At 44.6% G+C, this 131384-nt stretch overlaps 1 protein-coding gene across 2 annotated transcripts; it reads left to right on the top strand.

Annotated features, from left to right (window-relative positions):
• The first annotated feature begins 11102 nt into the window (after positions 1-11102).
• LOC137379781 (synaptotagmin-10-like) lies at positions 11103-107842 on the top strand. Of its 2 annotated transcripts, none has more exons than XM_068051149.1 (7): positions 11103-11253; positions 46433-46805; positions 79134-79692; positions 80561-80681; positions 82969-83140; positions 83805-83934; positions 107771-107842. In XM_068051149.1, the coding sequence occupies exons 1-7, from the start codon at positions 11103-11105 to the stop codon at positions 107840-107842; spliced, it is 1578 nt and encodes a 525-aa protein (XP_067907250.1). The 2 variants fall into 2 exon arrangements, with proteins under 2 accessions (XP_067907250.1, XP_067907251.1); XM_068051150.1 differs by lacking the exon at positions 107771-107842 and adding an exon at positions 90563-90587 and having other exon boundaries at positions 83805-83936.
• The last annotated feature ends 23542 nt before the right edge of the window (positions 107843-131384 follow it).

The following is a 131384-nucleotide window of genomic DNA, read 5'->3' as shown; positions in this document are numbered from 1 at the left end:
TCTGCTGGTGACATCTGTAGAATCTCAGAATCTGCAGTGTACAATTGTATCTCCCAGGTGAGGAATGCCATGTTCGCCAGGGTAACCATCTACATCCACTTCACTACTGATGATGCATTCAGAACAAGAGGGCTCTCGGATTCGCTCCAGTGGCTGGATTCTCACAGCAACAGGGAGTCATTGTGCATAAGTGCAGCAATCAAGGCACCCACAGAATCACAGAACGGTTACAGCACAGAAGGAGGCCATTTGAACCATCAAGCTCGTGCCAGCTTTCTGCGAGGGGAAACTCAGCTAGTCCCAATCCCCCTGCCCTTTCCCTGTAGCCCTGCAAATTTTTTTCTCTTCGGGTAATTATCCAATTCCCTTTTGGAAGCCTCCATTGAATCTGCCTCCAGCACACACTCAGGCAGTGCATTCCAGATCCGGACCACTCGCTGCGTAAAAAAGTTTTTCCTCATGTCACCTTCCATTCTTTTGCCAATCACTTTAAGTTGGCGTTCTCTGGTTCTCGACCCTTCCACCAATGGGAACAATTTCTCCCAATCTACACTATTTAGATCCTCATGATTTTGAACACCTCGATCAAATCTCCTCTCAACCTTTCTCTAAGGAGAACAGTCCCAGCTTTGCCAATCTATCCATGTAATTGAAATCCCTCATCCCTGAAACCATTCTCGTAAATCTTTTCTGCACCCTCTCCAATGCTTTCACGTCCTTCCTAAAGTGTGGTGTCCAGAATTGGATGCAATACTCCAGTTGAGACTGAACCAGTGTTTTATAAACGTTCATCATAACTTCCTTGCTTTTGTACTCTATGCCTCTATTTATAAAGCCCTGGATCCCATATGCCTTTTTAACCACTTTCTCAACCTGCCCTACCATCTTCACCGATTTGTGCACATATACCCCCAGGTCCATCTGCTCCTGCACCCCCTTTAGAATTGTATGCTTTATTTTATATTGCCTCTCCTTGTTCTTCCTACCAAAATGTATCACTTTGCACTTCACTGCATTAAATTTCATCTGCCACGTGCCCACCCATTCCACCAGCCTGTTATGCCCTCTTGAAGTCTATCACTATCCTATACTCACAGTTCACAATACTTTCAAGTTTTGTGTCATCTGCCAATCACTCTCAGATCAAGCAGCAGTATTTGTCAATCGAAGGGGATTCCACTCCATTAATTTTCAGCTGTTATGCAACCAACAAAAGGTCATCATGCATGTCTGTGCAAGATACAAAAGGAGCTGTCAATATGTCTTCATCCTGGAACAGGAAAGTCTCCCACAGATGTTCACAACTCCAAGCAGAGTCAGCAGGTGGCTGCTTGGAGACAAGGACATGGCTGACACCGCCAGTGAGGAGCCCTACCACTGATGTTCAGGAAAGGTGAAAAAGAAGCCACATGAGTGGTGACAAAGCGAGCCATTGGGTTGCTGAAGATGTGTTTCAGGTGCCTGCGCAGACTTGGGGGTGCTCTTTACCAATAAGGGTGTCCAGAATAATAGTGGTCTACAGCGCCTTGCACAACATTATTGCACAGCATTACGCTGCAGAGAGGACTGGATCTGCAGGAGGAGGAAGGTGATGACCACTCTGCATCTTCAGAGGAAGAGGAAGAGTAACAGGAGGAGCAGGAGGAAGAGGAGCCTGATGTGGCGAGGGTACCTGCAGCTGCTCACTTAGCTGGCAGGATGGACTCATTCAGACCCGCTTCAGCTAATCTGAGGCAGGGCAGCCATCTGGCACCACAATTCTGAACCCACTGTGCCCCCAGTCCCAAGTTCCCAGCACAAAGAAGTCCCTCTCACAAACACTGATTGCTCATCCTTTACTCTGGTCATACCATTTTCCTCAAGGCAGAAGGTCACTGGGCAGGAGACAGGCAACAATAGGGAGGCCGAGACAATGCAGCTTTGAAATAAAGTTTATTGAACAGAAAACTGACACTTCAGCAGATTGTGAAACACCCCAGTGATTTCCCTTGTGCAACTATAAATCATTTTCCTATTACACCTATGTAGTGCTAACCTCAGTGGCTTCAGCAGAGCTAGAGACAGGCTTCTTGTTTTCCTGCTCTGGTTACTCAGATGCTCATGGTCGACACCCTCTGGGATTTGGAGCCCGTGAAGACTCCACTAAAGACTGCCCCAACTGTACCTGTGCAGGGGCAGGCAGCATGTGGGGTCCTGACTGGGGTGGGGGAGGGGGGGGGTGGGTTTGGGGGACAAGGGAGGAGAAGTGGGAACATTTTGACCAGAGACCCCACTTCTATGTGTCCTCTATCCTTCTGCCCTTTCATGGCCCACCCACACTTCCCCACTAGCCAATGGAGAGCACTTTGCTGCATGTCAGCGAGGTGCTGAACAGCCAAGGTGAAGCTTGTCTCCGTCCTGGTTAAGATGGCAGAGTGAGTGTGCAGGCCATTGGTGAAGGCCAGCATGCACTAGGCTGCCTGCCGTGACTGATTCTCAATGCAGGAGGCCAGTCTTTCCATGGACGTAGACATCAGCACGAAGGCCTAAGATATCATGGCAGTCATGTTAGAGATGGACTCCTCCAATCTCTCTCCAAGGGTGTGTGTTGCCCCTGGAAATACTGACAGAACCTCACACATTTTCTGCTGCTGCTCCAGAATTGTTCTCTTCATTGATGACCCCCAAGGCTCAGCATTTGCATCAGCTGAGCAGAGCTTAGAAGGTTCTGCACCCTCCGACAGGAACCCTCCACAGTTGACCCTGTCTCCAACACCTATTCCTGCTCACCTGTGATGTATGAGACACTGTGTGACAGTCCTAACAGTCCCACCGAGGTGTGTGTATCTGGACTGGTAGAGGGTGCGCATGGGTTCTGTGGAGGTGTATCTTCAGAGTGAGTGACCTCCTTTGACGAGTCTTCATCCTCCTCCGGCACCACCTCCTGAGGGACGCTTGCAGGACCTGTGAGAGATGAAAGGCATGAATTAGAACTGACAAGGTTAGAGGTTCTAATTCATCATTGTGCAGGTCACCATATTTCAATGGCTGCTGCCATCCAGTATATGTGAGTGAGTGTTGTACGCTGAGTGAGATTTAACTATGTCACCATGTAGGTGAGTGACCCCCATCTCTCCATTGCCAATTACCAGGCATGCTGAGACTCTACAGATCGCCACGGCCTCCTCTTTCATAGCGAGTCAGGGTGGAAATGACTGGAGGACCACCACCCCCCCCCCCCCCCCACCCCCCACCCCCCACACCCGGGTTCTCTGCCTCCGCTTGGTGTACTATGCTCTCTTCTTCTGCAAGGAGAGAAAGAGTGTGAGAAATGGAATGCTTTGAGAGGATAGAAGGAGAACATTTGTGGAGGGTCACTGTGAAGGATGGGTGTGGCATGGCAACAAGAAGGGGCTGAGTGTCAGTGGTGGCTGGCCAGATGGAGAAGTGAGGAAGTGACTCGAGAGAGAGGGATGCATTCACCTGCAAGGTGTGTTGGTCTGAGGAGTGCTGTGCAGGAAAAGATTGGGGAAGTCAGACTGAGGAGGTTTTGTACTTGAATGTGGAATGTCAATCACCTTTCCTACCCTGATCAAGTCATTGAACTTCTTGAACCATTCTATCCAGGAGTCAGGCATCACACTCCTATTGTTGACCTCCTCTGCTACTTCCAGCCATGTCTGATTCTTCTCTGAGGCAGGTTTCTTCTTCCCATCTGCTGGGACCAGAATCTCCCCATGGGCCTTACAGCCATCAGCATGATGTCCAGGGATACATCTGAGAATTGTGGTGCAGCCTTCCCTCATTGACACTCCATCTGTCAAGATGCTAGCTCCATCTTGACTCTTGTAGAATGCTTCCATTCTGACCCTCGTAGAGTCCCTGTATATTGAAGCTTCACAGCGAACTGTGGATCATCACGTCTGCTCACTCTAATTGCTCAGGAAAACCAGAAGGCAGGTGCAAATGCCGTGGTTTCATTAAAATGCCACTGCCACTGACAAATGTGCTGCTCGAATTTCGGGTTCCTGATGCGCTGCCGGTCTCCCCTGCTGTAAGCATTTTGGAAGGTCAAAATTCAGCCCATTGGGTGGCACAGTGGCGCAGTGGTTAGCACTGCAGCCTCACAGCTCCAGGGACCCAGGTTCGATTCTGGGTACTGCCTGTGCGGAGTTTGCAAGTTCTCCCTGTGACCGCGTGGGTTTTCGCCGGGTGCTCCGGTTTCCTCCCACCGCCAAAGACTTGCAGGTTGATAGGTAAATTGGCCGTTGTAAATTGACCCTAGTGTAGGTAGGTGGTAGGGAATATGGGATTACTGTAGAGTTAGTATAAATGGGTGGTTGTTGGTCGGCACAGACTCGGTGGGCTGAAGGGCCTGTTTCGGTGCTGTATCTCTAAATAAATAAATGTCAATACAAGTTCTTCCTTTCTTTATTGTACTTGTACCTGAAAGGATAGAACAGGGACCTTTCTAAATGGTGAAAGGCTTGAAACAGTGGAGGTCCAAAGAGACTTGGGGATCCAGGTACACAGATCATTAAAATGTCATTGACGGACAAAAAATAATCAGAAAGGCTAATGGAATGCTGGCCTTTATATCCAGAGGACTAGAATACAAGGGGGTAGCAGTCATGCTTCAGCTAAACAAACGTGGAGTTACTGGGAGTAATTCTGGGCATCACACCTTAGGAAGGATCTATTGGCCTTGGACGGAGTGTGGTGTAGATTTACCAGAATTAAACCTGGATTCAATGGTTAGATTATGAGGACAGATTACACAAAGTAGGTTATGTATTCCTGGAATTTAGAAGGTTAAGGGTGATTTCATCAAAGTTTTCAAGATATTGAGGGGAACAGGTAGGGTAGATAGAGAGAAACTATTTCTGCTGATTGGGGAATCTAGGATGGGGGGGGGGGGGGGGTGGGGGGGGGGCATTGTCTGAAAATTAGAGCCAGACCTTTCAGGACCGTAACTAGGAAACATTTCTACAAGCCAAGGTTGGTACAAGTTTGGAACTTTTTTCTGCAAGTGGCAACTGATGCTGGATCAATTGTTAACTTTAAATCTGAGATTGACAGATTTTTGTTAGCCAAAGGTATTGAGGGATATGGGGCAAAGGCAGGTATGTGGAGTTAGGTCACAGATCAGCCATTGGGCTGAATTTTATCAGCTGTCTAGGGACGGGCAGGGCAGCAGGGATCCCATAAAATAGCAGGGGAAGGTCGATGGTGGGGTGGGGGCAGTGTTGGACTGCCCGTCATATTCCTGATGCCATTCAATTTTGTCCAGGGTGGGGAAGGCTGAGGATGGCCGTCCTGCACAGAGGCTAATTGAGGCCCTTAAGCCTCTTCCTGCCACTGCTGGAAATTAACCAGCGGCGGGGCCCTCTACCACATGGGAAGGCTGCACAGTAACACCAGGCGGCCTCCTTGTGGTTGTGGGGGGTGGCCTCCTGTTTGGGCAACCTGTGGCCCATGGAGGGTTCCCAGTGGCAAAGGCTGCCCCTGTGTCACAGCCACTCCTCTGCCCTCAACAACGATCCCCCCAACCCCTCGCTGGGGCCTGCCTGACTGACCCCGGCAAACCCTCTCCCACTGATGTGCAGTCCAGGGCTCCAGTGCTGCTTATAATCTGTGACTTTTCGAATATTTGTCAGTTCCGAAGAAGGGTCACTGACCCGAAACGTTAACTCTGCTTCTCTTTCCACAGATGCTGCCAGACCTGCTGAGTGATTCCAGCATTTCTTGTTTTTGCTCCAGTGCTGCTGCTGGTCCCGGGCCTCCTGCAGTACCAGCAGTGGCCACCGCTCCCAGTGACACTGCTGGTACTGTTGACCTGCCAGCCCTTTGATTGGTTGGCAGCTCTTGGGGCGGGATCTTGTCCCTTAAAGGGGATGGCAACGGCAGGCAGTTAATTACCTGCCCACTGTTGAATTCGGTCTCACCCTCCCCCCCCCACTGCTTTCCTGCCCATCGCCAGGACCCCCTTCACCAAGATAAAATCCAGCCCATGATCTTACTGAATGACAGAATAAACTCGAGGGGTAAATGGCCTCCTTCTGGTCCGATGTTCCCATTTGGACTCTTGCGTCACTCTGTTCAGTGGTTTCTGAACATCTGCAGGGTTAGATTTTTTGTTGGCTGTTACAATTTCTCCCTATAATGTTAAAGTCACTCGATGATCATGCTAATCTAGAATGTGACATCAATTATAATGTGACTGAATAAAAATGCTGGTGTATTTGTTACAAAGTCTACACTGCAGTGAACAGAACCATCTATTAAAAGCAATGTCCTTCAATACATCCTCCACTAGCCTCATGTGGTGAATTGGGAATCCAGATGTGGCTAATTGCATTTCTGTCTTGTAAATAAAAAATGAGTAATAGACACTGTTGTTGGTCATGTGATCCCAATACTCATGTTCTCAAGGCATGTGTGAGCTTTAATCTTTTTATTGTTTGTTGGTAAAATGGTGAGACAGAGAGCGGTGTGTGTGAGTGGCTTTGCATTGAGTGTTTTATTTCCTTGGTTACTGAATGTTTGTTCAGTTAATATACAAGTGAGGAAGATTTCCCTTGATTGTGTGCAAGACGTTTTCTACTAATATTATTGTGTGCAGATGAAATCTTAAACCGAGGTACCTTCCGCTATCTCAGGTGGATGTAGAAGATCCCACGCCACCATTATGAAGAAGGGTATGGGCAGTTCTCCCCAGTGTCCTGGCCAATATTCATCCCTCAATCTATATCACAAAGACAGATTATCTGATCATTATATTGCTGTTTGTGGGAACTTGCTGTGCACAAATTGGTTGCTGCGTTTCCTACAACAGTGACTACACTTCAAAAGTACTTCATAGGCTGTAAGGTGCTTTGGGATGTCCTGAGGTTGTGAAGGGTCATATATAAATGCAAGTTCTTTCTATCTTACTTTAACCACACCTGTGGTTAGTCTGCTATTTCTCTTGGTCAACACAATATTAACCCAGAAATAAAAGCAAAATACTGCAGATGCTGGAAATCTGAAATAAAAACAAGAAATGCTGGAAATACTCAGCAGGTCTGGCAGCATCTGTGGAGAGAGAAGCAGAGTTAACGTTTCAGGTCAGTGACCCTTCATCAGAACTGGTTTAACCCAATATTAACCCAGATTCGAAAGCATGACCAGCCCTTCAATCAAACTGTGATGGGCTGGAACACCCAAACCGCGATCCCCGAGTCATACACTGCCCCTGGTATCTGTCAGTCCAACCCATAGAGACTAGGGAGTGCACTACTGTTTGTGCTTATATTTTTCATTCGCTGTTTACCCATGTTTACTCTGTTCAAATGCGATGGGTTTGTTAGCTTGGAGAAGGCTCTTATCAGCCCCATTGTCTCCCCGATAGGTAAATCCTGAATGAGAACACCAGGAAACGCTCATATACAACCGCAAAATCCATACCCTCCCCGTGATATAGGCAAATGAATGGGAACGTGGGCTCAGCGTTACACTCAGTTTCAGAGGCTCCATAGTACATACCTTAGTGACCCATAAAAATAAAATCTAATGCACGCCTATAATTTTACAAACTTAAAAAAAAACCTGTATTTACATAACGGCAGATTATATTTCTGGGAAATGATTCAAAGCCTTTCCAATTGCTTTTGGAATTGCAGTAGCTGTTCTGTTTATGCACTATATGCATTGAAAAATACACAAATGAAAATAAACTCTAAATGTAGTCATAAATTGAACGACAGCAAAACTCACTGACTGAGGGTAGTTTCCTCCGACAAAGAAGGACAGAAATTTGATACAGTTAAAATTGTTCAGGGTAAAAATAACTGCTGTTCTCGTACCAGGTTCCTCTCCCTATTGATAGCAAGCGGGCAGGAGTTTGTTGTGAGCACCCGAAGTATTTGCATGAAAACATCACAAAAATAATTTCTACTTTTAACTCTCACAGATAGTCTGTCTCCAACACAAATGAGCATTTAGGTTGTGTTGCTATAACACAACTTATCATACCCCTTTTAGATATGGTGCTGGAATTACTCAGGAGGTCCAGCTCCTGAGACAGAGTGAACGTTTCAGGTCGATGACCCTTCAATAGAACTGAAAAAGTTGGAGATGAAACAGGTTTTAAGCAACTACAGATGCAGGGAAAGGGGGCGGGGAGGTGGATTGAAGGGAGGAGGGAAGAACAAAAGGGAAACTCTGATAGGGTAGAAGGCAGGAGAGATTAAATGACAAAAGGGGTGATGGTGCAAGACGAAAGGAGTTGGTAATGGGACAAGTAAAGAAAGAAGAGGGGTCTAGAGGAGCTGTAACTGGGAAAAGCAGAATCATTAACAACAGGTTATGATCTGAATGTCTGGCAGCATCTGTGGACAGAGAAGCAGATTTAACATTTCAGGTCAGTGACCTTTCATCACAACACAGACCTGAAATGTTAACACTGCTTCTCTTTCCACAGATGCTGCCCGACCTGCTGAGTATTTCCAGCACTTTCTGCTTTTATTTCAGGTTTCCAGCATCCGTAGTATTTTGCTTTAGGTTATGATCTGAAATTGTTGAATTCAGTGTTGAGTCCGGAAGTGCCGAATTGAAAGATGAGATGCTGTTCCTGGAGCTTATGTTGATCATCATGGGAACAGTTTGGGAGCCAAGGACAGAGAGGTCAGAATGGGAGCAGAGCAGAGAATTAAAATGACAGACGACCGGAAGCTCAGGATTAAGCTGGTAGACTGAACAGAGATGTCCTGCAAAGCAGTCACCCAATCTGCGTTTGGTCTCCCCAGTGTAGAGGAGACTGCTTCATGAGCAGCGAATACAGTAAATTGAAAGAAGTACAAGCAAATCACTGTTTCACCTGGAATGCATGTTTGGGACCATGGAGGGTAGGAAGGGAGGAAGTAAAAGGACAGGTGTTGCAATCTCTTTTCATTCATTCTTGGGAAGTGAGTGTCACTGGCAAGATTAGCATTTATTGCCCTTGAGTTTTCCCTTGAGAAGGTGGTGGTGGGCCTTCTTCTTGAACCTCTGAAGTCCTTGTAGTGAAGGTGTTCCCACAGTGCTGTTAGGTAGGGAGTTCCAGGATTTTGACCCAGGGATGATGAAGGAATGATCGATATATGTCTGAGTCAGGATGGTGTGTCACTTGGAGGGAAACTTGTAGGCAACGGTGTCTCCACAGCATCGCACCTCTCAACCTTCTGAGTGTTAGAGATCACTGGGTTTGGAAGGTGCTGCCACAATAACTTTGGTGAATTGCTGCAGTGCATCCTATAGATAGTGCACACTGCAACAATGGTACACTGGTGGTGGAGAGAGTGGATATTGTGTGACAGAGGCACCAATCAAGTCAGCTGCTCTATCTTGGATGGCACTGGTCTTCTTGAGTGTTATTCATGTCCCAAAGAGGTTTACATTTAACATAATGACCTTTTAAAGTGCATACATTACAAATGCAGCAGCTGACTTGCACACAGCAAGATCCCACAGTGAATGACCAATATTGGAGGCATTGTTGAGGGAGAAATAGCAGCCAGGAAAGCAGGAGAACTCCTTGCTCTTCTTCAAATCCCAATCTAGGCTGGCCATCCAGTGCAGTACAGAGGGAGCATTGCACTGTCAGAGGGTCAGTACTGAGGGAGTGCTGCACTGTCAGAGGGACAGTACAGAGGGAGTGCTGCACAGTTAGAGGGTCAGTACTGAGGGAGTGCTGCACTGTCAGAGGGTAAGTACTGAGGGAGTGCTGCACAGTTAGAGGGTCAGTACTGAGGGAGTGCGGCACTGTCAGAGGGACAGTACAGAGGGAGCACTGCACTGTCACAGGGTCAGTACAGAGGGAGCATTGCACTGTCAGAGGGACAGTACAGAGAGAGCATTGCACTGTCAGAGGGTCAGTACAGAGGGAGCATTGCACTGTCACAGGGTCAGTACAGAGGGAGCATTGCACCGTCAGAGGGACAGTACAGAGAGAGCATTGCACTGTCAGAGGGACAGTACAGAGGGAGCATTGCACTGTCACAGGGTCAGTACAGAGGGAGCATTGCACTGTCAGAGGGACAGTACAGAGGGAGCATTGTACTGTCAGAGGGACAGTACAGTGGGAGCATTGTACTGTCAGAGGGACAGTACTGAGGGAGCGCTGCACTGTCAGAGGGTCAATACTGAGGGAGTGCTGCACTGCTGGAGGGTCAGTACTGAGGGAGCATTGCACTGTCAGAGGGTCAGTACTGAGGGAACATTGCACTGTCAGACGGACAGTACTGAGGGAGTGCTACACTGTCAGAGGTGCTTTCTTTCAGATGAGATATTTAACTGTCTGCCCTTTTAGGTTGATATTGAAGATTCCACAGCAATATTTTTAAGAAGCAGTGGTTCCTGGATTCCTGACAAATATTTATCACTCAAGAAACATCGAGATTTCCTGTTCATTATCACACTGCTGTTTGTGGGAGCTTGCTTTGCGCAAATTGTCTGCTGTGTTTCCGACATTACAACAGTGACTACACTTCAAAAGCATCCATTGGCTGTGAAATCCTTTGGGACGTCTTGAGGATGTAAAAGACGCTATATAAATGCAAGTTCCTTCTTTAGGTAGCTATCGCCTGGTTTTATCTAGAGGAGGTACAGTGTAGCGCTGGGATGGAGTGGGGTTTGAACCCCAAAAGCTCTGAGGCTAAGGGAGTCCTACCGACTGAGCCAAGCTGACAGATAAAGAGAAAATCAGACAGGTTGCAATTAGCAGCTGTAGTTTGCAGCGTTGATGAAATTAATTTTACTTGGAGCTGGAACTTGTGCCCCAGTGTCTGTTGCCTGGGTTAATGTCAAAGTCTGACTGTGGCTTTTAGCGGATCCTGTGTTGTGATGTGATGTGATGCACACTGTGGTTTAATAGCTGGTGCTGGGAGCTGCGGGCTGGAGCTATCCCTCTGTGCTTTACCTGTGTGACTGCAGACAGGGACAGTGTGTATTGAGTGAAGAGCAGAGAGCGCAGGGAACGGCGCCGCCCTCAATCCAGCAGCCGAGCCCCGGACTGGAGCCAGCGCTCGGCGGCTCCTTGGCGCAGCTCCGGCGCAGGAGGGAGGCAGGGAGCCCGCTGGAGGCTCGGCGAGGATGGCTGAGCAGAGATGAACGACCACAAGCAGGACGGGATCAGCCTGTGCGAGAAGGCGCTGCACATTGTCACCGAGCTGTGCTTCAGGGGGCTGGTCGAACAGAAGAAATGTTACGAATTCATCTTCAGCGGAGAGCGCAGGAAAACTGGCATCAGCAGAGCAGGTAAAAGGGGCAGAGAGTGTGAGAGGGAGGGAGAGGGGAATGGGGAGGGGGAACAGAGAGTGTTGAGAGGGAGGGAATGGGGAGGGGGGGGGGCAGAGAGTTTTGAGAGGGAGGGAGAGGGGAATGAGGAGAGGGGATAGAGAGTGTTGAGAGGGAGGGAGAGGGGAATGAGGAGAGGGGATAGAGAGTGTTGAGAGGGAGGGAGAGGGGAATGGGGAGGGGGGACAGAGAGTGTTGAGAGGGAGGGAATGGGGAGGGGGGACAGAGAGTGTTGAGAGGGAGGGAGAGGGGAATGGGGAGGGGGAACAGAGAGTGTTGAGAGGGAGGGAATGGGGAGGGGGGGACAGAGTTTTGAGAGGGAGGGAATGGGGAGGGGGGGACAGAGAATTTTGAGAGGGAGGGAGAGGGGAATGAGGAGAGGGGATAGAGAGTGTTGAGAGGGAGGGAGAGGGGAATGAGGAGAGGGGATAGAGAGTGTTGAGAGGGAGGGAGAGGGGAATGGGGAGGGGGGACAGAGAGTGTTGAGAGGGAGGGAATGGGGAGGGGGGACAGAGAGTGTTGAGAGGGAGGGAGAGGGGAATGAGGAGAGGGGATAGAGAGTGTTGGGAGGGAGAGGGGAATGGGGAGGGGGGACAGAGAGTGTTGAGATGGAGGGAATGGGGAGGGGGGACAGAGAGTGTTGAGAGGGAGGGAGAGGGGAATGAGGAGAGGGGATAGAGAGTGTTGAGAGGGAGGGAGAGGGGAATGGGGAGGGGGGACAGAGAGTGTTGAGATGGAGGGAATGGGGAGGGGGGACAGAGAGTGTTGAGAGGGAGGGAGAGGGGAATGAGGAGAGGGGAGAGAGAGTGTTGAGAGGGAGGGAGGGGATAGAGAGTGTTGAGGGGGAGGGAGAGGGGATAGAGAGTGGAGAGGGGAGAGTGTTGAGAGGGAGGGAGAGGGGAATGAGGGGATAGTGTTGAGAGGGAGGGAGAGGGGATAGAGAGTGTTGAGGGAGGGAGAGGGGAATGAGGAGAGGGGATAGAGAGTGTTGAGGGAGGGGGAGGGAGAGGGGATAGTGTTGAAGGAGGGGGAGGGAGAGGGGATAGAGAGTGTTGAAGGGGGTGGCAGGGTGACTGGGAGTGAGTGTGGGATAGGGGAGAGTGTTGGAAAGGGGAGGGAAAGGCTGGCAGAGAGGAGAGAGTGTGGGCAGGGGGAGAGTAAGAGAGAGAGGCGAGGGAACAGAGAAAGGTGAGAAGGAGAGAGGGAAAGGGGAGAGGTGAGCAGAGAATGAGGAGAGGGAGAGAAAGGAAAGTAAAAATGAGAATTTGCACCTCAGAAACAAATGATGAGGGAGGAGAAAGAGAGCTAGTAGAGTGTACAGGAGCAGGGCACTTGTTGCTTGGTGTGGTAGAGTGGGAAAGGTCACAGGATTTGTAGCAAACTCCAGCTCTGTATCCATCTCTTGAAATGTCGGTTCTAAGCTGAATATTCAGAGCAGAGAAACTGCTGGAAGGGATGGGAATGTTGCTCTGGGCTTTGGGCTTGTAAGTGAGGGTGAATTAATAATTGAAATACATTTACAGAACTGGATGTAGGAATATTTAAGATCTGTGTAATGCTTTTATAGAAGTGTGGGTTATACAAAGTATTTTTAATATAAAATGCACCAAATATACCAAGTACTGGTGATTGTTGAATGAAAACCTGAATTATATATTACTGGGGTGAGTTTGCATTGAATTCCTACACTGGATTGCAGGCACATTTATTATGTTCAGCAGGAAACACTGGCTCTTCCCTGGCCAACTGTTCATGGACCTATCCTGGAATTCCCAGCTCCCCCAACCCACCCACTGCCTCCCAGCCTCTTCCCAATTCCCGCCAGCTCTCTGTCTCCTACCCATTCACAAAGCAGTCGGGGAGAATTTCCATTCATGTTTTAGCTACAAGTGTTGGCATGGATCTTTATTCCACTATCTCTGATCTCTCACTCTTTCTCTCTGAAGTTTATCTCTCTTTCATCTCTTCCTCTGAACATATCTCTATCTCTCTCTCAGTACTCTCTGAACTTTATTGCTCTGAAGTTCATCTATTTCTCTGATGTTTCTGGTATTCACGAAAATATTGTCAAAACATCTCAGTCACCCTCCCTGAAAAAATCCATCAACTGAGAGGCCGACCAGCATTGTTGATAAAGTATTAATAATCATTTTCGATTTTTGTTTCATTTTTCATTTTGTCTTAAATATATCAAAAACACACTTTAGTAGGACACAAACGTAATCTAAAATTGGAAGCTTAGTTATTCAATAAATTGATCCAAAGTTGAGTATAGTTACCATTTCCAGTCATTTTCTAATGAAGCTGCTTATTTCAATGGTTTCAGAATCCTTCAATACTGTATCATCCAGGTGCATTTAATTTCTGCAGTGTTACTTATGGTGCTGCAGAGTGATAACAGAATACATTTATAAAGTCTAGAAACCCTCGAGTTATTTGAAATAGCCAGCCTTCAGAAACAAAGAAGTTGCATTTATGATTCTAATGATTCAATGCTATAGCACCTTGCAGCTCACAGACACCAGCATTGACCCGAATGTAAATTTGCAACATCCTCATCTTCAAGAAGCTGCAAAGCATTTCACAGCCAGTGAAGTACTTTTTGAAGTGTTGTCACTGTTGTAATGTAGAAAACATGGCAGCCACATTGTGCACAGCAAGATCCCACAAACAGCAATGAGATAATGACCGGATAACCTGCTTCAATGATGTTGATTGAGAGGTAAACACTGGGGTTAACTCCCCTACCCTCTTTTTTTTTTTCAAATAGTGCCACAGAATCTTTTACATCCATTCCAGAGGGCAGCCAGGGCCTCAATTTAACGTCCCAAAGATGGCACCTCTGACAGTGCAGCACTGCCTCAAAACTGCACTGGAGTGTCAACCTGGATTATGGACTGAAGTCTCTGGGATTTAAATCCATGATCTTGGAGGTCAGAATACTACCCACTCAACCATGGCTTAACTTTAGGGTTAGCAGTGAATGAAGAGCTCTGACTGTAAATCTCATTAAACTTCTACATTGTAATCCACTTTAGTTCCAGAATGGAGAAGGAGAGTGGAGTTTAATAACTGCGTGAAAGAGAGACTAGATTCCACTGTGTGACTTTACTGTGGAAATAGTTTATCAATGTCACATTTGTCGAAGGTTCTTCCAAGAAGTCAAAGTTGAGGTAAATTCAGAAGTTATTTTATTCAGAATTAATTTGATCACATTCAATGGTTTATTGCAATTTTAATACTCTTTCAAATGATGCTCACTCATGCAGACAATGCTTTGGATAAGTCAACAGGTAGCATTGGGAGTGACCATTGACTGGAGGCATCCTTGGTTTATTTTCCTTATGAAGTCATTCAAGGGAGTAATTGAAATCTTTCTCACATGTAACATGGACATTATGTAGATACGTCACAAATACAATCTGGCTGAGAACTGCAAACATGCAACACTTCAACAGGCATTTCAAAAATCAATTCACGAAGATGCTTTAAAATATTTCACGGAAACCTCACAAAAAATGTTCTGATGAGTCTTACCCTGGCAGGTGGCAGCTCTTACACTCAATGCACCCAAAGCCCTTCTTTATTCCAGGCCAAAGACTGCCATCACTTATGTTTAAAAAATAATATATAAAAGGGACAGCCACACTACTAGAAGTGTATTATAGACCTCCAAATAGTGAGAGGGAGATAGAAGAACAAATATGTAGGCAAATTTCTGAGTGCAAAAACAATAGGGCAATAATAGTTGGGGATTTCAACTGCCCTAACATCAACTGGGATACAAACAGTGTGAAGGGCACAGACGGCACAAAATTCTTGAACTGCATTCAAGAGAACTTTTTAAGCCAGCACATAATAAGCCCAGCGAGAAGGGGTGCAATTCTAGATATAGTCTTTGGAAATGAACCTGGGCAAGTGGATGAAGTAACAATGGGTGACCATTTTGGAGATAGTGACCATAATACAGTTAGTTTCAGCATAATCATGGAACAGGACAAAGATAAAACAGGAGTAAATTTTTTAATTTGGGGGAAGGCTGAATTTATCAAGCTGAGAGGTGATCTGGTGAAAGTGGGCTGGATACAGCTACTTGAAGGAAAATCAGTAATAAACCAGTGGGAAATATTCAAAAGCGAGCAGGGAAGAAGCTACCCGTTTGGTGAGTAACTGGTAAGTGATTAAGATCCATTCTAATCCTAACGTATAAAATAGTAAAGGAACTAGTGGTAAGCTTAATAAAATATATTTTAAAAAAGGAAAATAAAATAAATAATTGAATAAAATAATTAAGTAGTCAATTAAAACACATTAAGGATGGCAGGACAGGTGATGTGTCACAGCTGCAGCATGTGGGAGCTCCTGGATGCCCTTATGATCCAGGGTGAACACGTCTGCAGTTCAAAGAGCTTCGGCTCAGAGTCATTGAACTGGAGTCCGAGCTGCAGACACTGCGACACATCAGGGAGGGGGAAGTTACCTCGACATTTTGTACCAGGAGGCAGTCACACCACTTAGGATAGGGTCTTCTGATTTGGTCAATGGTCAGGGACAGCAGAGTGTGGCTGCAGCTGAGGCAGGTAAGGGAACCCGGAGGACAGGAGTGGAGGAGCCTCAGCCCTTGCGATTGGCCAACAGGTTTGAGGTTCTTTCAGCTTGTTTGGATGAGAGTGGGGGCTGCAGGGTGGATGAGCAACCTGACCATGGCACCATGGTACAGGAAGCCATTGAAGCGGAGGGAGAAAAAAGGAATGTAGTGGTAGTAGGGGACAGTATAGTTTGGGGGATCGACACTGTTCTCTGCAGCAAAGAGTGAGAGTCCAGTTGGCTGTGTTGCCTGTCCGGTACCAGGGTTCAAGATATCTGCTCAGGACTGGAGAGAAACTTACAGTGGGAGGGAGAAGATCCAGTCATCGTGGTCCATGTAGGTAACAACGACATAGGCAGGACAAGGAAAGAGGTTCTGCAAAGTCAGTATGAGGAACTAGGCACCGAATTAAGAAGCAGAACCTCAAAGGTAATAATCTCTGGATTATTACCTGAGCCACGTGCAAATTGGCATCGGGCAAATAAGATTAGAGAAATGAATGCGTGGCTCAAAGACTGGTGTGGTAGAAGTGGGTTCAGGTTCGTGGGGCACTGGCACCTGTACTGGGGATAGTGGTGGCTATACCGTTTGGACGGTCTACACCTGAACCGTGCTGGGGCCTGTGTTCTAGCAAGCCGCATAACTAGAGAAGTAGAGACGGTTTTAAACTGAGTAGTGGGGGCAAGTGATCAAATTTGGGAAGATATGGTAAATCAAGGAGTAGAGACAAGGCAAGAGAGAAAGGTATTAAAATGGGAAATAATAAACAGACTGTGACAGGAAGGGACAGAGTGTAAAAATCTAAGAGTAAATCAATAGATAAGGCTGGAGGTTACAAAAATAATAAAAGGACACAACTAAAGGCGCTGTATCGGAATGCACGTAGCATTCGAAACAAAACAGATGAATTGAGAGCACAAATAGAAGTAATTAAGTACAATCTGATAGCCATTACAGAGATATGGCTGCAGGACGACATAAATTGGGACGCGAATATTGAAGGATACATGGCATTTAGGAAGGACAGGAAGCTAGGAAAAGGTGGAGGGGTACTCTGTTAATTAATTATGGTATTAGCGCAATAGAGAGGGATGACCTAAGTTCAGGAGACCAGGATGTAGAAGCAGTTTGGGTAGAGATGAAAAATCATAAAGGCAAGAAGTCACTTGTGGGAATGGTGTACTGGCTACCTAACATTAACCACACTGTAGGACGGGGTATAAAGGAAGAAATAATGGCAGCTTGTCAGAAAGGTACAGTGATAATTATGGGGAATTTTAACCTACATATAGACTGGAAAAATCAGATGGGCAGAGGTAGCCTAGATGAGGAGTACATAGAATGTTTTAGGGATAATTTCTTGGAACAATATGTTCTGGAGCCAACCAGAGAGCAGGCTATACTAGACCCGGTATTGTGCAACAAGATAGGAATAATTTATGACCTCATGCTCAAGGCACCCTAGGTAGCAGCGTTCATAATATGATGGAATTTTACATTCAGTTTGAGGGAGAGAAGAGTGGGTCCAAGACTAGTATTTTAAAGTTAAATAAGGGCAATTATGAGGGCATGAGAGCAGAGTTAGCTAAAGTGAACTGACAAATCAAGTTAAGGGATAGGTCAACAAAGATGCAGTGGCAGTCATTTAAGGGGATATTTCAGAATACACAGAATAGATACATTTCAACAAGAAAGAAAAATTCCAAGGGTATGACTCACCACCCATGGTTAACTAAAACAGTTAAAGATAGTATCAAACTTAAAGAAAAAGCCTATAATTGCACAAAGATGGGAGGCAGGTCAGAAGATTGGACAGAATATAAAAAACAGCAAAGAATGGCTAAAAGATTGATAAGGAAGGTAAAAATTAGAGTACAAGAGAAAGATAGCTAGGAATATAAAGACAGTCAGAGTTTCTATAGATATTTTAAAAAGAAAAGAGTTAACAAAGTGAGCATTGGTCCTATAAAAAGTGAGTCTGGGGAATTAATAATGGATAATAAGGAGGTGGCAGATGAATTGAACAGATATTTTGCATCGGTCTTCGCTATTGAGGATACAAGTACCATCCCAGTATTAGCAGTAAGTCAGGAAATGGAAAGGAGGGAGGAACTCAAGAAAGTTACAATCACCTGGGGAAGTGGTACTGAATAAATTGTTGGAGCTGCGGGCTGACAAGTCCCCAGGTCCCGATGGACTTCATCCTAGGGTATTCAAAGAAGTGGCGAGTGAGATAGTTGATGTGTTAGGTTTACTTTTCCAAAATTCCCTAGATTTGGGAAAGGTTCCTTTAGATTGGAAAATAGCGAATGTAACTCCTTTATTCAAAAAGGGAGGGAGACAGAAAGCAGGAAACTACAGGCAGTTAGCTTAACACCTGTCTTACGGAAAATGTTAGAAGCTATTATGAAAGATGTTATAGCAGGGCATTTAGAAAAATTCAAGGTAATCAGGCAGAGTCAACATGGATTTGTGAAAGGGAAATCATGTTTAACCAATTTATTGGAGTTCTTTGAGGGAGTTACATGTGCTATGGATAAAGGGGAATCGGTGGATGTATTGTACTTAGATTTCCAGAACACATTTGATAAGGTGCCACATCAAAGGTTATTGCAGAAAATAAAAGCTCATGATGTAGGGGGAATCATATTGGCATGGATAGAAGATTGGCTAACAGGAAACAGACAGTAGGCATAAATGGGTCATTTTCTGGTTGGCAAGATGTAATGAGTGGTGTGCCATAGGGATCTGTGCTGGGGCCTCAACTTTTTACAATTTATATAAACTACTTAGATGAAGGGACCAAAGGTATGGTTGCTAAATTTGCTGATGACACAAAGATAGGTAGGAAAGTAACTTGTGAAGAGGACATAAGGAGGCTACAAAGGGATATAGATAGGTTAAGTGAGTGGGCAAAGACCTGGCAAATGGAGTATAATGTGGGAAAGTGTGAAATTGTCCACTTTGGCAGGAAGAATAAAAAAGAAGCATATTATCTGAATGAGAGATTGCAGAGCTCTGAGATGCAGAGGGATCTGGGTGTCCTAGTGCATGAATCGCAAAAGGTTAGTATGCAGGTACAGCACGTATTTAGGAAAGCTAATAGAATGTTATCGTTTATCGCGAGGGGAATTGAATACAAAAGTAGGGAGGTTATGCTTCAGCTGTACAGGGCATTGGTGAGACCACATCTGGAGTACTGTGTACAGTACTAGTCTCCTTATTTAAGGAAGGATGCATTGGAGGCAGTACAGAGGAGGTTTACTAGAGTAATACCTGGAATGGGTGAGCTGTCTTATGAGGAAAGATTGGACAGGCTAGGCTTGTATCTGCTGGAATTTAGAAGAGTAAGAGGTGACTTGATTGAAACATATAAGATCCTGACGGGTCTTGACAGGGTGGATGTGGAAAGGATGTTTCCTCTTGTGGAAGAATCTCGAATTAGGGGTCACTGTTTAAAAATAAGGGGTCGCCCATTTAAGACTGAGATGAGGAGAATTTTTTTCTGAGGGTTGTGAATCTTTGGAACTTACTTCTTCAAAAGGCAGTGGAAGCAGAGTCTTTGAATATTTTTAAGGTAGAGGTAGATAGATTCTTGATAAACAAGGGGGTGGAAGGTTATCGGGGTAGGTGGAAATGTGGAGTAATCAGTTCAGCCATGAACTTATTGAATGGCGGAGCAGGCTAGAGGGGCCGAGCGGCATACTCCTGCTCCTAATTTGTATGTTCGAGATTTTATAGGCACAGTGTGGCCATGTTCCCACAAAGAAAAAGGGTGTATGGCCAAATTTAGAGCCCCCTGGTTATCTAAAGCAGAAAAAGAAAGCTTATAATGGTCACAAAAAACTTAATACTTTAGAAAGCCTAGAGGAGTATAGAAAGTGCAGGGGTGAAGTTAGCAAAGCAAAGAGAGGTCATGACAAATTATTGGCGGGTAAAATCAAGGAAAACCCAAAGATGTTTTATCAGCACAGTAAGAGCAAGAGGATAACTAGGGAAAGGGTAGGGCCTATCAGAGATGTACAAGGGAACTTATGTGGGCAGCGTTCTTAATGAGTTTTTAGTCTCTGTCTTCACAAAAGATAGGGATGATGCAGATATTGTAGTAAAAGAGGAGGAGCATGAAATATTAGATACGATAAGCGTAATGAGAGAGGAAGTACTAGAGGGTCTGACATTCTTGAAAGTGGATAAATAACCAGGGCTGGATGGATTGTATCCCAGGTTGTTAAAGGAAGCCAGGGAGGAAATAGTGGATGCTCTGAGGATCATCTTCTCATCCTCACTAGATACAGGCGAGGTACTAGAGGATTGGAGGTCTGCAAACATTGTACCATTGTTTAAAAAGGATGTGAGGGATAGGCCAAATAATTAGAGGCTGGTCAGTCTGACCTCGGTGGTGGGTAAATTATTAGAATCAATTCTGAGACAGGATAAACCGCCACTTAGAAAGGCACGGATTAATCACGGATAGTCAGCATGGATTTGTTAAGGGTAGGTCGTGTCTTACTAACTTAATTGAATTTTTTGAGGAAGTAACAAAGAGGATTAATGAGAGTAATGCAGTGGATGTGGTCTACATGGATTTTAGTAAGGCATTTGACAAGGTCCCACATGGAAGACTAGTCAGTAAAATAAAAGCCCATGGGATACAGGGGAATGTGGCGAGTTGGATCCAGAATTGGCTCAGTAACAGGAAACGAACGGTAGTAGTCAACGGATGTTTTTGCGAATGGAGTGCGGTTTCCAGTGGTGTTCCACAGGGCTCAGTGTTGGGTCCCTTGCTGTTTGTGGTATATATTAATGATTTGGACTTAAATGTGGGAGGCATGATTGGGAAATTTGCAGATAATACAAAAATTGGCCATGTAGTTGATAGCTGTAGACTCCAGAATGATATCAATGGTTTGGTTAAGTGCGCAGAAAAGTGGCAAATGGAATTCAATCCAGAGAAGTGTAAGGTAATGCATTTGGGGAGGGCAAACAAAGCGAGGAAATATACAATAAACAGGAGGATATTGAGATGAGTAGAAGAAGTGAGAGACCTTGGAGTGCATGTCCACAGGTCCCTGAAGGTGGCAGGACAGGTAGATAGAGTGGTGAAGAAGGCATATGGAATGCTTTCCTTTATTGGCCGAGGTACAGAATTCAAAAGCAGCGATGTAATGCTGGAACTGTATAAAATGCCGGTTAGGCCGCAGCTCAAGTATTGCGTACAGTTCTGGTCACCACATTATAAGAAGGACATAATTGCTGTGGAGAGAGTACAGAGGAGATTTACGAGAATGTTGGTAGGGCTCGAAAGTTGCAGCAATGAGGAAAGATTGGATTGGCTAGGGTTTTTTTTCTTAGAGGAGGCTTAATTGAGGTGTACAAAATTGAGGGGCCTAGATAGAGTAGACAGGAAGGACCTGTTTCCCCTAGCAGAGAGGTCAATTACCAGGAGCTACAGATTTAAGGTGATTGGTAGACGGATTAGAGGGGACATGAAGAAAACTTTTTCACCCAGAGGGTGTTGGGTGTCTGGAATTCACTGCCAGGAATGGTGGTGGAGGCAGAAACCCTCAACTCTTTTAAAAGGTACCTGGACATGCAGCTGAGGTGCTGTAACCTGCAAGGCTATGGCCCAGGTGCTGGAAGGTGGGATCAGATTGGGCGGCTAGTTTTATTTTAGCCAGCACAGACACAATGAGCTGAATGGCCTCCTTCTGTGCAGTAACTTTTCTATGGTTCTATGTTGAGAGGATTGTTGGGCTTGAATGTGATGTGGGAATGCTGGGCATTCAGATGTTAGGACTGATCCAAATTAAAATGTTATGGTAACGAGGCTCCACGAGCCCGAACTGACCACCCTGTGGTACTTTTCAGTTTTGTGCCCAGAACCGCAGACTCCCCTCGCGTCTCGGTCATTATGCTGAAACCGAGGGTTCGATCAATGTGCAGGCATTTGTTTCAGTTCCGTGTCTAACACAGCTGTTGGTGAATTAAAATTCAAATGTGACATCCCTAAGCCCTAAGCTATCTTCAATATAGTCAGACACTAGGTTATGGTATCTGATTTTTTGTTTTTGTTTTATGTTTCGTGGAATTAGACTTTGAGATTGGGGCTTTTCTTATTTTTCTTGGTCCTGTCAAATAAATATACTGTAAAATATTCCATCAATTTCAGGGTCGGCTCTTCCTCCGAGCCAGCACAGGCATGACGAGTTTGAATGGCCTACTTCTATGCTGTAAGGTTCTGTGACTCTAAGGTTAAATTTATTTACAAACTAATCTAATCAAAATTTGAGGAATAAGACAGAGTGCGGGTATTCAGCAAATCCCAGACAACACACAGTATGATATGTGATGAACTGAATGAGGCCCAGGTTGTGCATATTCAGGTCCAGCCCCAGGTATATCTGTCTGACTAGTCTAGATCAGTGTTATCCAACAGAAAGTGCTGACTAAGCCACAAGTGTGGCTAGGGTGACATGTTTTAGCCTCATGCACTTGTTTCAGTAGGACACGCTTCAAACACAATACAGGCATTTCACACTGGTATATTTACTTCACAAACATATGCAACTCGAGTACAGGAGTAGGCCATTCAGCCCCTTGAGCATTTAATGAGATAATGGCTGATCTGTATCTTAATTCCATCTACCCGCCTTGGTTCCGTAACCCTTAACCCCCTTGCCCATTAAAAATCTATCCATCTCACTTTTGAAATGTTCAATTGACCCCCAGCCTCAACAGTTTTAGTGGGGAGGGTGTTCCATGTTTCCACTCCCCGTTGTGCGACGATGTGCTTCCTGTCATCACCCCTGTATGGCCTAGCTCTCATTTTAAGGTAATGCCTCCTAGTTCATGATTCCCCCCCCCACCGGAGGAAGTAGTTTGCTCTGCTCTTCTGTGAAATGTCCAGTTTCTCTTGGGCGTGCATTGAATTCTTTAAGGTTCCTTAGCAAGTCCGGGCACCTGGAGGGGAGGTGGATGATTGTCCACTGGAAATGGAACTAGTCAGAAGGATGTCAGGGCCTTGGAGAAGGTGCAGAGAAGATTTACTCGAATGGTACCAGGGATTAAGTTACTTGGATACTGGAGAAGCTGGTATTGATCTCTTCAGAAGAGGGAAGGTTATAGGAGAGACAATAGCGGTGTGAAAAATTGTGAATGGCTTTGTTAGAGTAAATAAGGAAAAACTGTTTCCAGTGGCAGAAGGTTCAGTAACCATAGGACACAGATTGAAGATAATTACCAAATGAGTCAGAGGGGAGATGAGGTTTTTTTTTTAGTGCAGCGAGTTGTTGTGATCTGAAATGCACTGCCTGAAGGGATGGTGGAAGCAAATTCAACATTCAAAATACAAGGGTAAGAAAATTGCAGGGCTATGGGGGAAGAGCAGGGGAGCGGGACTAATTTGGATAGCTCTTACAAAGAGCCAGCACAGACATGATGGACCAAATGGCCTCCTTCTGTGCTGCACGATTCTATGACTCGGAAGGGACCTAAAACAGGTCACGCATTTACATGTGTAAAGGGCCTAACCCCTGCCTTAAGTGTCTACCAGTGAGGCGTGACAAATGGCCCAATATGGGACCAGACGCCTTTCACACCTTCTGGTCACAGTACGTTGATGTCCAAAATTGTCCTTCATTTAACCTGTTTTGAGATCCAATCTCTGCCCAATATTCTTTCGTTCTAAATTTATTTCAGGGGATAAGATTGTGGCGTTCTTATGAAAGTTCATCGACCTGAAAGGTTAATTCTGTTTCTCTCTCGGCAGATGCTACCAGACCCGCTGAGTATTTCCAGCATTTTCTGCTTTTATTTCAGATTTTCAGCATCTGCAGTATTTTGACTTTGGATAAGACTACGCCACTGTTTAACTCACAGGAACATGAGGCAGTAGCACCCACTCTGCCATGTTATACTGCACTCGAGCTTAGTGGGGATGTGTGTTCACTGATGTTCTGCATATTATGTGATTTTAATACTGACCTATCACAGACAAGGTGGGCTGAATGGCCTCTTTCTGTGCTTTGTGGTGCTCTGATTGTATCCCACATAGAGTTATTTATTTGGAACCATGGAAATGCATAGCTCGCGGGAGGCCATTTGGCCCATCGGGTCTGCACCAGGTTTGCTAAACCAGGAGCAATGCTAAACTAATCCACTTGATTGGCACCCCATCCACAAACATTCACTCCCTCTACCATTGACGTACAGTGGCAGCAGTGTGTACCATCTACAAGATGCACTGCAGCAACGCACCAAGGCTCCTTAGATAGCATCTTCCAAACCCGTGACCTCTGCCGCCTCACTGCTTCCTCCTTCTTGTTCTGCATCTCCTACAAATATTTATTCACATTTCCTTTAAAAGATGTAGTGGTTGCTGTCTCAACCACTCACTGTGACAATGTAATCTGCACTCCAACAACTCTTCATGTACAAACATTCCCCTCAACCTCTCTGCTCACTCCCTTAGTCATAACGTTAAATTATGGAACAGTGCAATTTTATCATTTGGAAGCTCTGATAGGTCTATCAATTATTAAACCATTAGTCCTGAAAGATTATTGGAGGATTCTGATGGGCCTTGCACTTACTGTGGTTTATCATAACTGAGCAAATTTGCAATTGAAACTGTAAATGTGTGTTTGATTTGAAACACTAAATATGATTCTGTGAATTGACATCACATTTGAGAACAGTTTTGTGACATGACGGCTGGAGTAAGTAGGGGTCAGGTGCAAAGCCATGTTATAAACGTAAGCTTAAGAAAATAATAAAGCAAACATTGACTGTGACTGTTTGATTTACAGGGCAGTATACTGTTACACCTCAGATACAATAAGAACCTCAAGTACTTAATGATACCTAAAACTGTAGGGGTTTAGCTGATTGGCTAATAGCTATGAAACTGTATTAAGAGTCAGAGAAGGTTATGGCACAGAAAGAGGCCATTTGGTCTTCTCTGCCTGTGTTGGCTCACTGAGTGATCCAAAATAACTCCCACTACCCCCAACTCTCCCTGTGAATAAAACCATAGGAGTTGACCAATATTACTGTATAACACACAGGCTGATTTTTATTTTTGGGAAGGAGTGATTAGAGTCTGTATGTTATTAAGTAATTGTGAATAATAAAACCCAATAATAAGCTGTCAATTTTTTTAAATTTGTTATGGGGATGTAGGCGTCACTGGCCAGGCCAGCATTTATTGCCTATCCCTAATTGCCCTTGAGAAGGTGGTGGTGAGCTGCCTTCTTGAACCGCTGCAGTCCATGTGAGGTAGGTACACCCACAGTGCTGTTAGGAAGGGAGTTCCAGGATTTTGACCCAGCGACAGTGAAGGAACGGTGCTATAGTTCCAAGTCAGAATGGTGTGTGACTTGGAGGGGAACCTGCAGAGGGTGGTGTTCCCATGCATCTGCTGCCCTTGTCCTTCTAGTCGGTAGAGGTCGTGGGTTTGGAAGGTGCTGTCTAAGGAGCCATGGTGTCTTGCTGCAGTGCATCTTGTAGATGGTCCACACTGCTGCCACTGTGCGTTGATGGTGGAGGGAGTGAATGTTTGTAGATGGGGTGTCAATCAAGCGGGCCGCTTTGTCCTGGATGGTGTTGAGCTTCTTGAGTGTTGTTGGAGCTGCACCCATCCAGGCAAGTGGAGAGTATTCCATCACACTCCTGACTTGTGCCTTGTAGATGGTGGACAGGCTTTGGGGAGTCGGGAGGTGAGTTACTCACCGCAGGATTCCTAGCCTCTGACCTGCTCTTGTAGCCATGGTATTTATATGGCTACTCCAGTTCAGTTTCTGGTCAATGGTAACCCCCAGGATGTTGATAGCTGCTCTTTGTTTGCATGATTTATAAGTTATGTGTCAGTTATGGCCCATAGCATGCTGGCCTCTGAGTCAGAAAGTTGTGGGTTCAAGTCCCACTCCAGAGACTTGAGCACAAAATCTAGGCTGACACCCTAGTGCAGTGCTGAGAGAGAGCTGCTCTGCCAGAAGTGCCGTCTTTTGGATGAGACAATAAACCGAGGCCCCATCTGCATACTTAGGTGGTCATAAAAGATCCCATGGTATTATTTTGAAGAAGAACAGGTGAGTTATCCCTGGTGTCCGAGCCAATATTTACCCTTCAACCAACATCCCTAAAAGTAAGTGATCTGATCATTTTCACAGTGCTGTTTGTGGGAGCTTGCTGTGCACAAATTGCCTGCTGCATTCCGACATTACAACGATGACTAACTTCAAAAGTACTTCATTGGCTGTAAAGTGCTTTGGGACTTCCTGAGGTCATGAAAGGCTCTACATAAATAAAAGCTCTTTCTTTACAGAGTTCAAGGCTCTCCTTGGGGTGGCTACAGAATGCAGTGTTTGCTCATGTTATGATCGACTGGATCAGTCAGTAATTCCAGTCTATCTCCATTGCCAGTTCTGTCACAATAAGATCAATAACTTGCCCAGTGCATCGATCCCAATCTAATATGCCTTCCCCTTTCTGGTTAATAGTATTGTGTGTAATTTTAACCCAGCTGAACGGGAGATGGGCTGGGAATGGGCTGGATGCTGTTTTACATCTCGCTCTGTTAAAGCCAATAGGAAGAAGAAAGAACAAAGTTACATTTATATAGCGTATTTCATAACCTCAGGATGTTCCAAAGTACTTTACTACCAATGAAGTACTTTTTGAAGAGTGGTCACTGTTGCAATGTGATGTAGAATTCAGGTGGGGTGTAAAATGAGCATCCAACATGAACTCACCCTGTTTCTCACCCACTGGCTTAGATTATTATTGATCCCAGTTATGTCAACAGGCCCCGAGCTGGGAAATCACTGGGTGCCTGTCACACATTCACTCATGTGAAATTCCTTCTCAAAGCTTCATTAATTCATTCCCCTCCCCGCACCAGGTATAAACTGTTATAAACAACAGGGATTGGAACCTTCTAATTATTGCTTAATTGATTAAGTGGATAATTTAGGAAGCAGAGTGATATAACTATTGCCAAACATTATTCAAAACACCTTCTCCATTACTGCTGAACAATAATTGACCCACTTGAAAGCAAACATTAGTTACGAGTATTCAAAAAAAAATCAGTAATTGGTTCATAGAATTGGACTTGACTGTGATGCTAGATTGTTTTTGAGGGCTGCCTTTCATAGCATATCAGGTTACTGTACAAATGAGTGTTCTTCCTTTAGTAATTTGGTGGGAGTCATTTATATTCCAAAGGTCAAAATATCGTTTCGTATATTTGCAACTCCTTGCTCATCATGATAGAGCCAACTTCAAATGGCTCGGAACGCATACTGTCCATCCGACTGTTCACCGCCTCTGGTCCAGTTCACCTACTCAGCATCTATGCTCCAACACTCTGCTCCCCACCTGAAGTTAAAGACCAGTTCAACGAGGAACTCCATAATATCATCAGTAGCATCCCCAATACCGAACATCTGTTCCTGCTGGGGAACTTTAATGCCAGGGTTGGGGCCGACCATGACTCATGGCCCTCCTGCCTTGGGCGCTATGGCATTGGAAGGATGAATGAGAATGGACAGAGACTGCTTGAGTTGTGTACCTATCACAACCTCTGCATCACCAACTCGTTCTTTCACACTAAACCCTGTCACCAGGTTTCTTGGATGCACCCAAGATCACGTCGTTGGCACCAGCTGGACCTCATCATCACAAGGCGAGCCTCTTTAAACAGCGTTCAAATCACACACAGCTTCCGCAGTGCGGACTGCGACACCGACCACCCCCTGGTGTGCAGCAAAGCCTCTGCTAAGGACGGCATTACCCCTGAAATAATCAAGAGTACCAAGCCTGCTATACTTTCAGCACTCTACGAACTGCTTTGCCTGTGCTGGGATGAGGGGGCAGTACCACAGGACATGCGCGATGCCAATATCATCACCCTCTATAAGAACAAGGGTGACCGCGGTGACTGCAACAACTACCGTGGAATCTCCCTGCTCAGCATAGTGGGGAAAGTCTTCACTCGAGTCGCTTTAAACAGGCTCCAGAAGCTGGCTGAGCGTGTCTACCCTGAGGCACAGTGTGGCTTTCGAGCAGAGAGATCCACCATTGACATGCTGTTCTCCCTTCGCCAGCTACAGGAGAAATGCCGTGAACAACAGATGCCCCTCTACATTGCTTTCATAGATCTCACCAAAGCCTTTGACCTCGTCAGCAGACGTAGTCTTTTCAGACTAATAGAAAAGATCGCATGTCCACCAAAGCTACTAAGTATCATCACCTCATTCCATGACAATATGAAAGGCACAATTCAGCATAGCGGTGCCTCATCAGACCCCTTTCCTATCCTGAGTGGCGTGAAACAGGGCTGTGTTCTTGCACCTACACTGTTTGGGATCTTCTTCTCACTGCTGCTCTCACATGCGTTCAAGTCTTGAGACGAAGGAATTTTCCTCCACACAAGATCAGGTGGCAAGTTGTTTAACCTTGCCCGTCTTAGAGCGAAGACGAAAGCACGGAAAGTCCTCATCAGGGAACTCCTCTTTGCTGACGATGTTGCATTAACATCCCACACTGAAGAGTGTCTGCAGAGTCTCATCGACAGGTTTGCAGCTGCCTGCAACGAATTTGGCCGAACCATCAACCTCAAGAAAATGAACATCATGGGACAGGACGTCAGAAATGCTCCATCCATCAATATCGGCAACCACGCTCTGGAAGTGGTTCAAGAGTTCACCTACCTAGGCTCAACTATCACCAGTAACCTGTCTTTAGATGCAGAAATCAACAAGCGCATGGGAAAGGCTTCCACTGCTATGTCCAGACTGGCCAAGAGAGTGGGGGAAAATGGCACACTGACACGGAACACAAAAATCCGAGTGTATCAAGCCTGTGTCCTCTGCAGTGAGGCCTGGACAACGTATGTCAGTCAAGAGCGACGTCTCAATTCATTCCATCTTCACTGTCTCCGGAGAATCCTTGGCATCAGGTGGCAGGACTGTATCCCCAATGCAGAAGTCCTCGAGGCGCCAACATCTCCAGCATATAAACCCTACTGAGTCAGCGGCGCTTGAGATGGCTTGGCCATGTGAGCCGCATGGAAGATGGCAGGATCCCCAAGGACACATTGTACAGCGAGCTCGTCACCGGTATCAGACCCACCGGCCGTCCATGTCTCCGCTTTAAAGACGTCTGCAAACGCGACATGAAGCCCTGTGACATTGATCACAAGTCGGAGTCGGTTGCTAGTGATTGCCAGAGCTGGCGGGCAGCCATAAAGGCGGGGCTAAAGTGTGGCGAGTTGAAGAGACTGAGCAGTCGGCAGGAAAAAAGACGGAAGTGCAAGGAGAGAGACAACTGTGCAACAGCCCCGACAACCAATTTTATCTGCAGCACCTGTGGAAGAGTCTGTCACTCTAGAATTGGCCTTTATAGCCACTCCAGGAGCTGCTTCACAAATCACTGACCACCTCCAGGCGCTTACCCATTGTCTCTCGAAACAAGGAGGCCAAAGAAGAAAAATGGATTTGCAGCACAGGAACAGGCCATTTGGCCCAACAAGTCTATGCTGATGTTTCTGCTCCATACGAGCCTCCTCCCACCCCTCTTCATCTCACCCATCAACATATGCTTCTAAGATGATTGATGAAGGAAGGGCAGTGGATGTTGTCTATATAGACTTCAGTAAAGCCTTTGACAAGGTCCCTCATGGCAGACTGGTACAAAAGGTGAAGTCACACGGGATCAGAGGTGAGCCGGCAAGATGGATACAGAACTGGCTCTGTCATAGAAGACAGAGGGTATCAGTGGATGGGTGTTTTTCTGAATGGAGGGATGTGACTAGTGGTGTTCCGCAGGGATCAGTGCTGGGACCTTTGCTGTTTGTAGTATATATAAATGATTTGGAGGAAAATGTAGCTGGTCTGATTAGTAAGTTTGCGGACGACACAAAGGTTGGTGGAGTTGCGGATAATGATGAGGATTGTCAGAGGATACAGCAGGATATAGATCGGTTGGAGACTTGGGTGGAGAAATGGCAGATGGAGTTTAATCCGGACAAATGTGAGGTAATGCATTTTGGAAGGTCTAATGCAGGTGGGAGATATACAGTAAATGGCAGAACCCTTAGGAGTATTGACAGGCAGAGAGATCTGGGCGTACAGGTCCACAGGTCACTGAAAGTGGCAATATAATAAAAGCAAAATACTGCGGATGCTGGAAATCTGAAACAAAAACAAGAAATGCTGGATTCACTCAGCAGGTCTGGCAGCATCTGTGGAAAGAGAAGCAGAGTTAACGTTTCGGGTCAGTGACCCTTCTTCGGAACTGACAAATATTAGAAAAGTCACAGATTATAAATAAGTGAGGTGGGGGTTGGGCAAGAGATAACAAAGGAGAAGGTGCAGATTGGACCAGGCCACATAGCTGACCAAAAGGTCATGGAGCAAAGGCAAACAATATGTTAATGGTGTGTTGAAAGACAAAGCATTAGTACAGATTAGGTGTGAATATACCGAATATTGAACAGCAGCAAGTGCAAACCTGAAGAAAAACAACCTGAAAAAAACAGTGGGTAAGCAAACTGAACAAACTAAGATGAAATGAAATAAATGCAAAAAAAGATTGTAAAAAATGTAAAAAGGAATGTAAAAAAAAAAAGGAAGGAAGAAAAAATGACTAAAAATGAAAGTAAAGTGGGGGGCTGTCATGCTCTGAAATTATTGAACTCAATGTTCAGTCCGGCAGGCTGTAGTGTGCCTAATCGGTAGATGAGATGCTGTTCCTCGAGCTTGCGTTGATGTTCACTGAAAGTGGCAACACAGGTGGATAAGGTAGTCAAGAAGGCATACGGCATGCTTGCCTTCATTGGTCGGGGCATAGAATATAAAAATTGGCAAGTCATGCTGCAGCTGTACAGAACTTTAGTTAGGCCACACTTAGAATATTGTGTGCAATTCTGGTCGCCACACTACCAGAAGGATGTGGAGGCTTTGGAGAGGGTACAGAGGAGGTTTACCAGGATGTTGCCTGGTCTGGAGGGCATTAGCTATGAGGAGAGGTTGGAAAAACTCGGATTGTTTTCACTGGAACGAGGAGGTGGAGGGGCGACGTGATAGAGGTTGACAAAGTTATGAGCGGCATGGACAGAGTGGATAGTCAGAAGCTTTTTCCCAGGGTGGAAGAGTCAGTTACTAGGGGAAATAGGTTTAAGGTGCGAGGGGCAAAGTTTAGAGGGGATGTGAGAGGCAAGTTTTTTACACAGAGGGTGGTGAGTGCCTGGAACTTGCTGCCAGGGGAGGTGGTGGAAGCAGATACGATAGCGACGTTTAAGAGACATCTTGACAAATATATGAATAGGAAGGGAATAGAGAGATAGGGGCCCCGGAAGTGCAGAAGGTGTTCGTTTAGGCAGGCAACAAGATTGGCGTGTCATAGCAAGTTCCACATTCTCACCAGTCTCTGGGTAAAGAAGTTTCTTCTGAACTCCTTATTGTATTTATTAGTGACGATCTTATGTTTATGACCCCTAGTTTTGGACTCTGGCCCCCCAGCAAGTGAAAGCAAGTTGGAAAGAGAATCAATCTTGGCAATTGTACTCATGTCTATTAAGCCAATATGAGAGAGGCAGGCTCTCCCACTAGTTCCACAGAATTCAGCAACTCATCTCTGTGGCCGATATTTCTGCTGTTGCCATTTCTCCAGGAGAGCAATATGTTGGTGCTGCTATCAGCTGACATCACCACGTATTGCTAGTCACCAGCGTATCAATCAACGGCAAGGCTGGGACTGGGACAGTGAAGTCATGGAGGTGTAAGTTGGCGGTCTTGGTCATGGATCGGATGAGAGTTTGGAAGCTCAGCTGAGTGTCAAGTATAACAGCAAAGTTGCACAATGTTTGGTTCAGACCCAGACAGTGGTCAGGGACAGGAATCGGTGGCAAGGGAATGGAGTTTGTCATCTTGGCCTTTGGATTATTAGTACAATAGCATAAATACTGCTATGCCATCCCTTTTTTAGTCTCTGCTTCACTAGCCCCTTGTGGTAAAGCAGGTCACAGAAGTAAATGTAAGGGAACATTTAGGCAACAGCAATCACAAGGTAAGATTAAGAAAGACATAAGTAAGCCAAAAAACAAAATAATAGATTAGAAAATGGCTAATTTTGAGGGGATGACAATGTAACTAGGAAAGGTAAACTGGAAAACAAAACATGGGCAAAAATAGAACAGTAGTGGGAAACATTTAAAACAGTGACCAATAGAGTGCATGAGAAACATATTCCGCTAAAAAACAAGAACAAACTAACCAAAAATGAAACAACCTGGATGAATAAAGAGATAAGTGTAAAATTGAAACTGAAGGAAAAGGGACACACTAAGTACATAGATGATAAAAGAGAGGATGATAAAAGGGATACAAAGTGGTTGGGAAAGAAGTTTAAAAAAAAAATAGTAAAGAAGAACTACAACATTAAATTATTGAGGAATATAAAAATAGTAAAGTACTCGATTGAAACATGAATAACGAAAGAAAAATCAGGATAGGGTTAACACCACCAAGGGAAGCAAAAGCTAAACTCACAGGTAATGAATGACAGCATCATTACTGCAGCAGAATTATTGATTAGTTACTTTACTGTATTTTTCAGTATTTACCACTTGAGACTAAAAAGGTGAGCATGACATTAGAACAGATCAAAAAAGATATAAAGGCATTTAAGATAGCAAGGTTGAGGGGAGGGGGAGATAATTGATTAATTAACCAAACTTAAGAGGATAAAATCCATGGCCCATGTTGATTGCACCCACACATATTAAAATAAGTTAGGGAAGAGATAGCAGAGGCACTATTACACACACACACATTATATATATATGTGTGTGTGTAATAGTGATATATTTCATTAGAAAAGAGAATAGTGCTGAAGTCTGGCAGACAGCTAATGTGATTCCTGTATTTAAAAAGGGAGATAGAACAAGTCCAGGGAACTATAGACCAATTAGTTTAACATCAGTGGTCGGAAAGAAAGTAGAACCCTGACTCAAAGATAAAATAGAAAAAACATTGAGAAATTGAAAATATAATAGAGTCTGCAGGAATTTCGAAAGGGAAGATCATGCTTGACCAACTTTATTGAATTCTCTGAAGAAGTATCATAAAGGGTCATAAAGGGTGGATAAGGATAATGTAGTAGACGAAGAGACTTAGTAGTTGGCAGGAAAAAAGACAGAGGCGCAAGGGGAGAGCCAACTGTGCAACAGCCCCAACAAACAAATTTCTCTGCAGCACCTGTGGAAGAGCCTGTCACTCCAGAATTGGCCTTTATAGCCACTCCAGGCGCTGCTTCACAAACCACTGACCACCTCCAGGCGCGTATCCATTGTCTCTCGAGATAAGGAGGCCCAAAGAAGTAGACGTAATATATTTGGATTTCCAAAAGATATTTGATAAGGCACTACATACATTCATGATTAAGGTCAGAGCAAATGGAGTCAGGGGACAAGCAGCAGAATGGACAGCAAGCTAGCTACAAAACAGAGTAGGGGTTAAAGGTAGTAACTCAAACTGACAAATGGTAGGAAGTGGTGTTCCACAGGGATCAGTGCTAAGACCACTGTTCACCATTTACATAAATGATTCGGGAATTGGCAGTACAATTTCAAAATTTGTGGCCGATACCAAATTGGGAGGAGTAATTAATACAGCGGAAGACTGCAACCAAATGCAGGAAAACATTAATAAACCGGCAGAATAGGCAGCAATTGGTAAATGAATTTCAGTATAGGTAAGTGTGAGGTGGTGCATTTTAGTAGGAAGAATATGAAGGGTTTTAAAAAATTCATTCATGGGATGTGGGCATCGCTGGCAAACCCAACATTTATTGCCTATCAGACCTTAAGGTCTTAAGGTTTCTTATCCTCCTTACGGACACACTTGGATTACTGTGTATAGTTCTGCTCTCCAAGGTATAAAATTGGTATCGAGGCCCTGGAGAAGGTACAAAAAAGATTTACAAAGATGATACCAGAACTGAAAGGTTATAACGATCAGGAAAGATTGAACAGGCTAGGACTGTCTTTAGAAAAGAGAAGACTGAGTGGTGACCTGATTGAGCTCTCTAAGATTATGAAGGGGTTTGCTAGGGTAGACGTAGAGAAAATATTTCTACTTATAGGGGAGTCCAAAACTAGGGGTCATAAATATAAGATTGTCACTAATAAATCCAATGGGGAATTCAGGAGAAACATCTTTACAAAAAAAGTGATGATGATGATGTAGAACTCGCTACCACAGGAGTATTTGAGGTGAACAGCATAGATGCATTTAAGGGGAATCTAGTTAAGCACATGAGGGAGAAAGGGTTAGAAGGATATACTGAATATGATATATGAGTAGGATATGATGATGCAGGATGGGAGGAGGCTTGTGTGGAGCATAAACACCAGCACGGAGCAGTTGGACCAAACAGCCTGTTTGTATTCTGTACATTCTATGTAATTCTGATAACACTCTGCGTGAAAGCATTTCTTCGCACTTCCCCTTCAGTCCTAACATGAGAATTCTCAGTCCTGTGCCTCTGTTACTGATTCAGCAACCAATGGACACAATCTTTCATCATTTACCCATTTTGAAAACCACTATTGAGCCTCCTTTATTTTTTCTAAAATATTCAAATACTTGAAGGAGAAAAAATTGCAGAGATATGGGGAAAGAGGAGGCAAGTGGGACTTCGAAAGAGCAGCACAGACTTGATGGGCTGAATGGCCTCCTTCTGTATGATACTGTTCTGTGATTCCATGATTTTGAGCCTTTCTATATAACTTTAATCTCTCATTCCTAGTGTTGTCATTGCCCCTTTTCCCATGGTTCTATTATCCTTCCCCATATCTGGATGTCTGGGACTGTGCACCAGCTGTAGCCAAACCCTTAGCAATGTCATCGTCACTTCCTTGCTTTTATGCTCATTGGCATGTTAAATGAACACTACTGAATGTAGAGTTGGTTGGAGTTTAAGCCGCATTTTACACCACTCATAAGGTTGCCTATTTTTGCTGGTTTGTGGAATCAAACTGCAAGGTCCTGTAACCCATGCTGCCTAAGTGATCGCGGCTTAAGTGATGGTGCTTAATGCAATCATTTTTGCTACTTCTAGTGCTGCTGTTAAATTTTGCCAAGCTAATAATTTAACCTCACTACTTTAGTCAGTATCGTTGCGGCTACTGATCATATTTATCCTGCTGTGCGAAACGCAATATTTATCGCAATAACTATTTTGATAAGAGCAGTTCACATAAGCCAGAAATTAATTTGAATATTGTATTACTTACTTATTGAATTTCATTGTAAATTTATTACACAAACACATTCATATTATAAAGAAAGACTTTTATTTCTATCGTGCCTCTTATGACCTCAGGCTGCTCCAAAGCACTTCAGCCAATGAAATTCTTTGAAGTGTAGTCACTGTTGTAAATGCAGGAAACGCAGCAGCCAATTTGTGCACAGCAAGCTCCCACAAACAGCAATGTGATAAATGACCTGATAATCTATTTTAGTATGTTGGGTGAGGGATAAATATTGGCCCAGGATACAAGGGCGAACTTTCCTGCTGATATTCAAATAGTGCCATAGGATCCTTAATGCCCACCTGCGAGGGCAGACGGGGCTTTAGTTTAACGTCTCATCCGAAAGACGGCATCTCAGATGATGCAGCACTCCCTCAGTACTGCAGCCTGGTTCATGTGCTCAATTAGCTGAAGCGGATTTTGACTCAAATGCAACTAATCCACGGTTCAAACAGGAGCCACATTCTGCAGAAGTGCAAGTTGATGTTATAAGACTGTAGTGTAGATTGTCTAAGCCACCCTCTCTTTGGGTTGCTGGGAATCTGTAAATTATCTGTAAATAACTTTCCACAGACCTCAGTCAACGAACAAACTTAAAGCTTAAAGGTGACCGAACCCAATGTCGAAACCACAAACCGTGAAGAGAACAGAAGGGAATAAGGACCATTCTGATATAGTTCTCCTGTATTCTATATCCTGTCCTTCCCTACCAATCGACTGAACTCCGGATGCTTGTAATGGGCAGTGTGTGCAACAGAAAAGAAACCAACAATTAAGGAGCGTTATCCCAGCAAGACTGGAAGTGAAGGAGCCATAATGAAGGAGAGTAACGTATCATTGACTTCAATGTGCAGGCAGAAAGATTGCCCAGTGCACGAAACTTAACAGTCAACCTCCAGGTCAAATTGAAGATTAATTGAATGGTTTTGATTGCTATGGTTTTATATTGATTTTCTCCTTGGTCACTGGCGGAGATTAATGATTGGAAAATAAGGCAGAGTGGAGGCCAAAGGTACTGCTCCCCACACCCAAATTCCGACATGCAGTCCCAGAGCAGAGCCTTGCACCAGCTTGTAAAATCTTCGTTACCGTGAGAATTTTATGTTCTGCTAGGCATCTGTTGCATTAACGAATAAATAGCTTTCCCTGGACTAGAGGCAACAGACAAATGGTTTAATTTAGAGACAGAAACAAAACCAAAAGCAAAATATTGCTGGAGGATCATCAACATGAAACATTGAACTGACCTGCCTCTTTCCTCAGATGCTTCCTGATCTGCTAAATGTTTCCACCTATTTCCTACCAAAAACACTCTCTTACCAATGTGGTTGACTCTTAAAACCCTCTCCGAAGTGGCCTAGCAAGATACTCGTACCATGACCTTCTCAAGGGCAACTAGGGATGGGCAATAAATGCCAATCTTGCCCACATCCCAGGAATTATTATTTTTTTTTTAAATAATTTGCGATAATCCAAATGACCCAGACAGGATAGGTCACTGGGCAGAGAGGTAGCAGATGTAGTTCACTACAAATAAGGTTAAAGTGTTAAGATAAGGTAGAAGAGTGAAGAATGTGGAGGGCATGTCATGTGGTGATGTGCTTGAGGTCGCAGAGATCTGGGGGCTTAGGTAAGTGGATTGTTCAAACCATTGGATCAATTTTGGTAAGCAGTTTGGAAAGCACATAAAATGTTGGGATGTACACAGGGAGAGAGTGAGTTTTATGTGAAAGGAGGTTGAATCTGTATGTGGCTTTAGTGAGGCCACTCCGAGAGTACTGTGTCCAATTTTGATCTGTGTTATGGGAAGGATGCAGAATTATTGGAGGAAGACTAGAGGAGGTGAGAAGGCTGATTCCAAAGTTAGAGGGCTGAGGAAAATTGTCTACCCTGAGACTTTAATCTCCGGCGAGGGGATGAATGAGTGAGGATTTAAGATTATCATGGGTATGGAGCTTGCTCCAGGTAAGTTCTAATGCTGGACACAGGGATTGGAGGGCAAGTTTAATATTAAGGAGGGAATTGGAAGAAAACAGGAAATTTAGACAAGAATTTTCAGTCAGAGTTTGGAGCAGATCATTAATCGGGCTGGTGGAATTTAGAATTGCAGCAACAAAGACTTATAGATCCCAAGGTGCTTCACAGGAGCATTATAAAAAAGGTATGACACCAGGCCACATAAGGAGATATTAGGCCAGATGACCAAAAGCTTGGTCAAAGAGATAGGTTTTAAGGAGTGTCTTAAAGGAGGAAAGTGAGATGGAGAGGTGTCGGGAGGGAATTCCAGAGCTTGGGACCCAGGCAGCTGAAAGCATGGCTGCCAGTGGTGGAGTGATTAAAATCAGGGATGCTCAAGAGGCCAATATTAGAAGAGAGGAGATATCTTGGAGGGTTGTGGGGCTGGAGAAGATTACTGAGATAGGGAGGGGTGAGGCCATGGAGGAATTTGAAGAAAAAGATGAGAATTTTAAAATCAAGACAGTGTTTCACCAGGAGTCAATGCAAACCAGCGAGCACAGGGGTGATAGGGGAAATGGGACGGTGCGAGTTAGGACACAGGCAGCAGTGGTTTGGATGATCTCAAGTTTACAGAGGGTAGAATGTGGGAGACCAGCCAGGAGTGCATTGGAATAGTCAAGTCCAGAGGTAACGAAGGCATGAATGAGGGTTTCAGCAGCAGATCAGCTGAGACAGGGGTGAAGTTGGGTGATGTTACGGTGGTGAAAATTGGTGGTCTTAGTGATGGCACGAATATGAGGTTGGAAGCTCATCTTGGGGTCAAATATGACACCAAGGTTGTGATCAGACTGTTGGCAGGGAGAGGAATGTAGTTGATAGCTAGGGAACAGAGTTTGGAGCAGGGACTGAAAACAATGGTTTCAGTCATCCCAATATATAATTGGAGGAAATGTCTGCTCATCCAGTACAGGGTTTTGGATAAGAAGTGCTAACATACGAATTAGGAGCAGGAGTAGGTCATTCGGCCCTTCGCGCCTGCTCTGCCGTTTAATAACATCATGGCTGATCTAATTGTGGCCTCAGCTCCACTTTCTCACCTACCACCCGACACCCTTTGACTCCCTTATTAGTCTAGAATTTATCTACCTCTATACGAACTGATAATTTAGCGACAGTAGAGGAATCAAGAGAAGTGGTGGTGAGGTAGAGCTGGGTGTTGGTCGTTTACATGCAAAAACTAACACTGCGCATTCAGATGATGTCACTGAGGGGCAGCGTGCAGATAAGAAATAGGAGACTAAAGACAGATCCTTGAGGGGCACCAGAGGTAACAGTGTGGGAGCAGGAAGATAAGTCACTGCAAGTGATTGCCTGGCTACAATTAAATAGATAAGAATGGGAGCAGATGAGAACAGTCCCACCCAGCTGGACGACAGTGGAGAGGAGTTGGAGGAGGATGGCGTGGTCAACTGCATCAAAGGCTGCAGACAGGACGAGGAGGGAAAGTTTACCTTTGTTGCAGTCGCATAGGATGTCATTTGAGACTTTGAGAGCTGTTTCGGTACTGTGTCAGGGGTGGAAACCTGGTTGGAGAGATTCAAACATGAAGTTCCGGAGAGTGGAGATGAGGGCCATACCAGGGGTACAGCCAGGTTGAGAGAGGGGCTGGGGCATCGGAGGTGGAGGTGAGGGTGCAGTTGAGCAAATCAGTTGCTGCAGAAATGCTGTGGCACACGGAGGGCCAAAGGCGAGATAGTTGAGATTTTGAAATTGCAGTTGTAAGTGAATTGAGGGATAGTTTTTCCAGGGAAGGATATAGAATGAGGTTGGGTTGGGGCCTGGAAGGGGGATGTGGGTGGAGAGTGGTACAAGGAAGTGATCAGCGATGGCTTTATCTGTGATTGATACCATGGGACCAGCAAGACCATGTGAGATGGCAAGTTCAAGGTGATGGCCTTCAGTATGGGTTGGGGCATTTACCTGCAGGAAGAGATGCAGGCAGGATAATAGGGCAGTGAACTCTGAGGAGAGAGAACATGGTGAGTTGAGATGGAGGTTGAAATCACCAAGGATGAGAAGTCATCAGCAGAGGCTGAAGAAGGAAAGCAGTGAAGACGTCTCAGTGAGAACATTTTTATGGTACTTCGGAGGGCAATAAAACAGTGATTTTAAGTGAAAGGGTTGGAACAGCATGTTTAAAACAAACACTGGATGGATTCCTGTCAGTACAGGATCTTAGTTCAGAATCAGAGTAAGGAAACTGGTGGGAGGTTTGAAAGGGTGGGCTAATGGACCAATTACCTTCTCTTAACTAGAGCCTTACAATGTTATATGGTACATGGTACAATACTTTTATCATTATTAAACAGAGTATCATCTAATTTTCTATGTGTAACGCTGTAGAAGAAATGGTACATCTAACTCGTGTAAATTCCACACAATGTAACAGATACAAACTGTCTTCAAATGTTTCAGCTGCAGCCTTAAAGTGATGAGTTCCATAGAACCAAAATGTTTATGGCACAGAGGAGGCCATTTGGCCCATCACGCATGTGCCAGGTCTTTGCAAGACCAATCCAAAGCTAGGTACCACAACCCCGCCACCACACCCAAAGCCCCCGTAACCCTGTACATTTTTGCTAAAATATTCACTATAAAACACCAGAAACAGTAAAAGTATTTGGGGATTAAAATTACACCCATTCAGAACTGACGTTAAATGAAGGAGGTTCACATTCTCTGGTCTTTTGATGCAAGGGCAGAGCTATGTTAATGAGTTAAGTAGGGTTTTGGTGGGTGTAAGTCGGGCATAGCGCAAATGGTTGTGGATATTTGCATGTCGTGAGATCTTGGTGTAAGATCAATATAAGTTGCTCAAGCATGAATATCCTTGGAAAAATCTGGCATGGTATGACTCCTAAAAGAAACTCAAGTGCCATTTTATATTTACAATTGAACATTTCCACACCAGCAAAATTTCAACTTTGCCCAACATGTTTTGATTTTTGCATGTCCTGGGACAAAGTTCAGCTCTATCCCGCTGATCATGCCTTTAGTTACCTCCTTTGCCTCTTTTCCCACAGCTGAACAATATCTGATGCTCGCCCTATTCACAAGGTGCTAAATCACTAGGGGAGAATCTTGGGCATCTGCCTGCGCCCTTTGGTTGTAAAATGGACTGTGCAATAGACCAAGGGTTGTCGCTATCTCCCCCATCACCCCCATCCTCACCCTGAAAGCACCAATTTGGGTGGAGCTAAGAAACAGTAAGGGGCAGCAAACATTGGGGGGAGTTGTTTATAGACCACCAAACAGTCGTAGTAATGTTGGGCACGGTATAAATCAGGAAATTAGAGGTGCATGTAACACGGGTAATACAGTAATAATGGGTGACTTCAATTTACATATAGACTAGGTAAACCTAATCAGCACTAATGCTGTGGAGGATGAATTTCTGGAGTAGTATGTTGAAGAACCAACTAGGGATTGGGCTAGTTTAGGTTTAGTATTATGTAATGAGAAAGGGCTAATTAATAACCTTGCTGTAAAGGAGCCTTTGGGAAATAGTGACCATTATATAATAGAATTTTATATTAAGTTTGAAAATGATATAGTTCATTCTGAAACTAGGGTCTTAAATCTGAACAAAGGAAACTATGAAGGTATGAGGGGCAAGTTGGCTATGGTGGATTGGGAAAATACGCTAAAAGATTTGACAGTAGACAGACTAGTATTTAAACAAGTATTACATGGTCTACAACAAATATACATTCCTCTAAGACACACAAATCCAACAGGAGAGATGAATCAACCATGGTTAACAAAAGAAGTTAAAGATTGCATTAGATCAAAGGAAATGGCTTATAAGAGCACCAGAAAAACTGGTAAACCTGAGGATTGGGAGCAATTTAGAATTCAACAAAGGATGACCAATCAACTGATAAAGAAATTGAAAAGAGAATATGAATACAAGCTACTGAGAAACATAAAGCAGACTGCCAAAGCTTCTTTAGGTATGTGAAAAGGAAACGATTTACAAGGACAAATGTGGGTCCATTGCAGGCAGAGACAGGAGAATTTATAATGGAGAATAGGGAAATGGCAGAGAAACTAAACAATTACTTTGTGTCTGTCTTCAGAGAAAGATACAGAAAATCTCTCAGAAATACTAGGGAATCAAGGGACTTGCAAAAATGAGGAACTGAAAGAAATTAGTATTAATAAAGAGGTAATACTTGAAAAATTAACAGGATTGAAGGTTGATAAATCCTCTGGACCAGGTGAGCTACATCCCAGAATGTTGAAGGAGGTGGCTGTAGAGATAGTGGATGATTATCTTTCAAAATTCTATAGATTCTGGAAAGGACTGGAAAGTAGAAAATGCAATCCCACTATTTAAGAAAGGGGGGAGAGGGAAAATGGGGAACTACAGATAATCCCGCCCTTGGATGGCGGTTTGTTTTAGGAGGGATTGAGGAAACTGGGCATGTATTCTCTAGAATTTCGAAGAATGAGAGGTGGTCTCATTGAAACTTGCAAAATTCTTGCAGGGCGAGACAGGGTAGATGTAGACAGGATGTTTCCCCTGGCTGGTGAGTCTAGGACTGGGGGACATAGTCTCCGTATAAGGGGTAGGACTGAGATGAGAAGGAATTTCTTCATTCAGAGGGTGGTGAATCTTTGGAATTCTCTACCCCAGAGGGCTGTGGAAGCTCAATCATTGAGCATGTTCAAGACAGAAATCGATAGATATCTGGATACTAAGACATCAAGGGATATGGGGATAGCATGGAAAGTGGCGTAAAGGTAGATAGATGATCAGCCATGATCAAGTTGAATAGTGGAGCAGGCTCAATGGGCTGAATGACCTGCTCCTGCTCCTGTGTTCCTATGACTCTTACTGTACAAGATAGGAGTTCATGGTATTGGGGTAATGTATCCGCCTGGATTGAGGATTGGTTAACTCACAGAAGACAGAGAGTCAGGATTAATGGGTCTTTTTTCAGGTTGGAAAGACGTAACTAGTGGAGTGCCACAAGGATCAGTCCTAGGGCCTCAATTATTTATTATCTATATTAATGACTTGGAGGAGGGGCAGCGTGTAACATATCCAAATTTGTTGAAGATACAAAAAGAGGTGGGAGGGCATGTTGTGATGAGGACATAAGGAATCTGCAAGGGGATATAGATAGGTTGAGTGAGTGGGCAGAAACTTGGCAGATGGAGTTTAATGTAGGAAAGCGTGAGGTCATGCACTTTGGTAGGAAGAATCAAAAGGCAAACTATTATTTAAATAGAGAGAGACTTCAAAAAAGTGCAGCACAGAGGGATCTGGGTGTTCTTGTGCATGAAACACAAAAAGTTAGCATGCAGGTGCAGCAAATAATTAAGAAGGCAAATGGAATTTTGGCCTTTATTGCTTGGGGTTTGGAGTTTAAAAATAGAGAATTCTTGTTACAAATGTACAGGGTGTTGGTGAGGCCGCACCTGGAATACTGTGTACGGTTTTGGCCCCTGTATTTAAGAGAGGATATACTGGCATTGGAGGCAGTTCAGAAAAGGTTTACTAGGCTGATTCCTGGGATGAAGAGGTTGTCTTATCAAGAACGGCTAAACAGGTTAGGCCTTTATTCATTGGAGTTTAGAAGAATGAGGAGTGATGGTATTGAAACGTACAAGATTCTGAGGGGGCTTGACAGGGTAGATGTTGAGATGTTTCCACTAGTGGGGGAATCTCTAACTAGGGGACATAGTTACAGAATAAGGGGACACTCATTTAAAACTGAGGTGCAAAGGAATTTTTTCTCTGAGGTTAGTGAATGTCTGGAATTCTCTACCCCAGAGAGTTGTGGAGGCTAGATCACTGAAAGTATTTAAAGAGGAGGTAAATAGATTTTTGAAATATCGGAGGTGAGGACTATGAGGAGCTGACACGAAAGAGGAATTGAGGTCTGGGGCAGATCAGCTATGATCTTATTGAATGGCAGGGCAGGCTTGAGGGGCCAAATGGCCTACTCTGGCTCCTATTTCTTATGTTCTTATGTACTACATTACAGGTGCTACAGAAATACAAATGTACTGTCAAAAACTGATTCAAAACTTAAACTATGTTACCCTCATAAAACTCAAGTGATAAATATTCGTTACACTCAAGCTTCATATTTTTTCAGCGAGTCCCTTCTCAAGCACTCTTCATGTTGTCAGCCCTGGCTCAGTGGCTAGTAATTGTTTCTATCTGTCTACCCTATCTAATCCCTTCATTGGTTTAAACCCCTTGATATTACCCATCAATTTTCTAAAGTCAAGGGAATATAAACCAAGTTTATACAACTTGGGTGGCACAGTGGCGCAGTGGTTAGCACCTCAGCCTCACAGCTCTAACAATCTGGGTTCAATTCTGGATACTGCCTGTGTGGAGTTTGCAAGTTCTACCTGTGTCTGCGTGGGTTTTCTCCGGGTGCTCCAGTTTCCTCCCAAAGCCAAAGACTTGCAGGTTGATAGGTAAATTGGCCATTGTAAATTGCCCCTAGTGTAGGTAGGTGGTAGGGGAATTGAGGGGATGTGGTTGGAATATGGGATTAATGTAGGATTAGTATAAATGGGGGGTTGATGGTCAGCACAGACTCGGTGGGCTGAAGGGCCTGTTTCAGTGCTGTATCTATTTATTTTTTTTATTTAGAGATACAGCACTGAAACAGGCCCTTCGGCCCACCGAGTCCGCGCCGACCATCAACCACCCATTATACTAATCTTACACTAATCCCATATTCCTATCACATCCCCACCTGTCCCTATATTCTCCTACCACCTACCTATACTAGAGGCAATTTATAATGGCCAATTTACCTATCAACCTGCAAGTCTTTTGGTGGTGGGAGGAAACCGGAGCACCCGGCGAAAACCCACACAGACACAGGGAGAACTTGCAAACTCCACACAGGCAGTACCCAGAATTGAACCCAGATTGTTAGAGCTGTGAGGCTGCGGTGCTAACCACTGTGCCACTGTGCCGCCCATCTCTAAATGAAAAAATAAACTGGTCCTCATAATTTAATCCTTTAAGCCCTGCTATGATTCTGGTGAATCTCTTCTGCTCTAAGACCTAAATAACCACAAGCCATTCCGTTAACCATGCTGATTTATACAGTTATCCCAATTTCACAAGACAGGTAAGGGATTCAGGAATCAGTAATTACCACAAAACCAGCCAATCAGTTACCAGAGAAATTAAATTTCTTTGTGTGCTTTGAGTGACAATTTTGGTTCCTTTCAAATTCTACTGGTTGGTTGTGTGGTACCTTTCAGATGAGATGTTAAAGCAAGGTCACATCAGCTCTGTCAGGTAAATGTAAAAGATCCCATGGCCACTATTTCGAAGAAGAGCAGGGGAGTTCTCCCTGGTGTTCTGGCCAATATTTATCCTCCAACCAACATCACTAAAACAGATTACAACAGAGAGAAGTGGAGAGGTTTAGGGTAGGAATTCCAGCACTTGGGGCTCATACAGCTGATGGCATGGCTGCCAATGGTGGAGCGATTTAAAAATTGGGTCATTATCTGGTTGGTGGGAGCTTGCTGTGCGCAAATTGGCCGGTGCCTGCTTCCTACATAACAGTGACTAGAATCACAGAATCATTACAGTGCAGAAGGAGGCCATTCAGCCCATCGTGTCCACACTGCCTCTCTGCAAGAGCAATTCCCTCAGTTCCATTGCCCTGCCTTCTCTTCATAACCCTGCACATTCTTCCTTTTCATATAACTGGCTAATTCTCTTTTGAATGCTTCAATTGAACCTGCCTCCACCACGTTGTCAGGCAGCGCATTCCAGACCTTAACCACTCGCTGCGTGAAAAAGTTTTTCCTCATGTCACTTTTGCTTCTCTTACCAAATACAATGCTGTCTTGTTATACCATGGGCTTAGTGGCTCCATTGTGTCCTGGGAAGTAGCTGAGGGGAAATTCCAGAAAAAGTCTTGCATTATAAAGATTGCTGGGTAAGTTCTGGGCACGCAGTTTCCCTCGATGGGAGCAAGGATTGCAGGATTGGGAAAATAGAGCGTAACCCCAGATTCATCCCCCAATTTATTGACTGCAGCAGTGTTTGAAAATTTGCCCTTATTTACGGACAATTGAGGTGATGCTGTGAGGCATTCGAATGAAATCATGCCTCAGTTAAATACTGGTGAAAGGAATTTCATGCAAACACATCAAGTGGTTGTGATGCCAATATTGCAAAATATTGGACTATAAATGTGGCCACACATTGCCAGTCTGTCAGGTGCTAACTGGCCTTTGAAGATGATGGGCAAGAAATGTTTGGGCACTTCCATTTGGAAGTGTGGTGCCCACCATATTGGGAAAGAGTAAATAAAGGTGTTATTTACCCACATCTGAAGAAGCCATTAATAAAATGGTACAGTAGCTCTGTGAGTCACCCCTTCCAGGATTGGTTTGTCCCGAGACAGCATCATCATTCTCGTTTGCTCCAGGGATTACCTGCCACTTACAATGTAATTTTCACATTTACTTACCTGAATGTGGAGCCAGGGCTGTTTCCCCCGAACCCACATTTAACCTCACTGCTGATTGCTGCCTCTCCTGACCTTGAGCCCCTGATCGCCCGCACCTTCCCTCCCCCCTCCCACCTCGGCCTCCTTTTGATCCTCCCTCACCCCTCTCTTGGAAAAACCCTCCCTCTCCATAGCCCCAGCCTCCTCACCCCACGATTCTCCGCTTTGCTCCCTCCCAGCCTCCACCTCCTCCCCCGCACCTCCTCTGCCAACTCCCGATTTGACCCCATGATCCTTGATCCTTGACCCCACTGATCCCAACACGACCTCCAACCTGATCTTGACCCTGGCCCTGGGGCCCACTTACCTTGGGGCCACAGGGGCGGTCATGGAACTCCGACTTTCCCCAGCGAACGTAGAGGCTTCGTTGCTGCATTATAACTAGGCCCAATACCTGGGAGGCCTTGGGCCTGTTGCTCAGGTGGAGAGGATGCCCTCACCGCTAGGCCCCAAAAATAGGTGCGCCCGAATCTCTGGCCCAATATTTCAACCACTTCCTTTCTTTATATTCCAATTGATGCCAAGCAAACACTCCTCTCTCTCAAAAGGTTGCTCATCATTTTGCCTAGTGTTGGGTGTGTATTGTAATAATGTTTGGACATGAATTCTGAGACCAGCTCCTTTCTCACATCTTTTCCTGTTTTCTCTCCTCCCTGTTTGTCTGTCGTGCTCTTTGCTTTACTCCTACTTTCTACTTGCTTGTAGACATTTCAGTCAGTCTGCTTGCTGTAGTTGTCAGTTTCTGTGGGCTTGCCCTGTTGGTAGTGTCTCTGTTTGTGTTTTGGAAGCTGTGCTGGCCATACTGGAGGAATAAAGATCTCACCTCTAATGCAAATAACGTCCCTCAGCAAACATCGACTGATAATGATGCCCCAGAGGCTGTGGAAACGCCAGAGAAGAAGGAAATTAAGGAGATTAAAGAGAATGGAAAAAACTCCGTCACGCTACTGACAACCGCCATGAAGATCAGCCAGACCTCTCCCGACATACCCGCCGAGGTCCAAGCTGCTCTTAAGGAGCATCTACTCAAACACACGCGTGTGCAACGCCAGACCACGGAGCCTACATCCTCCTCCAGGTTAGTTCCAGCCCAGCCATGATTGCTTTTGTTTTGGGGTCGCAAGGAGGGGTATGTTGGTGTGGTGGCTACGTTACTGGATGAGTGGTCAGAGAAATCAACACAGAGAATGTTGGAAATACTCCGAATGTCCGGCAGCATTTGTGAAGAGAGAAACAGAGTTAACGGTTCAGGTCAGTGGCCTTTGGCCAGAACTGGTAAAAGTGAGAAATGCAGCACATTTTAAGCCAGGACAGAGGCAGGGAAAGCAGGGGGTTCAGGAGGGTGGGAACTGGTGCAGGGTGGAAAAAACACAGGGGAAGGTCTGTGATTGGTGGAAGGCAGGAGAGATTAAATGACAAGAGGGATGATGATGCAAGGCAAAAGGAAATGATAATGGGACAAGTAAAGAAACAAAAGATGAGCTGGAGAAGGTGTAAATGGGGGATAAAGCTGAATCATCACCAACAGGTGTCTGAGAAAATGGGGGCAGAGTTTATGATCTGAAATTGTTGAAGTCAATGTTGTGTCTGGAAGGCTGTAAAATGCCTAATCGAAAGTTGAGGTACTGCTCCACATCCTCGATCTTTCTTTCTTCGAGCTTCATTAAAATGGTGTAGGAGGCCCAGGGCACAGTGGGAGTGGGGCAGAGAATTAAAATAACAGGCGACCAGAAACTCGGGGTTATGCTTGTAGACTGAACGGACGTGTTCCATAAAATGGTCACCCAATCTGCGTTTGGTCTCCCCAGTGTAGAGGAGACAGCATTGTGAGCAGTGAATACTGCACATTAAATTGAAAGAAATACAAACAAATTGCTGTTTAACCTGGGAGGAGTGTTTGGGGCTCTGGACAGTGAGAAGAGAGGAGGCAAAAGGGCAGTTGTTGCATCTCCTGCGCTTGGGTGTTGTGAGAAGGGGAAGGGGTGTTGGGGGTAATTGAAGAGCGGACCAGGGTGTTGCAGAGGGAATGATCCCTTCGGAATGCTGAAAGGGAAAGAGAAGATGTGTTTGGTGGTGGCATCACACTGAAGGTGGTGGAAATGGTGGAAGATGATCCTCTGATTATGAAGGCTGGTGGGGTGGAAGGTGAGGACAGGGGGAACCCTCTGATGTTTCTGGGAGGGAGGGGAAGGGGTGAGAGCAGTAATGTGGGAAATGGAATGGACACAGTTGAGGCCCTTTCATCCATGGTGGGCAGGGGTGGAATTCTTGGTTGAAGAAGAAGGAAGACATATAAGCATTGGTATGCAAGGTTGCATCTTCAGAACAGATGCAATGGAGACGGAGAAACTGGGAGAATGGAATGGACTCCTTATAGGAAGCAGGGTGTGAGGAGGTGTAGTCAAGGTCGCTGTGGGAGTCAGTGGGCTGAGAGTGGATACTGGTTGACAACCAATCCCCAGAAATGGAGATAAATAAGTCGAGGAAGGAAAAGGAAGAGTCGGAGATGGATCATATGAAAGTGAGGGAAGACTGTAATGTAGGCAAGAAGGAGAACGGTAGCATAATAGTAATGTTACTGAATTAGTAATGCAGTGGCCTGGGCTAATGCTTCTGAGTTGTGAGTTCAAATCCCACCACAGCAGCTGGAGGAATTTAAATGCAATTAATTAATAAATCTGGAATTAAAAAGCTAGTCTCAGTAATGATAATCATGAAAATGTCATCGATCGTCGTAAAAGCTCACCTGGTTCACTAATGCCCTTCAGGGGAAGAAATCTGCCATCCTTACCCGGTCTGTCCTACACGTGACTCCAGACCCACAGCAATGTGGCTTTACTCTGAAGTGACCCAGCAAGCCACTCAGTTGTATCAAACCGCTACAGAAAAGTCGAATTAAGAATACAACAGGATGGACTATCTGGCATCGAGCTAGGCACCAGGAACGACAAAGCAGTTGACTTGCAAAGTCCTTCTCACTGTGGACATGCTAAAATTGGGAGAGCAGTCGCACAGACTAGTCAAGCAACAGCCTGACATAGTCATGCTCACTGAATCATACCTTACAGCCAATGTCCCAGACTTCTCCATCACCATCCCTGAGTATGTCATGGCCCGCTGTCAAGTCAGACTCACCAGAGGTGGCAGCACAGTGTTATACAGTCGAGAGGGAGTGGCTCAATGTCCTCAACATTGACTCCAGACCCCATGAAGTCTCATGGCATCAGGTCAAACATGGGCAAGGAAACCTCCTGCTGATTACCACCTATTGCCCGATGAATCAGTGTTCTTCCATGCTGAATATCAGTTGGAAGATGCTCTGTAGGTAGCAAGGGCACAGAATGTACTCTGGGTGGGGTTCCTCAATGTCCATCACCAAGATGACATGGTAGCACCACTAATAACTCAGTTGGATGAGTCCTGAAGGATATATCTGGCAGACTGGGCCTGCAGCGGGCAGTAAGAACACCTGCAAGAGAGAAAACCCACTTCACTTTGTCTTCACTGATTGACCTGTCACAGATGCATCTGTCTATGACAGTATCGATAGGAATGACCACCGCACAGTCCTTGTAGAGACAAAGTCCTGTCTTCACACTGAGGATACCCAGCATCATGTTGTGTGGCACTACCACTGTGCTAAATGGGTTTAGAACAGGTCTAGCAGCTCAAAACTGGGCGTCCATGAGGTGCTGTGGATCATGAGCAGCAGCAGAATTGGATTCTGTAACCTCATGGCCTGGCATATCCCTCACTCTACCATTACCATCAAGCTGGGGGACCAACCCTGGTTCAATGAAGAGTGCAGGAGGGCATGTCAGGAACAGCACCAGACATACCTAATAATGAGGTGCCTATCTGGTGAAGCAACAACACAGGACTACATGTGTGCTAAACAGCAAAAGCAGCATGCACTAGACAGAGCTAAGTGATCCCACATCCAATGGATCAGATTAAAGTTCTGCAGTCCTGCCGCATCCAGTCGTGACTAGTGGTGGACAAGTAAACAACTAACCGGAGGCCCCACAAACATCCCCATCCTCAATGATGGGGGAGCCCAGCACGTCAGTGCCAAAAACAGGGCTGTAGCATCTTCAAACGGAAGCGCCCGAGTGGATGATCCATCTCGGCCTCCTTCTGAGGTCCCAGCATCACAGATGTCAGTCTTCAGCCAATTCAATTCACTGGTGTGATAGCAAGAGACAGTTGAACGTACTGGATATTGCAAAGACTATTGGCCCTGGCAACATCTGGGCTGTAGTACTGAAGACTTTTGCTCCAGAATTAGCTGCCTCTCTAGCCAAGCTATTCCAGTACAGCTACACCACTGACATCTACCTGACAAAGTGGAAAATTGCCCAGGTATATCCTGTCCACAAAAAGCAGGACAAATCCAAACTAGCAAATTACCACCCCATCAGTCTACCCTCAATCATCAGCAAAGTGATGGAGAGTGTTGTTGACACTGCTATCAAGCGGCACTTGCTTACAATAAAAGCAAAATACTGCGGATGCTGGAAATCTGAAATAAAAACAAGAAATGCTGGAACCACTCAGCAGGTCTGGCAGCATCTGTGGAAAGAGAAGCAGAGTTAACGTTTCGGGTCAGTGACCCTTCTTTGGAACCCCGGAGTTCCGAAGAAGGGTCAGTGACCCGAAACGTTAACTCTGCTTCTCTTTCCACAGATGCTGCCAGACCTGCTGAGTGGTTCCAGCATTTCTTGTTTTTTACTTGCTTAGCAATAACCTGCTCAGTGACGCTACGTTTGGGTTCCGCCAGGGCCACTCAGCTCCTGACCTCATTACAGCCTTGGTTCAAACATGGACTAAAAAGCTGAAGTCTAGCGGTGAAGTGATAGTGATTGCCCTTGACATCAAGGCAGCATTTGATTGAGTGTGGCATCAGGGAACCCTAGCAAAACTGAAGTTAATGGGAATCAGGGGGCGAACTCTCCACTGGTTGGAGTCATAACTAGCACCAAGGAAGATGATTGTGGTTGTTGGAGGCCATTCACCTCAACCCAGGACATCACTGCAGGAGTTCCTCAGGGTAGTGTCAAAGATAGAACAAAGAACAAAGATAATTACAGCACAGGAACAGGCCCTTCGGCCCTCCAAGCCTGCGCCGATCCAGATCCTCTCTCTAAACATGTCGCCTATTTTCTAAGGTTCTGTATTTCTTTTCTTCCTGCCCATTCATGTATCTGTCTAGATACATCTTAAAAGACTCCATCGTGCCCGCGTCTACCACGTCCGCTGGCAACGCGTTCCAGGTGCCCACCACCCTCTGCGTAAAGAACTTTCCACGCATATCCCCCCTAAACATTTCCCCTTTCACTTTGAACTCGTGTCCTCTAGTAATTGAAACCCCCACTCTGGGAAAAAGCCTCTTGCTGTCCACCCTGTCTATACCTCTCATGATTTTGTACACCTCAATCAGGTCCCCCCTCAACCTCCGTCTTTCTAATGAAAATAATCCTAATCTACTCAACCTCTCTTCATAGCTAGTGCCCTCCATACCAGGCAACATCCTGGTGAACCTCCTCTGCACCCTCTCCAAAGCATCCACATCCTTTTGATAATGTGGCGACCAGAACTGTACGCAGTATTCCAAATGTGGCCGAACCAAAGTCCTATACAACTGTAACATGACCTGCCAACTCTTGTACTCAATGCCCCGTCCGATGAAGGAAAGCATGCCGTATGCCTTCTTGACCACTCTATTTACCTGCGTTGCCACCTTCAGGGAACAGTGGACCTGAACACCCAAATCTCTCTGGACATCAATTTTCCCCAGGACTTTTCCATTTACTGTATAGTTCACTCTTGAATTGGATCTTCCAAAATGCATCACCTCGCACTTGCCCTGATTGAACTCCATCTGCCATTTCTCTGCCCAACTCTCTAATCTATCTATATTCTGCTGTATTCTCTGACAGTCCCCTTCACTATCTGCTACTCCACCAATCTTAGTGTCGTCTGCAAACTTGCTAATCAGTCCACCTATACTTTCCTCCAAATCATTAATGTATATCACAAACAACAGTGGTCCCAGCACGGATCCCTGTGGAACACCACTGGTCACACGTCTCCATTTTGAGAAACTCCCCTCTACTGCTACTCTCTGTCTCCTGTTGCCCAGCCAGTTCTTTATCCATCTAGCTAGTACACCTTGGACCCCAAGCGCCTTCACTTTCTCCATCAGCCTGCCATGGGGAACCTTATCAAACGCCTTACTGAAGTCCATGTATATGACATCGACAGCCCTTCCCTCATCAATCAACTTTGTCACTTCCTCAAAGAATTCTATTATGTTGGTAAGACATGACCTTCCCTGCACAAAACCATGTTGCCTATCACTGATGAGCCCATTTTCTTCCAAATGGGAATAGATCCTATTCCTCAGTATCTTCTCCAGCAGCTTCCCTACCACTGACGTCAGGCTCACCGGTCTATAATTACCTGGATTATCCCTGCTACCCTTCTTAAACAAGGGGACAACATTAGCAATTCTCCAGTCCTCCGGGACCTCACCCGTGTTTAAGGATGCTGCAAAGATATCTGTTAAGGCCCCAGCTATTTCCTCTCTCGCTTCCCTCAGTAACCTGGGATAGATCCCATCCGGACCTGGGGACTTGTCCACCTTAATGCCCTTTAGAATACCCAACACTTCCTCCCTCCTTATGCCGACTTGACCTAGAGTAATCAAACATCTGTTCCTAACCTCAACATCCGTCATGTCCCTCTCCTCGGTGAATACCGATGCAAAGTACTCGTTTAGAATCTCACCCATTTTCTCTGAGTCCAAGCATAACATTCCTCCTTTGTCCTTTAGTGGGCCAATCCTTTCTCTAGTTACCCTCTTTCTCCTTATATATGAATAAAAGGCTTTGGGATTTTCCTTAACCCTGTTTGCTAAAGATATTTCATGACCCCTTTTAGCCCTCTTAATTCCTCGTTTCAGATTGGTCCTACATTCCCGATATTCTTTCAAAGCTTCGTCTTTCATCAGCCGCCTACACCTTATGTATGCTTCCTTTTTCCTTTTAGCTAGTCTCACAATTTCACCTGTCATCCATGGTTCCCTAATCTTGCCATTTCTATCCCTCATTTTCACAGGAACATGTCTCTCCTGAACGCTAATCAACCTCTCTTTAAAAGCCTCCCACATATCACATGTGGATTTACCTTCAAACAGCTGCTCCCAATCTACATTTCCCAGCTCCTGCCGAATTTTGGTATTGTTGGCCTTCCCCCAATTTAGCACTCTTCCTTTAGGACCACTCTCATCTTTGTCCATGAGTATTTTAAAGCTTACGGAATTGTGATCACTATTCCCAAAGTAGTCCCCTACTGAAACTTCAACAACCTGGCCGGGCTCATTCCCCAACACCAGGTCCAGTATGGCCCCTTCCCGAGTTGGACTATTTACATACTGCTCTAGAAAACCTTCCTGGATGCTCCTTACAAATTCTGCTCCATCTGGACCTCTAACACTAAGCGAATCCCAGTCAATGTTGGGAAAATTAAAATCTCCTATCACCACCACCCTGTTGCTCCTACATCTTTCCATAATCTGTTTACATATTTGTACCTCTATCTCACGCTCGCTGTTGGGAGGCCTGTAGTACAGCCCCAACATTGTTACCGCACTCTTCCTATTTCTGAGTTCTGTCCATATTGCCTCACTGCTCGAGTCCTCCATAGTGCCCTCCTTCAGCACAGCTGTGATATCCTCTTTGACCAGTAATGCAACTCCTCCACCCCTTTTACCTCCCTCTCTATCCCGCCTGAAGCATCGATATCCTGGGATATTTAGTTGCCAATCATGCCCTTCCCTCAACCAAGTCTCAGTAATAGCAATAACATCATACTCCCAGGTACTAATCCAAGCCCTAAGTTCATCTGCCTTACCTACTACACTTCTTGCATTAAAACAAATGCACCTCAGACCACCAGTCCCTTTATATTCATCATCTGCTCCCTGCCTGTTCTTCCCCTTAGTCACACTGACTTCATTGTCTAGCTCCTTACAGGCTTTTGTTACTACCTCCTTACTGTCAACTGACCTCAATTGGTTCCCATCCCCCTGCCACATTAGTTTAAACCCTCCCCAACAGCGTTAGCAAAAGCACCTCCAAGGACATTGGTTCCAGTCCGGCCCAGGTGTAGACCGTCCAATTTGTAATAGTCCCACCTCCCCCAGAACCGGTCCCAATGTCCCAAAAATCTGAACCCCTCCTTCCTGCACCATCTCTCAAGCCATGCATTCATCCTGACTATTCTTTCATTTTTACTCTGACTATCACGTGGTACTGGTAGTAATCCTGAGATTACTACCTCTGAGGTCCTACTTTTTAACTTGGCTCCTAACTCCCTAAACTCTGCTTGTAGGACCTCATCCCGTTTTTTACCTATATCATTAGTGCCTATGTGCACAATGACAACTGGCTGTTCACCCTCCCCCTTTAGAATGTTCTGCAGCCGATCTGAGACATCCCTGACCCGTGCACCTGGGAGGCAACATACCATTCGGGAGCCTCGTTTTCGACCACAGAACCGCCTATCTACTCCCCTTACAATCGAATCCCCTACGACTATAGCCCTTCCACTCTTCTTCCCGCCCTTCTGAACAGCAGAGCCAGCCACGGTGCCATGGACCTGGCTACTGCTGCCTTCCCCTGGTGAGCCATCTCCCCCAACAGTATCCAAAACGGTATACTTGTTTTGGAGGGAGATGACCGCAGGGGACTCCTGCGCTGCCTTCCTGCTCTTTCTATGCCTTTTGGTCACCCATTCCCTTTCTCCCTCAGCAATCCTAATCTGCGGTGTGACCAATTCACTAAACGTGCTATCCACGACCTCCTCAGCATCGCGCATGCTCCAAAGTGAGTCCATCCGCAGCTCGAGAGCCGTCATGCGGTCTAACAAGAGCTGCAGTTGGACACACTTTCTGCACGTGAAGGAGTCAGGGACATCAGCCGTGTCCCTGAGCTCCCACATTGAGCAAGAGGAGCATGACACGGGTCTGAGATCTCCTGCCATTTTTAATCTTAAGCTTAACTTAGTTAAATGAAAAAGGAACGAAAAGTTTTTACCAATCACAATAAAACCAGAGAAATCGAAAAAGCCTTACCTTATAAACACCCCACCAAGTCCTTTTTTTTTTGGTTAGAGGAGGAGGGCGGGTGGGAGACACGACAAGTGTGGTGTCTCGGGTTCAGAAACCGCCCAAATATATAGTGTTTTACTTACCCAGCAGCCCCCTGGCCTCCGCCGAAAAACAAAAGGAAATTAAATTTACTTTCAAACTGACCTTCCCAGCTGCTCACTCGCTCACTCTCTGCTCCCGAAAAAGCTGCTGCAATGAAAGGAAGGTTATTTTAAACCGCCCAAATTTATAGTGTTTTACTTACCCAGCAGCCCCCTGGCTTCCGCCGAAAAACAAAAGGAAATTAAATTTACTTTCAAACTGACCTTCCCAGCTGCTCACTCGCTCACTCTCTGCTCCCGAAAAAGCTGCTGCAATGAAAGGAAAGTTATTTTAAACCGCCCAAATATATAGTGTTTTACTTACCCAGCAGCCCCCTGGCCTCCGCCGAAAAACAAAAGGAAATTAAATTTACTTTCAAACTGACCTTCCCAGCTGCTCACTCGCTCACTCTCTGCTCCCGAAAAAGCTTCCCAGCTGCTCACTCGCTCACTCTCTGCTCCCGAAAAAGCTGCTGCAATGTCCTAGGCCCAACCATCTTCTGCTGCTTCATCAATGACTTTCCTTCTATCATAAGGTCAGAAGTGGGGATGTTCGCTGATGATTAGACAGTATTCAGTACCATTCGCAACTCCTCAGGTACTGAAGCACTCTATGCCCACATACAGCAAGACCTGGACAACGTTCAGGCTTGGGCTGATAAGTGGAAGGTAACATTAGCACCACATAAGTGCCAGGCAATGACCTTCTCCGACAAGAGAGAATTTAACCATAAACCCTTGACATTCAATGACATTACCATCGCTGAATCCTCCACTATCAACATCCTGGGTGTTACTATTGACCTGGAGCTTAACTGTAGCAGCCACAGAAATACTGTAACGACTAGAGCAGGTCATAGAGTGGGAATTCTGCGGCGAGTAACCCACCTCCTGACTCCCCAAAGCCTGTCCACCATCTACAAGGCACAAGTCAGGAGTGTGATGGAATACTCGCCACTTGCCTGGATGGGTGCAGCTCCAATAACACTCAAGAAGCGCGACAGCATCCAGGACTAAACAACCCCCTTGATCGGCACCCCACCCCCCAACTTAAACATTCACTCCCTCCACAACCGGCACACAGTGGCAGCAGTGTGTACCATATACAAGATGGTGGCAGCAACTCACCAAGCCTACTTTGAAAGCACCCTTCCACTCTGCGACCTCTACCACCTAGAAGACATATGGAAATGCCATCACCTGCAAGTTCCCCTCCAAGCCACACACCATCCTGACTTTGAACTATATCACTCTTCCATTACTGTTGCTGAGTCAAAAACCTGGAGCTCCCTTCTTACCTGGTAACAGGAGACTTACCTGAAGACCGGAGCGACGGCAGGCGGACCTGGGAGGAATCTCATCCTGAGTGGGACCTGAAAAGGAGAGAGCGGGGCTCGAGGCCGTTACTTACCTGAGGACCGGAGCGACGGCAGGCTTTCTCGCACTGTCTGTGTCTCCGCCCGCTGAGATTCAAAGGAGGAACAAAAGACTTACAGTGACATCATGGGAAATCTGTAAGCTGATTGGTTGGGTAAGGAAGAGCTGTTAGTGCCTGTAAATAGCTTAAAAATAATAAGGGGAAAGTTCTTTTTTTGAAAAAAACCTCAAAACCTACCGTATAAGTGATAAAGTTTGTACTACTAAAGTGTGTTTTTTAAATTACTGTAATTTATTAAGGACTTTAGATTGTAGTAGAGTAGAACAAGGCCCTAGCGTAATTAGTATTTTTAAAATTAAAGGGAGTAACTAAGTAATCTAAGGGTAAGTCACGGCAGGAGAGTTCACACCCATGATATGCTCCTCCTGCACTATGTGGGAAATCAGGGACACTTCCAGTGGCTACCCGCATTACGGAGCTGGAGCTGCGGGTGGATTCACTGTGGAGCATCCGCGATGCTGAGATCATCGTGGATAGCACGTTTAGTGAGGTGGTCACACCGCAGGCAAATGCTGCAAAGGCAGAAAGGGAATGGGGGACCACCAGGCAGAGTAGAGGAAGGCAGTTAGTGCAGGAGTCCCCTGTGGCCATCCCCCTCTCTAACAGATATACCGCTTTGGATATTATTGGGGGGGGATGGCTCAGGGGAAAGCAGCAAGAGCCAAGTTCATGGCACCATGGTTGGCTCTGCGGCACAGGAGGGAAGGAACAAGAGTGGCAGGGCTATAGTGATAGGGAATTCAATCGTAAGGGGGACAGACAGGCATTTCTGCAGCAGTATGTTGCCTCCCTGGTGCTAAGGTCAAGGATGTCTGAGTGGCTGCAGGGCATTTTGAGGGGGGGAGGGCGAGCAGCCAGTTGTCGTGGTACATATCAGTACCAATGACATAGGTAAAAAAAAGGGATGAGGTCCTAAAAGCTCAATATAGGGAGTTAGGAAGAAAATTAAAAAGTAGGACCTCAATGGTAGTGATCTCAGGATTACTACCAGTGCCACGTACTAGTGAGAGCAGAAATAGCAGGATTATCAGATGAATATGTGGCCGGAGAAATGGTGTAGGGGGGAGGGATTCAGATTCCTGGGACATTGGGACCGGATCTGGGGAAGGTGGGACCAGTACAAGCTGGACGGGTTGCAGCTGGGCAGGACCGGGACCAATTTCCTCAGCCGGGGTAGGGGTGGGTATTTGCTAGTGCTGTTGGGGAGGGTTTAAACTCGAATGGCAGGGGGATGGGAATCTGAACAGGGAGACAGAAAAGAGGGAAACAAGGATAGAAATGAAAGACAGAAAGGTAAGAAGCAAAAGTGAAAGGCAGAGAAAACAAGGGCGAGAAACAAATGGGGCCATAGTGCAAAATAAAGCTATGACTAACAACGTTCGAAAGACCAGTCTAAAGGCATTGTGTCTTAATGCGCGGAGCATTCGCAATAAGGTAGATGAATTAACAGTGCAAATAGATATAACCGGTTATGATCTAGTAGCGATTACGGAGACATGGCTGCAAGGTGACCAAGGATGGGAACTGAACATCCAAGGGTATTCAATATTTAGGAACGACAGGCAAAAAGGGAAAGGAGGTGGAGTAGTGTTGTTTGTAAAAGAGGAAATCAATACAATAGTGAGGAAAGATATTAGCTCAGAGAATCCTGATGTGGAATCTGTATGGGTGGAGCTAAGAAACACCAAGGGGCAGAAAACGTTGGTGGGGCTTGTATATAGACCCCCAAACAGCAGTGGTGATGTTAGGGATGGCATTAAACAGGAAATTAGAGATGCATGCAATAAGGGTACAACTGTAATCATGGGTGACTTTAATCTATTTATAGATTGGTCAAACTAAATTAGCAATAATATTGTGAAGGAGGATTTCCTGGAGTGTGTACGTGATGGTTTTTTAGTCCAATATGTTGAGGAACCAACTAGAGAACAGGCTATCCTAGATTGGGTATTGTGCAATGAGAAAGGATTAATTAACAATCTTGTTGTGCGAGGTCCCTTGGGGAGCAGTGATCAGAACATGATAGAATTCTTCATTAAGATGGAGAGGGAGGTAGTTGAATCTGAAACTAGGATCCTGAATCTAAATAAAGGAAACTACAAAGGTGTGAGGTGCAAGTTGGCTATGGTAGATTGGGGAACTTTACTAAAAGGGTTGACGATGGATAGGCAATGGATAATATTTAAAGAACGTGTGCAAGAATTATAACAATTATTCATTCCTGTCTGGTGCAAAAATAAAACAGGAAGGGCGGCTCAACCGTGGCTTACAAAAGATATTAGGGATAGTATTAGATCCAAAGACGAAGCATATAAAATTGCCAGAAAAAGCAGCAAGTCTGAGGATTGGGAGCAGCTTAGAATTCAGCAAAGGAGGACAAAGAGGTTGATTAAGCGGGGGAAAATAGAGTATGAGAGTAAACTTGCTGGAAACATAAAAACTGTAAAAGTTTCTATAAATATGTGAAGAGAAAAAGATTAGTGAAGACAAATGTGGGTCCCTTACAGTCAGAAATAGGGGAAATTATAATGGGGAACAAAGAAATGGCAGAACAATTAAACACATATTTTGGTTCTGTCTTCACAAAGGAGGACACAAATAACCTCCCAGAAATGTTAGGGAACCGAAGGTCTAATGAGAGGGAGGAACTGAAGGGAATTAATATTTGTAAAAAAAATAGTGCTAGGGAAATTAATGGGGTTAAAGGCTGACAAATCCCCAGGGACTGATAATCTACATCCCAGAGTACTAAAGGAAGTGGCCCTAGAAATAGTGGATGCATTGGTGGTCATCTTCCAGAATTCTATAGACTCTGGAACAGTTCCTACAGATTGGAGGGTGGCAAATGTAACCCCACCATTTAAAAAAGGAGGGAGAGAAAAAACAGGGAATTACAGGCCAGTTAGCCTTACATCAGTAGTGCGGAAAATGCTAGAGTCTATTCAAAAAAATGTGATAGCAGAACACCTGGAAAGCATAAATGGGATTGGGCAAAGTTAGCATGGGTTTACAAAAGGGAAGTCATGCTTAACCAATCTACTGGAGTTTTTTGAGGATGTAACTAATAGAATAGATAAGGGAGAACCAGTGAATGTGGTGTATTTGGATTTTCAGAAGGCTTTTGATAGGGTCCCACATAAGAGATTTGTGTGAAAAATTAAAGCACATGGGATTGGGGGTAATATACTGGCATGGATTGAGAATTGGTTGACAGACAGGAAAGAGAGAGTAAGAATAAGCGGGTGGCAGGCAGTGACCAGTGGGTACTGCAGGGATCAGTGCTTGGGCCCCAGCTATTCACAATATATATTAATGACTTGGGTGAGGGAACTAAATGTAACATTTCCAAGTTTGTAGACGACACAAAGCTAGGGGGAAAGTGAGCTGTGAGGAGGATGCAAAGAGGCTCCAATGTGATTTGGACAAGTTGGGTGAGTGGGTAAATGCATGGCAGATGCAGTATAACATGAATAAATGTGAGGTTATCCACTTTGGTTGTAAAAACAGAAAGGCAGATTATTTTCTGAATGGTGACAGATTGGGAAAGGGGGAGGTGCAACGAGACCTGGGTGTCCTTGTACACCAATCACTGAAAACAAGCATTCAGGTGCAGCAAGCAATTAGGAAGGCAAATGGTATGTTGGCCTTCATTGCAAGAGGATTTGAGTACAGGAGCAAGGATGTCTTGCTGCACTTACACAGGGCCTTGGTGAGACCACATCTGGAGTATTGTGTGCAGTTTTGGTCTCCTTACCTGAGGAAGGATGTACTTGCCTTGGAGGGAGTGCAAAGACGATTTACTAGGCTGATACCTGGGATGGCAGGATTGATGTATGAGGAGAGATTGGGTCAACTAGGCCTATATTCACTCAAGTTTTGAAGAATGAGAGGGGATCTCATAGAAACCTATAAAATTCTAACAGGACTAGACAGGCTAGATGCAAGGAGGATGTTCCCGATGGCTGGGGAGTCCAGAACCAGGGGTCACAGTCTCAGGATACTGGTTATGCCATTTAGAACCGAGATGAGGAAAAATGTCTTCACTCAGATGGTGGTAAACCTGTGGAATTATCTACCGCAGAAGGCAGTGGAGGCCAAGTCATTAAATATATTCAAGAAGGAGATAGATATATTAATGCCAAAGGGATCAAGGGATATGGGGGAGAAAGTGGGAACAGGGTACTGAATTAGACGATCAGCCATGATCTTTTTTGAATGGTGGAGCAGGCCCGAAGGGCTGAATGGCCTTCTCCTGCTCCTACTTTCTATGTTTCTGTAACAGCACTGTGGGTGTACCTGCCCCACATGGACTGCAACTGTTCAAGAAGGCAGCTCACCACCACCTTCTCATGGGCAATTAGGGATGGGCAATAAAAATTAGCATTGCCAGCGATGCCCACATCCCATGAACGAATATAAAAAAGGCAACAAATAAATTTCTGTTTCAGTGAAAGTGATCATGAAGGTGTCAGATTGTATTAAAAACTCAACTGGTTCACTAATGGCCCTTAGGGAATGAAAGCTACTCTTCTTACCCGGTCTGGTCTATATGTGACTCCAGTCCCACACTGATGTGGTTGACTCTTAACGACCTTTTGAAGTGACCCAGCAAGACAATTAGTTGTAAGGAACTAGGGTGGGGAATAAATGTCAGCCTTGCCAGTGGGGGTACCAACCCTCCAGGGTTGTTGTGGAGCCTCCAGGAAGTAAAGATTAATCTCCTGCACACTGCTAATAACAAAACCTAGGAGAAACTCAAGAGAGCATTAAAGAAAGTTCTTTGAACCCCTCAATTCATTTTTTTAAAAAAGTACCGAAGAGGAGAAAAGTCTGCTTGACTAGGCAGGTCGATTGGAGCCTAGAGGTCATGTGATGAATCCTCCACGAATATGTCCAACCAGAGTTGGTAACCCTTCTTGCCAGTGACACCAGTGATTTGTTAAAACAATGGCCCTGAATTTCCTCAGTGTCAGTAATGCTGCTGTTCACCAGCAGAGGGATCTTCCTGGGACTGAGTTAACACTTGGTCCAGGATCTGGTGTCATTTGAGTATAGAAACTGTGCCGGAGACCTGGAGTATTAATCCAGGGATCGCGAGTTCAAATCCTGCCAGGGCAGTTTGAGATTTCAAACTCAGTTTAAAAAGAAACTGCAAACTATAAGCTGGTACGACTAAAAGTGACCATGAAACTGCTAAGCTAAAGGGGAGGAAATGTGTATGTGTGTGTGTTAATAAAGTTCTTATTTAAGGAATGTGTGGCACATGCAATAGGAGAGGTAGGCGTAAGGATGTTCGAGTGGTGGATGGCATTAAAGGAGTTCTCAGCTCTCTTATCCAGAGTGTGTAGAGTGACAGGTTGGTTTTGTAGGTGTTGCTTTAAGTGGGCGAAGGATGCAGTCATAAAGGTTGAGGGTTGCAATTACTATAATCAATGCAGGCGAGGTGCAGACAGTGAATTGAGGCAACAGAGACACCCAATAAGATCCTTGGAGAAGGTCAGCTCCTCAGAGAGGACCTTGTAAGACTGGGGAGGCCCCCTGTGGCTGCTCTCCTCGGTCACAATGCCTGACTCCACAGGCCCGGGCACTGAGCCACTCCAGGCCTGAAAGCTCTGCAATTGTAGCTCACCTCCCATTATGATATTAAAGAGTATTGGGCCCTTGAGGGGACATGTCTGAAGTTGATCTGAGTGGGTTTTGGGGTGTAGGCAGTTGGCAATTCCAAATCATAGAGTTATACTGCACAGAAACAAGCCCTTCGGCCCATTGTGTCTATGCCAGCCATCAAGCACCTATCCTGATCCCATTTTCCAGCACTTGGCCCGTAGCCTTGTATGCTATGGCGTTCAAGTGCTCATCTAAATACTTCAATGTTGTGAGGATTCCTGCCTCTACCACCTCTTCAGGCCATGCGTTCCAGATTCTAATCACCCTCTGGGTGAAAAAACTTTTTCTCAAATCCCCTCTAAACCTCCTGCCCCTTACCTTAAATCTATTCTTCTTCTTTGGCCTCCTTATCTCGAGAGACAATGGATACGCGCCTGGAGGTGGTCAGTGGTTTGTGAAGCAGCACCTGGAGTGGCTATAAAGGCCAATTCTAGAGTGACAGACTCTTCCACAGGTGCTGCAGAGAAATTTGTTTGTCGGGGCTGTTACACAGTTGGCTCTCCCCTTGCGCCTCTGTCTTTTTTCCTGCCAACTACTAAGTCTCTTCGACTCGCCATATTTTAGCCCCGTCTTTATGGCTGCCCGCCAGCTCTGGCGATTGCTGGCAACTGACTCCCACGAATTGTGATCAATGTCACAGGATTTCATGTCGCGTTTGCAGACGTCTTTAAAGCGGAGACATGGACGGCCGGTGGGTCTGATACCAGTGGCGAGCTCACTTTACAATGTGTCTTTGGGGATCCTGCCATCTTCCATGCGGCTCACATGGCCAAGCCAGCTCAAGCGCCGCTGACTCAGTAGTGTGTACAAGCTGGGGATGTTGGCCGCCTCGAGGACTTCTGTGTTGGAGATACGGTCCTGCCACCTGATGCCTAGTATTCTGCGGAGGCAGCGAAGATGGAATGAATTGAGACGTCGCTCTTGGCTGACATACATTGTCCAGGCCTCGCTGCCATAGAGCAAGGTACTGAGGACACAGGCCTGATACACTCGGACTTTTGTGTTCCGTGTCGGTGCGCCATTTTCCCACACTCTCTTGGCCAGTCTGGACATAGCAGTGGAAGCCTTTCCCATGCGCTTGTTGATTTCTGCATCTAAAGACAGGTTACTGGTGATAGTTGAGCCTAGGTAGGTGAACTCTTGAACCACTTCCAGAGCGTGGTCGCCAATATTGATGGATGGAGCATTTCTGACGTCCTGCCCCATGTTGTTCGTTTTCTTGAGGCTGATGGTTAGGCCAAATTCATTGCAGGCAGCCGCAAACCTGTGAATGAGACTCTGCAGGCACTCTTCAGTGTGAGATGTTAAAGCAGCATCGTCAGCAAAGAGGAGTTCCCTGATGAGGACTTCCCGTACTTTGGACTTTGCTCTTAGATGGGCAAGGTTGAACAACCTGCCCCCTGATCTTGTGTGGTGGAAAATTCCTTCTTCAGAGGACTTGAACACATGTGAAAGCAGCAGGGAGAAGAAAATCCCAAAAAGTGTGGGTGCGAGAACACAGCCCTGTTTCACGCCACTCAGGATAGGAAAGGGGTCTGATGAGGAGCCACCATGTTGAATTGTGCCTTTCATATTGTCATGGAATGAGGTGATGATACTTAGTAGCTTTGGTGGGCATCCAATCTTTTCTAGTAGTCTGAAGAGACCACGTCTGCTGACGAGGTCAAAGGCTTTGGTGAGATCAATGAAAGCAATGTAGAGGGGCATCTGTTGTTCACGGCATTTCTCCTGTATCTGACGAAGGGAGAACAGCATGTCAATGGTCGATCTCTATGCACGAAAGCCACACTGTGCCTCAGGGTAGACGCGCTCGGCCAGCTTCTGGAGCCTGTTCAGAGCGACTCGAGCAAAGACTTTCCCCACTATGCTGAGCAGGGAGATTCCCCCTGGTGCCCCCTGGTTATTGACCCCTCCGCTAAAGGAAAACGTTTCTTCCTATCTACCCTATCTAAATTATTATCTGGGAGGAAAAGAAAGCACTAGAGTAAAATGAAGTGCAGCTGTGAATGATTAAGAAATGTGAAGCAGTTCAGAGAAACGTCCTGGGATTCCTGTAATTAGAAGATGAATTGTTTCCCTCTTCAATGCTAGGGGGAGCGTAACTTTTGGATTTAAAGTTACATCAGTTGCTGCAGCAGTGTAAAGCCTGAAAACTTCCATGTATCTGTACGTCAATATAATAATGAACTCTGAGAGATTATGAAGCTGCAGTGTTAAAAAGATTGAAGAGTTTTTTTTATGTCTTTCTTTGTTTGCTGTCTTTTCCCTCATTTGTTGCCTAACCAAACAAGTGGATTTCTTTGCCATGGTGAGGTATGTAATGGCTTTGCAATGATTCAAATACATCTTTGAATATTTTCCAATGTTTATCTGTAAATTTATCCATTAACAGTTTAACCCTGTTCCTCATTCCTTTTGAAATGTGTCTTCATCATCATTTAGGCTGTGTTCATCCACTCTAGGATGTACCCCTGCTCATGCCTTTTTCCATTTATCTCTGTCTCTTTCTGTTCTCGCCCATGTGGTTCCTAGGTATGATATTATGCTATCTCTTCATCTGCTTCTCGCTGTCCCCCTTTTTTCTGTTGCTGGCTGGTTTGTGACTTTCCCTCTTAAACCTAACATTAAATTCAATCATATGATTCTAAACCATATTGTTTTTGAAAACTGTCCCAAATATTTTCTAGAAATTCATTACCTTTACCAGTTGACAGAGACTCTTTCCATCCTCCCTGCACCCCCATCCCAAGTTTCGCTGAAAATTAAAATCTCTCACTTTATTTTTGCTACGTGGTTCCCTGATCTCCATATGTAAACATCTGGTTATTAAACAGGGATCGCCCTCTCTCCACTCCCAGGTCTGGTTATTAAACAGGGATAGCCCTCTCTCCACTCCCAGTATGGGTCACAGAATGGGCCTATATTTATAAATCAATTCTTAAAACTCTGAAAAATGCTGCTTTTTATTCCAATATTTCAATAATTTGGTAAAATGATAATTTATTTTTAATTAGCTATATGGATTAAGACAAAGCACATACCTAATCTCCTACATAAATTTAATGTCAGGATAAGATAGATAAGGAGCACTTACCTTCCAGGAGAGCAGCGGAGAGGTGTGGACCTGCGGGAGGATCACGGAGCGAGGAGTGGATAAATAGAGCCCGAGGATCGCAGCCCAGAACACTTACCTTCCAGGAGAGGAGCAGACCTGCGGGAGGATCTCGGAGCGGGGAGCCGATAAATACAGCCCGAGGATCGCGGTCTAGAGTAATTACCTTCCAGGAGAGCAGCGGAGAGGAGTCCAGGTGCACCGGAGTTTGAAAACAAAGTGAACAGTGATGTCACAGGAAAGCTGCAAGGTGATTGGTTGGTGAGTAACTGCTGTTAGGGAATAACTCTAAATAGCTGGGTTAGTACACTACTGTCAGGGTGTGTGTGTAAATAGCTTAATAATAAGGAACAAACGAGTAGCTGGTATTTTTTTGAGTAAGTTTTATTTGAACTAGTGAACTGTATTGATTTTTAGAAGGATTTATCAGTACTAGTAAGGTTTTAACAATAATTGCAGCAGCTTTTTCGGGAGCAGAGAGTGCGAGCGAGTGAGCAGCTGGGAAGGTCAGTTTGAAAGTAAACTTAATTTCCTTTTGTTTTCGGTGGAGGCCAGGGGGCTGCTGGGTAAGTAAAACACTATATATTTGGGCGGTTTAAAATAACTTTCCTTTCATTGCAGCAGCTTTTTCGGGAGCAGAGAGTGCGAGCGAGTGAGCAGCTGGGAAGGTCAGTTTGAAAGTAAACTTAATTTCCTTTTGTTTTCAGCAGAGGCCAGGGGGCTGCTGGGTAAGTAAAACACAATATATTTGGGCGGTTTCTGAACCCGAGACACCACACTTGTAGTGTCTCCCACCCGCCCTCCTCCTCTAACCAAAAAAAGGACTCGGTGGGGTGTATATAAGGTAAGGCTTTTTCTATTTCTCTGGTTTTATCGTGATTGGTAAAAACTTTTCGTTCCTTTTTCATTTAACTAAGTTAAGCTTAAGATTAAAAATGGCAGGAGATCTCAGACCCGTGTCATGCTCCTCTTGCTCAATGTGGGAGCTCAGGGACACGGCTGATGTCCCTGACTCCTTCACGTGCAGGAAGTGTGTCCAACTGCAGCTCTTGTTAGACCGCATGATGGCTCTCGAGCTGCGGATGGACTCACTTTGGAGCATCCGCAATGCTGAGGAGGTCGTGGATAGCACGTTTAGTGAATTGGTCACACCGCAGATTAGGATTGCTGAGGGAGAAAGGGAATGGGTGACCAAAAGGCAGAGAAAGAGCAGGAAGGCAGCGCAGGAGTCCCCTGCGGTCATCTCCCTCCAAAACAAGTATACCGTTTTGGATACTGTTGAGCGAGATGGCTCACCAGGGGAAGGCAGCAGTAGCCAGATTCATGGCACCGTGGCTGGCTCTGCTGTTCAGAAGGGCGGGAAAAAGAGTGGAAGGGCTATAGTCGTAGGGGATTCGATTGTAAGGGGAGTAGATAGGCGGTTCTGTGGTCGAAAACGAGGCTCCCGAATGGTATGTTGCCTCCCAGGTGCACGGGTCAGGGATGTCTCAGATCGGCTGCAGAACATTTTAAAGGGGGAGGGTGAACAGCCAGTTGTCGTTGTGCACATAGGCACCAATGATAGAGGTAAAAAACGGGATGAGGTCCTACAAGCAGAGTTTAGGGAGTTAGGAGCCAAGTTAAAAAGTAGGACCTCAGAGGTAGTAATCTCAGGATTGCTACCAGTGCCACGTGATAGTCAGAGTAAAAATGAAAGAATAGTCAGGATGAATGCGTGGCTTGAGAGATGGTGCAGGAGGGAGGGGTTCAGATTTTTGGGACATTGGGACCGGTTCTGGGGGAGGTGGGACTATTACAAATTGGACGGTTTACACCTCGGCCGGACTGGAACCAATGTCTTTGGGGGTGCTTTTGCTAACGCTGTTGGGGAGGGTTTAAACTAATGTGGCAGGGGGATGGGAACCAATTGAGGAGGTCAGTGGAGAGTAAGGATGTAGTAACAAAAGCCTGTAAGGAACTAGATAATGAAGTCAGTGTGACTAAGGGGAAGAGCAGGCAGGGAGCAGATGATGAATGTAAAGGGACTGGTGGTCTGAGGTGCATTTGTTTTAATGCAAGAAGTGTAGTAGGTAAGGCAGATGAACTTAGGGCTTGGATTAGTACCTGGGAGTATGATGTTATTGCTATTACTGAGACTTGGTTGAGGGAAGGGCATGATTGGCAACTAAATATCCCAGGATATCAATGCTTCAGGCGGGAAAGAGAGGGAGGTAAAAGGGGTGGAGGAGTTGCATTACTGGTCAAAGAGGATATCACAGCTGTGCTGAAGGAGGGCACTATGGAGGACTCGAGCAGTGAGGCAATATGGACAGAACTCAGAAATAGGAAGGGTGCGGTAACAATGTTGGGGCTGTACTACAGGCCTCCCAACAGCGAGCGTGAGATAGAGGTACAAATATGTAAACAGATTATGGAAAGATGTAGGAGCAACAGGGTGGTGGTGATAGGAGATTTTAATTTTCCCAACATTGACTGGGATTCACTTAGTGTTAGAGGTCTAGATGGAGCAGAATTTGTAAGGAGCATCCAGGAGGGTTTTCTAGAGCAGTATGTAAATAGTCCAACTCGGGAAGGGGCCATACTGGACCTGGTGTTGGAGAATGAGCCCGGCCAGGTGTTTGAAGTTTCAGTAGGGGACTACTTTGGGAATAGTGATCACAATTCCGTAAGCTTTAAAATACTCATGGACAAAGACGAGAGTGGTCCTAAAGGAAGAGTGCTAAATTGGGGGAAGGCTAACTATACCAAAATTCGGCAGGAGCTGGGGAATGTAGATTGGGAGCAGCTGTTTGAAGGTAAATCCACATTTGATATGTGGGAGGCTTTTAAAGAGAGGTTGATTAGCGTGCAGGAGAGACATGTTCCTGTGAAAATGAGGGATAGAAATGGCAAGATTAGGGAACCATGGATGACAGGTGAAATTGTCAGACTAGCTAAGAGGAAAAAGGAAGCATACATAAGGTCTAGGCGGCTGATGAAAGACGAAGCTTTGAAAGAATATCGGGAATGTAGGACCAATCTGAAACGAGGAATTAAGAGGGCTAAAAGGGGTCATGAAATATCTTTAGCAAACAGGGTTAAAGAAAATCCCAAAGCCTTTTATTCATATATAAGGAGCAAGACGGTAACTAGAGAAAGGATTGGCCCACTAAAGGACAAAGGAGGAATGTTATGCTTGGAGTCAGAGAAAATGGGTGAGATTCTAAACGAGTACTTTGCATCGGTATTCACCGAGGAGAGGGACATGACGGATGTTGAGGTTAGGAACAGATGTTTGATTACACTAGGTCAAGTCGGCATAAGGAGGGAGGAAGTATTGGGTATTCTAAAGGGCATTAAGGTGGACAAGTCCCCAGGTCCGGATGGGATCTATCCCAGGTTACTGAGGGAAGCGAGAGAGGAAATAGCTGGGGCCTTAACAGATATCTTTGCAGCATCCTTAAACACGGGTGAGGTCCCGGAGGACTGGAGAATTGCTAATGTTGTCCCCTTGTTTAAGAAGGGTAGCAGGGATAATCCAGGTAATTATAGACCGTTGAGCCTGACGTCAGTGGTAGGGAAGCTGCTGGAGAAGATACTGTGGGATAGGATCTATTCCCATTTGGAAGAAAATGGGCTTATCAGTGATAGGCAACATGGTTTTGTGCAGGGAAGGTCATGTCTTACCAACTTAATAGAATTCTTTGAGGAAGTGACAAAGTTGATTGATGAGGGAAGGGCTGTCGATGTCATATACATGGACTTCAGTAAGGCGTTTGATAAGGTTCCCCATGGCAGGCTGATGGAGAAAGTGAAGGCGCATGGGGTCCAAGGTGTACTAGCTAGATGGATAAAGAACTGGCTGGGCAACAGGAGACAGAGAGTAGCAGTAGAAGGGAGTTTCTCAAAATGGAGACGTGTGACCAGTGGTGTTCCACAGGGATCCGTGCTGGGACCACTGTTGTTTGTGATATACATTAATGATTTGGAGGAAAGTATAGGTGGACTGATTAGCAAGTTTGCAGATGACACTAAGATTGGTGGAGTAGCAGATAGTGAAGGGGACTGTCAGAGAATACGGCAGAATATGGATAGATTGGAGAGTTGGGCAGAGAAATGGCAGATGGAGTTCAATCAGGGCAAATGCGAGGTGATGCATTTTGGAAGATCCAATTCAAGAGTGAACTATACAGTAAATGGAAAAGTCCTGGGGAAAATTGATGTCCAGAGAGATTTGGGTGTTCAGGTCCACTGTTCCCTGAAGGTGGCAACGCAGGTAAATAGAGTGGTCAAGAAGGCATACGGCATGCTTTCCTTCATCGGACGGGGTATTGAGTACAAGAGTTGGCAGGTCATGTTACAGTTGTATAGGACTTTGGTTCGGCCACATTTGGAATACTGCGTGCAGTTCTGGTCGCCACATTACCAAAAGGATGTGGATGCTTTGGAGAGGGTGCAGAGGAGGTTCACCAGGATGTTGCCTGGTATGGAGGGCGCTAGCTATGAAGAGAGGTTGAGTAGATTAGGATTATTTTCATTAGAAAGACGGAGGTTGAGGGGGGACCTGATTGAGGTGTACAAAATCATAAGAGGTATAGACAGGGTGGATAGCAAGAGGCTTTTTCCCAGAGTGGGGGATTCAATTACTAGAGGACACGAGTTCAAAGTGAAAGGGGAAAAGTTTAGGGGTGATATGCGTGGAAAGTTCTTTACGCAGAGGGTTGTGGGTGCCTGGAACGCGTTGCCAGCGGAGGTGGTAGATGCGGGCACGATGGCGTCTTTTAAGATGTATCTAGACAGATACATGAATGGGCAGGAAGAAAAGAGATACAGACCCTTAAAAAATAGGCGACATGTTTAGATAGAGGTTCTGGATCGGCGCAGGCTTGGAGGGCCGAAGGGCCTGTTCCTGTGCTGTAATTTTCTTTGTTCTTTGTTCTTTGTTCTAATTCTAAGGAGTTGTAGTATTGGTAAGGTTTCTTTTTCCTTAGCAGTAGCAAAGGGTCAACTAATAAATAAAGGTATGGCAGGGTTGCTTCAACCTCTAGAGTGCACCTCCTGTGCTATGTGGGAGCTCCAGGATGCTTCCCTTATCCTGGAGAACCATTTGTGCAGGATGTGTTGTCAATTGAAACAGCTTGAGCTCTGGGGATTTTGAAATTGAGCGGCAGCTGGCGACACTGCGGTGCATTCATGAGGATGAGAGCTACGTGGATAGCATGTTTATAGATGTGGTCACCCCACAGCTTAGGAATATCAGGGAGAGAGGGAATGGCTGACCACCAGACAGTTAAAAAGAATCAGGCAGGTAGTGCAGGAGACCGCTGAGTGCATCTCACTCTTCAACAGGTATTCAGTTCTGGATACTGAGAAAAGTGATGCTCCACCTGGGGGGTGCAGCCAGAGCCAAGGCCATGGCACCACGGGTGGCTCAGCTGCACAGGGAGGTACAGGGAAGACTGGAAGAGCCATTGTGATAGGTGATTCAATAGTCAGGGGAACAGACAGGTGTTTCTGTGGACGCAGATGTGAAGCCAGGATGGTGTGTTGCCTCCCTGGTGCCAGGGTTACTGAGCAGCTGCAGAGCATCCTGAAGGGGAGGGTGAACAGCCAGCAGTCGTGGTCCTCATTGGAACCAATGACATAGATAGAAAGAGGGATGTGGTTTTGCAGTCAGAATTTAGGGAGCTAGGTAAGAAATTAGCAAGCAGGACCTCAAAAGTAGTCATCTCCGGATTACTCCGAATGCCACGCACAATTGAGTATAGAAATAAAAGGATAAGACAGATGAATGCGTGGCTGGAAAGATGTGCAGGAGGGAGGGCTTCAGATTCCTGGGACATTGGGACCGGCTCTGGGGGAGATGGGACTTGTACAGGCCGGGTGGGTTGCAGCTGAACAGAGTTGGGACTGAGTTCCTTGTGGATGTTTTGCGAGTGCTGTTGGGGAGGGTTTAAACTAGTTTGGCAGGGGGATGGGGATCTGAGGGTAGACTCAGCTGGGACAAAATCAGAAATGAAAATGGAAGGCGGAAAATTAATGGATGAGTTTGGAAGACAGGAAATGAGGGTTAGAAAATAAACTAAAAAGAGTTTGGCAGTGCTCAAAGGTATCTATTTCAATGCAAGGAGTATCGCAAATAAAGCAGATGAGCTGAGGGCACAGATAGACACATGACAGTATGATATCATAGCTATTAGAGAAACATGGCTTAAGGAGGGACAGGAATGGCAACTCAACGTTCCTGGTTACAGGGTTTTTGGACACAATAGGGAGGGGGATAAGAAAGGAAGGGGAGTGGCAATCTTGGTCAAGGAAACTATTACAGCTGTGAGGAGGGATGATATGTTGGAAGGTTCATCAAATGAGGCCATATGGATTGAGCTAAGGAACAAGAAAGGGGCAATCACACTGCTGGGAGTGTACTATAGACCCCCAAACAGTCAGAGAGAGATAGAAGAACAGATATGTAGGCAAATCTCTGAGAAGTGCAAGATAAATAGGGCAGTAACAGTAGGAGATTTTAATTACCCCAATATTAACTAAAATAGTTTCAGTGTGAATGGAATTGAGGGAGCAGAATTCTTGAGGTGCATTCAGGAGAACGTTTTTGGCCAGTATGTAGCAAGCCCAACAAGAGAGGGAGCAGTTTTAGACTTAGTTTTAGGAAATGAAGATGGGCAGGTGGAAGGAATGGCAGTGGGAGAGCATTTTGGTGATAGTGATCATAATTCAGCTAGTTTAACATAATTATGGAAAAGGACAGAGATAGAACAGGATTTAGCGTTCTCAATTGGGGCAAGGCCAATTTTACTAAACTGAGGAGTGATTTAGTGAAAGTGGACTGGAAACAGCTACTTGAAGGTAAATCAGTGTCAGAGCAGCGGGAGGCATTCAAAGGGGAGATTCAAGGGGTTCAGAGTAAACATGTTCCCACAAAGAAAAAGGGTGAGGCGGCCAAATCTAGAGCCCCAGGGATGTCAAGGAGCTTACAGGGTAAGATAAGGCAGAAAAGGAAAGCTTATGTCTGACACCGAGAATGCAATACTACAGAAAGCCGAGAGGAGTATAGAAAGTGGAGGGGTGAAATCAAAAAGAAAATTAGGAAAGCAAAGAGAGGGCATGAAAGAATATTGGCAAGCAAAATCAGGTGAAGCCAAAGATGTTTTATCAATACATTAAGCGTAAGAGGATAACTAAGGAGAGAGTAGGGCCCATAAAAGACCAAAAAGGTAACCTATGTGTATTGGTATAGTTCTTAATAAATACTTTGCATCTGTCTTCACTAAAGAGGGGGACGATGCAGATATTGCAGTTAAGGAGGAAGAGTGTGAAGTATTGGATGTGATAAACATAGGGAGCGAGGAAGTATTCATCCTTGAAAGTTGATAAATCACCAGGGCCAGATGGAAATAGCAGAGGGTCTGACCATCGTTTTCCAGTCCTCACTGGATACAGGTGTGGTGCCAGAAGATTGGAGAATTGCAAACATTGTACCTCTGTTTAAAAAGGGAGCGAAGGATAGACTGAATAATTACAGGCACAGGTTAATCAAGGATAGTCAGGATGGATTTGTTAAGGGAAGATCTTGCTTGACCAACTTGATCGAATTTTTTGAAGAAATAGCAAGGAAGATAGATGAGGGTAGTATAGTTGATGTGGTCTACATGGATTTTAGCAAGGCTTTTGGCAAGGTCCCACGTGGCAGATTGGTTAAAAAAATCCCATGGGAGCCAGGGAAATGCAGCTAGGTGGATACAAAATTGGTTCAGTGGCAGGAGACAAATGGTAATTGTTGGCGGGTGTTTTAGTGACTGGAGGGCTGTATCCAGTCACGTTCCGCAGGCCTCAGCACTGGGTTCCCTGCTTTTTGTGGTGTATGTTGATGATTTGGATATGAATGCAAGGGGCATGATCAAGTTGTTTGCAGATGACACAAAGATTGGTCGTGTAGTAGATAGCGAGGAGGATAGCTGTAGGCTGCAGGAAGATATTGATGGTTTGGTCAGATGGACAGAAAAGTGACAAATGGAATTCAACCTGGCGAAATGCGAGGTGATGCATTTGGGGAGGTCAAACAAGGCAAAGGAATACACGAGTAGTGGGAAAATACTGAGAAGTGTAGAGGAAGTAAGGGACCTTGGAGTGAATGTCCACAGATCCCTGAAGGTAGTAGGACAGGTGGATAAGGTGGTGAAGAAGGCAAATGGAATCCTTTCCTTTATTAGCCGAGGTATAGAATACTAGAGCAGGGAGGTTATGCTGGAGCTGTATAAATCATTGGTTAGGCCACAACTTGAGTACTGTGTGCAGTTCTGGTCACCTCATTACAGAAAGGATGTAATTGTAGGAGGAGATATACGAGGATGTTGCCAGGACTTGAAAAATGTAGCTATGAGGAAAGATTGGATAGGCTGGGGTTGTTCTCCTTGGAACAGAGAAGGCTAAGGGGAGATCTGATAGAAATGTACAAAATTTTGAGGGGCCTGGATAGAGTGGAGGTGAAGGGTCTATTCACCTTCACAGAGAGGTCAGTGACGATGGGACATAGATTTAAAGTGATTGGTAGAAAAATTAGAGGGGAGATGAGGAAAATAAATTTTCACCCAGAGGGTGGTGATGGTCTGGAACTCGCTGCCTGAAAGGGTAGTTGACCCTCAACTCATTCAAATGGAGTCTGGATATGTACCTCAAGTGCTGTAAGCTGCAGGGCCACAGACCAGATGCTGGAAGTTGGGATTAGACTGGGTGGATCATTTTTCAGCCGGCACAGACACGATGGGTCAAGTGGCCTCTTTCTGTGCCTTAAACTTTCTATGATTCTATGATTGTAAGAAGCATGTCATAACTAATGGTAATAAAACAATGCATCAATTAAATCCTCAGTTTGGTTCCTGTGTGTGCTGTTTAACGGAGCAGTCAATTATCATTACACTGTGCAATTAGAGTGTTAAAACAGCTAAGTTAATGATATTACAATGTGTATTCCAACTTCCAAAGAGATAGCTATCGAACAGTGTGGCTTCATTCACAGGAGCTCCTGATAGGCCTTTCCTTTGGATCTTGGGTCATTTGGAAAAGTGAAAGGGGCTGGATAGTGTTGAGCAGGACCAACTGCACCACTTTTTCTAGAAGGGTGACACAAAACTAGGTGGGAGGGTGAGTTGTGAGCAGGATGCAGAGAGGCTTAAGGGTGATTTGGACAAGTTGAGTGAGTGGGCAAATGCATGGCAGATGCAGGATAATGTGGATAAATGTGAGGTTATCCACTTTGGTATAAAAAACAGGAAGACAGATTATTATCTGAACGGCTATAAACTGAGAGAGGGGAGTATGCAACGAGACCTGGGTGTTCTCATACACCAGTCGCTGAAGGTAAGCATGCAGGTGCAACAGGTAATAAAAAGGGCCTTCATATTGAGAGGATTCGAGTACAGGAACAAGGATGTTTATTTTATTTTATTTAGAGATACAGCACTGAAACAGGCCCTTCGGCCCACCGAGTCTGTGCCGACCAACAACCACCCATTTATACTAACCCTACAGTAATCCCATATTCCCTATCACCTCCCTACACTAGGGGCAATTTACAATGGCCAATTTACCTATCACCTGCAAGTCTTTGGATGTGGGAGGAAACCAGAGCACCCGGCGAAAACCCACGCAGACACAGGGAGAACTTGCAAACTCCACACAGGCAGTACCCAGAATCGAACCCGGGTCCCTGGAGCTGTGAGGCTGCGGTGCTAACCACTGTGCCACTGTGCCGCCCATGTCTTGTTAAATTATACAGGGCCTTGGTGAGGCCACACCTGGAATATTGTGTGCTGTTTTGGTCTCCTTATCTGAGGAAGGATGTTCTTGCGATAGAGGGAGTGCAGCGAAGGTTTACCAGACTGATTCCTGGGATGGCAGGACTGTCGTATGAGGAGAGATTGAGTCAGTTGGGATTATATTCGCTGGAGTTCAGAAGAGTGAGGGGGGATCTCATAGAAACCTATAAAATTCTAACAGGACTTGACAGGGTTATTGCAGGAAGGATGTTCCTGATAGTGGGGGAGTCCAGAACCAGGGGTCATAGTCTAAGGATACTGGGTAAACCTTTCAGGACTGAGATGAGGAGAAATTTCTTCTCCCAGAGAGTGGTGAACCTGTGGAATTCACTACCACAGAAAGCAGTTGAGGCCAAAACATTGTATGTTTTCAAGAAGGATTTAGATATAGCTCTTGGGGCGACAGGGATCTAAGGGCATGGGGAAAAAGCGGGAACAGGTTACTGAGTTGGGTGATCAGCCATGATCATAATGAATGGCGGAGCAGGCTCAAATGGCCGAATGGTCTACTCCTGCTCCTATTTTCTATGTTTCGATGTAAGGGTCAAACCAGACGACACGTCCTGGGAGGCAAATTCAAAAATGATCTGCAGAAACGAAGGACTGAATTTTAACTTGGATGAGATGTTAAAACATAAAATCAGCCCAAACTGCTCACTTCTGAAAGAAAGCTAGCGCAAAATATAAAAATGGATAGCAAAAGCTTCTATAAGTATATAAAAGGGAAGAGAGTAGCTAAAGTGAATGTTGGTCCTTTGGAGGATGAGACTGGGGAGTTAATAGAGGGGAACACAGAAATGGCGGAGACACTAAATCAGTATTTTGCCTCAGTTTTCATGGTGGAGGACACTAGCACCATCCCAATAGTAACAGGTAATACAGAGGTTATAGAAAGGGAGGAACTTAGAACAATCATCATCACTAGGGAAAAAGTACTGAGCAAACTATTAGGATTAAAAGCAGACAAGTCTGCAGGGCCTGATGGCCTACATCCTAGGATCTTAAAGGAAGTGGCGATAGTGGATCCATTGGTTATAATATAGCAAAATTCCCTGGATGCAAGGAAGGTTCCAGTGGATTGGAAAAAAGCTAATGTAACGCTCTTATTCAAAAAGGGAGGGAGGCAGAAAATGGGAAACTATAGACCAGTTAGTTTAACATCTGTCGTGGGGAAATTGTTAGAATCCATTATTAAGGCAGTAATAACAGGACATTTAGAAAGTTAAAACACAATCCATCAGAATCAGCATGATTTTATGAAGGATACATCATATTTAACTAATTTGCTAGAGTTCTTCGAAAATGTAGCAAGTAAAGTGGATAATGGGGATCCTGTAGATGTAGTATATCTGGACTTCCAGAGGCATTTGATAAGGTGCCGCACAAAAGGTTAAGACACAAGATAAGATCACATGGGGTTAGGAGCAATTTATTAGCTCGGATAGAGGATTGGCTAACCAACAGAAAACAGAGAGTTGGGATAAATGAGTCTTTTTCTGGTTGGCAAGATGTAACTAGTGGGGTACCACAGGGTTCAGTCCTCGGACCCCAACCATTTACAATCTATATTAATGATTTGGATGCAGGGATAGAAGGTACTATAGCCAAATTTGCAGATGACACTAAAATAGGTGGGATAGTAAGTTGCAATAAAGAAATAAGAAATTTACAAATGGATATGATAGGTTAGGTGAATGGGCCAAAATTTGGCAGATGGAGTTTAACGTGGATAAGTGTGAGGTTATCCATTTTGGTCGGAAGAATTGAAAGGCAAATTATTATCTAAATGGAGAGAAACTTCAGAGTGCTTCGGTGCAGAGGAATCTGGGTGTCCTCGTGCATGAATCGCAGAAAACTAGTATGCAGGTACAGCAGGTAATAAGGAAGGCAAATGGAATTTTGGCATTTATTGCGAAAGGAATAGAGTATAAAAGTAGGGAAGTGTTGCTGCAACTGTACAAGGCATTAGTGAGACTGCACCTGGAGTATTGCGTACAGTTTTGGTCCCCTTACTTGAGGAGGGATGTAATTGCATTGGAGGCAGTTCAGAGGAGGTTCACTAGATTGATTCCAGAGATGAGAGGTTTGTCTTATGAAGAGAGATTGAACAGTTTAGGCCTTTACTCTCTAGAGTTTAGAAGAATGAGAGGAGATTTAATTGAGGTACATAAGATTATTAAGGGGATTGACAAAGTAGATGTAGAGAGGATGTTTCCTCTGGTGGGGCAATCTAGAATGAGAGGTCATAGTTTTAGGATAAGGGGTTGCAGATTTAAAACAGAGATGAGGAGAAATTACTTCTCTCAAAGGGTCGTGAGTCTGTGGAATTCACTGCCCCAGAGTGCGGTGGATGCTGGGACATTGAGTAAATTTAAGGAGGGGATAAACAGATTTTTAATGAATAATGGGTTGAAGGGTTATGGAGAATGGGCAGGAAAGTGGAGTTGAGGCCGAGATGAGATCAGCCATGATTGTATTGAATGGTGGAGCAGGCTCGAGGGGCTGAATTGCCTACTCCTGCTCCTAGGTCTTATGGCCTTATGTTCTTATGTTCTAGGTTTGCCAGATACAACACAAAGGGACAGGAAACCAATCTGCTCCCAGGAGGCGGGCTGTCAATTTAAATATTTAAATTAGGGCAGAAGCATCAGATTTAACCTGCTTTGTAGGTTTGATAGTGGCCAGCTGGGTTTCTCAGGCTTCAGAAAACTTAGCAGCTGAAGGGAGGTGAGGACAGCTTCAGAGAGAAGGTAAGCACCTTCTAAAGTACTGCTTATGGGCCAAGAGGAGCAGGTGTGCTCCCCAGGGCCCCCCAAGCTCCCTGCCGCCACCCCCCCCCAAATCGGACCCCATCCTCATCCAAAGATCCCTCCCACCCCAGGGTGCCACTAGCACTCTATCTGCTCCTGCAGAGTGCCTCTCACGACTAGGAGCCAAGCCTGTCAATCCGGCTGACTTCTTGGCAAGGAATCTTTCTGTTAAAAGAAATATACACACCGTGACATTAAAAATCTGCAGCATCCAGGGCAACCAAAGCTCTGCCTCTCCGCTCACCTTGTCAATATTTGGGGAAATGTTTCAGTGAGTGAGTTGATCAACTATGGACCAAACCCCTGAGGGAAGTAGATGGTGGAAGCAGAAAGTGCAAATTCGAGCGATTACTGTGGGTAAGGGTGCAGTGTGGATTCACTAGAATGTTATTGGGTGTGAGGGTGCAGTGTGGATATTTTAACATTCTGGGGCACAGTAAATGTATAATTTGAGACATGGCGTGTGGTGAGTGGAGCATGCTCTGGAGGACCTGGTGACTTTGGACCTCTGGTTCCCAAAGCTCTACACCACTGGGGGGTTTTCCTAACCTCATGTCTGTGTCTGTTGTGGACTCATTGATTGAGATTGATCACTGATTAGTCAACAACTCCATTATCGTTGTATCATGGACTACCTGGATGGGAGAAGGTCAACAACAGCAGCTTTTCTTCAATGGTATCACTCTTGCCTCTGAGTCAGAAGGTTGTTGCTTCAAGTCTTACTCCAGCAATTTGAGCATGGAAGTCTAGGCTGACACTCCAGTGCAGTACTGAGGGAATGCTGTACTGTCAGAGGTGCTGTCGTTTGATGAGATGTAAAAAAAAAACGAGACCCCACCTGCCCTTTTGGTTGGATCCCATGGCACTATTTCGAAGAAGAGCAGGGGTGTTTTCTCCGGTGCCTTGGCCAATATTTATTCCTCAATCAACATCACAAAGCCAGATTATCTGATGGTTGTCACATTGCTGTTTGTGGGAGCTTGCTGTGCACAAACTGGTTGCCATGTTTCGTACACTTCAAAAGTAGTTCATTGGCTAGAAAGGGCTTTGAGACGTTGTGAGGTATGAAAGGTGCTATAGAAATGCAAGTCTTTCTTTTCTTCAGAGCATTGACAGAGTTTAAGCTTACGAGCTACTTTAAAAGTATGAAGTTTTGGTATCAGGTCTTTTGTCTCTGTTGGCCGGGAAGAAGGAGATGCTAAACCTTGCTTAGCAATTGCAAGTGATGCAACTTTGATCTCATTTGAATCCAAAACAGTAAGAGTTCATGATATTAAGATTGATTCATAAGGTAGTGGGCCTTTTATTTTTACAGGCATAATTCCTTTAGAAGACACTTGCCAAGACAAATGCATGTTTCAAGTGTTGATTTCAGCATGGACAGTTTACAGAGAGGAGAGACAACCACCAGCATTGGAAGAATTAAACCAGAGCTCTACAAACAAAAGTCAGTTGACTCTCAGGACGGTGACAAAGAGGATGTAAAAACCAGTGGAAAGTTAAACCTAACTCTTAAGTACGATTATGAGAATGAACATTTGATTGTAACAATTATCAAATCCTTGGACTTGCCAGCAAAAGACTTTTCTGGAACCTCAGACCCTTATGTTAAAATTTACCTGCTCCCAGATCGGAAAAAGAAATTCCAGACTCGGGTTCACAGAAAGACGCTCAATCCCATCTTTAATGAAACGTTTCAGTTTCCAGTGCCATTGGACCATCTCAACAATAGGAAGCTGCATTTCAGTGTTTTTGACTTCGATCGATTTTCTAGACATGATATGATTGGAGAGGTAATTGTGGATAATCTGTTTGAGCTGTTGGACCTTCCCAAGGAAGACACAATCTGGAGGGACATCATATGTGTCAAAACAGTGAGTATGATTGTTGCCAGTAACAGAAATGTGAGCAGCTTTTGCAACATTCCCAGGTGTGTAGTTGGTAGCATGCTTGCTTCTTAGTCAGAAGGTTGTGGGTTCAAACCCTTTACCATGTCATCTAGGCTGATATTGCAGTGCCCTATGATGGGGGTGCAGCATTGCCACTGGCTGTAATTGATCTTTAGCCTTTTTGCAAATTGGGTGATGAGCAACAGGCAGTGTTGAAGTTAACATCAATGGAAAAGAAATTCAAGCACTAAAAGGGGGCTGTTGATTCATTAAAGCCCGATTTGTGCTGCTCTCCAAGGTCAGTTTTGCTCCCGCCATCTTTAAAGTGATGTTAAACCATGGACCCAACTGCCTGCTCAGTTATAATCAGAACATCCCATGGCACCATGTGTCTGAGCCAGTATCCGTCTCTCAACCAACACAGCCAAACCTGTTTGTGGGAACTTGCTATATGTATACTAGTTGCCATGGTTTGTCTATAAAATCAGAGTCTACTCTCCAGGAACAATTCATTGCCTGTGCAGAACTTTGGGTCATTCTGAGGACATCCTAAAACACATTATAAATGCTTACTTACTCCTTTTAGCATAGTCAAACATCTCAAGGCACTTTGTAGGAGCATTATCAGCAAATATTTGACACCGAGTCACATAAGGAGATAAGGAGGTCAAAGGGGAAGGTTCGAAGGATGTTGGACAAGCAGCGTGACAAATCAGATTTTTTTTGTTGTTGAATAATTCCTTTTTCAGTCTTGAATCACCGATTTTGAGGTTACTGCCTCTGAAAATAACTAAAATTTTAACACCTCGGATATATTAAAAGTGTAGCTTTAATTTTTTTTCTTTTCTAATAGGAAAGCGTGGATTTAGGGGAGATTATGTTTTCTCTTTGCTACCTTCCAACAGCTGGACGAATGACACTGACCGTCATTAAGTGCAGGAACCTTAAAGCCATGGACATTACAGGATTCTCTGGTATGGCTATCAAAGAAACAAAACTCCTAGCAGGAATGGGGGAGATGATCAGGGAAGCAGGCCTAAAGATTATTTCAGGGAGTGTTGCAAAGATTGATGGCAGGGAAAAGTGACCTAAGAACTAAAAGTTATTGTGGATGTGTTTGCATGTTCTCAAAAAGTCTTAGCCACAAACTGTGTTATGGCCATGAGGTGAGGGGTGTGGGTGTTTCCCACTGTTCAACTCCGAACTGACCGCAGCAAGTGTTTCTGATACTAGGGTTTTAACTCCTTGTGTTTTATTTGCCAAATAAACAGACAGCGACAGGTTTTCTTGGAGGTTTAAAATAGAAGATTAACTATTTATTGATTTATATTAAATATTTATTTATATACTCTCAATGGTTGCAACCACAGCCACACATACATTCACTTACGTGCACACACACAAAGAGACAGATGGAGAGGAAAAGGGGTAAGTGGTTTGAAGTGAGGTAGATTTTCGGGGTTCACAGTTAACCTGTTGAATCTTCTCAGAGGTAAATTTCTCTTTAAAGTTGCAGGCCTGGGTTGTTTGTAGATTTCTTTTGTTGAAATTTCAGTCTGATGATAGGGGATCACTTTCAGTTCTCTGCTACACAATTGAATAGTAGAACTCACAGAAGGGCTCCTTCTTTTGGCTTGCTGGATTTTCTCCCAGCTCTTAGCTGCACAAGCTTTTGTGATGTTTGTCCTGACTCTGTCTCTCTGTCTCTGTCTCTCTCAGATACATAACCCTGCACATTCTTCCTTTTCATATAACTGTCTAATTCCCTTTTGAATACATCAGTTGAACCTGCCTCCACCACGTTCTCAGGCAGCACATTCCAGACTTTAACCACTCGCTGCATGAAAAAGTTTTTCCTCGTTACACTTTTGCTTCTCTTACCAAATACTTTAAATCTGTGCCCTCTTGTTCTCGATCCTTTCACGAGTGGGAACAGTTTCTCTCTATCTACTCTGTCCAGACCCCTTATGATTTTGAATACCTCTATCAAATCACCTCTCAGCCTTCTCTTCTCCAAGGAAAGTTGTCCTAAGTTCTGCAATCTATCTTCATAACTGAAATTCCTCATCCCTAGAACCATTCTCGTGAATCTTTTCTGTACTCTTTCCAATGCCCTCTCATCTTTCTTCAAGTGCGGCGCCCAGAATTGGACACAATACTCCAGCTGAGGCCGAACTAGTGTATTATACAAGTTCAACATAACTTCCTTTCAGGATTTTGACCCAGTGATGATGAAGGAATGGCCAACTTGTGTCCAAGTCAGGATGGTGTGTGACTTGGAGGGGAGCTTGCAGGTGCTGGTGTTTCTAGACGTTTGTTGCCTTGTCCATCTCGGCGGAGTTCTCGGGTTTGGGAGTTCCTGCTGAATAAATCTTGGTGAGTTGCTGCAGTGCATCTTGTGAACAGTACACACTGCAGACACGGTGCACTGGTGTTGGAGGGAGTGAATGTTCGTTTAAGGTTATGGATGGGGGTGCCAATCAAGCAGACTGCTTTGTCCCGGTTGGTGTCGAGTTGTTTGAGTGCTGTTGGAGTGGCACTTATCCAACAACAACAAAAACAATAACATGCATTTATATAGCGCTTTTAACATAATAAAACAGCTCCAGGTGCTTCACAGGAGCATTATTAAGCAGAATTTAATGCTAAGGTACATAAGGTGATGGCCAAAAGCTTAGTCCACAATGTAGGTTTTAAGCAAAAACAAGAAATGCTGGAATCACTCAGCAGGTCTGGCAGCATCTGTGGAAAGAGAAGCAGAGTTAACGTTTCGGGTCAGACCCGAAACGTTAACTCTGCTTCTCTTTCCACAGATGCTGCCAGACCTGCTGAGTGATTCCAGCATTTCTTGTTTTTGTTTCAGATTTCCAGCATTCGCAGTATTTTGCTTTTATTTTAATGTAGGTTTTAAGGAGTGTTTTAAGGAAGGAAACAGAGGTGGAGAGGTTTGGGGAGCAAATTCCAGAACTTAGGGCCCAGACAGCTGAAGGCACGGCCAGCAATGATGGAGCAATTAAAATCAGGGATGCTCAAGAGGCCAGAATTCTTGCAGCCATCTCAAAGGGTTATTGGGCTGGAGGAGCTTACAGAGATAGGGAGGGATGAGGCCCTGGAGGGATTTGAAAACATGGTTGAAAATCCAGGCAAGTGGAAATTATTCCAACAGATTCCTGACTTGTGCCTTTGTAGGTGGCGGAATAATCTTTGGGGAGTCTGGAGATGACCCAATGTCCGTAGTAAAAATACCCATTCATCTTTCAGACCCGTACGTTAAGGTGTCTCTAATTTGCGAGGGACGGAGATTGAAAAAGCGAAAAACCACCACAAAGAAGAACACACTCAACCCTGTTTACAATGAGGCTATCATCTTTGATATCCCTCCAGAGAGTATGGAGCAAGTCAGCCTCTCGATTACAGTAATGGACTATGATCGGTGAGTTTCCCTTTAACCTGTTTTACCGTCTTTATCTATTAGCTTGAATAGCTTATTCACCAAAATTAGCGATCCCCAATAATGAACATCTGGAAAGGTGCCAGGAAATATTTGGGAATTATTTTAGTTTTAGGAGACAATTATTTCGGAGCAGGAAAATCTGTGATATCTGCAACCTGCCAGGATGTGCCTATCTAGGACCTTTGGTGATGGTCCCACCAATGTTCCTACGGTTGGGGAAGGTCCCTTATTGGTTTGGGTAATTCTAGAGCAACCTCCCCTGAAGGTGGCTACACGCTGTGGGCAAGTGTACTGGTGTAAAGGGAGAGTGTCGGGGTTCATGATTATTGAACCCCATCCCCTTCTGTCCACTCGCCGTGAGAAAACTTTAGACAGGATGATCACAGCTTCTCATGACCAATGGCCAGCAGCCTAGTATTTTGCAGAAGCAAAATGAGAAATACAAAGAGTAACACTAGTACAGTAGTGTGGCCTTTTGAGATCTAATGGACACATGATTCACCACAAAATTGAAATATAAATTTTAGAAGGATATTTTTCTCTTCTTGGTTTGTATTTTGCTCTCATGTTGAGTGGTTTCTGCCTTTCACCCAGCTGCTGCATTTCTGCTCTGTAACAGTATGTTTGTTCTTCCCATCCGTAGAGTTGGCCACAATGAAGTTATTGGGGTGTGTCGTGTCGGTCAAGATGCAGAAGGGCTTGGACGAGATCACTGGAATGAAATGCTGGCATACCCTCGTAAACCAATAGCCCATTGGCACCCACTGGCAGAGGTAACACTGACACTTGGAACTTTCATCTGCCTCGGGATGACTCTTCATTGGTTAGACAGGAAGTAATGGGGATAAATTTAATATAACTCAGTTATTAGGAAACTAACAGGAACTGGTGCAACAAACTTTTTTTATACAGCGGGTGGTAATGACCTGGAGCTCACTGCCAACAAGGGTGATGGAAGTGGAGACAATCAATGACTTCAAAACTAAATTCGATGGCCACTGGAAGGAAATAAACTTACAGGGCGACAGGGATCGAGCATGGGAATGGGACTGACTGGATAGCTCCATGGAGAGGCAGCATGCATTCGATGGGCTGAATGGCCTGTTTCTGTGCCATAAATGACTCTATGACTCTCTTTCTATGAATGCTTTTACACCTTGCCCAATTTGGCCTTCTGTTTAAATCACTGGACAGTGAAATTTGGCATGGTGTGAAAGATAGAAGGGAAGATTTACATTTACATAGCGCCTTCATAACCTCAAGATGTCCCAAAGCACTTTACAGCCAATGAGATACTTTTGAATTGTAGTCACTGTCGCAATGTAGGAAATGCAGCAGCCAATTTGCACACAGCAAGCTCCCACAAATAGCAATGACCAGATAATCTGTTTTTGTGATGTTGATTGAGGCATAAATATTGACCAGGACACTGGGGATAACTCATCTACTACTCTTCAAAATAGCGTCATGGAATCTTTTATGTCCACCTGAGAGGGCAGACAGGGCCTCGGTTTATTGTTTCAGCTAAAAGTTGGCACCTTCAACAGTGCAGCTCTCCCTCAGTGCTGTATTGGAGTGTCAGCTTGATTTTTGTGCTCAAGTCCTGGAGTGTGACTTAAAACCCAGAACACTCTGACTCGGAAGTGCTGGAAATACTCAGCAGGTCAGGCACCATGTGTGGAGAGAGAAGCAGAGTTTCAGGTCTGTGACCTTTCATCAGAACTGGCAAAAGTTAGAAATGTAATAGGTTTTAAGGAAGTGAGGGGGGTTGTGGGGGAAGAGAACAAAAGGAAAGGTGTGTGATAGGACAGAGGGCCGGAGAGATTAACTGACAAGGAGATCATGGGGCAAAGGCAAAGGGAGTGTGCTAATAGTATGGTGAAAGAAAAAACATTAGTGCAGAGAGTGTGTTAATGACAGAATAATGAACAGCTCCTTCCAAAAGCACAAACATGAAAAACCAAGTTTAAGGCAGTGTCTTGCAGGCCCATATCTGCCAAGAATGAGGCACATCAATTTTGTCATGAACATTGATCTTTAACTGTTGTTGGAGTGAGGAAATGACTTGTTAAACAGATCAGCGGTGGCTGGAAAGAAACATTTACATACTAACAGACATCGAAGGTGAGGAAGCGCATTCCAGGGCCTGCTAAGGAGGATATAATCCACCAGGGCCAGGACTGGTTTGACTAACTGGCTGTTCCAGAGTTTTCTTTTGAACTGGCCACAGAAAGTTTGAACCCAGAGAGTGCCTGTTTACTCCTGGACTGAGAAGATTGCTGCTGTCTGCTCCCATCTCTTTCTCATAAGCCTCTGAATCCACTGAAGACACATGAACCCCAAGAGAGAAAAGTCTCCTACAGCGAACAAGGTTTAAGAAGAATACTGGGCCCCAATGAAAAGCAAGATCTACCTGAGCTCAAAGAACCGTAACAAAAACTCTTCAGATATTGCCTCAAATTTTTCCACGTTATTTTCCTTCTGCACTTTTCTGCCTCTATTTGCATGTTTACATCACGTATGCATGCTAGCGTGGGCGCGTCGTGTATCCGTAGGAGTCAACCGAATTAGAGTTTAAGTTTAATAAATTTCAACTTTTCTTCTTCTTTAAACCTAAGAAAGCCTGTTTGTGCTGGTTTCTTTGCCTCATAATTGGAAAGCAATGAACAAGGATTCACCAAGGGGGAGCCAGAAAGATGGTGTGTTTAAAATTAAACCCTGTTACTGTAAGACCAGGTGAAGGCTGAGAGGGACTCCCAGACATCCTGGTAAACGTCAAAATAAAAGCTAAATACTGCAGATGCTGGAAACAAGAACAAGATTAGGTACGCTACAGCCTGCCATACTGAACACTGAGTTCAATAATGTCAGTGCATGACGGGCCCTCCTTTTTATTTTTAGTTATTTTTTCTTTTTTCTACATTTGTTTATTTTATTTTAGTTTGTTTAGTTTGTTTCTACTATCCCTACCCACTGTTTTTCTCATGTTTATGCTTGGGGCCAGGCTGTTCAGTTTTCTGTCCATTAACACCCTCTCTGTACTACGACTTTGTCTTTCACCACACCATTAACATACCATTTGCCTTTGCTCCATGACCTTCAGGTCAGTTATTCTCTGTGACCTTGCCCCACCCCCACTTTACTTGCTTAAAACCTATTACATTTCTGGCTCTGCCAGTTCTGATGAAGGGTCATTGACCTGAAACGTTAACTCTGCTTCTCTCTTCACAGATGCTGCCAGACCTGCTGAGTATTTCCAGCATTTCTTGTTTTTAATCCTGGTAAATCTCGTCTCGACCCTTTCTAAGGCCTTTACAGCTTTTCTGAAGTGTGGTGCCCAGAATTGTCCACAATACTCCAGCTGAGGCCTAACCAGTTCTGGATGATCACTTTCATATTCTATTCTTCTGTTTATAAATCCAAGTATGAGAAGCAGATACATTAGGGTATTTTAAGTGACTCTTGGATAGGTACATGGATGATAGTAGAATGAAGGGTAAGTAGTTAGTTTGATCTTAGAGTAGGTTAAAGGTTCGGCACAACATCGTGGGCCGAAGGGCCTGTACTGTGCTGTACTGTTCTATGTTCTATATGTTTTTTTAATCTCCTAATCAATTTGCCGTTTCACCTTTAAGGATGTGTGTGTACAGACATGTTACATTAGAACATTAGAACATTACAGCGCAGTACAGGCCCTTCGGCCCTCGATGTTGCGCCGACCTGTGAAACCATCTGACCTACACTATTCCATTTTCATCCATATGTCTATCCAATGATCACTTAAATGCCCTTAAAGTTGGCGAGTCTACTACTGCTGCAGGCAGGGCGTTCCACGCCCCTACTACTCTCTGAGTAACGAAACTACCTCTGACATCTGTCCTATATCTATCACCCCGCAACTTAAAGCTATGTCCCCTCGTGTTTGCCATCACCATCCGAGGAAAGAGACTCTCACTATCCACCCTATCTAACCCTCTGATTATCTTATATGTCTCTATTAAGTCACCTCTCCTCCTCCTTCTCTCCAACGAAAACAACCTCAAGTCCCTCAGCCTTTCCTCGTAAGACCTTCCCTCCATACCAGGCAACATCCTAGTAAATCTCCTCTGCACCCTTTCCATAGCTTCCACATCCTTCCTATAATGCGGTGACCAGAACTGCACGCAATACTCCAGGTGCGGTCTCACCAGAGTTTTGTACAGCTGCAGCATGACCTCGTGGCTCCGAAACTCGATCCCCCTACTAATAAAAGCTAACACACCATATGCCTTCTTAACAGCCCTATTAACCTGGGTAGCAACCTTCAGGGATTTATGCACCTGGACACCAAGATCTCTCTGTTCATCTGCACTACCAAGAATCTTCCCATTAGCCCAGTACTCTGCATTCCTATTACTCCTTCCAAAGTGGATCACCTCGCACTTTTCCGCATTAAACTCTATTTGCCATCTCTCAGCCCAGCTCTGCAGCCTATCTATGTCCCTCTGTACCCTACAACATCCTTCGGCACTATCCACAACTCCACCGACCTTAGTGTCATCCGCAAATTTACTAACCCACCCTTCTACACCCTCTTCCAGGTCATTTATAAAAATGACAAACAGCAGTGGCCCCAAAACAGATCCTTGCGGTACACCACTAGTAACTAAACTCCAGGATGAACATTTGCCATCAACCACCACCCTCTGTCTTCTTTCAGCTAGCCAATTTCTGATCCAAAGCTCGAAATCACCTTCAACCCCATACTTCCGTATTTTCTGCAATAGCCTACCGTGGGGAACCTTATCAAACGCCTTACTGAAATCCATATATACCACATCCACTGCTTTACCCTCATCCACCTGTTTGGTCACCTTCTCGAAAAACTCAATAAGGTTTGTGAGGCACGACCTACCTTTCACAAAACCGTGCTGACTATCGCTAATGAACTTATTCTTTTCAAGATGATTATAAATCCTGTCTCTTATAACCTTTTCCAACATTTTACCCACAACCGAAGTAAGGCTCACAGGTCTATAATTACCAGGGCTGTCTCTACTCCCCTTCTTGAACAAGGGGACAACATTTGCTATCCTCCAGTCTTCCGGCACTATTCCTGTCGACAATGACGACATAAAGATCAAGGACAAAGGCTCTGCAATCTCCTCCCTAGCTTCCCAGAGAATCCTAGGATATATCCCATCTGGCCCAGGGGACTTATCTATTTTCACACTTTCCAAAATTGATAACACCTCCTCCTTGTGAACCTCAATCCCATCTAGCCTAGTAGCCTGAATCTCAGTATTCTCCTCGACAACATTTTCTTTCTCTACTGTAAATACTGACGCAAAATATTCATTTAACACTTCCCCTACCTCCTCTGATTCCACACACAACTTCCCACTACTATCCTTGATTGGCCCTAATCTAACTCTAGTCATTCTTTTATTCCTGATATACCTATAGAAAGCCTTAGGGTTTTCCCTGATCCTATCCGCCAATGACTTCTCGTGTCCTCTCCTTGCTCTTCTTAGCTCTCCCTTTAGATCCTTCCTGGCTAGCTTGTAACTCTCAAGCGCCCTAACTGAGCCTTCACGTCTCATCCTAACATAAGCCTCCTTCTTCCTCTTGACAAGCGCTTCAACCTCTTTAGTAAACCACGGCTCCCTCGCTCGACAACTTCCTCCCTGCCTCACAGGTACATACTTATCAAGGACACGCAGTAGCTGCTCCTTGAATAAGCTCCACATTTCGATTGTTCCCATCCCCTGCAGTTTCCTTCCCATCCCATTGTCTTATAAATAAAGAGGCAAACTTAAAAAAAAATCAGGAGTTTTGGTATAAAAATCAGGAGTTGCTACTTTTTGAAAACATGAACCAATATACATTGACAGTTGGTTTATAATTAGTGGCTTATTTCATCTCCTTAATCTTATTAACAGGCCAGAGCTCTTTACAAAAACTGTGTTGCTACATTTGAAAATGCTTTGCAAAGAACTTAAAAACAAAACTCCTACCTGAGATTAGTTGTGCATTCTGACTCGACAGAAGCCATAATTTTCCTAAAATTGGGTCGAATAATTACTTGCAAGGCAAATCAGTCCTTCTGCACCTGTGCACCCATTTCGGCCGCACACGCGCATGTGCCTAGAGTTTGGTGGGTTGATTGTAGAGAAAGCTGGAAGTGAGGCCTACTGACGCATGTTGCTTTGCGAGCCTGGAGGCTGAAGCTGCCTGTCAGCCTTGCCTGGAGTCTGAATCACAGTAGTGCAACTATTAAGAAACCACAAATCACTAAGCAATCAATCCACAATTGACTCATGTAGCACTAAAATTTGCAAATCACTAACTGTATTAGTAGCTATCACAGATTAATATTGAAGTTAAAATGCCACAACCATGAGCTCACAAAATACTATTGTGATTAAAGCAGCAATCAATCCACAATTTAAGCACAAAGATTGATTTCTGGCAACTGTACTGTATTATTGAGCTTAAACGATTGAAGGAGCAGTCTACAATACTATAAATTACTATTGGGGTTAATTACAAAGCAAAGCATAGCCAAAGGTGCCAAGATCCAAGTAGCATGCGATTTCAGAGACCAGCACAAACACAGCAACTTCACTCCCCAGGCTCCAGACTCTTCAGGCTTCTCTGTACTTCAGTGGACCCCATTTCCAACTTCCTCTGTAGTTGAATCTCCGGTGTCTAGTTACATGCGCACATGTGATCGATTGAGTGTACATGTGCAGTCTCAAATTGGGTGCGCCTGTGTGGAAGGATTGTTAAAAATCTTGAGTTTTCAGAGTTCTCTTGCGAGATGCATGTGAGGATGAATTGGGCTGCGAAATCGCAATTCTTACCATTAATTCACGAGAGTTGCATGTCTGTGTATATGTCTCTGCTCATCACTTTTCAAAATCATGCCATTTATAGTATGCTGCCTTTCCACATTAGTCCTCCCAAAGTGCATCAAAGAACAAAGAACAGTACAGCACAGGAACAGGCCATTCGGCCCTCCAAGCCTGCACCGATCTTGATGCCTGTCTAAACTAAAACCTTCTGCACTTCCGGGGACCGTATCCCTCTATTCCCATCCTATTCATGTATTTGTCAAGATGCCTCTTAAACGTCATTATCGTACCTGCTTCCACCACCTCCCCCGGCAGCAAGTTCCAGGCACTCACCACCCTCTGTGTAAAGAACTTGCCTCTCACATCCCCTCTAAACTTTGCCCCTCGCACCTTAAACCTATGTCCCCTAGTAACTGACTCTTCCACCCTGGGAAAAAGCTTCTGACTATCCACTCTGTCCATGCCGCTCATAACTTTGTAAACCTCTATCATGTCGCCCCACCACCTCCGTCGTTCCAGTGAAAACAATCCGAGTTTTTCCAACCTCTCCTCATAGCTAATGCCCTCCAGACCAGGCAACATCCTGGTAAACCTCCTCTGTACCCTCTCCAAAGCCTCCACGTCCTTCTGGTAGTGTGGCGGCCAGAATTGCATGCAATATTCTAAGTGTGGCCTAACTAAGGTTCTAAGGTACAGCTGCAACATAACTTGCCAATTTTTATACTCTGTGCCCCGACCGATGAAGGCAAGCATGCCGTATGCTTTCTTGACTACTTATCCATCTGCGTTGCCACTTTCAGTGACCTGTGGACCTGTACGCCCAGATCTCTCTGCCTGTCAATACTCCTCAGGGTTCTGCCATTTGCTGTATACTTCCCACCTGCATTAGACCTTCCAAAATGCATTACCTCACATTTGTCCGGATTAAACTCCGTCTGCCATTTCTACGCCCAAGTCTTCAACCGATCTATATCCTGCTGTATCCTCTGACAATCTTCATCACTATCCGCAACTCCACCAACCTTTGTGTCCTCCGCAAACATACTAATCAGACCAGCTACATTTTCCTCCAAATCATTTATATATACTACAAAGAGCAATGGTCCCAGCACTGATCCCTGCGGAACACCACTTGTCACATCCCTCCATTCAGAAAAGCACCCTTCCACTGCTACCCTCTGTCTTCTATGACTGACCCAGTTCTGTATCCATCTTGCCAGCTCACCTCTGATCCCGTGTAACTCCACCTTTTTGTACCAGTCTGCCATGTGGGACCTTGTCAAAGGCTTTACTGAAGTCCATGTAGATAACATCCATTGCCCTTCCTTCATCAATCATCTTCGTCACTTCCTCAAAAAACTCAATCAAATTAGTGAGACACGACCTCCCCTTCACAAAACCATGCTGCCTCTCGCTAATAAGTTTGTTTGTTTCCAAATGGGAGTAAATCCTGTCCCGAAGAATCCTCTCTAATAATTTCCCTACCACTGATGCAAGGCTCACCGGCCTATAATTTCCTGGATTATCCTTGCTACCCTTCTTAAACAAAGGAACAACATTGGCTATTCTCCAGTCCTCTGGGACCTCACCTGTAGCCAATGAGGATGCAAAGATTTCTGTCAAGGCCCCAGCAATTTCTTCCCTTGCCTCCCTTAGTATTCTGGGGTAGATCCCATCAAGCCCTGGGGACTTATCTACCTTAATGCTTTGCAAGATACCCAACACCACCTCCTTTTTGATAATGAGATTACTGAGATAGAAGACTGAGATCACTTCACACTTCTCTGCACTGAACTCCATCTGCCATGCTTCTGCCCATTTCACTATCCTGTCATGTCATCCTGAAGCCTGTAACTCTCCTCATCAACTTTGCCAAGTTTTGTATCATCTGCAAACTTTATAATGCTGCACCCTACACCTGATTCCTAGGTCAGTTATGAAAATCATAAAGAGTAATGGACCCAAAGCTGATCATTGGGGAACATCACTGCAAATCAGCTCCCAGTCTGAAAGCCATTCATCCACCACCACCTTTTGCTTCCTGTCACTGAGCCAATTCCATATCCAAAGCTCTACTTACCCTTTAATTCCATGAGCTTCCCTCTTCTTAATAAGCCTCTTGTGTGGCACTTTGTCAAAAGCCTTCCGAAAGTCCATATATACATCTACTGCACTGAACTTGATCAACCTTCTCTATTGCCTCATCAAAGATTTCAATCAAGTACGTCAGACACAATTTGCCTTTGACAAATCCATACTGGCTCTTCATTATTAACCCATGCCTTTCTAAATAAAAGTTTATTTTGTCCTTGATAATGGTTTGCAATAGCTTCCCCACCACCGATGTTAAGCTGACTGGCCTGTAGTTTCCTGCTTTATCCCTCTCCACTTTTTGAATAGTGGTAGAACATTAGCAACCCTCCAGTGCTCCAGCACTGCTCCAGTATCCAATGAGGATTGAATTATTGTGACCAATACCACTGCTTTTTCTACCTTTGCTTCTTTCAGCAACCTGGGATGCATTCCATCTGTACCAGATGACTTACCAACTTTCAGTAATGCTAACCTTTTTAATACACCTACTCTATCTATTACTGCTCTGTTTATAACTTCCCTCTCCTCCTTTGTGCGGACAGGTGTAGAGTAATCATTTAATACTTTAGCCATGTCCTCTCTACATTAAAGGATCCTTTAATAGGCCACATATTTTCCCTAGCTAACCACTTACACCTTATATGTTTATAAAATGTTTTACGCTTCAATTTAATCTTGGAATCATAGAATGGTTCCAGCACAGAAGGAGGTCATTCAGCCCATCATATCCATGTTGACCCTGTAAGAGTAACTTAGCGAGCCCCACTCCCTGCCTTTTTCCTGTAGCCATGCAATTTTTTTCTCTTCAGATAATTATCCGATTCCCTTTTGAAAGCTATGATTGAACCTGCCTCCACCACACTCTCAGGCAGTGCATTCCAGATCCGAACCACTCACTGCAGTAAAGAAGTTTTTCTTCATGTCACCTCTGATTCTTTTACCAATCACCTAAATGGGTGTTCTCTGGTTCTCAACTCTTCCACCAATGGAAACAGTTTCTCCATTTCTACTCTGTCCAGACCACTCGTGATTTTGAACACCTCGATCAAATCTCCTCTCAACCTTCTCTTCTCCAAGGGGAACAGCCCCGGCTTTGCTAATCTATCCCTGTAACTGAAGTCTCTCATCCCCAGAACCATTCTAGTAATTCTTTTCTGCACCCTTTCTAAGGCCTTCACATTCTTCCTGACGTGTCGTGCCCAGAATTGAACACAATACTCCAGCTGGGGCCAAACCAGTGTATATAAAGGTTCACCATAATTTCTTTGCTTCTATTTATAAATCTCAGGATCCCATATGTCTTATTCACCACTTTCTCCTCCTACCCTGCGAACTTTCATGATTTGTGCACGTAAAACCCCAGGTCCCTCTGCTCCTGTACCTGCTTTAGAATTGTATCCTTATTTTGTTTCACTTTTCCGACCAAAATGTATGACTTCACACATCTCTGCATTAAATTTTATCTGCCGCTTGTCCACCCATTCCACCAGTCTTTCTGTGTCCTCTTGAGGTCTATCACTATCCTATACTCACAGTTCACAATTCTTCCAAGTTCTGTGTCATCTGAAAATTTTGAAATTGTGTCCTGCACACCCAAGTCTCGGCCATTAATATAAATCAAGAAAAGCAGGGGTCCTAATACCAACCCCAGGGGAACCTGACTATATACCTTTCTCTAGTCCGAAAAACAATGGCTCACCACTACTGCCTGTTTCCTGTCACTCAACCAACTTTGTATCCATGCTGCCATTGTCACTTTTATTCCATGGGCTTCAACTAAGCTGACAGGCCTGTTTTGTGGCACTTTATCAAATGCTTTTTGGAAGTCCATGTAGACCACATCAGCTGCATGACCCTCATCAACCCTCTTTGTTGCCTCATCAAAAAACTCAAGCAAGTTAGTTAAACACAATTTTCACTTCACAAATCCATGCTGGCTTTCCTTAATTAAACCACCCTTGTCTAAGTGACTATTAATTTTGTCCCAGATTACCATTTCTATAAACCGAGGTTAAACTGACTGGCCTGTAGTTGCTGGGTTTACCCTTTTTAATCAAGGGTTTAACATTTGCAGTTCTCCAGTTCTCTGGCACCACCCCTGTATCTAAGGAAGATTATGGCCAGTGCCTCCACAATTTCCAACCTTACTTCCCTCAGTATCCACAGCTGCATCTGATCTGGTCCTGGTGACTTTTTACATTTACTCTCGGAATGTGAGCATTTCTGGCAAGGCCAGCATTTATTACCCATTCTTAATTGCTGTTGCGAAGGTGCTGATGAGCCGCCTTTTTGAACTGCTGCAATCCATGCTGTGTAAGTGCACCCACGATACTTTCTGTAGGGGTTTGATACAACTGAGTGGTTTGTGCGGCCATTTCAAAGGACAACTTTGAGTACAGACAGCCTCTTTCATACTTCCTTCTTTATCAAATTTTAGCCCATCCAGTATCTCAACTGCCCCCTCTTTCACTGTGACTTGGGCAGCATCATCTTCTTTGGTAAAGACAGATGCAAAGGACTCATTTAGTACCTCAGCCATGCCCTCTGTCTCCATGTATAAATCCCCTTTTTGGTCCCGAATCAGCCCTACTCTTCCTCTTACCACCCTTTTACTATTGATATGCCTATAAAGGACTTGTGGATTCCCGTTTATGTTGGCTGCCAGTCTCTTCTCATACTCTCTCTTTGCCGCTCTTATTTCTTTTCCCCATTCCCCTCTGAACTTTCTATATTCAGCCTGGTTCTCACTTGTATTATCCACTTGACATCTGTGATACGCACCCCTTTTTTCTGCTTCATCTTACTCTATCTCTTTCATCATCCAAGGAGCTCTGACTTTGTTTGCCCTACCTTTCCCTCTCGGGGACTGAACCCAAACTATCTCCTCCTTTAAAGTCAGCCCATTGTTCAATTATGGTTTTGCCCGTCAATCTTTGATTCCAATTAACCTGGGCCAGATTTAGCTTCACCCCACTGAAATTGGCTGCTTACCTCGTAACCTCTCTTTGCCTACCATATTAACTTTTTCAATTCTCTCCTGTACATATTCTTCCTGGTTATTAACTGAATCTTGCTCGTAAAATTTTTCATAAGCCTTCTTATCCATTTTATTTTTACTTTTATTTCCTTCGTCATCCAGGTGCATTAACTTTGGATGCTCCTAACTTTTCCCTTCAAAGGAGCTGAACTATCCCTTCCCTGAATGCCCTCCATTTACTGCCTGATCTTACTGCCTTTTCCAATCTACCTGTGCTCGGGCCCTTAAATCATTGCAATTGGCTCTTCCAAATTGAGCATTTTACCTTCATTATTTTCTGGTTTCTTTCTTCATGCCAAGGGTTGTGAATCTTTGGAATTCTCTACCCCTGAGATGTGGATGATCAGTTGTTGAGTATATTAAAGACTGAGATCGATTAGATTTTTGGACTCTAAGGGAATTAAGGGATATAGGGATTGGATCTTATTGAATGGCAGAAGAGGCTCGAGGGACCGTATGACCTACTCCTGTTCCTATTTCTTATGCTCTTAGAAATTGCGTTCAATTCCAACCACAGCAATTTGAGAATTCCAGATTTTTTTTAATGGAAGTCTTTAGATAAAAATCTGGTCTCAGTAAAAGTGATGATGCAGCTGTTGGATTGTCATTAAAAACCTCTAATGTCCTTCAGGGGAGGAAAGATGCAGTTATTAGACTAGGAGATGGCTGGTGTTCCCCCCTCCCAGATCAGCAGATGTAGCATCCGACCCCTTACAGCTGGCCAGTAATATTGAAATGAGACCGAAAGCCAATTTCAGCTCAGCATGGACCAGAGAGCAGAATGAACGCTCCACCCACATTGCGGCTGCTTTGGGTACAAGTCGAATTTCCTGGCAACCGTGAATGAGAGACAGAAAGAAAGGAAAGTTTTTGCCTTTATACAATGCCTTTCATGACCTTGGGATATCCCAAAGCAGAGTAGAGCTATCAAAGTACCTTTCAAGTGTAGTTACTTCTGTAATGTAGGGAACGTGGCAGCCAATTTGCGCACAGCAAGCTTCCACAATCAGCAATGTAATAATGACCAGATCATCTGTTTTACTGATGTTGATTGAGGGATAAACATTGGCCAGGACACCAGGGAGAACTCCCCTGCTCTTCAAATAATGTATTGGGATCTTTTATGTCCACCTGGGAGGGCCGATGGGGCCTTAGTTTAGCATTACATCGGAAAGATGGCACTTCCAACAGTGCAGCACTGGGAGTGTCAGCCTAGATTATGAGCTCAAATCTCTTGAATGAGACTTGAATCCATGACCCTGTAACTCAAAGGTGAGTGTTACCTACTGAGTGTTACCTACTGAGCCATGGCTGACACTGAAAGAGGATTTTTCCTGTTTGAAATAATAAAATGTCTATGTTACACAGAGATTGTATTAAGGGCTGGGTGTGGGGATTTGTCAACTGGAAACTATGGGAGTTGTAATGGGGTTATGTTTTCTTTAGTCCTGTTACAGAGCCTGTGGGCAGAGCAGATGTGTGACTTCGTCTGAAGCCATTACATTTACTAGCAGAGAAATTGTCTGTGATTTGTTGTGACCTTGAACTGCCTGAAATCTCTTTTTCTGATGCATATTGGCATGTTTTATCACATGGGACTATAGCGGCAGGGTCTGTAACATCATTTAAAGGGGAACTTGGAAAAGTATATACAAAAGGAAGTTTAAAAAAAGGTACAGGGAATGAACCAGCAGTGACAGTGGAACACAGGAACAGGAGGAGGCCATTCGGCCCCTCGAGCCAGTTCCACCATTCAATCAGATTATGGATGATCTGTATCTTAACTTCATTTACCTATCTTGACTCCATATCCCTTGATACGCTTATGCATCAAACATCTATCGATCTTAGTCTTCAAAGCTTCAGTTGACCCCGAGCAGTCACTCTTCCCGAATTTCTTACGAGTTCCAGATTTTGTGTGAAAAGTACTGATTTCATTCCTGAACATCCTAGATCTAATTTAAAGATTGTGCCCTCTTGCTGTGCCATGCTCACCAGAAAAAAACAGTTTGTCTCTCTACCCTATCAAATTCCTTTATCATTTTAAATATCTTGATGTGATCATCCCTTCATTTTCTAAACTCGAGGGAATACAAACTAAGTCTATGCAAAGAACAAAGAACAGTACAGCACTGGAACAGGCTATTCGGCCCTCCAAGCCTGCGCCGATCTTGATGCCTGCCTAAACTGCACTTCCGGGGCCCATATCCCTCTATTCCCTTACTATTCATATATTTGTCAAGATGTTTCTTAAATGTCGCTATCGTATCTGCTTCCACCACCTCCCCTGGCAGCAAGTTCCAGGCACTCACCACCCTCTGTGTAAAAAAACTTGCCTCGCACATCCCCTCTAAACTTTGCCCCTTGCACCTTAAACCTATGTCCCCTAGTAACTGACTCTTCCACCCTGGGAAAAAGCTTCTGACTATCCACTCTGTCCATGCCGCTCATAACTTTGTAAACCTCTATCATGTCGCCCCACCACCTCCGTCGTTCCAGTGAAAACAATCCAAGTTTTTCCAACCTCTCCTCATAGCTAATGCCCTCCAGACCAGGCAACATCCTGGTAAACCTCCTCTGTACCCTCTCCAAAGCCTCCACGTCCTTCTGGTAGTGTGGCGACCAGAATTGCACGCAATATTCTAAGTGTGGCCTACCTAAGGATCTAAGGTACAGCTGCAACATGACTTGCCAATTTTATACTCTATGCCCCGGCCGATGAAGGCAAGCATGCTGTATGCCTTCTTGGCTACCTTATCCACCTGCGTTGCCACTTTCAGTGACCTGTGGACCTGTACGCCCAGATCTCTCTGCCTGTCAATACTCCTAAGGATTCTGCCATTTGCTGTATTCCTCCCACCTGCATTAAACCTTCTAAAATGCATTACCTCACATTTGTCCGGATTAAACTCCATCTGCCATTTCTCTGCCCAGTCTCCAACCGATCTATATCCTGCTGTATCCTCTGACAATCCTCATCATTATCCGCAACTCCACCAACCTTTGTGTCGTCCGCAAACTTACTAATAAGACCAGCTACATTTTCCTCCAAATCATTTATATATACTACAAAGAGCAAAGATCCCAGCACTGATCCCTGCAGAACACCACTAGTCACATCCCTCCATTCAGAAAAACACCCATCCACTGTTACCCTCTGTCTTCTGTGACTGAGCCAGTTCTGTATCCATCTTGCCAGCTCACCTCTGATCCCGTGTGACTCCACCTTTTGTACCAGTCTGCCATGCGGGACCTTGTCAAAGGCTTTACTAAAGTCCATATAGACAACATCCACCGCCCTTCCCTCATCAATCATCTTTGTCACTTCCTCAAAAAACTCAATCAAATTAGTAAGACACGACCTCCCCTTCACAAAACCATGCTGTCTCTCGCTAATAAGTTTGTTTGTTTCCAAATGGGAGTAAATCCTGTCCCGAAGAATCCTCTCTAATAATTTCCCGACCACTGACGTAAGGTTCACTGGCCTATAATTTCCTGGATTATCCTTGCTACCCTTCTTAAACAAGGGAACAACACTGGCTATTCTCCAGTCCTCTGGGACCTCACCTGTAGCCAATGAGGATGCAAAGATTTCTGTCAAGGCCCCAGCAATTTCTTCCCTTGCCTCCCTCAGTATTCTAGGGTAAATCCCATCAGGCCCTGGGGACTTATCTACCTTAAAGCTTTGCAAGACTCCAAACACCTCCTCCTTTTTGATAATGAGATGACTGAGACTATCTGCACTCCCTTCCCTAGGCCCATCATCCACCAAGTCCTTCTCCTTGGTGAATACTGATGCAAAGTACTCATTTAGCACCTCACCCATTTCCTCTGGCTCCACGCATAGATTCCCATCTCTGTTCTTGAGTGGGCCAACCCTTTCCCTGGTTACCCTCTTGCTCTTTATATATGTATAAAAAGCCTTGGGATTTTCCTTAATCCTGTTTGCCAGTGACTTTTCATGACCCCTTTTAGCCCTCCTAACTCCTTACTTAAGTTCCTTCCTACTGCCTTTATATTCCTCAAGTGCTTCATCTGTTCCTAGCCTTCCAGCCCTTACAAATGCTTCCTTTTTCTTTTTGACTAGGCTCACAATATCCCGTGTTATCCAAGCTTCCCGAAACTTGCCAAACTTGTCTTTCTTCCTCACAGGAACATGTTGGTCCTGGATTCTAATCAGCTGACGTTTGAAAGACTCCCACATGTCAGATGTTGATTTACCCCCAAACAGCCGCCCCCAATCTAAATTCTTCAGTTCCTGCCTAATATTGTTATAATTAGCCTTCCCCCAATTTAGCATCTTCACCCGAGGACTACTCTTATCCTTATCCACAAGTACCTTAAAACTTATGGAATTATGGTCACTGTTCCCGAAATACTCCCCCACTGAAACTTCGATCACCGGGCCGGGCTCATTCCCCAATACCAGGTCCAGAATGGCCCCATCCCTAGTTGGACTATCTACATACTGCTTCAAGAAGCCCTCCTGGATGCTCCTCACAAATTCTGCCCCATCCAAGCCCCTAGCACTAAGTGAGTCCCAGTCAATATAGGGGAAGTTAAAATCACCCACCACCACAACCCTGTTACCTTTACATCTTTCCAAAATCTGTCTACATATCTGTTCCTCTACCTCCTGCTGGCTGTTGGGAGGCCTGTAGTAAACCCCCAACATCGTGACTGCACCCTTCCTATTTCTGAGCTCCACCCATATTGCCTCGCTGCATGACCTCTCTGAGGTGTCCTCCCACAGTACAGCTGTGATAGTCTCCTTAACCAGTAATGCAACTCCCCCACCCCTTTTACATCCCCCTCTATCCCGCCTGAAGCTTCTAAAGCCTGGAACATTTAGCTGCCAATCCTGCCCTTCCCTCAACCAAGTCTCTGTAATTGCAACAACATCATATTTCCAGGTACTAATCCAAGCTCTAAGTTCATCTGCCTTACCTGTTATACTTCTCGCAACTGTCCTGATAATTTAACCCTTTAAGCACCAGTATCCGCTGTAAATTCTAATTATAGGAAACGACTGTACTGGATGTTCTCTGGCACTGATTGTTCTCTGTGCCTGCTGGGTGTGAAGTTTTTTTTTATTTGCAACTAAACATTGAAAACAATTAAAATGTCCAGATTATATAAATCTCTCTCTTGGATACGAATAGAGGTGAGGGAGGGGGCCTGAGTAGGACTGGAACAAGGAATGTTTCATATATTCTATAAAATGACAGGCATTACTAGGATCCATACGGTATCCATGGCAACACCTTTTATTTCGAAGAAGTGAGTGGAGTTGAAGGAGAAGTTGTTCAATGTGAGAACAAGTTCAGCCAGGCAAAGGAGGGTGGTGGTGGATGGGGACTAGTTGGACCTCTGTTCAAGGAAGAAGCAGAGAGCCCTCAGGCCGTCCTGCTGGGGGATGGATGTGTAGAGAGATTGGATATCCATAGTGAAAAGGTGATGTTTAGGGCCAAGAAACTGTTAAAGTGATGGAGGGCATCAGAAGAGTCATGTATGTAGGTGGGGAGAGACTGGACAAGGGGAAAACAAATAGAGTTGAGATAAGAAGAAATCAGTTCAGTGGGGCAGGAACAGGCTGAAACGATGAGTCTACAAGTGCAGTCCTGTTTGTGGATCCTGGGAAGGAGGTAGAGGTGGGCTGTTCGGGATTGGGGGACTATAAGGTTGGAAGCTGTGGAGGGAAGGTCACTTTGAGTAGTTCAACCAGCAACTTTGGACAACTTGATCCCTGAGCTGATTATCCAAATCATTTCCATAATTATGTCCCTTAGACGCTTGGCAAAATCTAGTGACAATCTGCGCAACAGTTTCCTCATCTGTCTGTGTCATCTGCTGATAAACATGCAGCTGAAATAGAACCAAGTTACGGCACAGAAGGAGGCCATTCAGCCCATCGTGTCTGCACTGGCTGAAAAACTAGCCGCCCAATCTGATCCCACCTAATGTTGTATTCATCTTCACCACTTAATGATCGTTTAATGCATCCACGGCCTTGTCATAATCATCCCGTTCTCCTTTGCCAGTCAGCGTTTTGGATGTCTTTCTCACTGATGCCCCAGCGTTGTAGGGCAGCAAAGCCCTCCATTGTGCTCGCTGCGTCCATGTCATCCCATTGAGAAAAGGCCCCTGTCGTCCGTGTAAGCCTCAAACTCTTCCAGCGTGCGACCTATCGTGCACTCACTGTTGGGATCAAATGGATTTACACCTCTAATCCCAGCAGATTCCAATCCACCAAAAGTCATATCTGACTGTGATGGTTCAGTAACCTACTCCAATATTTTAGACCTCGTCGTCACTGTTGGATCCTCCAGTAATGACACTTGGCCAGACTGAGATTTAACTTGCTTCACAGACTATACTCAGCCATCTTCACTTTCCAGATACAATCCTTCAACATGTGCAATCTGACCTTTAACCCCTGGGTCAGATGACCTCCTAACTAGTACTGAATTCATCGTAATGTATTTAATATGTGAGGACCATATTGTATCTAATATGCAAGTCCACATGACACTCAAGTTATCATGACATCGTCAAGCTCAAATTCATTAAGATGGAGGCTTAAGGGGATGACACTGAGGCCATTACTACATGAAATAAGATATAAGGGGTAAAGGACTGGTTAGCTAACAGGAAGCAGAGAGAATGGATAAATGGGTCATTTTCACGTTAGCAAGCTGTAACTAGTGGAGTGCCACAGGGATCAGTGCTGGGGCCTCAACTATTTGCAAACTATATCAACGACTTGGACAGAATGTACGGTAGCTAAATTTGCTGATGGCATAAAGGTAGGAGGGAGAGTAAGTTGTAAGAAAGTCCGAAGGAGTCTGCAAAGGGATATAGATAGATTAAGTGAGTGGGCAGAAATTTGGCAGATGGAGTATAATGTGAGAAAATATGAACTTGTTCACTTTGGTAAGAAGAATAGAAAAGCAGTATATTATTGCAGAACTCTGCGGTACAGAGGGATCTGGGTGTCCTGGTACAAGAATCACACAAAGTTAGTATGCAGGTACAGCAAGAGATTAGGAAGGCAAATGGAATGTTGTCATTTATTGCAAGAGGAATGGAATATAAAAGTAAGGAAGTTTTTCTACAGTTGTACAGGACATTGGTGAGACCACATCTGGAGTACTGTGCGCAGTTTTGGTCTCCTTACTTAAAGGATATAATTGCATCAGAAGTAGTTCAGAGAAGGTTCACTCGGCTGATTCCTGGAATGAAGGGGTTATCTTATGCGGAAAGTTTGTACAGGTTGGGCCTGTATTCATTGAAGTTTAGAAGAATGAGAGGTGATCTTATTGAAACATATAAAATCATGAGGGGACTTAGCAGAATGGATGCTAAGAGGATGTTTCCCCTTATGAGAGAGACGAGAACCAGATGACAGTTTAAAAATAAAGGGTCTCCCATTTAAGACGGAGATGAGAATTTTTTTCTCTGAGGGTCATTAGTTTGTGGAATTCTCTTCCCCGTACAGCAGTGGAGGCTGGGTCATTGAACATTTTTAAGGCTGAGTTAGATAGATTAATCTGCAGGCCTGGCAGCATCTGTGGAGAGTGAAACAAGAGTTAACGTGACATATCTTCCTCTACTGTAAATACTGACACAAAATAATTATTCAGCATGTCTGCCATATCCTTATTTTAATTGATAACATTACTTATCAGTTTTCAATGTGACACATTGCTCCTGAACACCCTCTTTTCCCTAATGTAGTAAAAAATTTGTATGTTGATTTTGATATCCCAAGTTTCTTTTCATATTCTTTTTTGTATCTCTTACTATCTGTTTTGTCACTCTTTACTGTTCTTTGTATCGTTCCAGGTCACCAGGATTTGTGCTTTTTTTTGTGTTTTTGTATGCTTTTTCTTAGTTTTATGTTGCTTCTTACTGCTTTACTCATCTGTGTCTATTTTTTTTTTGGCAAGTAAAGCTCTTTCCCCTTAAGGGTAAAAGCTGATTCTATAGCACATTAAATTCCTTTTTGAACACCTCTCACTGATCTTCTGTTTTACACATTAACAGATTTGCCCAGTTTACTGTGGACAGTTTCTGTCTCGCAGAGAGATACAGCACCAAAACAGACCCTTCAGCCCAACGAGTCTGTGCCGACCATCAGCTATCCATTTATAATAATCCTACATTAATCCCATTTTCCCTCTCACATCCCCACCTTCCCTCAATTCTCCTACCTACACTAGGGGCAATTTTTACAATGGCCAATTTACCTATCAACCTACAAGTCTTTGGCACGTGGGAGGAAGCCAGAGCACCCGGAGGAAACCCACGCGGTCACAGGGAGAACTTGCAAACTCTGCACAGGCCGTACCCAGAACTGAACTCGGGTCGCTGGAGCTGTGGTACTAGCCACTGCACCACTGTGCTGCCCACTCATCCCATTGAAGTCAACCTTACCTAATTATGGAATCAAAGTTTAGTTTTTCTCCTTTTCAAACACTATATTGATCTACAAGACACAAGTCAGGAGTGTGATGCAATACTCTGCATTTACCTGAATGGGTGTAGCTCCAACAACACTCGAGAAGCTCGACACCATCCAGGACAAAGCAGCCCACTTGATTGGCACCCCATCCACCACCTGAAACAGTCACTTCATTCACCATCAGTGCACTGTGACTGCATTGTATATCATCTACAAGGTGCACTGCAGCAACTTGCCAAGGCTCCTTCGACAGCCCCGTCCAAACCCGCAACCTCTTCCACCTAGAAGGACAAGGGCAGCAGATGCATGGGAACATCACCACCTGCAAGTTCCCCACCAAGCCACACACCATCCTGACTTGGAACTATATCATCGTTCCTTCACTGTCGCTGGGTCAAAATCCAGGAACTCCCTCCCGAACTGCACAGTGGGTGTACCGGCACCAGATGGACTGCAGCAGTTCAAGAAGGCAGCTCACCACCACCTTCTCGAGGGCAATTAGGGATGGGCAACAAATGCTGGCCTGGCCAGTGAGGCCCACATCCCATGAAATTAATAAGTTAAAAAAAAAATCCAGACTGCTATTTCTAATGCAGTTTTTTAGTTGAGATAAATCGGGGCCCCATCTGCCGCTCAGCTAGACATGAAAGATCCCATGACGTTATTTTGAAGAAGAGCAGTGGAGTTCTCGACGGTGTCACTGCCAATATTTATCCCTCAACCAGTATCCCTGTCAGCGGTGGCTCAATGGGTAGCATTCTCACCTCTGTGTGTTATTAGTTCTGGGTTCAAGTCCCACTTTAGAGCTTCAGGGCAAAAATCAAGGCTGACATTCCAGTGCAGTACAGAGGGAGTGCTGCATTGACAGAGGTGCCATCTTTCAGATGAGGTGTTAACCAAAGCTCCATCTGCCCTTGCAGGTAGAAGTCAAAGAACCCATGGCATGATTTTGGAAAAGAGCTGGGGAGTTCTCCCGGGCGTCCTTGCCAATATTTATCCCCCTCGTCAACATCACAAAAATAGATGATCTGGTTATTATCACATTGCTGTTTGTGGGAGCTTGCTGTGTGCAAATTGCCTGCTGCATTTCCTGCATTACAACAGTGATTACACTTTCAAAGTACTTCATTGGCTGTAAAGTGCTTTGCAACATCCAGTGGATCTGAAAAGTGTTAGGGACAGTTGAGAAATGACAAGGATGGTTTCCCTTTTTCACCTTTCGACTGAGCAAAGACAGCATGTTTATCAGAAACAAAAACAAAAAATGCTGGAATCACTCAGCAGGTCTGGCAGCATCTGTGGAAAGAGAAGCAGAGTTAACGTTTCGGGTCAGTGACCCTTCTTCGGAACTGACAAATATTAGAAAAGTCACAGATTATAAACAAGTAAGGTGGGGGTGGGGCAAGAGATAACAAAGGAGAAGGTGCAGATTGGACCAGGCCACATAGCTGACCAAAACGTCACGGAGCAAAGGCAAACAATATGTTAATGGTGTGTTGAAAGACAAAGCATTAGTACAGATTAGGTGTGAATACACTGAATATTGAACAGCAGCAAGTGCAAACCTAAAGAAAAACAACCTGAAAAAAACAGTGGGTAAGCAAACTGAACAAACTAAGATGAAATGAAATAAATGCAAAAAAAGATTGTAAAAAATGTAAAAAGGAATGTAAAAAAAAGGAAGAAAAAAATAACTAAAAATGAAAGTAAAATGGGGGGCTGTCATGCTCTGAAATTATTGAACTCAATGTTCAGTCCGGCAGGCTGTAGTGTGCCTAATCGGTAGATGAGATGCTGTTCCTCGAGCTTGCGTTGATGTTCACTGGAACACTGCAGCAATCCCAGGACAGAGATGTGAGCATGAGAGCAGGGAGGAGTGTTGAAATGGCAAGCAACCGGAAGCTCAGGGTCCTGCTTGCGGACTGAGCGGAGATGTTCCGCAAAGCGGTCACCCAGTCTGCGCTTGGTCTCCCCAATGTAGAGGAGACCACACTGTGAGCAGCGAATACAGTATACTACATTGAAAGAAGTACAAGTAAATCGCTGCTTCACCTGAAAGGAGTGTTTGGGGCCTGGGATAGTGAGGAGTGAGGAGGTAAATGGGCAGGTATTACACCTCTTGCGATTGCAGGGGAAGGTGCCATGGGACGGGGACGAGGTGATGGGGGTAATGGAGTAGTGGACCAGGGTGTCACGGAGGGAATGATCCCTTCGGAATGCTGACAGGGGAAGGGAGGGGAAGATGCGACTGGTAGTGGCATCACGCTGGAGGTGGCGAAAATGGCGGAGGATGATCCTTTGGATATGGAGGCTGGTTGGATGAAAATTGAGGACAAGGGGAACCCTGTCACGGTTCTGGGAGGGAGGGGAAGGGGTGAGGGTAGAGGTGCGGGGAATGGGTTGGACACGGTTGAGGGCCCTGGCAACCACAGTGGGGGGAAATCCTCGGTTGAGGAAAAAGGAGGTCATATCAGAAGCACCGTCATGGAAGGTAGCATCATCAGAGCAGATGCGTCGGAGACGGAGAAACTGGGAGAATGGAATGGAGTCCTTACAGGAGATAGGGTGTGAAGAAGTGTAGTCGAGGTAGCTGTGGGAGTCAGTGGGCTTATAATGGATATTGGTAGACAACCTATCCCCAGAGATGGAGACAGAGAAGTCAAGGAAGGGAAGGGAAGTGTCAGAGATGGACCATGTAAAGGTGAGAGAAGGGTGGAAATTGGAAGCAAAGTTGATAAAGTTTTCTAGTTCGGGGCGGGAGCAGGAAACGGCACCGATACAGTCATCAATGTACCAGAAAAAGAGTTGGGGGAGGGGTCCTGAGTAGGACTGGAACAAAGAATGCTCGACATATCCCACAAAAAGACAGGCATAACTAGGACCCATGCGGGTACCCATAGCGACACCTTTCACTTGAAGGAAGTGCGTGGAGTTGAAGGAGAAGTTGTTCAATGTGAGAACAAGTTCAGCCAGGCGGAGGAGGGTGGTGGTGGATGGGGACTGGTTGGGCCTCTGTTCCAGGAAGAAGCGGAGAGCCCTCAAACCATCCTGGTGGGGGATGGAGCGTTCTGTACTCAGCAAAGGTCTCAGTTTTATCCCCTTACGCCCCCACCTCAATGAATTGACATTTCAATGTGTATTGGAAGTACAGGATAAGGTCACCTGACCTCTTGACTCCATATTGTTTTTTTTAGGAAAAGTACCCGTTTTGGATTTTTGTTTCGAGATACAGCACAGAAACAGGCCCTTCGGCCCACCGAGTCTGTGCCGACCAACAACCACCCATTTATACTAATCCTACATTAATCCAATATTCCCTACCACATCCCCACCATTTTCCTACCACCTACCTACACTAGGGGCAATTTACCTATCAACCTGAAAGTCTTTGGCTGTGGGAGGAAACCGGAGCACCCGGAGGAAACCACGCGATCACAGGGAGAACTTGCAAACTCCGCACAGGCAGTACCCAGAATTGAACCCGGGTCGCTGGAGCTGTGAGGCTGCGGTGCTAACCACTGCGCCACTGTGCCGCCCCAAATGAATTTTATAAATTCATTATGTAGTTCATAATTCCTCTTTGCTTGAGTATGACAAAAACACTATATAAATGCAAGTTTTGTCTTAAAGAAACCGATAATATGGTCATTCGAATGTTGCTGATTGTGGGATCTTGCTGTGTGTAAATTGGCTGCCCCGTTTCCCTATATTACAAACAGTGACTACACTTTGAAAGTAGTCACTTGGTAGTACAGAACTTGAGTATTGCTTATAATGAGACATACCGTCAAAGCTTTTCATCTTCCACTCATGGGGACAAGCATGCCAAAATTCAAAGGGAGCAGCAATTTATACTTCCAAAATTTTGAATTAAACAAAAGCATGTGCACAATAGTTTCCTGTACATTCCCCATAGCAACACCTCAACCAATCAGAGTCAACTTGCCAACTAACCAAAGTCAACTTGCCAACCAATCAGCACCCTTTACTCATGAAATATAAATTGTTGCTCTCTTTGAAATTTGGCATGCTTGCGCCTGTCCTGATGAGTGCAGGAGGAAATGCTTCAACAGCATGTCTCTTTTTTTCCAGCAATACTTTGAAAGTACTTCATTGGCTGTAAAGTGTTGCAGTGTTGACTTTTGGAGTAATTGAGCTCTGAAATGTTTCTGTTCCAGGCACCAGGACGAGCGACCAGTTTTGAAAGTCAAGGATCCTGCCCATCTCCCAAACTGCCGCCCACACCATAGAAGTGCTGCTTGTCCAAGGCTGAGTACCTCTGTATAGCTACTGAAGAGCATCTGGAATTGTCTGTCTTATTTATATAGCAGTAAAGTGGTGAGTTAGCTAAACTGAAGCCAATCATACTGTTTAATTAGCGGACAGGGTCGTTGGGTTCATGCACCCTGTGAAGAGCTGCAAGTCGCAGCTGTTGTCTGAAGGTGTCAGTGATGGAAATGACTCCTTTTGAGAATTTTAAATCCCTTGATTAGAAACATGAGAACAGGAGGAGACCATTCAGCCCCTTAAGCCTGCCTCCCCCATTCAGTTAGATCATGGTTGATCTGTACCTTAGCTCCATTTACCCGCCTTGCTTCCATAACCCTTAATATTCTTACCCACCAAAAATCCATTAACTGGTTCTGATGAAAGGTCATCGACCTGAAGCGTTAACTCTGTTTCTGTCTCCACAGATGCTGCCAGACTTGCTGAGTATTTCCAGCATTTACTGTTTTTATTTCAGATTTCCAGCATCTGCAGTATTTTGCTCCTGTAAAAATCTATCAATCTCAGTTTGGAAATTTTCAATTGAACCCCAGCCTCAACTTCTTGGGGGCGAGGGTTCCAGATTTCCACCGCTCTTGTGTGAATAGGTGTTTCCTGACATCACCCCTGAATGACCTGGCTCTAAGTTATGCTCCCTTATTCTGGATTCCCCACCAGAGGAATTAGTTTCTCTACATCTACTTTAATTATCTTAAACAGCTCAATTAGATCACCCCTTAATCTTCTATTCCTGAAGGAAGACAAGCCTAGTCTGTCCAACCTGTCCTCATAATTATGAGATAAAAGCAAAATACTGCAGATGCTGGAAATCTGAAATTAAAACAAGAAATACTGGAAATACTCAGCAGGTCTGGCTGCATCATGGAGAGAGAAGCAGAGTTAACGCTTCAGGTCAGTGACCCTTCTTCAGAACTGACAAATATTAGAAATGTAAAAGATTCTTAATCTTTTAGAAGAAACTCTGCTTCTCTCTCCACAGACATTGCCAGACCTGCTGAGTATTTCTAGCATTTCTCATAATTAAGAGCTCGCTCTTGGGAATCAGTTGTGAAAAGACTCATGTTGTCCATTGCAGAGAATAAAACCCCTGGAATGACTCTTATCATAGAGGTTGTGACCCAGATGTGAATTCTGAAACATTAATATTAAAAAGATAGTGGGTCAGGTGGGCAACAAGTTCCAAGTACAAAAAGACTTTGTCGTCTCCTTCCTGTTCCTTTTGCGAGAGCACTTGATGATAAACATAAGCTGCAAAGTCTGTTGCTATGACGCGGACAGTTACCTTGGAAGCGGTGAAGTGTCCTTTATATCTGGGACTGGAAGCTGGCAGCTTGCAGCCGCTGTGTTTGAGATGCAGTTTAAACCCCTCAAACCACCAACCCCCCACCCACCCCGTCTGATGTCTCACTGTTTCCCTGAAGTGTTCTGCACACTGGCAGGTATAAAGTGTGTTACAGTGAGGGGCTGATGCAGATCGCTGTATCATTCAAACAATACAGACTGATCAGATCCACTTACAAAGTCCTTTTAACTATACCATCACCATCACTTAAAACGCCCACGTTTAAAGCAGGCAGTTGGTGATATCAGCCAGAAAACGAAATCCATTAGCCATTTACATTAATGTCATTTTCAAAGCTTGCAGCGTCTTAAGTGCTTGGTTTATCAGCGACAGAAACAACATTTTGCAGAATCATCCCTGTGATTCTGGTGAGACAAGTGAATACACGTGGAAAACTGACACGTTTTAAAAAAGAAAAATGTATTTATGTTTAACATAAATAACACTTCATGCGCAATAATCCCATCAGCTGAAATTTAGTGTCCCCATTATGATTTTTTGAACGGTTGGTAGCCATTGTCTCCTCTCCCTGCCACAAACTCCATGACCTAGCCACAGTCTGTATCCCTCTCCCTGACCACTATCTGAGGCCGAACCCAAGCGTTTGCAACCCAGCCGTCCTATTTGATCCTGAGCAGACTTTCTAATTCCATAGCCTTTCCATCACCAAGTCCGCCTACTTCCACCCCCATCTCTGCCCTGCCTCAGCTCATCTGCTGCTGAAACCCTCATTTGTGCCTCCGTTGCCTCTAGATTTGACTGTTCCAACTCTGTCCTGGCTGGCCTCCCTCCTTGCACCCTCCATAAACTCATCCAAAACTCTGCTGTCCGTATCCTAACTTGCATCAAATCCCATTGACCCATCAACCCTGTGTTTGCTGACCTACATTGCCTCCTTGTCTGGCAATGCCTCCATTTTTAAACTTCACATCCTTGTTTTCAAATCTCTCCATGGCCTCACCCCTCTCCCTATCTCTGTAATCTCCTCCAGCCTGAAAACGCTTAGCGTTCTTTGTTCTCCTCCAATTCTGGCCTTTTCTACATCCCCAATTTAAACTACACCACCATCGGTGGCTGTGCCTTCAACTGCCTGAGCCCGAAGCTCTAGAATTCCCTCACTTAAGCTCTCCGCCTCTCTACCTCCCTCCTCCTTTAATACGGTCCTTAAATCCTTCCTCTTTGGCCAAGCTTTTGGTCATCTGCCCAAATGGCCCAGATTTTGCAGTCAGCAACGAAGTGACGGCACTCATTGCCGATTCCAAAGAAAGTTTCTGCAAAGATCTAGCAATCGCTGGGCTGTAGGTTTCACCTTTCCTGATGTTCATTTCATTCTGGCATCAGCTATAGGGAATCTCAGGCATCCAGCCCGATGTCATCAAGCAAGCTAAGCAGCCAATCACATTGAAGAATTCTCACAGACAGCAAACCAGGAAGTAAAATGCGCTGATATAAATTGTGTTTTTCAGTGCCAGAGGGGTTGTTCAGCAGTAATTATGAAATTAGTATGCTGTTAAAAGCCCAGTTAAACCTCCGTCAACAAGGTGTGACCTGTTTCAAGCTTTTTACAGTGAGACTAATAGTATAAAGTATTCTTGTCAAGTAAAGTGATTTCTAAAATTTCAGAGACTAAAACAGCAAACTAGGTGGAGAAGCAGGGAATCACTGACTTCAATTTCTGTATTTTCATGTTTAACTGTTCATGTGTAGTCAGCATAAGTTTCTGACAATTTTGCTTTCATTACAACCACAAAATCTGGGCCAGTATCTCCTTACATGGCTAGTAGCAATTTTTTTCTGATTGTTCCTGAGTAGCTACTTGGGACATTAAAAGACTATATAAATGCAAGTAGTTATCATTGTTGTCATTTAGTGAAGGGGTTAAGATTTGTGTTTTTCAATCCTCACTGAACCTGGCCAGGCTGCAAAGCTTGGTATCTTTGGTCAGGTTGATGTTCCGCCAGTAGGGAGGGTCATTCTGGCAGCGGTTCCAGAAGCTGCACGTGCTGATGAGAGACGACAACTTTCTTGTTATATGGTGCTACCTGGTTACGCTGACCATTGCATAAAGCCAGCAAATCGTGTTCAAACAAATGGTGGGCCTGGAACACACATTCTCTACTTCAAGTCAAAGAAGTTTTATGGAGCCGACCAGGTGCAGAGTTCAGTTAACTGAAAGTAAATTCATTCTCAATAAGTAGATATTTCAGTTCAGTGAATCAATATTGAAACAACAGATCTTATTTAAACACAGTATTCAAGAAGCCATGAAAAGATGAAGTTTACATTTAGAATACTTTGCTCACGTTACAAAAAATCAGAATCTGCGGCTAACCATATATTTCCTAAATAAATATCTCTAGAACCCTTGAATTTTTGTTGGACCCTATTTTCCAAACAGGCACTGCTATTGAACAAATACTTTAAGAACTTGTATTAAATCTCTCAGCGCGCATTGTAGTGGAATCATTTACCGATTCAAAATATATCATGTAAAAAAACCACACAGAAAGTGGAACACGCTACCACAGGCAGTAGTAGAGATGACTAGCGTGGATACATTTAAGGAGAAGCTAGATAAGCACATGACTGAGAAAGGAATAGAAGGATATGCAGACATGGTGAAATGAAGAGAGGCACAAGGAGACCCATGCAAACTATAAACACTGGCACAGACCAATTGTGCTGAATGGCTTGTTTCAGTGCTGTGAATTTGATGTAATGCTATATGCTAAAACACCCAAAGGCATTTCTTACAAGTGGATCAAAAGTTTGCATGGAACAGCATAGGTTGGATATATTCCTCAATTAGTATTTGATTACACATTCCCATTATTCATTTACTTAATGCAGGTTGTGTTTACTTTACTGAGCTGAGATCACATTCTCTTAGCTTCTGGGGAGGTTCAGTGAAAACGACACCAAATAAGATTTTGGTCCCGGATGAGTTAACAATAGGCAAACTTGCAGTTTTGACGGCAAGGCTCCAAGGGGTCGATTTTAATCCTATCCGCCCAGCACAAATTGGGAAGGTAAGAACAAGCAGGTCACTTACACCTGCTCACACAGGCTGGAACCCTCATGAGTTTGTGACTTGGGGTCCAGTTACATCAATGAGATCCCAATGGCATTTTAATCAGGGCCTGAACTGCATTCCCATCCTTGACATCCTGAGGGTCACCATTGACTAGATACTGAACTGCAGCAACCACATAAATACTGTGACTACAAGAGCAGGTCAGGGGCTGGCAATTCTGTGGTGAGTAACTCCCCTCCTGGTTCCCCAAAGCCTATCCAACATCTACAAGGCACAAGTCAGGAGTGTGATGGAATACTCTCCACTTACCTGGATGGGTGCAGCTCCAACAACACTCAAGAAGCTCAACACCATCCAGGACAAAGCAGCCTGCTTGATCAGCACCCCATCCACCACTGGTGCACAGTGGCAGCAGTGTGTACCATCTACAAGATGCACTGCAGCAACTCGCCAATATTCCTTTGACAGCACAGTCCATCTGTGAACTTCACCACCTAAAAGAACAAGGGCAGCAGCTGCAAGAGAACCCCACCATCTGCAGGTTCCCGTTTAAGTCACACACTATTCTGATTTGGAACTATATCGCAGTTCCTTCACTGTCACTGGGTCAAAATCCTGGAACTGTCCCACTTACAGTACTGTGGCTGTACCTACACCACATGGACTGCAGCAGTTCATGAAGGTAGCTCACCACCACCTGTTCAAGGGCAATTAGTGATGGGCAATAAATGTTGGCCTCGCCAGCGATACCCACATCCCATGAATGAATGAAAAACAGTTGCAGCTTTCCTTAGTTGGATAGCAGTCTGTAAGTGTGGCAGAGTGGGACCCCGATCCATGCTCCTAACCCGCCTTGAGGATTTGCATTCAGTGTGTGGGTTTGGGGGGGTGTCTTAATTGATTAATATAACTTCTGTGGGGCCTGTGGCCAGTTTGGACTTTTCTTGGGTTCCCCACCAGTGTGTGTGGGGTGGAACTATGACGACCAGCTGTTAGGAACCTGTCATTGATGTTTTTGTTCCTGTTAACCTTCAATATTGCAGTGTGTACCAGCAGCACTCAGTGCTGTTCAAGCCAGGGCTCAGGACTGGACCTCTGGATGGGGGCCACACCTGCCATGAGCTGATCAGTGCACTGAGTTGTTCTGGCATCAAAGTGGCTGGAAGGGTTGTGTAAGATGAGGAAATACCTGGTTTGACACTGAGGAGCCAAGAATTGACTGTAGTTACTCCAGGAGGGGTCTGACCAAGGCAGTGTATAACCGGAGCACTCCTTCCTCCCCTTTACATTCCAGCCCCTTTGCAATAAAGGCCAACGTTCCATTACAAAAGCAAAATATGGTGGATGCTGGAAATATGAAATAAAAACGAAAAATGCTGCAAATACTCTGGCCAGGCAGCACCTGCGGTGAATGAAACACAGTTAACGTTTCAGGTTAATGACCTTTCATCAGAACTGGACAAAGTTAGCGATGCAACAGGTTTTAAGCAAGTACAGAGTTAGGGAAAGGGGGCAAGGGGGAAAAGAACAAAAGGGAAGGCCTGTGATGGGGTGGCTGGCAGGTGAGGTTAAATGACCAAAGGGATGATGGTGCAAGGCAAAAGGAGATGGTAAAAACAAAAGGTGGGTCTAGTGGAGGTGTAAATGGCAACAGCAGAATTGGTACTAGCATGTGCTGTTTGAAAAAAACTGGGAACAGCATTCCATTAGGTTTCTTTTGATTGCAGGATGTTTAGCTCAGAGGTGAGCTTATGATTTAAGCTCTTCAAGGGAACAGGTAAGTAGGATTGCAGAGTGATCTTCAATGTTAATACAAGTCCTCTAGGACAGGAGCATGTAAGTTCAAGCAAGGAATAGTTAGGCGATGACTCTGTCAGTGAAATGGCAGTAAACTTGTGGAATGGCCAAAGCAGGGAGGTAACGGAAGTGGTTATAAATTTTATGGGGCGACTCTGATGACTTTGAGTCTTTGGTTGGGCTCCTTAACACTTGGGAGTTTGTTCTAACCCTATATTCACTGCAAAGTTAGTAATATATGCCTCACATTCCAATTCCAATTATAACCCTAGGTGGGTATGCAAAGTGGCAAGAAGAGTTGGACAGACACTAATGCAAGGCGTGAGCTGTCTAAAAGTGGCAGATACTAGTGAAATGAAACTCAAGAAATGAGTATGTAAATGCGAGGGGGTGGGGGGGGGGTGGATTTATTCTCTCCTGCTTCCCAAATACCATTCCCTAACCTGACCAAGAATAAATATGAGCTAACATTTTAAAGAAATATAGAACTGGGATATAAAATTGCAAGCTAACAGTGTCTCATTTAATTTTCAAGATAAAGGTTGAGGGCTCCCTTTCACACTGACATTAGCCTTAGCCATTCCTGTTTGCAGTTCTTTTTAAAATGGAAGTGTAAAAGGTACAAATCTTTTTAACCTCTAACCTGCTGGTGACTTTAATACCACAAAAACACTGCGAAAAATAAAGACTTGACACGGTTACACAAGTTGGCAAAAGAGTCAACTGCCTTTGGACCATTCTTGGCACCAGACTGGTGCAATGATAAATTAGGATCGCTTATGCTAAATAAGAGGTATGTAAGTTTGCCTAATCCAGCATTTTCACACATTATTGGTGTACATTTGATAACTAGCTCTGTTGGAGACTTTAACAAAAACTGCACATGTTTTTGCCTGAACATTGTTGTAAACAACAATTGTCACATTGAAAACATCGGGGATCTCCCTGACACTCTGCCCAACATTATCAAGAGGGAATGGGTGCTATTTAATTTATGTTGGGAGAAATGCAAACCATGTTCGGACTGAATAAAAAAAGGAGGCGCCATTTAACTAAAGTTCCGTTAAACCATTGCAGTGTGCTTTGATACATTTTCGTGACTATAATCTAGTGATAATGCAGTTAGATGTACTATCATCAGTAGTAGATATTGTAAGAGATTAAAGACTGTGCACTACGTGTATGCTTCAGACTGGCACTGTGTAACTATTTTGAAGTAAATGTAAGCTAAAATGTTGAAATTGAAACTTTCCGATTATTCCTGCTGTTGTCCTTTTCCAATGTATTTGACGCACTGTTAATGGGGGTCAGTGGTGTGAACTTCCTGTTGTGAACCTAGGCATTTGCTACATTATATGTAACAGTTACAGATGGATAATATATGGATTAATATGTGATGAAGTGTACAGTTTGTGATATATTTTGTAAAATCATAATTACATTAAAATTATATAGCAAATATATCTGTTTAATAGGTATTTTGAATATAAATGAATAAATAAACGGATAATTATTTTAAAATGGTCATAGAAACTTTTTGTTATGTTGATGCTTGAGAGGTCCAAAAATATCTGGTCAATGCAAAGTTATCAACACAATGAATCAATGGTTGATAACCAGACTAATCGGGCACTGGGATGTATCTTGAAGGTGTTTAATTATAAATTAAAACAGATTACTTTAACACCTTGTAGCACATTGCTCAGACCACATTTAGAATATTAGGGACAATTCACCACACTGGGTGGCGAGCTTCATTTTATGGCAGTGCAGTTCTGAGGAAGCACTAATTCATTAGTCTGCAGTCCTACTGGTAGCAGTTGTAACTCAGTGGGGTTTTTTTTTAGCACTTTCTCAGCCCCAAGTCCAAATCAGAAGGTTGTGGGTTCAAGTCCCACTCCACACAGACCAGCACTTATTCCGGATTGACACTTCAGTCCTGAGGGAGTGTTGCGCTATCAGAGGTGTTGTCTTTTGGATGAGACATTTATCTGAGGCCACCTCTGCCCTCTCGCGTGGAAGTAAAAAAAACCCATGAAACTATTTCAAAGAAGACCAGGGCAGTTCTCCCCGGTGTCCTAGCCAATATATATCACTCAACCAACATCCTCAGGATAGATTATCTGTTACCAAAACATATTGCTGTTTGAGGGGCCTTGCTGCGTGCAAATTGGCTGCTGCATTTTCTACATTACAACAGTGACTGCACTACCAAAAAACTTCATTGGCTATAAAACCCGATAGGACATTTTGAGGTAAGGAAGGTACTATAGAAATGCAAGTCTTTCTTTCATTGCATGGGGCTACCCGATGGGAGTGCGGTCTGGTTAATTAACCTGTATTGTGTGTAATTTTGAACACTCTACCTTCAAAAATACATCAGTGTTTAGAAGTGGCCTTCTGGGACTTAGGACTATATGAACGGCGGCATATGGAACCAAACCAGTGAATGCATGGAAATATGATCCGGCACTTTAACAGGCTAAGGGATGAGGAGAGCAGGTGTCAGGAGGTTTTTAAACTGAATCATGATTAAAAGACATTTCACAGAGTTGTTACAGTGCAGGAGGAGGCCATTCAGCCCATCATGTCTGCACCGGCTCTCCGAATGAGCAAGTCACCGAATACCATTCCCCCACCTTCTCCCCGTCACCCTGCACATTCTTCCTTTTCAGATAACAGTCTAATTCCCTTTAGAATGCCTTGGTTGAACCTGCCTCCACCACACTCTCAAGCAGTGCATTCCAGACCTTAACCACTCGCTGTGTGAAGAAAGTTTTCCTCATGTCACTTTTACTTCTTTTGCCAATCACTTTAAATCTGTGCCCTCTCGTTCTCGATCCTTTCACGAGTGGCAACAGTTTCTCTCTATCTACTCTGTCCAGACCCCTCATGATTTTGAATATCTCTATCGAATCCCCCCTCAGCCTTCTCTTCTCCAATCTATCTTCATACCTGAAGTTCTTCATCCTTAGAACCATTCTCGGGAATCTTTTCTGCACTCTCTCCAATGCCTTCACATCTTTCCTAAAGTGCAGAGCCCAGAACTGGACACAATACTCCAGCTGATGCTGAACAAGTGTCTTGTACAAGTTTAACATAACCTCCTTGCTCTTGTACTCTATGCCCCTATTAATAAAGCCCAGGATACTGTATGCTTTATTAACTGCTCTCTCAACCTGTCCTGCCACCTTCAATGATTTATGCACATATACACCCAGGTCCCTCTGATCCTGCACCCCCTTAAGAATTGTACCCTTTATTCTATATTGTCTCTCCATGTTCTTACTACCAAACTGAATGACTTCACATGTCTCCGCATTGAACTTCATCTCCTACTTGTTCGCCCATTCCAACAACTTGTCTATCTCCTTTTGAAGTTCTACACTATCCTCCTTACAGTTCACAATGCTTCCAAGTTTTGTATCGTCCTCAAATTTTAAAAAAAGACAAGCTGTCAAGAATGCAGATTTGCAGATTGGAATCTTTGCCAGGGTATTAGACTTGCTGAACAGATTCGGTGGTATGTCGATGAACTCTTTAAAAAAAAAAATCTGGATTAATATAAAATAGTAAATTGAACAAGCATTTATGCAGCTCTCCTGATTCACTCAGAAACATCTTAAATGATATCATGTAATTGTGGTTGAAGGAGACAAATATAACAACTAAACTGCACACAGTAAATTCTCATGAGATGAGTGACCAATTAATATGTTTTACCTGTTTTCAGAATATGAGCACTGCTGGCAAGGGCAGCATTTGTGGCAAGCCCTAGCTGCCCTTGAGAAGATACTGGTGAGCTGCCTTCTTAAGCCACCACAATCCATGTGGTGAAGATACACTCTTAATGTTGTTAGGAAGTTTTATGATTCTGACTCAGGAATGTTGAAGGAATCATAGAAAGTTTAAGGCACAGAAAGAGGCCACTTGGCCCATCGCATCTGTGCTGGCTGAAAACCGATCCACCCATTCTAATCCCACCTTCCAGCATTTGGTCCGTAACCTCGCAGAGTACAGCACCTGAGGTGCATATCCAGACTCCTTTTGAATGGGTTGAGCATTTCTGCCTCAACTACCCTTTCAGGCAGTGACTTCCAGACATCACCCTGTGGGTGAAAAAAGCTTTCCTCATCTCCCCTCTAATTTTTCTACCAATCACTTTAAATCTATGTTCCCATAGTCACAGACCTCTCTGTGAAGGTAAATAGACCCTTCACTTCCACTCTATCCAGACCCCTCAAAATTTTGTACATTTCTATCAGATCTCCCCTCAGCCTTCTCTGTTCCAAGGAGAACAACCCCAACCTATCCAATCTTTCCTCATAGCTGCATTTTTCCAGTCCTGGCAACATCCTCTTAAATCTCCTCTGCACCATCTCTAGTACAATTAAATCCTTTCTGTAATGAGGTGACCAGAACTGCACACAGTACTCAAGTTGTGGCCTAACCAATGAGTTATACAGTTCCAGCATAACCTCCCTGCTCTTGTATTCTATACCTCGGCTAATAAAGGAAAGGATTCCGTATGCCTTCCTAACCACCTTATCGACCTGTCCTACTACCTTCAGGGATCTGTGGACATTCACTCCAAGGTCCCTCACTTCCTCTACACTTCTCAGTACTTTTCCATTAATCGTGTATTCCTTTGCCTTGTTTGACCTCCCCAAATGCATCACCTCACACTTCTCCAGGTTGAATTCCATTTGCCACTTTTCTACCCATCTGACCAGACCATCAATATCTTCCTGTCGCCTACAGCTATCCTCCTCACTATCTACCACATGGCCAATCTTTGTGTCGTCTGCAAACTTCTTGATCATGCCCCCTACATTTACATCCAAACCGTTAATAAATACTGCAAAAAACAGGGGACCGAGTACTGAGTCCTGTGGAGCACCACTGGAAACAGCCCTCCAGTCACAAAAAGACCCGTCAACAATTACCCTTTGTTTCCTGCCACTGAGCTAATTTTGTATCCACCTTGTTGCATTTCCCAGGATCCTATGGGATTTTATTTTTTAACCAGTCTGCCACGTTGGCCCTTGTTAAAAGCCTTGCTAAAATCTATGTAGACCACATCAACTGCACTACCCTCATCTACCTTCCTTGCTACTTCTTCAAAAAATTCGATCAAGTTGGTCAAACAAGATTTTCCCTGAGCAAATCCATGTTGACTATCCTTGATTAACCTTTGCCTTTCTAAGTGACAGTTTATCCTGTCTCTCAGAATAGATTCCAGTAATTTTCCCACTACTGAGGTTAGACTGACTGGCCTGTAATTATTGGGTCCATCCCTCGCTCCCTTTTTAAACAGAGGTACAACGTTAGCAGTTCTCCAATCCTCCGACACCACACCTGTATCCATTGAAGACTGGAAAATGATGATCAGGCCTTCTGCTATTTCCTCTTGTGCTTCTTTTAACCGCCTGGGGTACGTTTCATCTGGCCCTGGTGATTTATCGACTTTCAAGGATGCTAATCCCATTAATACTTCCTCACTCCCAATGTTTATCACATCCAATACGTCTCTTCCTTAACTACAATATCTGCATCGTACCCCTCTTTTGTGAAGACAGATGCCAAGTATTCATTAAGAACAATATCAACATCTTACGCCCCTACACATAGGTTACCTTTTTGGTCTTTCATAGGCCCTATTCTCTCCTTAGTAACCCTCTTACTCTTAATGTATTGATAAAACATCTTTGAATTCACCTTGATTTTGCTTGCCAATATTCTTTCATGCCCTCTCTTTGCTTTCCTAATTTCCTTTTTGATTTCACCCCTCCACTTTCTATACTCCTCTCAGCTTTCTGTAGTATTGAGTTCTCGGTGTCAGACATAAGCTTTCCTTTTCTGCCTTATCTTACCTTGTAAGCACCTTGACATCCATGGGGCTCTGGATTTGGCTGTTTCAAATGTGGCTGGGTATTTGGAGGTGGTGGTGTTCCCATGCATCTGCTGCCCTTGTCCTTCTAGGTGGTAGAGGTCATGGGTTTGGAAGATGCTGGCGTAGAAGCCTTGTTGAGTTGCTGAGGTGCATCTTGTATAGGATATACACTGCTGTCACTTTATGCCGGTGGTGGAGGGAGTGAATGTTTAAGGTGGTGGATGGGGTGCGGATCAAGCGAGCTCCTTTGTTCTGGACGGTGTCGAGCTTCTTGAGTGTTATTAGAGCTGCACCCATCCAAGCAGGTGGAGATTATTCCATTACACTCCTGACTTTGCCTTGTAGCTGGTGGAAAAGCTTTGGAGAGTCAGAACTTGAGTTACTCGCTGCAGAAATCCCAGTCTCTGACCTGCTTTGTAGCCATGGTATTTATATGGCTCATCCAGTTCAGTTTGTGATCAATGGTAACCCCCAGGATGATGATAGTGGGGGATTCACTAAGGGTAATGCCATTGATTGTCAAGGGGAGGTGGTTAGATTCTCTCTTGTTGTAGATGATCATTACCTGGCACTTGAGTGCTGTGAATGTTACTTGCCACTTATCAGCCCAAGCCTGAATGTTGTCCAGTACTTGCTGCATGTGGACATGGACTGCTTCAGTATGTGATAAGTTGCGAATGGTACTGAACATCATACAATCATCAGCGAACATCCCCACTTCTGATCTTATGATAGAGGGAAGGTCATTGATGAAACAGTTGAAGATGGTTGAGCCTAGGACACCACCCTGAGGAACTCCTGCAGTGATGTCCAGAGGCTGAGATGATTGGCCTACACCCAACATGATCTTTCCCTTAGCCAATGAATCATTGACATTTGATAGGTTGAGTGAAACCAAACGTACCTTCAATGGCCTGGATCCCTAAACCACTGAGAAAATTCCAGAAAATTATTTGTTAATGAGAAGGTGCCCGGGTGTGGCACTAGTGGCACTGAAACCTGCCCACCAAAATAAATAAATGTTTATTTTAAATAAATAATGTTTTCCCCTGCTTGACACCAGGAGATAGACTTACCAGCAATTTGCTCGAGGTTTACAATGAAAGGACTAGATAGTTTTCATGCAGACTAGTTGTTTCAACTGAATTGGTGGAGCTGGGGATCACCCTTTACTAGTTGTGTAAGGCCAGATCTAGATTTCATTTCAGGAGGTGGTTCTTTACCCAGACAATACTGAACCTCTCAAGCAGGCTGTCATCTCATCTGGTGAATGTGGATAGACTGAATTCCTTCAAACAAGAGCTCAGACTGTTTCTGGTTGGGGTGGACATCACCTCTTACAAGAGGTAGCTACTAAATCAGGACCAGAGTGCTCTCCTGGACGAGCTTTAATCACCTAAGTTGGTTGGAGAGCCATTTTACAGATATTTCTCCCCACTAATTGGCCTGGGTTTGGATCTATTTTTGGCACCTTTCCCAGGAGATCACATGGGCTCCAGATTAGGTTGGGGATTGAGTGTATTGTAATGCAGAAGGCATCACAACTGTACGGAACATCCTGGATAGACCAGTTTGTCTTTTCCTGGCTGTTGTTTTTCACATGGTCGTATGTCTTTGGCAGGGTCCAGCCCTGGGGGTCCTTGGTGGAAACATCCCAGCACTTAGGCTAGGAGGATGGGCTCAAAGGTTTTGACTCCAGGATTCCCGTTACATGTTAAAAGATATACCATATAACTGGTTTCATTGTCCATCTTCTCTCTTAGGTGGAGGTAAAAGATCCCACGGCATTCTATGAAGAAGGAGAGTTCTCCCTGGTGTCCTGGCCAATATTTATCCCTCAACCAACACCTAAAACAGATGATCTTGTCATATACCTAATTGCCATTTGTGGGAGCTTGCTGTATGCAAATTGGGTGTCATGTTTCCTACATTGCAAAAGTGCTTTTTTTAAATTCCTTCAGGGGATGTGGGCGTCGCTGTCCAGGCCAACATTTATTGCCCATCCCTAATTGCCCCTTGAGAAGGTGGTGGTGAGCCGCCTTCTTGAACCGCTGCAGTCCATGTGGTATAAGTACACCCGCAGTGCTGTTTAGGAGGGAGTTCAGGATTTTGACCCAGTGACAGTGAAGCGATGTAGTTGGTTGTAAAGCACTTTGGGACATCATGAGGTTGTGAAAGGCATTGTAGAAATGCAAGTAATTTCTTTTTCATTTTTCTACACTGTAGATAACACAGGTAGATGAACCTTTTCATATAAAGTATGTGAATTGTCAGGAGTGTTCGAATGCTTTAATACAACAGAATGAACACTATTCCTTATACCATGTATACCGGTCAGACTGAGATTAAATGCATTTAATTATTTCAAGGACGTCAAGTACCTGATAATTTGAATCCAGAACATCATGAATGGTTTTTCATGTAGCACACAATTGCCAGCTCCAGTAGCTCTGATAGAGACCAGAGCAGTCAGAAGTCATTATTATGCTTGACTGTTCCTCGTGACAAAGCAAAATACCAAAAATGAAACACTGAGAGGAAAATGTGACAGAACTGTAATAAAGCACTGTTGGAAACCCCGTGGGAATATTAAACCCTTTCGCGTTGGGAGATTGCATCAGAGTACGAAATCGGAAGTACATCTGCCATAACGAGAAACATTCCAAATGCATCTGTGATATTGCAATATGTTCCAATTGTTTCAAACTGGAATGAGAGAGAACCCTATTGGTTGTAAATATTACATTCTAATAGAGTACATCTAAATCATTAGATCTCTACTTAAAAAGGAAAAGTAAACTGCTGGGATTTGGGGAACGAGCAGGGGAATGGGACTAATAGATCAGCTGTTTTGAACAGTTGGCACAGGAATGATGGGCCAAACAGCCTCTTTTTTTGCTGTAAGACGCTATGATTTGGTGATTCTAATCCCTGTGTTTAAAAGACCTCATTATCAGGGCTCAGTGCAGGCTTAGTTCAGTATTCCAGATCCAAATGTTTGGTGTAATTCTCAATGTTTCCTAAGTCCTTCCAGGAGGTGAGGAATCATTTCTATTATCAAAAGTAATGGCCAACCTTAGCCAAAGCATGTCATTAAGCGTTTTCCCTGTGAAGAGAATAATATATTTTCCTCTTTCTGTTCTGTCCCAATGTGGTCACTGTATCTGCTGAGGAATGGCACTTTGCTTGGTCGATTAATTTAATGCATTTTTTTGACAGTAGATTTGACTATCCAATGCTAAGTGGATCTCTGCTGTGACGACAGAATGGCTGTAAAAATGATGTATGTAACAGTGAGGGTGGTGCTGTGTCTCAATGTGTCAATTGCAGCTTGGTGGGCAGCACTCCTTAATTCAGAAGATTATGGTTACAAAGCCTTCTCCAGAGAAGTGAGCACAAAATCTGGGCTGACACTCCCAGTGCAATACTCAGGGAAGGCTGCACTTCTGAAGGTGCCATCTTTTGAATGAAACAATAAACCAAGGGCTCATCCACCCTCTCAAGCTGAAGCAAAAGATCCGTGGTATTATTTGAAGAACAAAAGAGCTCTCCCTGTTGTCCTGGGCCTATAGCTATCCCTCAACCAACATTGCTGAAGATAGTGTTACGACCAGGTGAGGAGGGGGTCTCAGACTCCCCTTTCGCCCCTTCACTGGTTTGACCACAGCAGGGTTATCCTTTTTTAACACAGTGATTGAGCTTACCATCTCAGTGAGTACTTGCTCCTGTTTCTCTAACATAATTGCAAATGAACCAATCAGAAAGGTTTTCTTGAGTTTAAACAAGAAAGATGTAAGTTTATTATCCTGTTGGCCAGGGGCTGCAAGAAATACAGAATCAGTTACAAACTGCTGGGATTGTTTGACCTGTAGTAACCTGGAGCTCGGACACTGGCCTGTGCTGGTAAAAACCAATTTGAACTAATTACTTTATGAGACAAGATAAAGGATCGATCACAGGAAAAGGGCCTTATTTGGCCACGGTGTGATACCAGGGTCTTTGGGCCTGGGCCAATTAAGAGAAGATGTGAACGAGGTGAGCAAGCTTAAACCAACCAGAAAGAGACAGCTCAGATTTGGAGAGATAAGAGGGAGGATAAGATTAGAGCTTTTTGGGCATAGAGCCAGCGAAGACTCCAGAGATCAACCATTGTGGAAGAGGAAGACCCTGCGTGAGCGAAGTGGCGATGACGTAGAAGAGAGAGAGAACGGAACGCCTGGCCAGCGTTAACACTCCCTTTTTCGGGTAATATCCTTTGTTTTCTGTGACTCGGTGAGCGAAAGGTCAGAGGAACCTAGTGGGTTTGCTTATGAATTCTAGCTAGTTTTGTTGTTAACTGTATAACTCAGTTGGAGTTGCATGCTTTTGTCTAACTAAGTGTATAAGCCTTATTCTTACATTGTACAACAACGTGAATAAAGTAAATTGATAGTTAAAGAAAGGACTGAGTTCCTCCTCTTTGTACTAAGCTATTAACTGTAGCTGTGGATTAAGCTGGAGGGTGGTTCTCTTGTAACCCGATATCCCAATCACCCAGCCTGAGCCTGAATTAAGAGGACTTCAGTCCCACTTGACAGCCAGGATCATGTGGGTTCAGGGACCAATCAGACAGGTTTTCTTGAGTTTAAACAAGAAAGATGTAAGTTTATTATCCATATCACTCTAAACAAGTTAAAATGACTAAAATACCTTATACATCCATGCCCACATTCACACAAGAGCCACACATACACATAAATAGATTACAGAGGGAAAAACTGAGTTGGGAGGTGGGAGTAGAGTCTGTAATAAATGGAATGAAATACAGTTCAGTAGTCTCAGTGTCTTAAGTTGAAATTGTAGTCCTGGAGTCCTCGCTGAGGAATGGAACTTTGCATTGTTGCAGATGTTCTTGTATCTCCAATATTGGTTGTAGGGGTCTGTAGACATGGCTTTACCAGCTGCTGCTTGAGGCTTCTCTGGACCTCTACTGGAGAGAGAGAGAGAGAGAGAGAGAGAGCTGTTCCCTTGCTCACTTCTAGTTACAGTCTGCCTTCTGAGTCACAACTCACAACCTACCAGAATTGTACAGGCGGACACATGACATGACCACCTCTTTGTGTTTTTGAGGTTCTTCTGGAATTTTCTTTGAAATTCAAAACTCTCCCCTCAGGCTCTCCAGACATACTTGGTGGGGGGCTTGGCTCTTTCAAAGTCAATGCGTGTCGATGGCTCTTGGCAACCACATTGATGAAGTTATCTCAGGTAATTGAATCAGTGAGCACCCCATTGTTCTGGATAGGCTGAGTCAATCATGCTTGTCTCCAGTCTAATCCTTTGGTGTTTCAAATCCAAATGTCTGTGTGCCTATTTGGCTACTAGCTGTTCATTTTCAAAAAGTTATTTGCAACAATTTCCAGTAAAAGTCTCAGGCAAAGTTTCAATCAATGAAATTAATATTTCCCATTTGGCATGTGGGGTTTTCATAACAACAGGTTATCAAGTCACTGTCACTGGTGGCTCAGTGGGTCACACTCTTGTCTTTGAGCCAGAGGTTCTGGGTTCAAGTCCTCTTCCATGACTTAAGCATGCAAATCATGACTAACACTCCAGTATGGGGATGAAACCTTAAACCAAGGCCCCACTTGTCCTCTCAGGTGGACATAAAATATTACATGGCGCTATCTCAAAGAGCAGGGGAGTTCTCCCCGGTGTCCTGGCCAATATCTATTCCTCAATCAACATCACTAAAAGAGATTATCTGGTCATTATCACATTGCTGTGTATGGGAGCTTGCTGTGCACGAATTGACTGTCATGTTTCCTACATCACAACAGTGACTACACTTCAAACTAGTGACTGTAAACACTTTGGGGTGTCCTGAAGTGGTGAAAGTTGCCATATAAATGTAAGTCTTCTTTCCTTCCAAGTAGTGGGCAATCACAGCTACATCAAGGATTGGTTTCAAATTATCACGATGACATAAAGCCACAAGGCCTGTACCCAGTTCTGTCGACAATAGCCCAGTTAACAACGAAACCATTACTGATGCACTGACATTACTTTCTTCCTCTGGAACACATCTCTAACCAGCTTAATTCAAGGCACTGTTTGTTTCTGCAGGAAGGGAGCACCTGATGAAACCAAAAATTACAGAGGAATCCCTTTGAGATCAGTAGGGTAGAGCCACTGGTCGGATGGGCAGAAATGTGGTGAATGGAACTCAATCCGGGAAATTGTGAGGTAATGCATTTGGGGAGGGCAAACAGGACAAGGGAATACACAATAAATGGTAGGATTCTGAAGAGTGTAAAGGAACAGAGGGTCCTTGGAGTGCATGTCCACAGATCCCTGAAGGTAGCAGTTCAAGTAGATTAGGCCACACCTACAGTACTGTGTACAGTTCTGGTCACCCACATTACAGAAAGGATGTGATTGCACTAGAGAGGGTACAGAGGAGATTTATGAGGATGTTGCCAGGAATGGAGAATTTTAGCTATCTGGAAATGTGGATAGGCTCGGCTTGTTTTCTTTGCAACAGGGAAGATTTAATTGATATATATTTACACCTCTCTCCATTTCTAATTCCATTGAAGTCACTGTTGCAGAAATTCAAGATCTACCCCAATGACTCTTCAAGTGGTTCTTTGTGGTTTGGTGGTACATATATCCCGTGATGTGGAGGCTCAAGGAGTAATCAGGAAGACACATGCAGACTCTTGAAGGATGTATAGGTTATATTTTGGCTTGACAAGGGGTGAAGAGATTTTATAACATCCCATTTATATTACATCAAGAAACTTTTAACCTTTTACATTTATATGGCAACTTTCATCATTGCAGGACATCCCAAAGTGCTTTACAGTTACTAGTCTGAACTGTAGTCACTGTTGTGATGTAAGAAATGCAGCAGCCAATTTGTACACAGCAAGATCCCACAAACAGCAACATAAAAAAAAACACTTGCATTTCTATAGTGCCTCTCATGACCACTGGAAGTCCCAAAGCGCTTTCTAGCCAGTGAAGTACTTTAGAAGTGTAGTTTAACCTGCTGCCTCACATGGTCTTTATGCAGCCAATGGAAGAATAGATGTACACGGTTGAATGTTGGGTTTCATTGCAGGTGTACTTCAACTCCAAGATCCATTGAAAGCTGGATGGTAAACTCACTGAGCATATTTCTCTGGAAAGGGAATGAGGCAAGATTGTCCACTGCTTCCGTCAACTATATTCAATCACATTATAAGGGATAATCTTAGGAGGGCAAATTTATCGACGCAACAGAACGTTATTGTCGGACAGAGTGCGGGTCGCATAAGCAGAGACACAGGGCTCTAGTTCTCTCTCGCACCCTTTCAGCATGATTCACTGCTGGAAGAATGATTGGTGTGTCTGCTCCAGGCACCCTTTACAGTGGCTGAAATTGTGCTGAGGGATGGGTTGAGGGATTTAACGTGAATATGTTGATCGGTGGCCCCTATAGATATATATATATATAAAATATATTTCACTCATCTCAAGAAAAGATGTAAAAGGTGTTGATTTAAGGATATGAGCAATTATGGAGAAGCCTGGGTTTTTCGGCTATTGAGAGGTGACTTCTTAAGTCATCTAAAGCACCACTGCAAACTGAACCGTACAGTCGGAAAAAGGGGCATGGAACCAATTTAGCAAAATGCAAGTTTGGGACTGATACCAGGAAGTTCTTCACACAGATAACAATAATAACTTGCATTTACATAGCGCCTTTAACATAAAGGTGCTTCACAGGAGCGCTATCAAACAAAGTATGACACCAAGCCATAAAAGGAGGTATTAGGGAAGATGACCAAAGCTTGGTCTGAGCTGGATGAACTACCCACCTGTGAAGCAATCAAGACCACTTATAGCCCAATTAAAATCAAATAAAGCCCCTGGAACAGATGGGAGTCCAATCCGCGGTCTATAAACACGGAGGAGATGTGATTCATGATAGGCTTACAGATCTGTTTTCAGCATGCTGGGAGAAAGGGGACAGTGCCTCAGCACCTTCGAGATGCAGTGATTGTCTCCCTCTGCAAAAAACTAGGGAGAGAAGTCAGACTGTTCAAACTACAGAGGCATCACTTTACTCTCCATTGCAGGCAAAATCTTGGTCAGAGTGCTTTTAAATAGATTTTTTCCGACAATAAGTGAAGAAAGCCTCCCTGAAAGTCAGTGTGGATTCAGACCCAAGAGAGGAACTACAGACATGATTTTTGTGCTGAGACAGATCCAGGAACAGTGTAGAGAACAAAACAAGGGCCTGTACGCTAATTTTGTAGATCTCACCAAGGCATTCGATATAGTCAGCTGGGGTGGTCTTTGGAAGATACTTTCTTGATTGGTTGCCCTCCAAGGTTTCTCATCGTTCTCCATCAACTGCACAAATGTCAGAAAGGTCAGGTCAAGCAGAATGGAGCCCTCTCAGACAGCTTCCCTATCTCCAATGGTGTTAAACAAGGGTGTGTTCTGGCACCGACTCTTTTCTCTATTTTCTTCAGTATGATACTTCAAGAGGCAAAGGCAGGCTTGACAGAGGGAATATACATCTGCTTCCGAACAGACGGCAGTCTCTTCAGCCTGCAGCGACTACTCGCACATACCAAAATTACAGAAGAGCTTATTGTGGAGCTTCTGTTTGCTGGCGATTGTGCCCTTCTGGCCCACATGAAGGAGGCAATGCAGCTCATTGTAAACTGTTTCTCTGAGGCAGCAAATTCCTTTGGCCTCACTATTAGCCGAAAGAAAGCTGAAGTGCTGTATCAACTACAGCCCTGAGGAAATTACAATCCATCACAGATCAGCATTGACAGCATCAACCTCAATGCAGTAGAACAGTTCACCTATCTAGGTAGCATCATCTCAAAAGATGCCATTGCCAACAAAAATGTAGACAAACAACTGTCCAGGGCCAACAGCTCTTGTTGACGCCTCTTGAAGTTTGTCTGTCAAAACCACTCACTACGCAGCTCTACCAAAATTCAAGTCTACGGAGTGGATGTCATTGCCACCCTCTTCTAGGGGTCAGAATCATGGGTTCTGTAATTAATCTAAGGGTAAGTTATGACAGGAGAGCTCAGCCCCATGATCTGCTCCTCCTGCACTATGTGGGAAATCAGGGACGCTTCCAGTGTGCAGGAAGTGTATCCATCTGCAGCTACTGGCTACCCGCATTACGGAGCTAGAGCTGCAGGTGGATTCACTGTGGAGCATTCGCGATGCTGAGGATGTCATGGATAGCATGTTTAGTGAGGTGGTCACACCGCAGATAATGGCTGCACAGGCAGAAAAGGGACAGGTGACCACCAGACGGAGTAGTAAGTGCCGGCAGGTAGTGCAGGAGTCCCCTGTGGCCATCCCCCTCTCAAACAGATATACCGCTTTGGATACTGTCGGGAGGGGTGACCTCCCAGGGGAAAGCAGCAACAGCCAAGTTCGTGGCACCATGGAGGGCTCTGCTGCACAGCAGGAGAGGAAAAGAGGTGGAAGAGCTATAGTGATAGAGGATTCTATCGTAAGGGGTGCAGATAGGTGTTTCTGTGGCCGTAAATGAGGCTCCAGGATGGTTTGTTGCCTCCCTGGTGCTAGGATCAAGGATGTCTCGGAGCGGCTGCAGAACATTCTGAAAGGGGAAGGTGAGCAGCCAGAGGTCGTGGTCCATATTGGTACTGAGGACATAGGCAAGAAGAGAGATGAGGTCCTGCAAAGTGAATAAAGGGAGTTAGGCAGAAGGTTAAAAAGCAGGACCTCTAGGGTTGTAATCTCAGGATTACTCCCTGTGCCACATGCTAGTGAGGGTAGGAATAGGAGGATCAGGCAAATGAATGCGTGGCTGAAGAGCTGGTGTAGGCGGGAGGGCTTCAGCTACTTGGATCATTGGGATCTCTTCTGGTGCAGAGATGACCTGTACAAGAGGGACAAGTTGTATCTGAACTGGAAGGGGACCAATATCCTTGTGGGGAGGTTTGCTAGTACTACTCGGGAGGGTTTAAACTAGATTTTCAGGGGGGTGGGACCCAAAGTAGTAGTCTCTCCAATGAGGTAGTTGAGGCAAATGTAGAGGTTAAAGCAAGCAAGTCCAGTAGGCAGGCCAGGCAGGGGCAGGACAGGGAGCGTGGAAGGTCTGATAGGCTAAACTGCATTTACTTTAATGCAAGAAGCCTTACAGATAAGGCAGATGAACTCAGAGCACGGATTGGTACATGGGATTGTGATATTATAGCTATTACGGAAACGTGGTTGAGGGATGGGCAGGACTGGCAGCTCAATGTTCTGGGGTACTGATGCTTCCGCCGTGACGGAGGTGGAGATAAGAGAGGAGGGGGAGTTGCACTATTGATTAGGGAGGACATCACGGCAGTACTTAGAGAGGATATCCCGGGGGGAATGTCCAGCGAGGTCATATGGGTAGAACTTAGAACTAAGAAAGGGGTGATCACTTTGATGGGATTATACTCTATGCCCCTCAATAGTCAGAGGGAAGTGGAGGAGCATATATGCAGGGAAATCACAGATAGGTGTAGGAATTATAGGGTTGTAATTATAGGTGATTTTAACTTCCCTAATATTGACTGGGACTGCCTTAGTGCTAAGGGATCAGATGGGGAAGAATTTGTTAAATGTGTCCAGGATAGTTTTCTGAAGCAGTATATGGATGGCCCTACTAGAGAAGGGCTACACTCGACCTCCTCTTAGGAAATGAGGCTGTGCAGGTGGTTGAGGTGTCAGAGGGTGAGCACTTTGGGACCAGTGACCATAACTCTATTAGCTTCAAGATAGTTACGGAAAAGGATAGGACTGGTCCTCAGGTTGAAGACCTAAATTGGGGGAAGGCTAATTTCAATGGCATCAGACAGGAACTCTAAAAAATTTAATGGGAGAGGTTGTTTACAGGTAAAGGAACGTCTGGTAAGTGGGAGGCTTTTAAAAGTGAGATAGGAAGAGTTCAGGGCCGGCACGTTCCTGTTAGAATTGAAGGGCAAGGCTGGCAGGTTTAGGGAAGGTTGGTTGATGAGGGATATTGAAGGTCTGGTCAGGACAAAGAAGGAGGCATATGTCAGGTATAGGCAGCTGGGATCAAGTGAGTCCCTCGAGGAGTATAAGGGATGTAGGAGTACACTTAAGAAGGAAATTAGGAGGGCGAAAAGGGGCCATGAGATTCCCCTGGCAGATAAGATAAAGGAGAATCCTAAAAGATTCTACAAATATATTAAGAGTCAAAGGGTAGCTAGGGAGAGAGTAGATACCCTTCAGCATCAGTGTGGTAATCTATGTGTGGAGCCACGGGAAATGGGCGAGGTCTTAAATGAATACTTCTCATCTGTATTTACCATGGAGAAGGTCATGGAAGCTAGTGAGTTCAAGGGAGGGAACAGCGATATCCTGCAGCATATCAACATTACAAAGGAGGAGGTGTTGGAGGTTTTGAAGCGCATTAAG

Source organism: Heterodontus francisci, chromosome 18, assembly GCF_036365525.1.
Source record: "Heterodontus francisci isolate sHetFra1 chromosome 18, sHetFra1.hap1, whole genome shotgun sequence".
Classification (NCBI taxonomy): Eukaryota; Metazoa; Chordata; class Chondrichthyes; order Heterodontiformes; family Heterodontidae; genus Heterodontus; species Heterodontus francisci.
Note: the sequence above shows the minus strand (reverse complement) of the source record. Positions and strands in the feature narration are given on the sequence as shown.

Coding starts and splice junctions, on each gene's coding strand:
- LOC137379781 (XM_068051149.1), top strand. CDS start 11,103: ATGAACGACCACAAGCAGGACGGGATCAGCCTGTGCGAGAAGGCGCTG. Junction 83,141..83,804: donor ACAGTAATGGACTATGATCG/GTGAGTTTCCCT, acceptor TCCCATCCGTAG/AGTTGGCCACAATGAAGTTA. Junction 83,935..107,770: donor ATTGGCACCCACTGGCAGAG/GTAACACTGACA, acceptor TTTCTGTTCCAG/GCACCAGGACGAGCGACCAG.